The sequence below is a fragment of the Leptodactylus fuscus genome, chromosome 1, assembly GCF_031893055.1.
Source record: "Leptodactylus fuscus isolate aLepFus1 chromosome 1, aLepFus1.hap2, whole genome shotgun sequence".
In the NCBI taxonomy this organism is placed as follows: Eukaryota; Metazoa; Chordata; class Amphibia; order Anura; family Leptodactylidae; genus Leptodactylus; species Leptodactylus fuscus.
The window spans coordinates 103,590,302-103,734,480 of record NC_134265.1 but is presented as its reverse complement, the minus strand read 5'-3'; the positions used below and the strand labels follow the sequence as shown (position 1 = coordinate 103,734,480).

At 41.2% G+C, this 144,179-nt stretch overlaps 1 protein-coding gene across 3 annotated transcripts; it reads right to left on the bottom strand.

Moving 5' to 3' along the window:
• Positions 1-45,877: 45,877 nt before the first annotated feature.
• SFSWAP (splicing factor SWAP) lies at positions 45,878-134,810 on the bottom strand. Of its 3 annotated transcripts, XM_075274874.1 has the most exons (19): positions 134,562-134,689; positions 127,374-127,510; positions 126,793-126,962; positions 126,155-126,295; positions 119,991-120,067; positions 119,304-119,529; positions 118,117-118,262; positions 117,753-117,885; positions 109,622-109,835; positions 105,512-105,643; positions 105,287-105,380; positions 95,567-95,720; positions 94,538-94,777; positions 90,034-90,221; positions 76,364-76,614; positions 70,212-70,346; positions 50,905-51,066; positions 50,357-50,429; positions 45,878-46,305 (listed from the first exon to the last, which is right to left on the bottom strand). In XM_075274874.1, exons 2-19 carry the CDS (start codon positions 127,427-127,429, stop codon positions 46,240-46,242), a joined length of 2,658 nt encoding a protein of 885 aa, XP_075130975.1. In that variant the 5' UTR covers positions 127,430-127,510; positions 134,562-134,689; the 3' UTR covers positions 45,878-46,239. The 3 variants fall into 3 exon arrangements, with proteins under 3 accessions (XP_075130975.1, XP_075130966.1, XP_075130984.1); XM_075274865.1 differs by lacking the exon at positions 127,374-127,510 and having other exon boundaries at positions 134,562-134,810; XM_075274883.1 differs by lacking the exon at positions 134,562-134,689 and having other exon boundaries at positions 126,840-128,546.
• Between the last annotated feature and the right edge of the window lie 9,369 nt (positions 134,811-144,179).

Here is a 144,179-nt window from a genome sequence, read left to right as displayed (position 1 = left end):
TCCCTAGATTAGCTATAAAAGTAATTAAAGAACATTAAACATAAACATATTAGGTATCCCTGCGCTCCAAAATGCCCGAACTATTAGAATATTAAAACATTTATCCCGTACTGCGAACGGCGTAGCGTAAAAAAAATAAAAACCGCCAAAAAGCGTTTTTTTCAACACTTTGCCTCCTATAAAAAATTGAATAAAAAGTGATCAAACCATCAGATCTTTCCCCAAATGGTATCAATAGAAACGTCATCTTGTCCCGCATAAAAAGACACCACAACCAGCTCCATACATGGAAATATGAAAAAGTTACAGGTGTTAGAACATGATGACACAAATTTTTTTTTCTATTTTGCAAAGTTTATCATTTTTTTAAAAGTATCAAAACATTTCAAATACTATATAAATTTGGTATCACCGCGTTCGTACTGACACGTAGAACACAGGTAACATGTCATTTGTACCAAACAGTGAACGCTGTAAAAATTAAACCCATAAGAAAATGGCGCAAATGCATTTTTTCTCCAATTGCACCTCATTCTGAATTTTTTTCCAGCTTCCCAGTACATTGCACAGCATATTGAATGATGCCATTACAAAGTACAATTTGTCCCGCAAACAATAAGCCATCATGTGACTCTGTGAACTGAAAAATGAAAAAGTTATGGCTCTTGAAATGTGAGGAGGGAAAAACGAAAATGCGAAACCAAAAAATGGCCGGGTCCTTAAGGGGTTAAAGTTGAGGGTCGCATGGATTCCACTCAGTATCAGCAGATTCTTGAGAATAATGTTCAAGAATCAGTGATGAAGTTGAAGTTACGCCGGGGATGGATATTTCAGCAAGACAATGATCCAAAACACCGCTCCAAATCCTCAGGCATTCATGCAGAGGAACAATTACAATGTTCTGGAATGGCCATCCCAGTCCCCAGACCTGAATATCATTGAACATCTGTGGGATGATTTGAAGCGGGCTGTCCATGCTCGGCGACCATCAAACTTAACTGAACTTGAATTGTTTGTCCAAAATACCTTTATCCAGGATCCAGGAACTGATTAAAAGCTACAGGAAGCGACTAGAGGCTGTTATCTTTGCAAAAGGAGGATCTACTAAATATTAATGTCACTTTTCTGTTGAGGTGCCCATACTTTTGCACCGGTCAAATTTTGGTTTAATGCATATTGCACATTTTCTGTTAGTACAATAAACCTCATTTCAATCCTGAAATATTACTGTGTCCATCAGTTATTAGATATATCAAACTGAAATGGCTGTTGCAAATACCAAAATATTTAGAACTAAAAATGATTAAGATTAATAGGGGTGCTCAAACTTTTTCATAGGACTGTATATATATATATATATATATATATATATATATATATAAATTTTGATCCTATCAAGTTCTTAAGAAAACTTATAATGTGATGATAATATATTTTCTATTTTCTATTCTCTTTCCTTTTATAGAATAAAGCAGAAGACACATTTAAGACTATGATTTCTAGGCAAGGGGAAAGCAGCATCAGGGCTGAAGACATTTTCCGGACAGCAGAAAAGTGTTTTCCACAAGTACCTGTCTTTCAACTGATTTACCAAGACAGCCAACATATGTTTAGACATTTAGCAATGCTGGTTCTGTAGCTCTACATTATGTACAGCAAAATCATTGAGGAGTTTGTATGTGACTGTTCCATGTTTTCTCTGGAAGTGCAGTGCTGAGAAATGGTCCATGTCCTTCATTATAAGACTACAATGTATACTGACAAAGCTGTCACAACAAACACTGGATTTAGTGAGTTGGACAGACTACAGTAAGTACGTGAACTCAGAATTTTTCTCTGTTGATAAATGTCATAGCGAAGCTTTAATGAGGTTCATGTTAGCTTTACTACATCTCAGTGACTGAGCAAAGAATAGAAGCATCACCCACATGCCAAAATAATGTAATATCACCTTTGTGTTCCTCATTAAAGTAGTGCATTGAATTGCAACCAATATACTGTTATTAACATACTGCATTTTCACTAGAGATGGAAGTGAAAATTAGAAATCATTGAAGGCATAGATGTTACCAATGCCCTGTATGAAGGGGAAAATGTACGTTGCACAGCATGTTAAAAACATGAAAACAGTAGTACCTCTCAATGGAAGCAATGCCTGCAATTCTTGATACAGATAGTATTTAAATGAAAGCATTTCCATGGACCTGCATGTGCCTGGCCGAGTCACTCACCGGTTACAATGCTCTGGAATGGCACAACATTATTTTAGTAATAGAAACAAAGAGAAGGAAGGGGGTACACGGCAGTGACTTCCATAGCCTCACTGGTTTTGTTTTTTTCCTCTAGGGGTAGAGGATGTCCCGTTGTCACTGTCATTGGCATAGGGGTATAAAGATTATTAGAAAGTTCTTTGTGCTATCTCTTCATGTTTTTGTACATTGTTATTAGTATATCTCCCCATAGACATCCTTTTACTAAACCAAATAACTAGAGATGAGCGAACACTAAAATGTTCGAGGTTCGAAATTCGATTCGAACAGCCGCTCACTGTTCGAGTGTTCGAATGGGTTTCGAACCCCATTATAGTCTATGGGGAACATAAACTCGTTAAGGGGGAAACCCAAATTCGTGTCTGGAGGGTCACCAAGTCCACTATGACACCCCAGGAAATGATACCAACACCCTGGAATGACACTGGGACAGCAGGGGAAGCATGTCTGGGGGCATAAAAGTCACTTTATTTCATGGAAATCCCTGTCAGTTTGCGATTTTCGCAAGCTAACTTTTCCCCATAGAAATGCATTGGCCAGTGCTGATTGGCCAGAGTACGGAACTCGACCAATCAGCGCTGGCTCTGCTGGAGGAGGCGGAGTCTAAGATCGCTCCACACCAGTCTCCATTCAGGTCCGACCTTAGACTCCGCCTCCTCCGGCAGAGCCAGCGCTGATTGGCCGAAGGCTGGCCAATGCATTCCTATGCGAATGCAGACTTAGCAGTGCTGAGTCAGTTTTGCTCAACTACACATCTGATGCACACTCGGCACTGCTACATCAGATGTAGCAATCTGATGTAGCAGAGCCGAGGGTGCACTAGAACCCCTGTGCAAACTCAGTTCACGCTAATAGAATGCATTGGCCAGCGCTGATTGGCCAATGCATTCTATTAGCCCGATGAAGTAGAGCTGAATGTGTGTGCTAAGCACACTCATTCAGCACTGCTTCATCACGCCAATACAATGCATTAGCCAGTGCTGATTGGCCAGAGTACGGAATTCGGCCAATCAGCGCTGGCCAATGCATTCTATTAGCCCGATGAAGTAGAGCTGAATGTGTGTGCTAAGCACACACATTCAGCACTGCTTCATCACGCCAATACAATGCATTAGCCAGTGCTGATTGGCCAGAGTACGGAATTCGGCCAATCAGCGTTGGCTCTGCTGGAGGAGGCGGAGTCTAAGATCGCTCCACACCAGTCTCCATTCAGGTCCGACCTTAGACTCCGCCTCCTCCGGCAGAGCCAGCGCTGATTGGCCGAAGGCTGGCCAATGCATTCCTATGCGAATGCAGACTTAGCAGTGCTGAGTCAGTTTTGCTCAACTACACATCTGATGCACACTCGGCACTGCTACATCAGATGTAGCAATCTGATGTAGCAGAGCCGAGGGTGCACTAGAACCCCTGTGCAAACTCAGTTCACGCTAATAGAATGCATTGGCCAGCGCTGATTGGCCAATGCATTCTATTAGCCCGATGAAGTAGAGCTGAATGTGTGTGCTAAGCACACACATTCAGCACTGCTTCATCACGCCAATACAATGCATTAGCCAGTGCTGATTGGCCAGAGTACGGAATTCGGCCAATCAGCGCTGGCTCTGCTGGAGGAGGCGGAGTCTAAGGTCGGACCTGAATGGAGACTGGTGTGGAGCGATCTTAGACTCCGCCTCCTCCAGCAGAGCCAGCGCTGATTGGCCGAATTCCGTACTCTGGCCAATCAGCACTGGCTAATGCATTGTATTGGCGTGATGAAGCAGTGCTGAATGTGTGTGCTTAGCACACACATTCAGCTCTACTTCATCGGGCTAATAGAATGCATTGGCCAGCGCTGATTGGCCGAATTCCGTACTCTGGCCAATCAGTGCTGGCCAATGCATTCTATTAGCTTGATGAAGCAGAGTGTGCACAAGGGTTCAAGCGCACCCTCGGCTCTGATGTAGGAGAGCCGAGGGTGCACTTGAACCCTTGTGCACCCTCAGCTCTGCTACATCAGAGCCGAGGGTGCGCTTGAACCCTTGTGCACACTCTGCTTCATCAAGCTAATAGAATGCATTGGCCAGCGCTGATTGGCCAATGTATTCTATTAGCCTGATGAAGTAGAGCTGAATGTGTGTGCTAAGCACACACATTCAGCTCTACTTCATCGGGCTAATAGAATGCATTGGCCAGCGCTGATTGGCCAGAGTACGGAACTCGACCAATCAGCGCTGGCTCTGCTGGAGGAGGCGGAGTCTAAGATCGCTCCACACCAGTCTCCATTCAGGTCCGACCTTAGACTCCGCCTCCTCCAGCAGAGCCAGCGCTGATTGGCCGAATTCCGTACTCTGGCCAATCAGCACTGGCTAATGCATTGTATTGGCGTGATGAAGCAGTGCTGAATGTGTGTGCTTAGCACACACATTCAGCTCTACTTCATCGGGCTAATAGAATGCATTGGCCAATCAGCGCTGGCCAATGCATTCTATTAGCGTGAACTGAGTTTGCACAGGGGTTCTAGTGCACCCTCGGCTCTGCTACATCAGATTGCTACATCTGATGTAGCAGTGCCGAGTGTGCATCAGATGTGTAGTTGAGCAAAACTGACTCAGCACTGCTAAGTCTCTGCATTCGCATAGGAATGCATTGGCCAGCCTTCGGCCAATCAGCGCTGGCTCTGCCGGAGGAGGCGGAGTCTAAGGTCGGACCTGAATGGAGACTGGTGTGGAGCGATCTTAGACTCCGCCTCCTCCAGCAGAGCCAGCGCTGATTGGTCGAGTTCCGTACTCTGGCCAATCAGCGCTGGCCAATGCATTCTATTAGCCCGATGAAGTAGAGCTGAATGTGTGTGCTTAGCACACACATTCAGCTCTACTTCATCAGGCTAATAGAATACATTGGCCAATCAGCGCTGGCCAATGCATTCTATTAGCTTGATGAAGCAGAGTGTGCACAAGGGTTCAAGCGCACCCTCGGCTCTGATGTAGCAGAGCTGAGGGTGCACAAGGGTTCAAGTGCACCCTCGGCTCTCCTACATCAGAGCCGAGGGTGCGCTTGAACCCTTGTGCAGCCTCGGCTCTGCTACATCAGAGCCGAGGGTGCGCTTGAACCCTTGTGCACACTCTGCTTCATCAAGCTAATAGAATGCATTGGCCAGCACTGATTGGCCAGAGTACGGAATTCGGCCAATCAGCGCTGGCCAATGCATCCCTATGGGAAAAAGTTTATCTCACAAAAATCACAATTACACACCCGATAGAGCCCCAAAAAGTTATTTTTAATAACATTCCCCCCTAAATAAAGGTTATCCCTAGCTATCCCTGCCTGTACAGCTATCCCTGTCTCATAGTCACAAAGTTCACATTCTCATATGACCCGGATTTGAAATCCACTATTCGTCTAAAATGGAGGTCACCTGTTTTCGGCAGCCAATGACTTTTTCCAATTTTTTTCAATGCCCCCGGTGTCGTAGTTCCTGTCCCACCTCCCCTGCGCTGTTATTGGTGCAAAAAAGGCGCCAGGGAAGGTGGGAGGGGAATCGAATTTTGGCGCACTTTACCACGTGGTGTTCGATTCGATTCGAACATGGCGAACACCCTGATATCCGATCGAACATGTGTTCGATAGAACACTGTTCGCTCATCTCTACAAATAACCAAATCTGTCATCGTACTCCAATTCACTCATTCCTCCAAGTATCTTGGTCACCTTTCTCTGTATTCACTGTAGTTCAGTTATGTTGCTTTTGTGTACTGGGTCCCACAATTGCGCACAATAGTCTATGTGCGTCGGTACCACTGATTTGTATAGAGGCTTAACTATGTCCTTGTCATGAGAATCTATAACTCTTTTGTTGCATCCCATAATTTTATTTGCCTTGGCAGCAGCTGCCTGGCACTGGTCACTAAAGGTAAGCTTGCTGTCCACCAAAATTCGTAGGTCTTTTTCATTGTCAGTCTTACCCAGTAATTTACTCAGCGCATCTCTGATGCAGTAGAGCTGAGTGTGCAGTAGGGTTCAGCGCATATTTGAGGAAGCAAAGCTGAGTGTGCAGCAGGGTTCACATCTCCGGTGTAGCAGTGCTGGCCGGGCGCTCAGCTTTGCTTCATCTCCGGTGTAGCCGAGCTGAGCGCACGGCTAGCACTGCTACATCTCGGCACAGGAATGCATTGACCAGCATTCATTGGCCGAATGTCATACAGAGTACAGCATTCGGCCAATCAACGCTAGCTCTGCCAGAGGAGGCAGAGTCTAAGATCGGTCCACAGCAGTCTCCATTCTGGTCCAATCTTAGACTCTGCCTCCTCATAGACGAGCCTCCAGCAGAACCAGCATTGATTGGCCGAATGCTGTACTCTGTATGGCATTCGGCCAATCAACACTGGTCAATGCATTCCTATGGGAAAAAGTCAGCTCCCGCATATCGCAAGCTGACAGGGATCCCAACGTAATACAGTAACTTGGGCATGTTAGATGCCCCCAGACATGCTTCCTCTGCTGTCCCAGTTGCGTTCTAGGGTGTTGGCATCATTTTCCTGGGGTGTCATAGTGGACTTGGTGACCCTCCTGAGTCGAATAGTGGTTTCCCCCTAAACGAGTATTTATTCTCCATAGACTATAATGGGGTTCGATGTCGAGTATTGAGCGGCTACTCGAATCGAACTTTGAACATTTCACTGTTTGCTCATCTCTAATAATCATACATTATTTTTCTCCTACCAAAATTCCTCAGTTTTGATTACCTTACAAAGTTTAGCATCATCTGCAAATATGGACATCCTGCTTTTTAAACCTTCTACCAGGTCCTTAATAAAGATATTAAACAGGAGAGGACCCAGTACTGACCCCTGCGGCACCCCACTGGTATTTACCATTAACAAGCACCTCTTGTTCACTGAGCCACTTGTGAATTCAAATGCATATGTTTTCCCCAACATTCACATATTGTATACAAATCTTTTATGTGGTACAATATCAAAATCCTTTGAAAAGTCCAGATACACCACATCCACTGCATTACCCATGTCCAGTCCAGATACACCAGGTTTACTGCATTACCCATGTCCAGTCATGAACTGACCTCCTCATAGAAGCTGATCAGATTAGTCTGACAGGACCGATTCCTCATAATAATCCCATGCTGATTTGGTGTTATAAGATTATTTAAAGTGAGATACTCCAGGCTCTTACAAAACCTTTAGGCTAAGGCTAAGGTCCCACGGGCCGTAATCGCAGCGGTTCTTTCCACAGCGTTTTTAAGAGAAAGTTCACAGAGTTTTGCAAATCGTGTCCGCACTGCGTTTTTTTCCCGCAAAGTGGGCATGGGATTCACATGAATCCCATCCCTTTTGCTTGCGCTGTAAAACGCCACAATTTTTCCCGCAGCATCTCCGCTGCGGGCAAATTGTGGCGTTTACGTCCCGTGGGGCCCTGGCCTAAGGCCTCATGTTGCAGAAACGCAGCTTTTTTTGTTGCAGATTTTTTGCAGTTTTTTGAGCCAAAGCCAAGAATGGCTACAAAAGGAATAGGAACTCTATAAAAAGTTCTTAAACTTCTCTCTTCTGATCAATCCACTCCTGACTTCGGCTCAAAAAAACGCAACAAAATATGCAACATAAAAAGCTGCGTTTCTGCAACGTGAGGCCTCAGCCTTAAATATCTTACCCACCACTGAGGTTAGACCTTATAGTTTCCGGGATTACGTTTAGATTACATTTGCCATGTCCCAATCCTGTGGAACATACCCAGTTATTACTGATTCTTTAAATATTTGCTATAAGGGTTTATCTATTCACTGTGCATAATTCCCTCAGAACTCAGAGATGTATGTGATCTGGACCAGGCGATTGGTCTATTTCAGTATTTTGAAGGCTTCAACCAGGTGATGTTTAAAGGAGAATTTACATTACCCCTAATCATCTCTTTGGTCATTACATTTTCTTGTATAAATAAAGTAGAGAAGAAGGCATATAACCTCTTCCTGCCATAGGAATTGTTCAGTTTTTGTTTTTCACTTCCAAACCCCATAATATTTTTATTTTTATTCTCACAGAGCCATACGAGGGCTTAATGTTTGCGGTACAATTTGTTCTTCATAATGGTACTATTTAATATTCTGTACAATGTAAGGGGAAGCAAGAAAAAAATTCATAATGGGGTGGAATTGGAGAAAAAGTGCATTTGTATGAATTTCAGAGGGGGCTTCATTTTTCCATTCTCACTCTGCAGCTAAAATGACATGTTACCTGTATTCTATGTTTTGGTATAATTCCAGGGATACTAAATCTATATAGTTTTATTTACATTTTAACTAGAGATGAGTGAATACCGTTCTATTGAGTAGATATTTGATCGAATTTTAAGGTATTTGACATATTTGATTCCAATTGAATACCACACGGGAAACGCAGTAAAAATTTGTATGCCCTCCCACCTTCCCTGGCACTTTTTTGCATCAATAAGTGTGCAGGGAAGGTGGCACAGGAAGCAGGAAAATGTAGGCATCAAAAAAAAAAAAAAAAATAGGAAAAAGTCATTGGCTGGCGAAATCAGGTGACCTCGGATTTATAAGAATAGTGTCAGCCATATTCATGTCAGATGCGGTTTGGAGTTATGGTGAGACATTGTGTTGAGGGTGAGAAAGATTGTAGCTTCTGCTAGGCAAGAAAACATTAACCAACAGCTCTTTTCAGAGCTACACTGCAGGAACAGTGTACACATACACTGAATCTAACATCTCTGCCTGTACAGATCACTGCGCCACCCTCGGCTCGCATGCTGCGGTGCAGGAGGCATGTGCAGTTTAGTTCCTTGCTTAGAGTTTTTGGTTGCACTGTGTGAACACGGCTCTAGTTCTGGAATTGAATTTGCACCACACCCGTCTTCTGCCCTTGTCTGCCTCAGTCCATGAAGTAGTTAATTTGGTCTTTCCCTGAGATTGACAGCCTGCCTTCCTATCAGGTCCAGGACGGGTTCATCCTCCCCTATTTAGTCTTGGCTCACATTCACACTGGTGCCTGTTATTGCCTCGTGCTTGCTAGCTTTCTCTTGCTGTTAATTTACTTGTATTCTTAATCCTGACCTTGGCTTTTCCTATTGACTATTGTTTTGGACTTCGAATTGGCACTGCATTGCTCGACTGTTACCGAACCCTGGCTAGCTGACCTCCCTTTGTTGTTGTTTGTCTTGCTGTGTTTTGTGTGTCACATATATAGGAAGTATACAGAAAAGGACCTATCCAACCAACTTCTACAGAAGTATCAAATGGATCCGCACTTACCAACCGTAGTTCTTGTTTTATTTGTTTATTAAAGCCTCACACACAACGCATTTCGAAACCGGAAGCTGGTTTCTTCTTCAGGTGTACGAAGGACAGTATTGCATAGATACTGAGAGCACAGAATCTCAGTGGGGGGCTTCAGCTTAGGGCTCACTGTCTCTTGTTCCCCTGCCTCCAGCAGCTACTGGAGCAGCACTGAATATGCCAAAGATGCATCAGGGTAGCATCAAGAGACAGGGGCGGGCACGTGGACATGGAATCCAACTGGAGATCCAGTCCACAGTCCAGCTACTGGAGAGGGGCTGCCAGCAGTGCCCCTCGTCAGTAGCACAAAGGGGAGAGGATGAGGACTCCAATTATATATTGGAGAGGGGCAGCCAGCAGTGCCACAACATCAAGCGGGGTGCAGGGTGTAGTGCTGATGAGGCCTGAGCACCAGGAGCCTATACTAGGGTGAATAGCAGATATTGTGGACCAGCACAGCACCATCCACAGTACTGACGAGATCCAGTTCCATGTGTCTGTGCCAGCACACAAGTTCCTCGTCCTCCTCTTCCTCCTTCTCCTCCTCCAACACCACCACCTTCACCGTAAATAAATAGTTAAAAAAAAAAACATGAATGTTTTAGGGCTCCCCTCAAAGGGCCTGCAGAATTATTTTTTAGGGCTCCCCCCAAGGGCCTGAAAATTAATGTTTTAGGACTCCCCCAAGGGCCTGAAAATTTATGTTTTAGGGCTCCCCCAAGGGCATGACATCTAATTTTTTAGGGGTCACCCCAAGGGCCAAAAACTAAAACTCTGCTGATTAAAGGCTCAATTCACCCAGAGGACCTAAAACACTGCTGGTTAAAGGCTCAACTCACCCCAAGGGCCAAAAAATAAAACACTGCTGGTGCAAGGCTCTACTCACCCCAAGGGCCAAAAAGTAAAACACTGCTGGTGCAAGGCTCTACTTACCCCAGAAGACCAAAAAATAAAACTCTTCTGGTGCAAGGCTCTAGTCACTCCAAGGGCCAAAAAATAAAACACTGCTGGTGCAAGGCTCTACTCACCCCAAGGGCCAAAAAGCAAAACACTGCTGGTGCAAGGCTCTACTCAACCCAAGAGCCAAAAAGTAAATCACTGCTGGTGCGAGGCTCTACTCACCCCAAGGGCCAAAAAGTAAAACACTGCTGGTACAAGGCTCTACTCACCCCAAGGGCTACTGCTGGTTAAAGGCTCAGTTCACTCCAAGGGCCAAAAAACTAAATCTCTGTTGTTTAAAGGCTCAAATCACCCCAAGGGCCAAAAACACTGCTGGTTAAGGGCTCAGTTCACCCCAAGGGCCAAAAACACTGCTGTTCAAAGGCTCAGTTCACCCCCAAGGGCCAAAAACACTGCTGGTTAAAGGCTCAGTTCACCCCAAGGGCCGAACACTGCTGGTTAAAGGCTCAGTTCACTCCAAGGGCCAAAAACACTGCTGGTTAAAGGCTCAACTCTCCCTCAAGGGCAAAAAACTCTGCTGGTGCAAGGCTGAACTAACTTAAAGGGCCTAAAACTATTGTGGTAAAAGGCTCAAGTCACCTCAAGGGCCTCAATCTCTGCTGGTAGCTCAGCTTAAGGCCCTCTAACTTAGTTTGAAAGGGCTCACGTGAAGGCCAGAAAAGTAATTCTTGAAGGTCTCACCACATCACACACACATAAACAATGACAGTTAAGGGTGGGGGCTTTTGGATTTCCCATTGCCTATGCCACCTATGGTTGTCATGGACAACGTGATTTAAAGGAGTGCATGGTAATGTTTTTTTAGCTTTAAATTTGTGTTTCTGTCCATACTGTTGTGGAGGAAAGAAGGTTTCCAAGTATTTTTCCACTTTCATAGAGGTTCTATTGAGTTTGGAAAGTGTCTAGTTGATAGGCTGTGATATTGGGGTAATACTGGGACTTTGGTGTGTTAGATGCCCCCAGGCATGCTTCCCCTGCTATCCCAGTTGCATTCCAGAGGTGTTGGCATCATATCCTGGAGTGTCATTGTGGACTTGCTGACTCTCCTGAGTCGAATTGTTGTTTCCCCTGAAGCGAGCAATTTTTCCCCATAGACTATAATGGGATTCGATATTCGGTCGAATATTGAGGGGCTACTCGAAACGAATATCGAATATTTCACTACTCACTCATCTCTAATTTTAACACCTTAACAAAAATCTAAAACTTAGCAAAACAATTTTTTTTCTAAAAGTTGCCATATGTATTGAATTTCCAGGTATGGCGATGCATAGGGTGTCTTTTTTTTTTTTTTACAAGCCAGGTGTACTGGCTGGGAATATTTATTGTTTTGATCACTTTTTATAATAAAAAATTATCAGAGGTGAAATATAAAGACAAGAAGCAGCTTGTCATACTTACTAATGTCAGACAAACCTGGGAGCCTTCAAAAGGCTCCCGGCTGGTACGGCAATGGGACGCTGACCCCAGATCTTGCTCAAGGTGCTAGTGATGCATAGCAAAATGGCGCCCCAAGGGCCTTAATGCACACACTGATCACAGGCATTAGCGCGGGGTCTCTGCTATATAATACCATACTTAAATACCCAACATTTGCCGTACTATTACAGCGGATGTCAGGGAGGGGTTAATAGATCTACCTTTTCCTCATCCTCCTCCACATTACACCCATATAGGTTTTGAGAAGGCCCACAGTTTCAGTTTTTATATACTTATTTTTTATGTAGTTGAAGAATAATTTTGGAATTATTTTTAATTGGTAATTCTTCTCTTTGCCTCCATCTTCGTCTTTTTTATTTGTCTTTTACACAATTTATTTTTAATCTTTTTAATGCTGTGTCACTATCATCTTGTTTTAGTACTTTAAATGCTTTATTTTTATCCCTCACTGCACTTCTTAATGTTTTACTTAGTCATATTGGTTTTCTATCATTTCTAATCCGCTTATTCCCATAAGGAATATGTTTTTCACCGGCCCTATTTAGAATGCTTTGAAAAAGTCCCATTTTGTTTTGTTCCTTTCACTGACACTGTCCCAGTTTATGCTGCTAAACTCCTCTATCAGCTGGTGAAAATTGGCTTTCCTGTATTTTAGAGCTTTTATACTCCCACTACTAAAAATCTTTTTAAAGTGTACATGAAAACTTTTGTGATGTGGTCACTTTTACCTAGTTAACCCCCAACCACTTGTTGGGTCCTGCACTAGATGGACTATAAGGACTCCACATATTAATTTTCCTCCAGATGTCATCATGCAGGACTGGCTTAAGATAGGATTTTACCTACAACAAACCCCTCACCCTTTCCTATTGGTACACTCCTTTCTAAACATATTGTACCCCTATACATTTACAGTCTAGTCATAGCTAGAGTACAGCCATGAGTCACGTATTCCCACTATGTCATATTTCTCTTCCAACATTATTACTTCTAGTTCCTATGTTGTTAGGCTAGGTTCACACTAGTGTCAGTGTCCGACAGCTAGTGTCAATAGCTAATGTCCGCACAAGATTTTAGCATCGGACACTAGCTGTGTCCGTTTACAATTTCCATTATTTTAAATGGGATATTATGTTGTGTCCATTAGTGTCCGTGTGTTTCCTTAAGTGGCCATTTACAACTATGTCCGATTTTTCAAGCGGACAGCAAAATCCTATATATGTATCTTTGCCAGTAATATTTTGCATCCTAAAGCTCATTTTTATTAGTTTAAACTTCTCTGTGCACATGGAAATATACTGCAACAACCATTATTAGTAAGTAAATGTTATGTTTTTCCAAAGGTTACTGTCAATGAAGTATTTGAAATAAGACCAATGCAGCAAAAGCTACAGGTCTCGGGGGATCTGACACTTTAAAGGGCAATATTAATAAGGATTCTAAGCATGGTATCAATCTAAGAAAATATTTAATGAAACACCATAAAAAACCTCTTCATTCTGTACATATAAAGCACATAATTAGCATCACTGTATGTATGTACCTTGCACATATCTGTATATATGTTTCTTTCCATCTGTCTGTCTGTCTGTTCATTATGTGCAACTAAACAACTGGACCGATCTTCACCAAATTTGGCACATAGATACATCAGGTGTCCGAGAAGGTTTTAGACCAGGTCTCGTAAGACAGTAAATTCAAGACTGTCCATCTGTCCAAAAGAGGCCCCGCTTCCATAGGGCGCAGTGCAAGTGCACTGTTGACCCTATGGTTAAAGTGTCCCTGCATACAGGAGCAGTGAGATGGGGCGATAGTTGGCTGGAGAGGACGAGTCAAGGGATTGTTCCTTAAGGATAGGTGTGATAGTAGTGTGTTTGAAGTTGGAAGAGAAAGATCCTCTGGAATATTACCACATTCAATGGTGTGGACTAGAGATGAGCGAACAGTGAAATATTTGAGATTCGATATTCGTTTCGAATAGCCCCTCAATATTCGACTATTCGAACGAATACCGAACCCCATTATAGTCTATGGGGAAAAATGCTTCATTTCAGGGGAAGCCACACTTCGATTCAGGAGAGTCACCAAGTCCACTATGACACCCCAGGAGATGATGCCAACACCCTGGAATGCAACTGGGACAGTAGGGGAAGCATGCCTGGGGCATCTAACATTACGCCACTATCTCGTCGGGATCCCTGTCAGCTTGCGATATGCGGGAGCTGACTTTTTCCCATAGGAATGCATTGACCAGCGTTGATTGGCCGAATGCCATACAGAGTACAGCATTCGGCAAAACAACGCTGGTTCTGCCGGAGGAGGCGGAGTCTAACATCGGTCCACAGCAGTCTCCATTGTGGTCCGATCTCAGATGTAGCAGAGCTGAGTGTGCGCTGAGTTCTGCTACACCTGAGATGTAGCAGAGCTGGCCGTGTGCTGAGCTCTGCTACACCCAAGATGTAGCAGAGCTGAGTGTGCGCTGAGCTCTGCTACACAAGAGATGTAACAGAGCTTACCTATCTGTGCTGCTGGAAGAACAAATAAGAAATATATGTGCACACACATACACAAACATATATGTTGTGAGAAGGTGACAGGCAGGGTGCTGAAAAGTCACTATATTTCCCCCAGATTTCTCACCTATGTATGTTTAACATCAATCCTGTACAGGTATTCGTTATACCTCAGCCTGAGTGTACGAGCTTACCAAATTACTGGCCCATATTAGGGTACAGAGCCTGTACTCCGGACAGACCCAGGGAGAGGCAGGACATATCTGGGTCTGTGCAGAAGACTGATAGTATGGTGAGAAAAACTTGCTGCTGTTTATGGTTTGTTTTCCTGAGTGGCTGGTAGTAAGCCACTAGTATAGTTAGGAAAGTTTTGTTTAGTTAGTGCTCAGACGAGCAGATTTGTGTTTGTATTTTTGCCTGAAGTTAAGGCTTGTTTTTATTTGTTTCTTTTTTCAAAATAAAAACACAGGGACAAAACCCTGCTGTCACCAGATTCTATGTCCCTGTCTCTGACTGTTTGGGTCCATTCTGCTACCGCTACCAGGCTGGGTGACAGTGAAATTATACACTTCATAATTAGTATTGCATTGCTGCATAAGAGTCATGTAGCAAAATTTGTCATGTTTTGTTTCCTTCCTTTGCCAAACATTACTTAGAAGTTACAACCCCATGAAATTATATAGTACACTAATAGTATGTTGTACATTTTTATGTTTTTTAATTGTATCTGCTTAAGAATCGTTCATTGAAATTTGAATTTCCCTTCCTTTGCCAAACATTACTTGCAACACCAGATAGTGGGGGATATGGAGGTAGTAAAGCGGAGCGTGTGTGGGGGCAGGCAGCAGTGCTGAATATATGGAGGGAGCAGGCTGTATACAAACTCAACTTATACTCTATTCTGTTATACAAAAATGTAAGGGCTATTGTGGGTTGGCAGCTATGCCCAGTAAGTATCCTAAGATTTTTTTGCAATGACATTCCACTTTCTCATTCCATTGTATATATACAGTATATAGATATATATACAATGTCATTGTTTTGTTATTTTTTTTGTTGTGTAATACTTCTTCATCAGGATTCTGCTGCTACGTGTTGGCTTTTTTCATAAATTAATACTAGGATTTTTTTTGATTTTTTTTTTTAAAAAAAAGCCTAACATCTAGGGTATGACTTTTGTTTAGTTAGTCCAAAGATCTTATCGTCCTAGAGAAAAACTTATCTATAAAGAGGATGTTTTTTTCTGTTTCATAGTTACATAGTTTGTAGAGATGAGCGAACACCGTTCAATCAAATACATATTCGATTGAATATCAGGCCGTTCGAGGTATTCGATTACAATTGAATACCACGAGGCAAACGCAGTAAAAATTCATATCCCCTCTCACCTTCCCTGGCGTGTTTTTTGCACCAATAACTGCGTAGGGGAGGTGGAACAGGAACTACGGCAACGGAGGTATCGAAAAAAAAATCGGAAAAAGGAATTGACGGCTGAAATCAGTTGACCTCCACTTTAGACGAATGGTGAATTTAACATTTGATTAATTTGAGACTGTGAACTATGTGATTGTGAGACAGGGACAGATCTACAGCCAGGGTTAGCTAGGGATTACCTTTATTTAGGGGGGAATGTTACTCACACAGCTCTTTGGGGCTCTATCTGGTCGGGATCCCTGTCAGCTTGCGATATGTGCGAGCTGACTTTTTCCCATAGGAATGCATTGACCAGCGTTGATTGGCCAGTGTACAGCATTCATTACACCTAATGAAGATTGCCGATGACACAGGTATATTGTGCTGTGCCTGGCAAGAACTAAATGCCCTGCTAGCATCAGGACTCGAACCCAGGGACTTTGGTGCCCCTGGGTTCTAACTGAGCTATTCAGCCTCCTGGACAGCTCCTGTGCTGATCTGAGCCTAGTTCCTGGTGCCTCTAGTTTCAGTTCCCGCCTCTCTGGTTTGCTCCACCCTGTTCTTTGATTGAACTTCTTATTTAAACCCAGCCATGCACTTCCTGCTTTGCAAGATTATTATGCTCTTAGCCTGCAATCTAGCTAGCCTCTCCTGCTCTGCTGATAATACTGACGTCCACATTGTGCCTCAACCATTGGCTTTCTCCTGACTACATTATCAGCTTAGCAATTCCAAGTATTTGCACTAAAAGCCTCCAAAAGAGACCGGGACCGTTACACCTAGGGCTTTCCTGCACTATGTCTCTATGTCACTATGTCCTCTTGTATGTGTTGTAGATATCCAGTGGTGAAATCTCTGTATAACAGGAAACATAGGAGTTGTGTGAATGTCAGCAGTTGTTAACTGGTGACCATGTGCCTGATGTATGTATAGTTTGTACTCAGAGTCAGGCTTCTCCTACCAGTCCTGATACATCTTCTAAAACTAAGCAGAAAACTAAATCTGAACACTGCATTAGCCATCTCCAACACCTTCCTGAAGATTACCCCTCTAACTTATGCAGTGTCTGCACACATGTTTCTGGGATGAAAAGATGATAAGGAGGCTAAAATATTCTTTTCATTATTAAATTCATGTATGGCTAGTAAGAAAAGTATCTAAAAAATTCAAGCAAGAGTTTGCTGAGTTGTTTGATTCTTCTAACCCCTCTGTGAGAGAACTTCAGACATCAGAATCAGATTAAGACATGGCAATTTCAGAAGATAATTATTTGTTTAAGAAGAAAAATTAAAGTTAATTGATAAGTTAATTAAAAATGTTAAAAGTCATTGAAACAGGATAGGCTGTCTAGTCCTTTGTGGACAGGGAAAGGCTGTTTTATTTCCCCAGAAGAAAGGCTACAGACCTTCTGGAGCATCCAGTCTTGAAATCCATTATGTAGATGAAGTGGAAATTTGCAGCTAGAAGATGCATGCTTGGTTCTAGGTTTAAAATACTGTACAAATTAGATCCTGGGGAATGTGAAGCTTGGGAAGAGCCAGTCAAAATTATTCCAGCAGTTGCAAATCTCTCCAGAAAATAATTTTTTTCCAGCAGATGATTTATATCTTCTTAAAGAGCCAATGGATCGCAGGGCTGACATTTTTCTAAAAAAAAAAAAAAAAAAAAGATTTATCTTTGGCAGTCTTATCTAAAGCTGCTATTGTGTCCAAAGTTCTGAGTTTATGATTAAGTCAGTTGGGAAGTAATGTTCAAGATGGTGTTCCAAAGAAAGAACTGATTGAGCAACTTTATTCACTTAAAGGGATCATATCATTCAAACTCATTTTTTTCTCACTAACACGTCAGAATAGCCATGAGAAAGGCTATTCTTCTCCTACCTTTCGATGTCTTCTACACGCCGTCGTTCACTTGAAATCCTGTTTTTTTTCCTGTATGCAAATGAGTTCTCTTTCAGCACTGGGGGCGGGCCCCAGCGCTCAAACAGCACTGGGGGCATCCCCAATGCTGCGAAAGAACTCTCTCCAGCGTTGCCTCCATCTTCTTCAGCAACTGCCTCTTAATGTGTCTTCTTCCATAGAATTACAGGAACATACTGCACATGTGAAGTCGGCTCTGCAACACACAAGAAAATGGCTGCTTACAATACTGTGTAAGCAGCCATTTTTCTTGTGGCTGCAGGCATGCGCAGTCGCTTTGCCCTAGGCCCAAGGCCTAGAAATTTGAAGCCAACCCCCAAAAGAAGACGCAAAAAATACCCGTTCCTGAAGAAGATGGAGGCGGCGCTGGAGAGTTCTCTTGCAGCATTGGAGACGCCCCCAGGGTTGCAACTGAAGTCATTTGCATACCGGCGAAAACCGGGATTTCTACGGAATGGCGGCGCGAAGAAGACCTCTAATGGTAGGAGACGAATAGCCTTTCTTAAGGACAAAAAAATTAGTTTAAATGTTAGGATCCCTTTAAACTGTACCTACTGTCTCTGCGATGCTTGGAGCTTTTGTATTTGTATATTGTATTATCTATGCTGCTGTAACACTGAATTTCCCTATGGTGGGACCATTAAAGGATTATCTTATCTTAAAACCTATTCACACTTTTTCAGGCAACAGGAAAGTGATGAAATCCTCTAAAGACAAATTGACTAGATGGATCAAGGATCAAATTTTTAAAGCCTACAGATTAGCAAACCTCTCTTTGTCAACTGCACCAAAGTCACATTTCTACACACTCCACATGTCCCAACTTCATGGGCTGAAAATGCTTAAGTATCCATCCTGGATATTTGTAATGCTGCTTCTTGGAGCTTCTCTGCATTCATCAATCATTATCGTCTGGACATCCACACTGATGATCCAAGCTTTGGCATAGCAGTATTTAATACGGTTTACAAATGATAATCTTTCCCTCCTTAGGTAGCTAGCAAAATCCCATCTGTGCTCCAGAACGAATAAGAAATACATAATTGAGTTTTACCTGAAATTTTGCCTTCTTTGAGTTCAAGGCAGCACAGCTTACCCTCCAAACTTAATTAAGAAAAAAAATCATCCAGTGAAAACACAAGAAAGTAATGAAAAGGAGGGAAGGGTTCTTATACCATCAGTTATGCTAATTAACTGTTTCATTGCTACCTAGGTGGGCTGGTCCTAAAAGGAAAGAAGGCAGGGCTACAAACCCATCTATGCTACCTTTAACTCAAAGAAAACAAGATTTTAGGGTAAAACCAAATTTTGTACATCCTACTAATGTTATAAATGTGAAAGTTTGTGTGTTTGGATGTTTGTTCCTCAATCACGCAAAAACAGCTGAACGGATTTGAATTAAATTTGGCACATAGATAGTTTGTAAACCCAATTAACACAAAGGCTACTTATTATCCCGGGAAATAACATGGCTTCACGACTGTTATGAATTTATGTTCACATACTATATCACACTGCTCCTGCAGTAGCTTATCTCAGGTTCTGATAAAGCCAGGTCTGTTATCTTTCTATGTAAACACTCAGCTAACCCTCAGTCCATTCTGTACCAGCATTTGCATATTATCTGATCTGCTCCAGGCAACACGCTGACACACTGGATGTTAAAACACCTTTAATTCAAATTGGCAATTCACTACTTTTAAACATACTGGGAAAATCTAATTTGTTGCAAAATTCTAAAACAACGACAGCTATGAACGTAGCCAGAAGTCAAGTGGAGCTGATGGGAATCATTGGTTCCAACAACCCGCTCACTATATAGTGTCCCTGCGAGCTGCTGAGATGCTGGAAAAATCACGGGCACAGCACAAGGATCGAGTTTAGCGGCAGGCCAGCTTAACAGTTGCCAAATCGCCGGAGCAGGCGGGTCATCGATGCTAACAACACGCTCATTATATGGTGTCCCAGTGAGCTTCTGAGTTGCCGGAACAATCACAGCAGTAGGAACAAGTTCAGCAACAGAACAGCTTGACAGCTGCTGAAACACTGGAGCAGGCAAACCATCGACAGCAGCAATTTGCTGAATATAGGTGGATCATCGACGACAACAATATGCAGACGAAGTCGTGGGTAGAGGCTAGTATTAGAGATGAGCGAGTAGTGTTTGATCGAGTAGGTGTTCGATCGAATACTACGGTATTTGAAATACTCGTACTCGATCGAACACTACTAGCTGTTCGAAGTTTAAGGTTCGATGCAGAACCAGCGTTGATTGGCAGAATGCTATACATTCTGCCAATCAACGCTGGTTCTTCTCTTACCTTTAGAAGTCTTCTCCGTGCAGCGTCCCTGCGGCATCTTCCGGCTGGAATTCACTCTGCCTAGGCATCCGGCCTAGGCAGAGTCGACTGCGCATGCGCGGGCATGCCCGCGCATGCGCAGTCGGCTCTGCCTAGGGCCTGATGCCTAGGCAGAGTGAATTCCAGCTGGAAGAAGACGCGGGGGCGCTGCGCCGGGAGAAGACTTCAAGGAGAATCCAGCCCAACCGTAACTCGTGGACTTGGTAAGTATAATTTTATCGAATTTTGCCTACCCCTGAAACGAGCATTTCCCCCCATAGACTATAATGGGGTTCGAAATCCGTTCGAACAGTCGAGCAGTGTGCGGCTGTTCGAATTGGATTTCGAACCTCCGACATTTTAGTGTTCACTCAACTCTAGCTAGCTATATATATATATATATATATATATATATATATATATATATATATGTATGTATATATATTGTAACGGGATTAAGTCAGGGAGCGTCGTCTCTTCAGATAGACGAGCACTTTTGGCACAAAATAACAGTCCAGTCCAGCAGAATATGGTGCAACTGGCCGCAACCAGTTTTATTGGAAGTGGTGCAGACAAAACAAAAGCAAAATACAAAATAAATCCTAGCCGTCCGGCTTCTACCTTGAACAGCAGGTATCCTAGCTAAAGAGAGCTGGGCCTTCTGCACAGCTCCCTAAACACAAAATACAGCAGGTAAACTCACACTTAGTTTCCCAGAAGCAGAGAGAGACATTTTCCTTTGGGCTGTCTGCCCTTTTATACAGACACTTTCATGAAACCAGGAATTAACCCCACACATCTCAAAAACCTGGAGTGGTTGAGTGGAGTAGAGCCACACCCAATACTCCCACTCCAGCAGCCAGAACTTTTTACCAGGGTTTTGGTAAGACCCACGAGCCAGGATCGCAGCTTTGCTCGGCTTCACCTAGATTGTGTATGACAGGAACCTGGGAGAAATGTATACTCCTTCTACCACTCTTCCCCTGGTCCTGTCACAATATATATAAAACAATCCGGTCTGCCAGCAACTTGTATGTATGGAAAATGTCCTTTTATTGGAAAAAGCAGTACACCACGTATCGGTCCACACTGGGACCTTTCTCAAGTGCCCAGTGTGGACCGATACGTGGTGTACTGCTTTTTCCAATAAAAGGACATTTTCCATACATACAAGTTGCTGACAGACCGGATTGTTTTTTCTATTGCAAACCCTTTTGCCTGGAGAGGGGTTTCTGCTGTGCAATTTGTGGGATAATCCCCAGATTTGCTGGTGCAAGAATGTGACTAGGTAGTCAACTCTGTGCAGTCCGAGAGTGACAGACATGTACATTAGCTAAGGATCACCAGTCTGTCAAATTATAAAAGTGATTTACTCGAGAAGGTCTTCACGACTGAAATAGCATATCTTCGAGGTCTGGGAGAAAAGCAGGGTTTCTTAGCCATGTATTTTAACACCACCGAGTTGATTTATCACAATAATCCGGTCCCATTTTGAGTCTTCATGCATTTGAATGCTCTCTTTTTTTGCATTAGAGCCATGGATTCCATCTATAATGCAGCTGTAATAGCTATGCTGATACTGAAGAATCCTAACTCCCCACTGACTTTTATCAGCCAGCCAGATTTCTGTTCTGGTCTGATATTTTTGATGTTAAGATTGGAGCCACAGACTGTGCTATTCATGCTACAAAAATGCTGGAACCCCTGATGTAAAGTCAAAATGTCAATGTGACCGGAGCACTAAACACATCAATTTGTGCAGTAATAAAATCCTATAGTTATAAAATAGTAATCAATAATAATAATCTTTTATATAGCGCCAATATATTCTGCAGCACTTCTCATTTAGGGAAGTAACAAACAAGAACGATGGACAGACTTGTGGCCAAATGTCACTACCACTCCAGAGAATATTAAAAAAAGCTGGGTAACATCTCCTGAGAGAGCTTTAAAGTGGCCATATTGGTCATTCTGCTTTCCCAGAAACAAGCGCAAGTAAGAAGTGGCTGAATAGAATAGAAAACAACTTGACAGAAGAGGACAACTCAAGGATGTTTTGATTACAAGAAAATGCACTTTAAGGTTCAGTGCACAAAAGATTCCCATTTAAAGGCAACTCTATAACCCATACGTCTTTCAGCAGTACTGCAGTTATTATCTAGAAAAACAGCAAAATTCCAAGTATCTCAGCTCTCGGATCCACCAAACAATAATCTGGCAGGTGCTCACAAATAGCAACGGGTGCGACAGACATTTGTATCTAATTCACGAATAAACATCTATTCAAAAGGTCCGGTATTCAGATATTTCACAGGAGAAAGAGATTTGGGTAAACTTTAACTACTGACCCATACAGTCATAAGAAAACCAAAGTCCACTTAGAAGTCTATGGTTTTACCTAGCAGGACATAATACATTAACATCTGGTCCTTACACGAACAAATCACTTCTATTGTAATTGCAGTGTATGGCTTCTATAAAATACCATTTGATATAAACAGAGAACTTGTCATGACTGTTTGCATGAACCTTGCAGCCCCTTCAAGCAGCTGATCAGCAGTGTCCCAGGCGGTGAACCTCCACTGATCTTTGATTATATTCCTGAGGATAGATCATCAATAAATAAAATTGGACAACCCCTTTAATTAGGGAGCATTATTAATAAGCGGCACATCATTAATTGAGAGGCATTATTAATTAAAAGGAGACACAGGCATTATTAATTTGCAGCTGCACAGGGGAGGTATTATTCATTTCCACAGGATTTTATATTATGATTATGGATAGCAGTGGGATGGGGGCTTTCTGGAGGTAAGAACAATGCAGGTTGGGTGCCTGGAATAATGAGGAGATGGGAAATATCAGATTGCGGACAGAGATGTCACCTGTACATCACTAAATGTTCTTTGTGCTTCTTAAATTGTTTGCAGAGGCCTATTATCTGGCTAGTATCTACCATTATATGGTCACTGGATAGGGATAATATCAGTATACCCAAGTAGGGGGCTCACTTGGATAAGCCCAAGTTTAAGTTAGTGGAGTTAATCTCACCCATGCCACTTACTCGGACAGTATATATGTGACACAGGTACATTCTGGGAGCACTACCTACAGAAAATACACAGTGCTAATGGGTCAGAAAGTGGACGTTTACACAGCCTGCAATGTGCAATTCTTTTTTTTCTTGTAGATTGTGAGCCCCACATAGAGCTCACAATGTACATTTTTCCCTATCAGTATGTCTTTTTGATGTATGGGATGGAAATCCACGCAAACACGGGGAGAACAAACGCCTTGCAGATGTTTTTTTGCCCTTGGCGGGATTTGAACACCAGGACTCCAGCGCTTCAAGACTGCAGTGCTAACCACTGAGCCACCGTGTGGCCCCCTGCAATGTGCAATTCTACCAGTGAAGAGGGATGTCAAGTTTTAATACAAATACCCATCAAAATAGAGATTCTTTTACTTTCCTCCCTTTTTTCTCCCTTCCATAGAATCAAGAATCAAAGAAGCTTTATTGACACGTCTGAATAGATATTTGGCATTGCCAAAACAAGTAGAGTGGGGGGAGGGTTGGGGAGGAAGGGTGTTGGGTATGGGGGGGTGGGGCGGGTGTAGGGTGGATGGATGGGTTAATGGGTGGGTGGTTTGGGGTATAATAGTCCTTGGGGTCTCATCTTCCCCTCATTTGGTGGCAGGTGGACACATATTGGGCAGTGATCTCCACAGTCGACTCCTCTTCTCCCAGTAGGATGTAGAGTTTCCTCTTCTCATCAAATCAAATTAAATCAAATCAAAAGAGCTTTATTGGTACCAAAGAGAGTGGTTGGTATGGCAGGAGGGGGGGGGACGTATGGGTGTGGATGGGTGATTAGAGAGGGCAGTAATAGGTGCGTCTGGGGGTGGATGGGTGATTAGAGAGGGTGGTAATGTCCAGGGGTGGATGGGTGATTGGAGGGGGTGGTAATGGGGTATAACAGTTCATGAGGTTTCATCTTCCTCTCATTTGGTAACAACTTGACAAATATTGGGGAGCGATCTCTACAGTGGCCTCTTCTTCTCCCAGTAGGATGTAGAGTTTCCTCTTCTCGTCGGCAGATGGGAAGTCTGGGATGTGGGCAGTGAGTCTTTGGAAGTAGATGGCCCTCACAGCTGAGTATCCGGTGCAGTGTAGCAGGAAGTGGGCCTCGTCTTCTAGGGCCCCCTGTGTTGGCACAGTCTGTTCTTCTGTGGTTTGTACGTCTGCCAGTTTCGCCCCTTCTCCATCTCTAGGTTGTGGGCACTCAGTCTGTACAGGCTCAGGTTCTGTCTGTGTTTGGGGTGGTGTATTTTCTCCAGGTAGGTGGCCATTGTGCCTTCTCCTCTTTCCTCTCCTTCCCATGCCTACCCCTTTCTCCTTGTTGGTTCCATCCTTTCCTCTGCTGCCTTGGCCCATCGGTCTCCCAGTCCTGTGATTGTATCCAGATATAGGCCCTAATTCTTCCCACTATGCTGTGGACTATACTTTAGAGACTCTGACCTGGGGCCTTTCATAGAGACACCTTAGGCATTATTTTATAGGTTTTAGATGGTCCTTTGGGTCAGTTGTGACCAAAAGCCCTAGGGGCCATCCTCTTTTACGTGTTCATGTAACTATGCTTCTACCTATTCTATTAATTGGAATGGGACTGAGTTGCAGCATGGACATGTGACCAATGGCATGGATGTCACTAGATGTGGAAGAGGAAGTGGAGCTCAAAATCACAGTCCAGAACAATCCCTTTAAAATAGGCCATCCATTTTAGATCAGCGGGGATATGACTGTCATGACTCCCGCAGATCAGTTGTTTCCTGCACATCTCCTGACTCTGTTTCCATCTTTCAACAATGTTTTTTTTTCTCTGCATTACTTGATCATTCAGCTAGTCTGATATATCCCCCCCCCATTATCACAAGCAGAAATGCCATTTACACTAACTTGAAGCTGAAAAAAATAAATTTTGGGTTAAGCGTACCCTTTATTTCTTCTACAATAGGAATATAAATCACATATGAGAGTCTACATTGTAGTATGCTCACTTTTACCCTAGAGACCAATTTATATTTGATGTTGTTGGCATGAGTACAGAAACATTGTTACCAAGTCTTTACAAGCGACAAACGGTTAAAAGGGTTTAAAAGTTCAAGTACATCAATGCGATTGTTTGCTTTAATGAGTATTTGCTAATTTTCGGTCTAAAGATCTGTGCTCTGGTATTCTTTCTTTAATATAAATGGAGTCTTGGATGGTGGAAGCAATTATGCCAGGTCAGCTTTAATGATGGTTTTTTTAATTGCTGATAGAGTTGGCAGGAAATGTTCTAGGTAGTTTTGAGAAGCTGTGCTGGTCTGTTAGGTATCTGCTGCTGTTTTCCCACTGTGCTGACTCTGCACCTCTATGGTCATTAACTAAACCCTGGGCTCCCAGAAAGGCTGATCTAGCTCTGTCTATTAACAGTAGATTGACAGCAGCCAAACAAAAACCAAATAATCACAGTCAAATATATGCAGCTATATGAATACGTTACAGGATCTATGGCATTTAAAGAAGGGTTAAAACATGTTGTCAGTTGTGTCTTTTGCTTAATAGCAATAATAATATTGTTGGAAAACATTGCTTATTTTAGGCGATTTCCTCTTTGGTAGAAATGATATTAACAATATATCTCTGACTGATGTCTAATGGAGGAGCACATTATTTTGTCATTAGCGTCAATGGTTATGTCAGCTATCTAACAAATTGTATTGAAAATTACAAGCTGATTAAGAATTATTATGGAAACAGGAAATATCTAAGCAATGCATTGCAAAATTCACCCCTTAATACAAGTACATTTTAATCAATCCATTATATTGTGGCAATTGTACACAAAGCTGCCACATGTGTGAACGCAGACAAAAATGTATTTCATTAAAAGGAACCTGTCAGTAGTTCCAAGATGGACAAACTAATGGCAGCTTGAAATTCTGATGGGCATCCTCTTTGCAGACATATATAAATGTTTTAGCATTTCAGAAAAAATGTAAGAGGTATTCTTCAAGATTGGTGTATTTTATGCCAGTCTTAAAGGGGTTGTCCCATCACAAGGATCCTATCTATACTGCTTGTTAATGTGAATGTTAATGTGAATGACTGCTACAGCAAAACTGCTTTGTTTGTCCACTATCTTACTTTATTCATTTTTTTGACACATCCCTTGACTTATCTGGTCATAAGTCAAGTGATGTATCTGCCTGCTCTGAGGGGGGAGGGAGGAGGGGCTAAGTGCACAGGAGCGAGCCTGTGTATCTAGCTATTCCTGTGTCTACACCACGTGACCTAGCTTCCTGTTAGCAGATAGGGGAGAGGAGCTGCTTTCATTTCTTCTGTTCTCCCAGTTATCAGGTTAGCTAATTCAATTGTGTTCATTATGGCAGAGACAGGCAGTCTCTGTATGTAACACAGAATGGAGTTGCTGCTGCCTGTACTTCATAGTCCAATATGGGTGGGCGGAGCTACACATGAATTTGGGGGTGGAGTTAAACGGCAGGTTGCATGTGAAACCCCGCCCACCAAATGATGCAAGAAACCAGGAAGAAAGAAGATTTTACAGCAGTAAAGACTGGTGAGTATGCGACGTTGAAATACCCCTTTAACGTCCCCTGTGTCAACAAAGGGTTCTCTTAATTCAGTATGAGTATGAGCCTTATCCTAAATTAGGCACATCCTTCTGGTGTCCTTGTGCCTAGCTGCAAGTCTACACCAGTTATTTACTGGCTTAGATTTTGCCTTAATTTACGTCACCTTTGTAACGTAAATGATGATGAATATGGATTGGGGAATGGCCCTACCAATTCTTCTGGCTCCACAAACTTTGGGAAAAGAAGATGGTGCAGAAATGCCGCTAGAAACTATTAAGCAGGGGCCCCACGGGCCGGAAACGCCACCATATGCTGGGTTTTAAGGTATCTGTAAAGTAGATGGGATTCATGAGAATCCCATGCCCAGTTTGCATTTCAAACCGCAGTGCAGACACGCTGCGATTTCCAAAACCGGCGCGGTTTTGTAAATCGCAGCATGTCAATTATATCTATGGAAACACCGGTAGCTTTCTCGTAGATGGTAATGGTAACAGAAAGTCTGTGGAAGAAAACTCTTTGAACTCTGCTCAAAGCACTGCGGGAAGAACCTTGATGTGTTTAGCACTGCGTATCGTCCAGTGGGGTTTTAGCCTTTAAAGGGATTTTGTTGCCATAACACTGCATATCAACCTAATCCTGCCAAGAAACAGGGCAGCACCTATATGCGGGCCTGGATCAATATGCTAGGTCCTGGTGACAGACTCCTCTTAAGTTGTATGTGGAATTAAATAGCTGCAAAACACTGATTTGTGACTGTTTTATGCCTATAAAATGGTGTAAGAAGAATAAGGGTAAGTTCACACAGTCGCACTCCGCTCCAGATTAGACCAAAATGAATGGGCCTAGTTGGGAGGGAGTGTCTTCAGGCGGATGTCACGAGGCGAATCCACCTGAAACAATGAGCATGTCGCTTCTTTTTTCCGGGTGCCGGAACAAACAACTCCCGGAAAATTTTTTTCAATGGGAGCCGTCTTTTTGGTCAGGATTTTGAGGCGGATACGGCCTCAAAATCCTGACCAAAAACCCCGTGTGAACTTACCCTAAGGGACTTTGCACAAAATCAAGTCCCATCTGTGACTAAAGGTCCATGTGTCGGCTATAGTACCTGGACTGACCATGGCCATGTACATAGGAGTCACTACATCATAGATAGTTATAATACAGTGAGCTCCTGGATAGCCTGATCACTACAGTAATAAACTAATAGCATTACATCAGTTCATTACTGTAACAATTGGCCTGTAATGTAGTGGGACACTGCTAAGTTCATTCCAGGTATTATGGCCCACACACGGACTGTTTTCCCCATGAAGTTGTGTGCAAAGGCCCTAAGAGAGACACAAGGGTGGGGAGAAGTCTCTCTCAGGCAGCTGCTCTCCACCTTCTCTCCACCAGGCTTGTCTTGTTTGACAGGCCTCTCCCAAAAATTTCCTTTAAACATGGATTTATATATTTTTTACTGAGATTGTCAGGGTATTTTTTTTTTATTAAGAAACAGAAACATTTTAACATTGTACTGAAATGAAAAAACTGTGGATAATATTTTAGCTGATAAACTGAGGTGAAAACAGCAGAAAAGAACGCTGTACCAGGAGCATGCTGAGATTTGAAATCAATTCAACACCGGAGATGGCACAAACCAAAAAGCTTTGTGTGTAGTGTATTTTATCAACTTTAAAGTAACCAGTTTTAATCTAAAAAACTATGAAATGCTGCATAATACTGCTGAAAGCGTATACCACTCAAGGATTCGTCACATAGCACACACAACTGGTGCCGTTTGGCATGTGAGAATGTCCTCTTATGTACCTGTCTAGTGACCCACAGCAGATAGCAAGCTTATATGGTGCAACGGCTTCGGGTAATTTGTAGTAAAACGTGAGGTGCCATGAAGCCCACTACCACTATATGTGAACCCAGCCTGAAGGACTCAGGAGCTTCTCTGCTCCATTATGTATGCTTCCTATTTTCATTGTGTACTGTACCTGTAAATTTCTATGGGGTATTAATAGTCTTGTCGTCCATTCTGCCTTTATTCAAACCTGTCTTTAGATACAGAGAAAATGTCAGCGTTAAATACAGCGTGCGTGTGTCTACTGTTTAACTTGCTAAGAGTTGTATTTGAGAAACCCACATCATGACTAGTGAAAAAACATGTTTAGTCCACACATGCCATGAATGCATATCTCCTTTGTGAATAATGATAATAATAATAACGTTCCTTTTTTATTACATTTCGCAATTCGCACGTTAGTCTTCATTCGGTATATTGGTATTAATAGAGGCCTTTCTAAAGGTATCAAGAGAAAGCTTCACATACAAAGCATTTAGATTCCGTTAGAACATCAATGTCATATTTTTCTTTTAATTCCAATATTGTGTATGAAAATTACTATCTATAATAATAAGTGATCTAAGGTGGATGTTCAGAAATTGTGTCTCAGAAGACTTCACATGACAAGCATTTATGGAGAGAAAAGCAGTATTTATAGTTAATTGTCCTCTAGGTACCTTGTATGAATACAGCCTGTATTAGAAATAGGGCTTTTATGGAAACAGGTAGTGAATAAAATTGTGACTAAGATTGCAGCTTCCATCTGGCCCATAAACCAAGGAGACCCACAGATTACCCTAACCACACTAAGGTGGATTAAACTTCGTAACCATCGCTATTAAGAATTCATTGTAGGGATGAGCTAGCGGGCCCTGGATGAAGGATTGCACCGGGGCCCACAAGACTTTAGTCATGCCACTCCCTATAACCAAACCATATCTCCATACAGAGACTGTAAGGGCCCCTTCACACGGCATAAGCACTCGGCTCATTCCGAGCCATACACGCGAGCGCTTCTAAACACTTCCCATTCACTTCAATGGGAGCGCTCGTAAAGCCGGCATTACGTGCGCTCCCATTGAAGTGAAAGGGAAGTGTTTAGAAGCGCTCGCGTGTACGACTCGGAATGAGCCGAGCGCTTACGCCGTGTGAAGGGGCCCTTAGAGACAGGCAGTGCTCTCCATACAGTATACAGTGCCTGCCAGAGAATGCCAACATACATAGAGCTCCATCAGGAATCTTCATGCTCCTATGCCATCTATAAGTAAGAATGTTCCTCATTCCTGCAGAAACATATGGCTGACAAATTTGTCTCATTGCTGTTTTGTTACAGGACCTCAAATCCACATGGTGCAACTCAAATGAGACCACTTAACAGTGTTATCAGAAAATAACCTACTGTTCAGATCAAGTTTTATGAATTTTCCTTTTCTGTAGAGATCACTTTTCAATAAACTCTTTATCAGGTAGAATTACAATGAAATATAGTAGCAAGACATAGAAAGTACAAGATCACAACATTCAAAATAGTTGATGTTATAGCATATCAACCTCCCATCCCTACCAAATGATGTTTCCCAGGTGATAGACTATGCTTAGAAGCAATCATAACATAGAAGTCAATCAACATCTCTAGACTACAGGTTCATATGGCTGCTGTATTTCTGAACAATAACAGCTCAGTCAAGATGGCTGCTCATTAATTAATTAAGTTAAAGATTGACTATGTGTCTAAGACTGTATTTAATTAAAGCAAAACCAAGAAAGAATGGAAGGAGTACTCAGCATAACAATAGATAAAAAAAGGTATATTTTTTTTATTAAATATCAATATTAAAAGAAGAACAAATACCATAAGACAAGAGGGTCTGAGCTGCATATAGGTATTGATTATATAATATTGTATGGTGAGACAATAATGTGTGATGCTAAGCAGTATCACAATAAGTGTATTATGCACTGATCTACAAATGTATGAGCCAAAAATGACTAAAAGGCCTAAATATAGACACTATGACGGCATATATAGACATACAGCAGACAGGATAGATGTCCTTTTACAGTATAAGGTAATCAAACTGTAAAGTGCGAATAAAATATATGTAAAAGTGAGATCAGTAGATCATCCTAATAGAATGCACTAAACAGTGGGTAGCACTGCAGCCTTGCAGCGCTGGAGTCCTGGTGTTCAAATCCCGCCAAGGGCAAAAAACCATCTGCAAGGAATTTGTATGTTCTCCCTGTGTTTGCATGGATTTCCATACCATATTCCAAAAATGACATATTGATAGGGAAAAAATGTACATTGTGAGCTCTATGTAGGGCTCACAATCTACAAAAAAAAAAAAACAGTATAAAGCATACAACAGATTGAGTAGTTCAAAGGTAAAAATGTCAAAAAATGTAAGAGCACAGTGCTCTACATACAGCATATGTCAGTGAATGTAGGCAATATGTACATAAATAAGTGAGTGAACATACTAATAATAGGAATACCTATTAAGAAAACCTATTAAGAAAATGCTGCAAGTATCATGAAGTCAACCAAGAGAAATCCTATATAGATCGCACAGATGAGTATATACATTATACAGCTATCTACAGTCCTATGAAAAAGTTTGGGCACCCCTATTAATCTTAATCATTTTTAGTTCTAAATATTTTGGTATTTGCAACAGCCATTTCAGTTTGATATATCTAATAACTGATGGACACAGTAATATTTCAGGATTGAAATGAGGTTTATTGTACTAACAGAAAATGCGCAATATGCATTAAACCAAAATTTGACCGGTGCAAAAGTATGGGCACCTCAACAGAAAAGTGACATTAATATTTAGTAGATCCTCCTTTTGCAAAGATAACAGCCTCTAGTCGCTTCCTGTAGCTTTTAATCAGTTCCTGGATCCTGGATAAAGGTATTTTGGACAAACAATTCAAGTTCAGTTAAGTTTGATGGTCGCCGAGCATGGACAGCCCGCTTCAAATCATCCCACAGATGTTCAATGATATTCAGGTCTGGGGACTGGGATGGCCATTCCAGAACATTGTAATTGTTCCTCTGCATGAATGCCTGAGTTGATTTGGAGCGGTGTTTTGGATCATTGTCTTGCTGAAATATCCATCCCCGGCGTAACTTCAACTTCGTCACTGATTCTTGAACATTATTCTCAAGAATCTGCTGATATTGAGTGGAATCCATGCGACCCTCAACTTTAACAAGATTCCCGATGCTGGCATTGGCCACACAGCCCCAAAGCATGATGGAACCTCCACCAAATTTTACAGTGGGTAGCATGTGTTTTTCTTGGAATGCTGTTTCTTTTTGGACGCCATGCATAACGCCTTTTTTTATAACCAAACAACTCAATTTTTGTTTCCAAAATGAAGCTGCCTTGTCCAAATGTGCTTTTTCATACCTCAGGCAACTCTATTTGTGGCGTACGTGCAGAAACGGCTTCTTTCTCATCACTCTCCCATACAGCTTCTATTTGTGCAAAGTGCGCTGTATAGTTGACCGATGCACAGTGACACCATCTGCAGCAAGATGATGCTGCAGCTCTTTGGAGGTGGTCTGTGGATTGTCCTTGACTGTTCTCACCATTCTTCTTCTCTGCCTTTCTGATATATTTCTTGGCCTGCCACTTCTGGGCTTAACAAGAACTGTCCCTGTGGTCTTCCATTTCCTTACTATGTTCCTCACAGTGGAAACTGACAGGTTAAATCTCTGAGACAACGTTTTGTATCCTTCCCCTGAACAACTATGTTGAACAATCTTTGTTTTCAGATCATTTGAGAGCGGGCTGTCCATGTTCGGCGACCATCAAACTTAACTGAACTTGAATTGTTTTGTAGAAAGAAATGGTCCAAAATACCTTCATCCAGGATCCAGGAACTGATTAAAAGCTACAGGAAGCGACTAGAGGCTGTTATCTTTGCAAAAGGAGGATGTACTAAATATTAATGTCACTTTTCTGTTGAGGTGCCCATATTTTTGCACCGGTCAAATTTTGGTTTAATGCATATTGCGCATTTTCTGTTAGTACAATAAACCTCATTTCAATCCTGAAATATTACTGTGTCCATCAGTTATTAGATATATCAAACTGAAATGGCTGTTGCAAACACCAAAATATTTAGAACTAAAAATGATTAAGATTAATAGGGGTGCCTAAACTTTTTCATAGGACTGTATCTATATCTATCTATGGACATCTATGTACATTAGATCAGTTGCAGTATAGATGTAGCCAAGTACAGTGTATACAGCATATAATGTAAATACTAGCTTAAGCACCAATATAAGAATATAGTAATGGAGTAGACATACCCATGTTGTGAAGTATCGTACATACCTAGAAGGAGCAGACCCTCCCTTTCCCCAAAGCTAGTACGGTGGATGTCGGGAAGGAGTTAAACAGACAGTTCACAGAGTTTTCCTCCGTGGACTTTCTGTTACAGTTATATCCAAGGGAGAAACCGCCAGTGTTTCCGTATATATAATTGACATGCTGCGATTTCCAAAACCTTGCCGGTTTTGGAAACAGCGGCGTGTCCGTATGTCCCCAAAAGTGGGCATGCGATTTGCTTGAATCCCATCCACTTTGCCTGTACTATAAAACACCGTTATTTTTCTGGCCTGTGGGGCCCTGGCCTTGGCGTGAGCAGAGTGCTGCTGCAATGTCTTGTGTGTGTAGACTGGTGCTCTATGGTGGGGCTTCACTCTATCAGAGAAACCAGTGCACTCCATATATAATGCAAAATGGAGATATTTATTTATCCGACATGTGAATAGAAAAAGTACATCCAATGTTTCATTGCAACCTAGACCTTGGTCTCAGCCTGGTATTTAGTGTAGGAGGAGGATGATATTTTCACTTCATGTCATATATAAAGTGCCCTGGTTTCTCAGGTTTTAGTTAGAAGTTAGGCAATACATTTCCATTAAAATTCCCTTCACTCACAAATGGTCAGTGCCATTTTTTTTGACCAGGCTAGCACTATAGAAGATCCTTCAGCCAAACATTACTATATAACAAATAGCTATACTGTATAGTAACTGTTGTTGGCATTTTTTCCTTCATGTTTAACTTTATTTTCTCATTTTTCTTTATCCTACAGACAAAGAGCAGAAGTGGAGAAAGCTATGTATGTGAGTAGTAAGAAAGGCAGCTAAACATGTCATGCATTTTTCATTTGCTGAAAATATCAGAAAAAGATAAAATGTTAGTGTGGCTTTGCCTTGAAGGTAATAGACCTATTAGAGTGAATGCGGGTGGACAGTGCTGCAGGGCTGTATGGCTGCGCCTTGACAGGCAGATGCTATTGGCCAGGCCTGAAGATAATTCTGAGACAGAATGAACAGAATGAAAGTGAAAGATGGAGACCTTTAAATTCAATGCATTTTTCTACGCGCAATAAAAGGAGAAGCACATTTTCTTTCTAGCAAGATTTGTTGCCCTATCAAGTGCTATCTATGTCATTTCTCAGATGAAGTCGTTTTTCATATTGGCAAAAAGCATGGACATGCACAGTAGACTACTAGACATTCACGAGAGAAATAGCCACATCTACTCTGTGTAAAACCCTTATATACAGAAAATAGAGTATTAAAAACCGGTCCTTCTTAGAGCTTAAAGTCATCAAAATAAAGAAGTACAAGCCGGCCGTAGCAAAAAAAAAAAAAAGTTCCCTCCACCACCTTTCTGCTTCCATTATACCTACAGGGAAGCCACTAGCATGTCCATAGGTTTAATTGACATACTGGGATTTCCAAAACCGCGACACTTTTGGAAATGGCAGCAGAATTTTCTGCAATGTGTGGATGGGATTTGCTAGTTTCCAAACCACAGTGTTTACATCACATCATCTGGCCTGAAGAAGCGTTTTATTAAAGGGATCCTCCATGACTCAATATTAACAGCCTATTGTCAATATCAGATCAGTTGTGGGTCCAACAACTGGGACCTCAAAGACCAGCTGATATCAGCAGAGTGCACAAAGCTGGAAGCAGACCGCTTTCTACATTGCGTAGCGGCCATGCTGTACGCTAACATATATACAAATGATCCTTTCTGTATTTAGTGTAAGGACTCCATAGGATCGCCAAGGATATAATGTAGAGGCAGCCTGAATGTGCCGTAGAAGGAAAGAAAGATTAAACATGCTGTATTCCAAAATATATATTATCCTTTGAGAGAAGTCTTTGCAATGGTATCTAGTACAAACTTATCTCGGTCTCCTTACTTGGTGACATTGTTCATACAATAGCATAGTTGCATCACTTAAACTTCCTGATGCTAGGTTCACACCTGTGTTCGGGTTTCCGCTTCGGGTTTTGCTTAAAAAAGCGGTTACCCGCAGAAGCCTTAAGACTATAATGGGGTCTGTTGGGTTCCGCCGGACAAATGTGGAAAGAAAGTCCGGCTCGTGAGACTTTTCTTTCTGCATTTTTAAAGCGGAATGGGGAACAGAGACCCTGAGCGGAGATCAGTCACAGGTGTGAACTTAGCCTTAGAGGAGTCACACAATATGCTTCTGTAACTCATTTGCATCACCCATTCATTTTAATAGATCACATTTATATTACAAGATTGTCATGCCACTAACAGGCCCTGCAACAGCATATGAGTGGTTTAGCAGATATTCCCCCCTCCCCCGTTCTTCATCAGCCGCTCCCCTCTGCCAATCCCTTCATTGGCTACCTGTTGTCCAGCGAATTGAGTTCAAGTTATTAACGTTAACATACAAAGCCATCCACAACTTGTCCCCTCCATATATTTCTGACCTAATCTCCTGCTTTCTGCCCACATGTAACCTCCGATCCTCCAAAGACCTCCTACTCTGCTCTGCCCTAATCCGCTCCTCACACAACCATCTCCAAGATTTCTCCAATGCATCCCCCATACTCTGGAACTACTTACCAAGACACATATGACTGAACCCCCCACAATCACAGGATTCAAGAAGGCCCTGAAGACTCACCTATTCAGGAAGGCCTACAACCTTCAATAACACTATCACCGCACTGCCATCTGTACAGTCTCCCCCTCTCCTTCTGTCTCTACCCCCTTCCCCCATAGATTGTAAGCCCTCGCGGGCAGGGCCCTCTACCCCACCGTGCCAGTCGGTCACTGTTAGTATTATATATGTTAGTACATTTTGTGTATTGTATGTAACCCCCAAATGTAAAGGAACATGGAATTAATGGTGCTGTATAAATAAACAATAATAATAATAGTTTTGCCTGATCCCCCGTATACACTTCACTGCACTTCACTGGGGTATGTTCGTATGTGTATTCATTGGATGAAGTGGGGTAAACTGCTGCTAAGCACTTCTTCCAAGGACAACAAAAGGATTAGACATTGAGATTGAATGTGCCCTTATCCTTTCCCCTGACAATGGTTGGTGGAGAGTCAGTGGATTTTCATACACAACATATATAATTAGCTAGTCCCCGCTGGCTTCATCTAATTTTTCTCTAATGTCTATGGGGGTCCTTAACCTCACAATGACTATAAAAACTACAGTGACTGTGCAAATATTCTTTGTGGTGTGCTGCTCATAGATGGCCTAATTTGCTACAATAGTTGGGAAGTTAACCAATGGGTTAAAAAAAAAAAATCCTTTTAATGGTCAAAGAACTTAAAAATTCATCAACAAATGAATTGCCATTGGCCAGGCTTTGATTTCTAAAGAAAAGCAAATATATTACGCCCTTCATTTTAAACCTAGTCCCAGTTTGGCCATCGTTCCCACCCCAGTCATTAAAAAAAAAAGAAACCCTTAATTGTCACTATGTGAACGGTACCTGAAACAAACGTCAGTGTTCATCCTGAGTTTTTGATGTAAGGATGAAGTAGTCTGGATGGAAAGCATTGTTAGTGTGCAGATGAAGCCTGCGCCGACTCTGGTTACATCTAATCAGCTGCACATACATTTTCTCTAGTGCAAAGGAGGAGAAATAAGTCACAGAGAGTGCTCAGAAGTACTTCATATACTTGCTCTCATGTAACCTGTCTTTCTGATTGGCTTCTTGACAAAAGAGATACAGTGTGAGGGCACGGACTCTTCAGGGGGCATAAATTACTGCCTATATTTTGCAATAGGTTTTATTTCGGCAGATGTCCCAATTGCATGAACTGATTTGTTCGACACCATCTCTAAAATGTATGCAATGGGGTTATTCAGTAAGGCTTTATCTTGCCCTTAAATACCAATACATATCTGGAAGACAGTGTTAATAAGGAAATTTGGCTGATTTTCTTTTTGTTTTTTTTTAACCCTTAAGTACTATCATTGTTTCTATCATAATGATATGTCTCTAGTGGTGTATGATAGACACCATGATAGTACTTAAGGGTTAAGTAATAAATGTATGTTTTCATCAGCGCCACCACGGCCAGCTAATATAATGGAGTAGATCATTTTGCAATAAATGGCCGCCCCTGCATCAGAACATCTGCATCAATGCAGTTAATGATATGAAATGACTGGCGTGTAAATAATGGAGAAGTGACTAATGCAGATGGCAGAAATGCTGGCATGTTCCAGGAATCCTGCAGCACGGATCCGTGGGCCCTTCACATGGACAGACTGGAACTCATCATTTATGTGATACTCGCCGAGCTCTCTATTAGCAGCCGGATGAGTATTTGTAAGCAGAGGAGGATCCTACAGATCAGGATTAAATTAGAGCTTTTTAATCAAATTACAGTCCTGGTGTAGAACGCTTTCCCTGATGCCAAAACTCCAGCGCGCTTAAAGCCAAGTCCACTTAGGCAGCTTAATTGTTCTCACAGAGACCAGGTGCTTTTATGGAATCAGACTTTTCCCCTTTTGTCCCCATATAAATCCTACGTCTCAAACAAGCAGAAAAACGAGGCACGTTGCAGAGTGGCTAAATGAATACCAGCCGCTCTTGACTGGCCCACGACCAAGCACTTTGCATTATGATGTGAATCATACTAGAGCTGCCGGCATGAACATAACAGCACTTTGGCATATTTATAAGACAAATTAAAAAGTTTACTGCATAGCGGTCCTCAAGGACTTGATGTCAATACGAAGTCAACAGATAGATCATGAATAAGCCTCTGGACCTCAATGGATGACGCGCTTTCTAGAGATAAGAGACTAAAGGAACAGATTGTACGCTGTTAAATGCAAACGTCCAAGTAAATTTGTACGTTGAAATACTGCCATGGTGAAAAATGCAGCACTATTGTTACCATAGGGTTAATTATTTGCGACTAACAATCTGTTGTATACATTGAGGCTAAGGCACCAGGTTGCAGAAAAGCTGCTTTTTTGTTGCAGATTTTGCTGTTTTTGTCTTTTTTTCTGATTGCGCACATGGGAGAAGTGTAAGAGCCTACTAAATATCCCATTCCTTCTGTAGCTACTACTAGGTAGCAAATATGGGGAGATCTGTGAAAACAACCAAAAATAGGACATGATCTTTATTTTGACAGCCCCATTCACTAACAGTGAAATTACCAATGACATAACATCCGTTAAAAAAAAAAAAAAGGACATCAAATGGCCAGTTTTCATTGTCATGTGAATGTAGCCTTAGCCTTAAATGGGGTTGTTTCTCCAACATGCACATGAATATCTGTGGGTTCCATTTAGAATTTTTGCAAGAAAACTGCCATGTGTGAATTTACCCTAAAATTGGTGCAAGTATAATTCAACGCACTTATGTATTCTGTATTCACTTTGTGAAAGCTGGCTGTGGTTCAGTGAAGTCATAATATGTGTCAATTTTTTTGACACAATCTACTGGTCTGAAGTATGCCAACCAAGAAGTGACATAAGAAATAAAGGCTGGGGCCCCACAGGTCATGAACGCCACAATTTGCCCGTGGCAGAAACTCAGTGAGAAAAATTGTGGCGAGTTACAGTTACAGCAAAGTGGATGGGACTCTGCGGTGCGGACACGCCGTGGCTTCCAAACCCAGCGCGGTTTGGCCTTAGTCTCAAACATGTCTAATGCAGGATAGTGTTAATTTCACCTATGAGAAGAACAGACGAACAACTTTAACAGCCGTGCCAGATCTCTGATATGATGAAGCTAACAGAACCTCCGTTTTGGCCGTCTTCTGCCTGACTCACCTTTAATGCCATATATTTAAGATAGTAAGATATCTGGCCCAATGGTATATGTGTGAACCCCACCTTACTTATCATGGATCATAAATGTAGGCTTCTGCATTGAAATCTGTATGTAATATAATACAGACTCGCAACTAAGGCACGACCTACCATTTGCCACAACTTTCACATATAAAACGTTGATGCACTTTTGTAATGTAGTTTTTATTGTGAATCACAAATAGAGGGCAAGTACTTAGGCTAAGTTCACATGACGGAAAAAGAAGAGAAATTCCTCTTCATTTTCCGCTGCGTTTTTTTGCGATGGAACGATGATGCCTCTGCATAAATGGGCCTATTTGGCATGGATCCGCGGCTAGATCGAGCAGGACGTAGATTTTTAATTTTTTTGCCGCTTCCTGCTGGGACCTCTGCTTCCAATAGAAAACAACGGGAGGTAGAGTCACGAGCAGAATCCGAACACAAATCCGTGGCAGATTCATCTGTGTGAATATACCCCTAACTGCCTCAGATAGTGACTGGTTCAGCAGCTTTTCCTTTGTATGGACAGTGATCTAGGATGAGTTAGAATGGGAATAACATGAAAATGTTAAGGTGAGGATTCGTTTTTTTTTGTTTTTTTTTATCCGGTTAAAATGTCTGTAAGGCCAGTTGTGAACTGATCTGTACCATTTTGTAAAATCACTGAAGAGTGTTGAAGAGCAAAGAAATTCCTCCTGGTTCACCTGGTCTTAGTACACGACAACGCTGAGGATCTGCTATCAACTAAACAATCTTTACTGCAGCAGATAGCATGTGAACCCCCGGTATATATGGTACGTGCTCGCTTACATACAGTTATAAACTACTTTTTATAAATTTATAGTACATGTTAATACTAAACCTTGTAATATATCTTATTAAAAGAAATGTTTTGTTTTTCACTTTTCAGTCACTCTCTCCATACTAGACTACGAAGTGGGAAGAGGGATAGAAAAGACACCTAAATAATTACTGCTGCTACACTGCTGTTCCTTCCTTTTGTAATACTGCTAGGTTAAAGATAAGAGACTAGAAGTACGCAGAATAAATAAATTAACCAGCCAGCAGGCAATTGCTACTCAACCCCTCTCCCTGCTCCATAGTTATATATGTCAGGCTGAATACGGAGGTGGATATAATGTAAGCAAAGCAGTAAAATTGACCATAAGGGGCAGGAGAGCAGCTTACAAAGTGGAAAAGGAAACAGTAATCCTTAATAAGATATATTACAAAGTGTCCTGTTTTCTCCTATATTATTCATTTATGAAAGGTTGTTTAGAATTGGAGGTACACTTTACATCTACATTATTGTGGACACGTCATCGGAAACTTCTAAGTGTGCTCCAATCTATTCCATGCTATGAATTACAGAATTCCTAGCAGATCTCTCACACCTGTGAAGGCAGTTCTAGTTAATGCATAAGAATCACTTGTATATATTCACACTAGAATAGCAAAGTAGCTTTTCGTTTCTGGAATATGCATATCTAGTGTGACATTGAGACTGAATTCTAATACTGGAAATGCATGAAATTGCCGTATAATTCCTCAGCACTGCACCCAGCATCTATACAATATGTCACAAACTATTGTGTTCCAGAGCTGCACAGTAGTTTGGAAGGTTCAGGGCTCAAAGGCTGAAGTAGAAGTTCATTGGAAGTGTGAGGTAAGCAGCAGGATAATGTGAATGGATGGCTAACAATGAACCTGCTATATGCAGTATGGTTTATTCACAACACTTTCCATACAGTTCAGAGTTTACAGGGCTTTGCAAATATATTCACCTCTTTCATGATATTCCTATTTGGCTGCATTACAACCTGGATTGATTTACACAACGTGCCCGTCACATTCAAAGTGCAAAATATTTCTACTATGATACACAACTTCACCCAGCTTTCCCAAATAAATGTTATTGCACATATTAGAAAAGTTATACAGTTTTCCAGTATACTTTCCGTATCAATTCCTCACGGTTTTCTAGATCTCTGCTTGATGTCATCCATTGGATAAAAATCAGTCCATGGTCATGTGATGGATACACAATGGATGACAGCAAACCATGAAGAAAGAGTACTGAAAATATATTGAAAAATTGTATAACAATTTTTACAAACAAAAGACCATAAACAAAGGGAGGGATAAAGAACAGCGGGTTCTGAAAAATCCAATTAACGGTAAGTAATTATGATTGATCCCATCACCCATGACAACATCCAAGAGAGTGTTAGGCTAAAGCCCCCATAGTAGGCTTCAGCAAAAAAGCACTGCAGGAAAAAAAACGCGGTGTAAATACATTGCGACTTTTCATAGGACGTCCGCAGAGTTTTTCTTTTCTGTGGACTTTCTGCCTCAGTTCTACTTACCGGGAAAATGCCGCCACTTCCATTGACATAACTGACATCCTGTTATTTCCCAAAAACAAACGTTTTTGGAAATCGCAGCATTTCCGCTGCATGTATTTTTCTGCAATGTGTGGATGGGAATCGATAGAGCCTGGTTTACCTGGCTAAGGATTTTCAGTCCTGAATTTTGCACAGAAAATGGATAGTGAATATAGTAGCTGAGAAGTGGCTAGAATACAAACAAGTCTCATCTATACAGCTTGGTGATTTCTAGGCAGAATTTGACCTGCATTGCAGATTTTTAAGTACACAGCAGGTCATATTATGTCATGGACTGGCCACAGACTAGTTTCAGAGTTCAATGCACAGTCCACGACTATATTCAACTCCTTGGGTCACTGTTGGAGGTTGACCATACATAAACATGCTGACGTATAGCCATATACCACCTTCTGTCAGTGTTCCGAGATATCTTATGCTGCAATGTTCTCCAGTTTGTTAACTCATTCATGACTGACGTGTAGACTTTCTGCATTGGTCACTAATGGGCCTTATTCCGCCACAAATTGACCTTCTTAGTAATAAATACAGGGTCGTCAATCCCCAGGATCAGCAAAAAGATGGTATTGCAGCAGCTGTAGCCCTGCCCTGAGTGCTCCTCCCAGTTCATTTGCATATGAAACAAAAGCTGAATTTCTCAACAGCAAGATTGTCACACACTGACACAAGAAAGGCATGTTCCCTATGAAACTACCTATGTCTTCAATGGCATACAAGTGGTTTAATGGCTGAGGGTTCCAGGTTACAGTAAAGCTTTTTTTTTTCCCCAGTTTTTTGTGTCAAACTTAAAGAGGACCTTTCACGGTTTGGGGCACAGGGAGTTCTATATACTGCTGGAAAGCCGACAGTGCGCTGAATTCAGCACACTGTCGGCTTTCCTGATCTTTCCCCCGGGTAAAGAGCTATCAGTCCTGGTACCATAGCTCTCTACAGTTAGAAGGGCGTTCCTGATAGTCTGTCAAGAACGTCCTTCTCCACAGCAGCGCCTATCGCACTGTACAGTGTGAGCGGGGAGGAACGCGCCCTCCCCTCCTGATAATACTCATCTATGGGCGACCACTGTGAGCAGAGGGAGGAGGCTCATTAAAAAATCACTGAGGCGATTTACATACAAAAGGTAGGAGTGGAATAGATTTTCTAAAGGCTATGCAAGTATGTGCTTATCTAGAAATGACTTTTCCCAATGATAGAGCCCCTTTAAACTTTAACCACACTGAGGCCTGAAGTCTTAGATGTAGCTCTTGAGTTACTTGCCAAGGTTAGGTTCTTTGTCTGAGCAAATTTAGTCAGAAGTTAGACCATTCAAAAAGATTCACTCCTGGGAACACTGTTCGCTTTATGAAATGTTTTCTATTTGTGAATAATCCTTCTGACTACAAAATAAGGGACTTGGAAGGGTTTTAATGCAATTTCCAAAGAATCTGAAGTGCTGCTACAGTTGCTTTTTTTGTGAAGTCTTTTCTCCTTGTGTTAACACATGCTTTAACCCCTTAAGGACACAGTAGTTTGTATATTAAGGTTTCATATTTTCCCTCCCAGTCTTCCAAAATTCATAACTTTTTATTTTACATACCGTATATACTCGAGTATAAGCCAAATTTTTCAACCCAGTTTTTGTGCTGAAAAAGCCCCCATCGGCTTTTGAGGGGGGGGGGGTCTATGACCAGCCACAATATTAATGTATAGAATCTCCCATAAAATAGTGCAAGAAAAAAAAAAAGTTGTAAATCACTCCTTTCCCTAGAATACATACAAAAGTAGAAAATGACTGAAACACAAACACATTAGGTATCCCTGTGTCTGAAAGTGCCCGGTCCACTGAATATAGGGTATCTGCAGTGTTTCTATTCCATCGGGAAGGGGTTAATAGGAGCACTGCAGATACCCTATATTCAGCCAGACTGAATTCCAAGTGAGGGAAGAAAAAACAGTCCTGAAGCTCAGGGAAGGGGCAGACAGACAACCAAAACACCCCCTCCCCCAGCATCCAACATCTACTGCACCCAAAAACTCCGATCATTTAAATTTTTGAAATTTTCCAGTAGCTGCTGCATCCCCCCCCCCCAGGCTTATACTCGAGTCAATAAGTTTTCCCAGTTTTTTGTGGTAAAATTAGGGGGGTCGGCTTATACTCGAATATATACGGTAGCTATGTGAGGGTTATTCTTTGCGTGACACGTTGTACTTTCATTTGCCACCATTTTGGGGCATATATGTTTTTATTAGGCTGTATTTACTTTTTGAGAGGGACCTTGTAAAATAATTTTTTGCATTGTATTTTTATGACGTTCACTCTGCATTAAAAATGACACGGCAGCGTTGTCCAGTGGGTCATTAAGATTGTGGCAACACCATATTTAGAATGGATTTTAAGTTTAACCACTTTTATAAAATAAAACGGCACTTTTTGAAAATTAATGATTTTTCTGAAGTCACCATATTCTGACTCCTACAACTTTATTGCTGTAGGACAAGTTGTACTTTTTATTGGTAGCAATGTTTGGTATGTATAACTTTCTGATTACTTTTTATTGTTTTGTAGGGGAAGCAAAGAAACAAACGCGTTAATTTGCACATTGTTTTTTTTTTTTTTTTTACAGCATTCACAGTACAGGAGACATAACACTATTTTGGATAGTGGGAACTTATGTTGGGTATCACCGTGTGTGTGCGTATGTTTGTTTTTGTTTAAAATATATATTTTTCAATGTAAGGCTGAAGCCCCACATTGTGGAAACGCAGATTTTTTTTTTTGCAGATTTTGCTGTGGTTTTTTGATCCAAAGCCAGGAGAGGATGGAGTAGAAGGAAGTAGTATTAGGCCCTGTTCACAAGGGGAGCGGAAGGGCGGATTTTGGCATAGAGACTGACACGGGAAACGCGTCACTCTCGGGCCAAAATCCGCCTGCCACGACTTCAGACAGTCGCGGCTTTTCCCTCCGGAGTAGGCTCAAATTAAGGGGCCGACTCCGGAGGTTGCTGCTGCGAGAGGCACACCGCAGCATAACGAGCCGCGGAATCCGCCTGAAGGGCAGCTCGCTTCTTTTTTCCCGCTAGTGGCAACATGCCGCTAGCGGAAAAAAGATCGCAAGCGGTCTCCATAGACCACCATTGTGACGTGGATTCCACGCCATAATCTGCCCCCTCTGTGCCCGTGTGAATGGGCACTAAGAACTTCCTATATATTGCTTATTCCCTTTGTAGCCATTCTTGGCTTGGACTCAAAAAACTGCAGCAAAATCTACAACAAAAAAAAGCTGCGTTACTGCAACGTGGGGCTTCAGCCTAAGGCTGGGGTGCCACTTGCCGGAAACGCCGCGATTTGGCCGCAGAAACCCCGCAGTAAAAATCGCTGCGTTTTACAGTACTTGCAACGTGGATGGGATTCATGCGAATCCCATGCCCACTTTGTGGGAAAAAATAAAAAAAATCGCAGCGCAGACATGCTGCGATTTCCAAAACCGTTGCGGTTTTCCGTGAACTTTCTGTTGAAAGCGCTGCGGGAAGAACCGCAATGCGTTTCCGCCCATTGGGGCGTTAGCCTAATGGAGTTTTTTGTGTATCTACTTTTTTTTTTTTTAATACTTCCTGTCTCACTTTATAGAGGTGGTCACATTTACTTATGGTAAAACATGTGCTCTTAAAGGGGTATTCCCACCTCACATACTCAGCAGTCTTCACTCTTGTAAAATCTTCTTTCTTCCTGGTTTCTTGCATCATTTGGTGGGCGGGGTTTCACAGGCAACCTGCCGTTTAGCTCCACCCCCAAATTTGTGTGTAGCTCCGCCCACCCACATTGGACTATGAAGTACAGGCAGCAGCAACTCCATTCTGTGTTACATACAGAGACTGCCTGTCTCTGCCATAATGAACACAACTGAATTAGCCTGATAACTGGGGGAACAGAAGAAATGAAAGCAGCTCCTCTATCTGAGTGCAGGACCTAGGTCACATGGTGCAGACACAGGATTAGCTAGATACACAGGCTTGCTCCCGTGCACTTAGCCCCTCCTCCCTCCCCCTGAGAGCAGCAGATACATCATTTGACTCATGAGCAGCTAGGTCAGGGCTGTGGCCACAAAAAATTGAATAAAGTAAGATAGTGGACAAACAAAGCAGTTTTGCTGAAGCAATGTATTTAGGAAAAGTCTTACATTCACATTAACAAGCAGTATAGATAGGATCCTTGTGATGGGACAACCCTTTTAATTCCTATGAAAGCAATAAGGGTGTACTTTATTTTAACAAACTTAGAAGAAGTTTGTGAAAAATTATGACAATTTATGTGTTATTCTTCTGAGGTTGTATTTGCCTAATTTTTAAAGCTTTCTCTCTCCAAAGTGTTTTATAAATGCTCTTGGTGTTTAATAAGTAACGTCCAGTTTTAAAGAGTCTTAAAGACTTACTAGCTATAGATCAAATATATATGTATGGTTATCAGGAATCTATCAAGTTTTAACTACAGACTTACAGGTGAGCAGCTCCCATTTGCCATGAAGTGAAATATTTGTATACTGATCTCCCACAAGCTTTTGTATAAAAAACAGGAACGGACCATTTAGAGGCAGATTTTCATTGTAGCCTGACACCGGTTACTCGAGTCCTTGGATTTTCTCCACAGGAAATCTAGTCTTCAATTAGGAATTACTTGAGTGAACTCTATGTAGACTTATTATACAATCCAAAAGAAGAAAAAAAATCACTACAAAAAATATTTTGTATCACTTTAATACACAAACTTGATATATACAAATATACACAAGGTGAGTTGCTGGTCAATTTATATCTTTCAAAACTAAAAATGTTGTGGATCTACATGTCCTATGACGCACCACTGGATGTCGAACCAGATGTCCAACGTCAATGACGTAAATTTGAAACCCTGCGACATAGTATCCAATGGCTGACTGAGCATCATGGGAAATGTAATTCGGCAAAACATGAATGGAAAAGGTCAATGAAAAATTGACCATTTGTAAATCTGATTTCACATGGAAATCGTGTGGAATTACAGCATTTGAGAAAACGGATCATCTCGGATCTCCACCTGTGATGCACGGCCTTCCTTCCATTATAATTGACTACATCAGGAAGCACCCGTGCGCATGTTTTTCGATGCTGCCAGCATTGCTCTTACTTTAGCCATTAGGTCCTGGAAAAAAACCAAACACAATGAATATTAAACATCACTGGAAACGCATCACTGATCTGCAGAAAGGACATTTCTGTACAGATGTACACAGTACATTACATGAAAGCATCTGATTCTGAATAAATCCCCATGCGGCAATTGACAAACAATGTTTTACACTTCTACTTAAACTGCTAATATAATTTAACAGCATAATCAGGGTGTCAAATGACCCAGGCAGCTACTTTACATTGTCTTCTATTTTGGGTTATTACATTTGTTATATTGTGTCTGCCAGCTTGTTCTTTATGTTTCTGAATGAATGCCAGGGGAAAAAAAAAAACTGAAAACACAGGAAGCTTACGCAACATAAGCATAGGGACCTTTGTTACCGGAATATCTGACATAAGCACATAATGAAAAGAATAATGTACAAAGCATATTAAGTATGATGATATAACTGGTGTAAAAAAAAGACTTCCATTTTAGAAAACAAAACATCAAAACTAGACCTGGAATACATGAAGTCAATATAAAACACTTCTGTCTATATACTGTATTGGACCACCTACACATTACACCTAGAGGAGATGATGGGACATCTCTAAATCCAGTCATTAATATGGAGTAGCTAAAATAGCTTACACTCTCTTTCTACAAGAGTTTGGAGTGGATCTGGGGGGAACTTTCCCTATTTATCCTGAAGAGCTACTGAGGTCAGTCACTGATGTTGGATGCCAGGCCCTAGCTCTCAATCCCCATTCTAGTTTGTCCTAAAGGTGTATAGTAGGGTTGGGATACGGGCTCAGTGTAGGCCAGGTCAGTTCTTCCACACCAAGCTCATCCCATCCAACTATGCCTTTATGGACCCATTTTGTGTATTGGGCCAGTCACGACTGAACGGTAAAGGGCCATCCTCACACTTTTGATCTCACACTCACACATTTGCATAATGACGAAAACCGGGAAATCTACCGAACGGCGGCACGGAGAAGACTTCTAAAGGTAGAAGAATAGCCTTTCGTAAGGCTATTCCTACAGGTTAGTAGTAAAATATGGGATTCTAATGATAGAATTCCTTTCAAAATGCAATTTTTTTTTTTTTACCTGGAGTTTTAAATAAAAAAAATAAACAAACTGCATATGACTTAATGAGTTAAAATAGCTTGAAGCCCAGTCTCTTTCTGTTGACATGTGCCATGCTTAGGCAGATTACAGCTGCAACTAATGAGTGGCATATTACCCTTAGCATAGACTAGTGCAGGATGGGGCTGTGGAATTAATCAAATTAATTCAATTAATTCTCCATTAAAAAAAATTATTTGAATTATGAAATTGCTGTTCGGCTCCGTTCCCACGGAGTAGCGCGCCACTCATTTAGACACGTAAACACGTGTCAGAGTGAGGCGATTCAAAACAGATCCCATTGACTTCAATGGGTGCCAGCTTACACGCGCTACACATTGAAATCAATGGGTTATAAAGCCTCCCATTGATTTCAATGTGTAACGCGCATAAGCCGGCCCCCAATGAAGTCAATGGGATCTGTTTTGAAGCGCCTCGCTCTGATACGTGTTTACGTGTCTAAATGAACGGCGGGTTACTCCTTGGGAACGGAACCTTAGTCCTGCCAAGGAGTCTGATTTATTCTATACAAGCGATGACCAACACTTTCTTCACTGTAGTGAATAGATCTGTGGTAGGATGAGGAGGTCTGCATCAGATATGCTTCTTCCCTGAGCCAGCTCACTGAACTTTAATTTCTTTAAGGAAAAACATGAAAATAGACAATAAAACCGAGAATCGACCATAAGCTTGAAAAAAAATTGAGATTTTATTTTTTTAGGTAAAAATAGTGAAGCCCTAGCCCATAATCACAACACTGTTGTTGGACTACTATAGGATTAGAAGGAAAGTGTGAGCTATCTTTTGGTTCTATTTTTCTAGGTCTGGCAAAGCCCCTCTACCACTGGTATCAAAGCCACTGAATATTAATAGACATACTACACAGCATTTCACAAATTGCTAATACATAATTTTTATGAAATTGAGTTCAACCTCATCTAGGCCATCTTCTAGCTATGTCTAGTATTGAAGTATTGAAGCTAAGTACTATACTAGATATAGTATAGCTTATGGTAGGTTACCTGACATTTTAAATTACTTAAAGGGCCTTTCCCCTGCAGAACTACAAACTTGTAGCATTTGCATTCAGATTTGACAACTGTGGTTATGTAGAGCTGGGATTCCCACGTGCCTTTTCTCTTCCACGTACTGCGTATCTCTGCACGGCTTGCTGGTATTTAATTACTCCTTTCATTTAACCTATGGCCTGTGCTGACATTACCAATTAGGGTCTGATTTGTTCTAGTGAACCCGACAATGGAAAGGCAGCTTTCTAGATCCACATAATTAAAGAGATTTCACACAGCAATTACCACTCATTATGAGCAAGCGAAATGTGAACCTTGAAGAATAACCCTTTCTTTGCTGATGTTCTATGGTAAAATACATAGCTGAGTCTAGACAGTTAACATGCTGAAATGCTTACAGAGTCCTCTTCTCTTGATGCAACTTGTGTTGTACCTTGATGAAGAGCAGATTATCCAGGCCAATAGCTTCATTGTTATCAACATATACACATACTGTGTTCCATGGGTAAAGCTCCACTATTGAGAATTAAAGAGGGTATTTCCCCCCTCCCGAAATGATGGTTTAAGTAAATATTTGTAGCCCCCACATTCTGGATGATTTTCTCTCATAATTTGCATGTGCATATTCCGTCACGGCTGCCGCGGTGGGATGCCGGTGAGGTGCACGGCATCCCGTCGCAGTTTTCCGCTCCGGATTAGGCCCAAAAGAATGGGCCAAGTCCGGAGGGTGCTGCCGCGAGGTAGACGCCGCGGCTGAATCAGCCGCAGATTCCGCCTGAAGAAAGGGCAGCTCGCTTCTTTTTTTCCTCTATCCGCAACACGCCGCTAGCGGAAAAAGAACGCTAACAGTCTACATAGACCACCATTGTGAGGGGGCGGATTATGACGTGGATTCCTCACCATAATCTGACCCCTCTGTGCCCGTGTGAACTAGCCCATATACTGTTCCAACTGGGAGCTACCAGTTAGGATTGTGCTCAGACAGTGTCAGCACAGAACGGACACTATAAGACTTTGTAAATACAACCCCAACTGGTAAGAACCATCTGTCAATATATACAGAAATGTCTTGGAGGAATAAGAAAGGATCAGCCCCAGCAGACTTATGAGAAAAGATGATATAGAATTATTATTTCATAGGCAATGCAAGTATTTACGAAACTGTCATAAGAGGGAATCTCTCTCTAGACCTATCTGATAATCGTGGCCAGTATTTACAGAGGTGCTCTTTTTATTCAATATCCTAACAAGACATTCCAATGATGCCAAACACTGGGTCTAACACCACATTCACACAGAGTTTCAGCTGTGAAACTGTGTTGGCCAGATTTACCAGACTGCACCTTATACCAGATGAGGGACTCCTAGCAGTATAGTCATCTATATGCTAGGTCACCTATGCTGCGGGGAATTTCTGCCTCCCAGCGACATAGTAGCCCGTACTATAATTGGTACAGGACAGTATGTTGATGGGAGGCAGGGGCTCCTAGCTGCATAGACAACTATACCACTAGGAGTCCCTCTTTCAACATGCAGTTCAGGTCAGAAAATCCGGCCCACACACAGACTGAGTTTTACGGATGTAACTCTGTTGTGTGAATTTTGGGTAAGGATCTAGAAGCAATTTTTGCTAGCACACTGACCCATTCAAGCTCTATGGCCTAAAACCCATGTCAGTGCATTATCACAGGCCCCTGTATGAGACCGTGAACCCGGGGCAAAAATTAGGACAGTTTCTATATCTACCTGTTTTGCAGCCCAGACAGAGAAGCGAGATAGGGGTATGGAGGCAGGGACAGCACACTGATGTCATCCATGTGTGGTCCATGACATTCAGCCATGGACCAACTACATGCATATGGTTGTGCATGAGGTTTACAGTATTAACAATGGTGTCTAATGCAATTGTGATAAATTACCTGAGTTATTTTGGACTGTACAGAAGACACAATTTCTGATGCAATGTGACCATCTTTGTCTTGGGCCCTTTCCCTGTAATGACAAAGGCATTATTACATTATTATACTACTTTTGTTAAGATCAATAATGCAAAAGCTAATATGGAGGAAGTAGAAATAAAACATCCCAGTAAATAAAACTCAGTCAGTCATTTTCTTTCAAGCAGTTAAAATTTCTATTCAGCCATTTCAAAGCTATGAATGTTTCTGGGAAAGCTGGGTCACCAGTATAAAGGATAGATATGATCAATCTAAAATTTCTATGTTCCTGAAAAGCAAATCTTACACAAGGAAACAGGCAGTGAAGGAGTTAATGGCACAACTGAAGGTCCCGTTCAGCTTGGATAACCTTATTTTTGTTATAATTCACTTTGTAAGTAATGTGAAATACACCGGTAAAAAAAAATAAAACTTATTAAAATACTTCAAAAAGCCTATATTTTTAAACCAAATGTTGAAAGATCATGTAACCAAGTCAGTCAGCAATGCAGGCACATGAGCGGAGTTACCTGTAACGTTCCTGACTAGATCCTCTGCTCTCCACAGGAGAGATACTTGTTGAGTGTATTGAACTTTGTGGCCCTTGTCTGCTAGGTGAGCGGGAACGAGATCTCACTTTGGACTTTGACTCTGACCTGGAGTGCTTTTTCTTTCCATTCCCATAAGGACTCCTGCAAGGAAACACAATACACACTATTAACGCAATCCGTCAATCTAATGCATCATACAGGTCATTTAGATAAATTTAGGTATTTAACTAAAACACACTGAATCAAATACTGTTCTTTGGGAAAACAAAGAGTTGTGTGTCAAGTGATGCCAATCTATAGTGCTGAACCTGCAGCCTCTCTACCAATAATATTTCTCATTTAATACATCCTTCAGCATAACTCTCAGCATCAAAACAGATTCTGGACATAAAATCTATAGTTGCAGTTACAGAAGTACAGAGAGTCCAAGCCGTCAAAAGACAGGCATAGTCGGTCTAACGGGACTGATAATTATAAGAGGTCATATATAGGCAATGTATGGTATCAGAACCATTGTTTGTGGTGGAATGAAAATCTAGTGTTTAGTTGGATAAAGTTTGGGCAAATTACGTTGGCCTGACAATAAAAAGGTCCAGAAGTCAAATAAAGGTGTTTTGCCCTTTACACTTATCCCCTATCCACAGGTCCCAGCGATCAGAAGAGCGGGCAGCTGAAAATCCCCCATGAATGCCTACTAAATGTGAATTAAACACAAGTGCGTTTCATGATCTGCAGGTTACATGGCAGCGCTGAACAGAAATTACAGGGTGCAGAGAGACATCCCGTTTACACAGCAACCAATGCTAGGAAAAGAAAAAAGGCAAAGCAGGCTAAGGAAAGACACCAAGTAGAAAGGTACTATTGAAGGCGTGCGCTTTCAAACAATATAGAGAGTCAAATAAATAACTAAATAAATAAAATCATCAGGTTCCTGTAAAGAGAAAAAATGATTATAATCTGCCACTTAAAACGTGCCACATAAATGAATGGGGCAAGGGCGAGATCGAAAACTACCGTATATACTCTAGTATAAGCAGAGTTTTTCAGCACAGTTTTTGTACTGAAAAAGTGCTCCTCGGCTTATATTCGGGTCATTACGGTAATTTTCTGGTAGCAGGCCAGGATAGCAGACCCCGCAAACCCCTGGCAGGAGCGTGGCGATGCTGTGGGCCCCGGCACCCGCCCCGGTGTCTGGATGCCGGGTCTGTAAATGTAATGGCGCCACTCTGCAGAGCGGTCTCCATAGAAACCGGCACCTCCGCTGTAATGCTTACAGCAGAGATGCTGAAGCTTATGCCTGCGATCTCTGATTGTAGGCATAAACTTTGGCATCTCCGCTGTAAGCGTTACAGCGGAAGTGCCCTCCGGAGATGTCCTCCCCTCTTCGGCTTGCTCCATACCTTTAAAGTTGCAGGCCGGCTCCTGCGCAGCGAGCTCGCAGAAGCCGACCTGTTCCGATGATAGCCGGGAGCCTAATGAAGGCTCCCAGCCTGTCATCGCTATATTACGGTACTATTACGGCTAGTCTATGACCAGCCGTAATAGTAATGTAGAGAATCTCCCATAGACGGCAATACACTTGTATTGCTGTCTATGGGACTTGCAATCAAATGACTGCAGGTTCAATTCCCCCAGGGGGGGCTAAAAAAAAAATTGTAAAAAAAAAAAAAAAAAAAAAAAAAAGTTTAAAAAAAAAAATATAATAAAATAAAAAAAAAGTTCTAAATCACTCCTTTCCCTAGAATACATATAAAGGCGGGTTCACAGCACCTGATCTCAGTTATGCAGGTTTCCGTTTTCTGTCGGCAGAAGACAGAAACCGACATTCAGTGTCTGTGGGCGAGCCATCTTCTGCTGCCCATGGCAAAACCGTTTTTTGTTTTTTTTACCGGACACAAAGTCCTGCATGTCTGACTAAAAAAAAAACCCCAAAAAAACGGTTTCAATGCGGAGAGCAGAAGATGCTCACCGGGAGACACTTTTCAAACCCATGAATGTTTCTCGGGCAGGAAACGGAAACCTGCATAACGGAGATTGGGCGCTGGTGTGAACCCGCCCTCAAAGTAGAAAATGACTGTGAGACACATACACATTAGGTATCCCTGTGTCTGAAAGTGCCTGGTCTACTGAATATAGGGTACCTGCAGTGTTTCTATTCCGTCGGGAAGGGGTTAATAGGAGCACTGCAGATACCCTATATGCAGCCAGGCTGAATTCCAAGTGGGGGTAAAAAAGCCTAGTCCTCAAACTCAGGGAAGGGGCAGACAGACAACCAAAACACACCCTCCCCTTTCCCAGCATCTACTGCACCCAAGAACTCAGCCATTTTAATTTTTTAAATTTTCCAGTAGCTGCTGCATTTCCCCCCTAGGCTTATACTCGAGTCAATAAGTTTTCCCAGTTTTTTGTGGTAAAATTTGGGGGGTCGGCTTATACTCGAGTATATACGGTAATAGCTGGCCATGAAGTGATAGAGTGACGCTAGGTTCACACCTGCGTTCAGGGTCTCCGTTCTGTGGTTTCCATCTTCTGCATGCCAGAAGACGGAAAGCACAGACCGGGTCCGGCTGTGAGCGTTTTATACTCTCCGCCGCGAAACAGATTTTTTAAATCCGGACACAGAGTACTGCATGTCCGACTGTGTCCGGATTAAAAAACCCGGTTTTAGCGGTGGAAAGCGTAAAACGCTCACCGCCGCTCATGGCCGGACAGCTTTCTCACCCATTCAAATGAATGGGTGAGAAAGCCTCCTGCAGGTTTCCGTCTCCTGCTCTGTTTTATGCAGGAAACGGAAACCTGCAGTATGGAGAGGAGAACGCAGATGTGAATGAGCCCTTACCTGGGTGAGTAACAACCCTATTTTGCTAATCTCCAAACCCCACACACTATAAGCGCATGCAGAATATTGTTACTGCTGTGGTAAACAGGCCCACATCATCTTTCTGCCTTCATCTGGGTAGTGGAGCACTGCGGAAGGGAAGAGAAGCAGCTCAAACTGTGTGTTTAATAGTGTACTGCTGGATGGTCTAGTCAGGAGCTATTTAACACATGGAGATGTGACTCACAAGGGAGATTTCATTTATCGTGTTTTCCAGAGAAATAAATTAAGGCATTTTCCATTCAGGGTTTTATGCAGTGTATGTAGGAAATTATTTATTGAAGGTTTTATACACCAAAAAAAAAAAACAAACAACCTCTAGTTTCTAGGATGATATTAACGGCAGATTACACACTGTAAAACAGGGAAGATATGGAGCGTCTTTTGGGCACATCTGCCCATCAATAATTAAATGTAAACATTTAAGATGGGACTGTGCCTAGAAGCTGGCATATAAAGGAAGCCAGCTGTATCTTAGATGTGCTGAATGGGAGAGGAAGACACAATCCTTCTCTGGCTTACTATGACGGGGGTATTAATTTCAGACTGACTGGAGAATAAGGGCAAGACTCAGACAGACAATCTCTGGTTTTATGGAACTAATCTCATTGACTGTATAATAGGAGATTTTTTTTTAACACCCCCCCCCCCTTTTTTTTTTTTTTTTAATTATCACCCAACCCACTGATCTACTTTTAATAGCCAAAAAAAAAAGCTAAACACAGACATGTGATGAACACGCATACTTTCATTGTTGAAAATGGCAGAGAGATGGATGTTATATAGAAACATAGAACCGTGCTTTTAATGTCAAATGAAAAAGTAAATTCTTAAAATTACTTTTTTTCTAGAACTCCAACTTCATTTTCCTGCTGTATTAGTACCCCTTCCTGCAGTACAATTGTGAGAAATCAATGAGCGAAACAAGCCAAACAATACAGAAGGGACAGAAGTGAACTTCAGCACAGCATTGTATATTTTCTGCAGCATTTTTCATTACGCTTTTGTTGTGTTTTCTTATTTGCATATTTTCTATCATTACTAAATCTATAGGGAAAATATAAGGGAGCGTTCACACTACCGTTGGTGTCCGACAGCTAGTGTTCGATGCTAATGTCCGCGCAAAATCTTGCGCGGACATTAGCCTTGGACACTAGCTGTGTCAGTCACATTTTGCATTGATTTAATGGGACATCATGTGTGTTCTTTTACAGTCTGTGTCTGTCCTTAAGTGTACACAGTGGAACGCACGCACTTCCGGTTTTGCGATCACAAACCGGAAGTTACCCTCTCCTCACTCATTTGGACTCCGGGACTGCTACTGACAGGCCGTTTGGCCTTGTTCTCCACGCTACACCACCAATGTTCTTCAATTTTGGCCACTGTACACCACCAACGTCTACCCACCTTGTAATCTAATCTATCTATCTATCTCTCACAATCTGTATATTTGTATGATTTTTTCCAGACAAACTGACGAAGGTCTTCTAGACCGAAACATTTTTGTCAAAATAAATATTCACTTTTGGAAGCATACTCATTGAGTGCCGGAAATTTCTTTTATTATATTGATATGGCGGTGAGAGGCCATTTCCAGGCACCAACATAACCACCGAGTGACGGTTCATTATCTGTAAAAAATACCCATAGGGTTTATTCAGATGGGTTTTAATATATTAGCAGGATATGGACTGCATTATGGCACAAATCCTGTCCCTATAGATCTGCAAGCATCAAACCTGTGGCTAGGATAAGAATTGTATCCATGATACCTTCCTTAAAATGCAGCGGTATTACAGTTGTCTAAATAAGCCGTATTGTATATATAAAGTGTGACAGGAGCTATGCAGCAAGACTTATATGCACCCTGCAAGATCTATACTTTTACAGACAGCAGGGTAATGTAGGTAGCTAGAGCTCACTCTAATGCACTTTGCTAAAACAATCTTCATTTCTCTTTGCGATCTTTCTAATATTTTATTTATGGGTATAGATCTTTGTCTTTGTGGTACGAACAGCCAACCTGGATAAGGACAAAGTATGATGATACCGTTCTAGTGGTGACGACTTAAACGTCTATTAAAATATCAATTCAACTTGTACTACGCTCTCCCCTGACCACTTGTTTGAGGATAAGACGTTGAAATAGAGCAATCTATGTTATGTTATTGATTTATTTTCTTGATATACTATTGCCATCCATCTACACACTGCTAAAGAGATAAGTCATCAGAAAATGATTTAGTTAGTCACGTTTTTATGATAAAAACATTTTTAAGATCTGTTGGTTGTATTCATTTTAAATCTCCATGTCATGAGATATATATATATATATATATTATATATATATATATATATATATATCTGACAAAAACACCCAACAACCCAAAGGTGGCATGGGACCGTGTATTTTGGTCCTGATTTTGACGCAGGAAGCAGTGTCAGAAAAGCACCAAAATGTGCCTTCCGCGGCTTCCCGCTTCGGAGTAGGACCAAATGAATGGGCCTATCCCGGAGGGTGCTGCTGCGAGGCGGACGTTGTGACTGAATCAGCCATGGAATTCGCCTGAAGAAAGGGCAGCCGCTTCTTTTTTCCCGCTATCGGGAACAAACCGCTAGTCGAAAAGAGAATGCTAGCGATCTGCATAGACCTTTATTGTGAGGGGGCAGATTTTGAGGAGGATTCAGAAGCAAAATCTGCCCCTTCTTGCCCCGTGTGAACGAGCCCAAAAGCCTACAGTATTTACCCAGGCTACCCAGGGTCACGGAGTTGGGGCCAATTTTGGGTGTGACAAAAAGTTATCAATTCCAACTGCAAAATAAAAACTTAAATTGTACGATATACAATTATTAGTATCGTATAATTAGATTCATAACTTCTTAATGCGGATCTTTACCACTTCTGAATCTCCATGGGCGTCGGCCATTTATGAAGTAGCCTGGTTTATGCAGAAGGAAAAGATAAATAATCGTACATGTTACAGGTTATCAATGTATCAAGTTACGGATACAAAATTTCAAGGCTAAAAGTTCAATACAACAGACAGCTGCAGCAGTGTTATAATCTGAACTGTAACACTTTTGGTGACTTTGCATTTTGATAACACAGTAATGGTCAGAGATATTTACAGGCTAGCTACACAGGTAGCTCCAGGTCCCCTTAGGGATGGTGTAAGCCTCTGTCAGATGACATTATGTCATGGAAGCGTTGTGTTATGTTTGTTTCAGCAGTCCCAAAATGCCTTTAAGATTTTCAGTATGGGGCGATGCTTCCAGTTCTATAGTGATAACAGTTGAAAAGTTCTCATTTACAGAAGGAAAAGTTCTCATTTACAGGAGAACGACGAAAGATAACACCTCTATTACAGGATCCTCCATTGGCAATAGATTTACAGATTTATCAAACTATCACATTACGCTTTTGTGTATGAGGGGGGGGGGGGGGGACAACAAAAACCACAGGCATGTACCTACTGTAATATGTGTGTGAATGTGATTATTGGTTTTGAAGACATATCTAGCAACCAGATGCTAATAAGAGGTTGTGTTGAGGTGTGAATAGGTCTTAAGTGAATGAACCTTTACTTCCTAAAAAGGCAAAATTATAACCATTTATATTAAAGAGAAAAGGCACAGCATTAATCACAGGTTGTGGCTTTCATTGTCCTGCAACAGCTGAAGGCATTGTCTATGGTCATATGGCTTCCCTGCAGTCATATTCTATTAAGCTATTGGTACCACAGCCACACTTTAATGGGTTGTTTTATCTGAGCCCGTCTAAAGAACCTGTTAGAGAAGGTATGTGTCACTAGCGGGCTATATGTCCTTTCAGGAATGTATTCGGATTTCGATTCAGTTCCCTTCCTCGGTCATTGTTCTGCCCTTCGCGTTTTGTGATCTAGTTAAGTGTCTAAAAGCCAAAACACTATGCAAAATGAAGCCAATTTATCAGAGTTTGGGTGTCAAAACACTGGCATACAAACCATAAAGCGTTGTTACTGTATGCATAACTTGTGACTGTTCAAGTCTTGCACCCCAAATGCCACTTTCCTTAAAATTTTAAATTTTCTTAAGTGGCGCAGAACACCGTGCCTTGCATCACACAAGGACTAAGATGATCCCAAAAATCTGAATTACACAGGTATGATCTATTACAAACCTGCAATGAGCAGCAGTATAATGTCAGTCAGTGTAGTGAGGTGTAGTAGGATTGTTCCTATTTCCCCGGCTGCAAACACTCCCAATGAACCCTGTTCTGCTTCATATCTGTATAAATTCCTCCCTATTCCCTACACTTCTAATGCTCTTTTCCCTGAACTTAGATTGAGCAAAATATCAGTTTTCAAGTCTTTTCTACCACTTTCCTTAGCGAGTCCAGTCTTCCTCCGGCGCTCGCAAACTGCCATTGATAAAAAAAAAAAATGCCGCGGGTGCATGCGCAGTAGCATGCTGCTACTACTATTACTACTACTGCGCATGCACCCGCGCCATTTTTTTTTTTAATCAATGGCAGTTCGCGAGCGCCGGAGGAAGACGGGACCCGAGGACATCGCTGGAAGAGGATGTGTGGCTGAAGATGACGTCGAACCCTCAATGCCCGCCCAACGTGCACGATAGTTAAGATTAACATATTGTCTGTTAGGGTTTTATTTTTTAAACAGGTGTGTGTGTGTTTGTGGGGGGGGGGGGGGTAATTTAATATAACTTTAGCAGTGCCTGAATAGCCTTTTTAAAGGCTATGCACGCATATGTGGGGCTTTAATCAGCATAATATTACTGATAGAGCCCCTTTAACTTTAAAGTGCAGCTATTCGGGAGGGAGGGAGGGAGCGTGAGCATTAGCTCCAGGTCTTTGCTCTGCTGTGACTAATGCCTTCACAAAAGGGTGACAAAAGCAGTAAAGAGCCTTTAATTCATTAAAAATCTAGTTATTGAATTCCTATGAAATTAAATATGTAACAAACTATATCTGACTTATACAATATTAATACCTGTATAATATAATTAAAAATTATTATTCATTATATTATACTATGAAGCTGAGATTAGCAACTGCCCCCAAACCTGACTCCACAGCCTGGGTAGGATAAGGTCATTGCACAGGCTCATAACATGAAGGAAGCCAGTCAGTCAGTTCGTGCTCTACAAATGTACATATATATGTATAATAAACCATTGCTTTACTTACTATACGTATGGTGGTGTGAGTTACTGAATGAGCAGTAACATGATCAAGTCTAACTAAAGAGATGAAAGCTGTACGGCCTGCAACTTGGGCCCTGATACTAGAGGAAATAAGCAAGGATTCTCCAAAACAGAGGTAGTAGAACAAAGCATAGAAGCTGCACAGCCACTTCTATGTTCCTATATATATCACAAAGGTCAGGATTGGAAGAGGCAGGGGAACCAGCAGAAAGAAGACCCTTTTCACTCGGGGTCATGTCATGCTCAGGGAAACAAGGACCAAGCTTGTCCTCGCCTCATGAAATACCCGCACAGAATCACTGCAGCTGCTCCAGAAGCACATTTTCCATAAGATGGAGAGCAATAGGTCTACACGCATGGATTAAATATTGTAAATTTCTGATGCATATTCCTCCTATAACAATTCCTTTAAATGGAGGCGAGAATAGAAGCTGCTGCACAGGGGAAGGAGGAACTCCTGTCCTTATGATCCCACAGGGAGCTGATAAGCTTTAACCTTAGCAGAACCCCTTCAAGTATGCTAGTAAATAAAAAAATGCCAAGTTCCCACTGAAACCAGGAAAATAATGAACACATTTTTTAATTTTCTGCAAAATACATAGTATTCATCTTTATCTGTCTGAGCAGTTGTTCCTGCTGTACAACAAATGCAAAATTCTCATTAAACTTTTACACAGAAAGGACTCTATTCATTTCAACTACATGAGACGGGTTATGCAATACTAAATCCTACTAAAACAGAGCGTGCACAACAGATAAATCATAGCAAAAATCTATGTACAGTCTGAAAAATCGGAAAAGCTACAAATTAAAGATTGGGTATTAACATCTAAATGTAAAGAAGCCCCATGTTCTAAAAATGTGAACAGCATCATCCTTCAACAGGACAAATGTTAGGAGCCGACTTCAGAAATGACCCTTGGAGAATAGCAGAATATCTATGAGCTAAATTGCCCTAATTTGTCTCACTTATTACACAGTGTGATAGTGAATCATTGCAAGAGCAAGAAGAGCGCGAATAAGAGCTTCTCTGAAATGCATCTTAATTGCTAGCCAAAATCACAAGCGCACTCCAGCAGAAATGGAATCTTTCTTATGATATCATTTGCAGAGCTGCTAAAAATGAGCACATTAAACTGAAGGATACGGCAGGCACATAGCCCTAGAAGAGGTTTTGTGGTGGAGGCACAGAGCTAAGACTACATGGAAGACATCAGGGTCAAGGAGTGCTCTACACTAATGCACAAGTAGTCCGTTACCAAGGATCAGGAACCCCTGACTACTTTCTACCGAGAAGCGGCATCACATAGAATAAAGTATTGATTTCCTTATTCCATGGACAAGGAGAAACTTCCTCAGTATATACTGCAAATGCTGAAGCTGTAAGCACCCTCAAAATGGAGAGTAGGAACATGAGCAAGACTGTCAGTAATGATGAAATCTGATTACTCCTTTACAGCTGTCTGGACGGACATCAGGTAAATGCAACACATAGCAGAGGATTCAGAAGAGTCTAAAAGAAAACAGATAAGCTCTCATTTCTTGTAATGCTCTTGAAAAATGGAAGCAAAGCTGCGATTGGTTGTTATGGGTAACAAAGTTTTACACTTAAGGTGCCTTCACACAGAGTAGCGCGCCGCTCCTTTAGACACGTATACACATGTCCTAGAGCGGTGCTTCAAAACAGAGCCCATTGATTTCAATGGGTGCCGATATACGCATGCTACCCATTGAAATCAATAGGTAAAAAAGCCTCCGATTGATTTCAATGGGTAGTGCGCGTATATCAGCACCCATTGAAATCAATGGGCTCTGTTTTGAAGCGCTGCGCTCGGACACGCAGTGTGAAGGCACCCTTAGGGCTAGATCATATGTGAATAGGGGGTGGCGGAATTTGGTCCTGGAAAAAAAAAAAAAAAAAAAAAAGCTTCAGGAATTAGCGGTTTTTGTACGAGGTGGTTTTTGCAGCGGTTTTTGGCAAAAAACCACCTCAAAAAAACGTTTGTTTTTTTTTCCGCCTCCCATTTACTTGCATTGATTTTCTGAGGCGGAATCTGCCTCAAGAAAGGCCATGTCATTTCTTTTTTCCTCAAGCGGCAAACAAACGCTAGTGGAAAAACAAATGCTAGCGGTCTACATAGACCACTATTGTATGGAGGTGGATTTGTAGGCGGATTCTGCCCCAGTGGCCCTGTGTGAACGAGCCCTTAGTTTTTGTAAATTGTCCCCCATAGGACTACAGGGTAATTCACACAGGTTCAAATGGTAGCTTTTTTTTTATACTATGATTTGTTGCACCAACACCGAGTGCTCTTGAACCTGAGATTTGCCGCCTCCCCCCAATATTATTTGGGGATGGTTTTGCATATTTCTAAAAAACTGAATCTCTCAGTGTTGGCATCTTAGATTACAATCAAAAAAGGTACCCTTGGACTCTGTATGAGCTGCCCTATAGTATTATGGGCAGATTTATTGTGCCCTGTACACCAGTTTTCTTGTGTACAAGGTATTAAAAAAGTTGCACTTTTTGCACACATCAGGATTTGCACAAACATTTGCAAATTTTATACAAAATGTTCACCAACCCCCTCTCCACAAAATAGTTTAACCCCTTCCCGACCCATGTGGTACTATTACCACATGGATGTCTAGTGCTTCACGACCGATGTGGTAATAGTACCACATGGATGTAAACAATCCCCGCAGCGCAGTGCGGGCATTCTAGGAGCGGGTGTTAGTTGTATCTGACACCTAACACCCTGCTCCATCACCCTCCATCGGACATGAGTGCCGATTTTGGGTTTTAACCCGTTGATTGCCGTGATCAAACATGATCACGGCAAACAACAGGTTGCCCGATCTTGTGGGGGTCCCCGGCACCCCCCGCTGCGAGATCGGGGGGTGCTGGTACCCCCACTATGTGGCCAGGGGTCTGTTTAGTGACCCCAGCCAGCCCTGAGTCCCACTTACCTTTTTATCCTGGTTTTATCCTGGCCGGGATCTTCTGTAGTGAGTCTGTGCCGTCCGCACAGCTCACTTCCTGTTTATAGAGTGATAACACGCAGGCTGTCACTGCAGCCTGTGTCTCACTCTATACTAGAGAATCAGTGATGCAATCATCACTGCTCTAAGTGTCCCATAGGGACACATGAAAAAGTTAAAAAAAAAAAAGTGGAAAAAAAAAAAAAAGTGTTTGCAAACATTTAATCAAGTTATAAAGCCCCCAAAACCCTTTTTTTCTATAGAAAACAAATTATATAAAAAAAACCCCTAAAAATTAATAAAAACAATACATATTTGGTATCGCCGCGTCCGTAACAATCTGTACAATAAAACTGAAACAATATTTAATGTACACGGTAAAAGACGGGAAAAAAAAACGGAAAAAACCCGCTGGAAGTAGTGATTTTTTTTTGCTATCTCACCTTACAGAATGTGCTATAAAAAGTGATCAAAAAGTCAAATGCACCTAACAACAGTACCAATAAAAAGCACACATTGTCCCGCAAAAAATAAGCCCCCAACCAACACTGTCAACCAAAAAATAAAAATGTTACGCCTCTCAGAAGATGGCGATGCAAAAAACATTGATTTATGTCCCCAAATGTGTTTTTATTCTGCAGAATTAGTATTGCATAAAAAAATAATATAAATGAGGTATCGCCGTAACCGTACCAACCCACAGAATAAAGATAATATGTTACTTATACTGTACGCTGCATGGCGAAAAATTTAAAAGGTAAAACGCAATACCAGAATTGATTTTTTTTTTTAATCCAGCAAAAAAAGAGTTAATAAAATGTATTCAGTAAGTTGTAGGCACCCAAAAATGGTGTCATTACAAAATACATCGCATCCCGCAAACAACAAGCCCTTATATGTCCACGTCACCAGAAAAATAAAGAAAATATAGCATCTAATAATGCAAGAACAAAAGCCCGTAAAAATCGCCAAATTATTAGAACACAACTGGCTGCGGCAGGAAGGGAATATATAAGCGGTGCGAGCGGATATCAGGGGACACCCCATGTTTATAGCTTATGAGCGAAAAGACACCAGAAGTGACCCCCAAAGTGACCCCCAGAGTGACTCCCCCAATTATAGGAGCTACTGGGACATAGTAGGGAATGTGGTGTTCCCAATGTCCTCCGCACCGCTTATATATTCCCTCTTCGCCATCCGCTGTGCAGTCACGTCCAGGATACTAATACTCACTACACCCCCTGAGAAATTTTTTGAGGGGTGCAGTTTTCAAACTGGGGTCACTCCTTTGGGGAATCCACTTTTCCGGTACCTTACAGACTCTACAAACATGACATGGCGTCTAGATACCAAACATCTGAATCTGTACTCCAAAAGCCGCATCGCGCTCCTTCCCTTCTGCGCCCTGCTGTGTGCCCAAACTGCAGTTTATGCCACATGTATGACACTGGTGTAACCGGGATAACATATGTAATGTGATATGTGGGTATAAACTGATATTGGGGCACAGCCGGATACAGAAGGAAAGAAGGGTTATTTGGTTTTTGGAGCACAGACTTAGACGGTTTGGTTTTTTTGGATGCCATGACACTTTTGCAGAGAGCCTAAAATTGCCCTTACAAAATGGGGTCACTTCTTGGGGAATTCCAGTTCACTGGCACCTCCAGGGCTCTGCAAAAACATGGCGCCCAGAAAGTCCCTCTAAATCTGTACCCCAAAAAGCGTAGTGCTCCTTCCCTTCTGAGCCCTGCTGTGTGCCCAAGCAGCAGTTTACACCCACATATATAATTTTTTGCCCCTCAGGATGGCCCACTTAATAGTTTTAGGAGTGCAGGTCTCTGACAACACAAAGTGGGTGCAATGTAGTGGACACCAAAATGGCATATTTCTTGAAAAATTAAAATTTTCATTTTGTACATTAATTTTTGGGAAGCATTTTTAGGCTCAAAATGATAATACCCCTTGATTCATTCCTTGACGGGTGTAGTTTCTAAAATGGGGTCACTTTTGAGGGGTTTCCATTGTATTGGTACTTTAGGGGCTCAGCAAATGCGACATGGCACCAGAAAACTGCCCTCAAAAGCCAAATAGCGCTCTTTCCATTCTGAGTCCCGCCATGTACCCATACAGCAGATTATGGCCACATATGGGGTATTGCCATGTTCAGGAGAAATTGTGTAACAAACTGTGGGGGGCTCTTAATTCTCTAACTACTTCAAAAATTTAAAATATGGCGCTAAATGGAAAATTTATTGGAAAAAAAGTAATTTTTCATTTTCACATCTCAATGGTAAAAAAATCTGTGAAACACCTGTAGGGTCCAAGTGCTCACTAAACCCCTTGATAAATTCTTTGAGGGGGTCTAGTTTTCAAAATGGGGTCATTTTGAGGGGGTTTCCACTGTTCTAGCACTTCAGGGGCTCTCCAAATGCAACATGGTGCCTGAAACAGATTTCAGCTAAATTTTCCCTCCAAAATCCCAATAGCGATCCTTCAGCTCTGGACCTCACAGCGTGCCCATACATCACTTTACATTCACATATGGGGCATTTCTGTAGTTGGGACAAAATGCGTAACAATTTTTGGAGTACATTTTCTCTTTTATCCCCTTGTGGAAATGCAAAATTTGGGGTTAAAGCAACATTTTATAACAAAAAATGTCACTTTTCCTTTTATCGGGCCAATTCTGTTACACTCCTGTAGGGTCAAAGGGCTCACTATACCCCTTGGTAAATTCCTTGAGGGGTATAGTTTCCAAAATGGGGTCACATTTTGGGGGTTTCCACTGTTTCGGCACCTTGGGGGCTCTGCAAACGGGACATGGTGCCTGAAAAGTATTCTAGCAAAATCTGGCCTACAAAATCCAATTAGCGCTCCGTCCGCTCTGAGAGCGACCGTGTGCCCGTACATTAGGGTACCAGCACATATTGGGTATTGTCGTGTTCGGGAGAAATTTTGTAACAAAATGTAGGGTGCAATTTTTCCTTTAACCCCTTGTGAAGATGAAAAATTTGGGGCTACAGTGACATTTTATTATAAAAAAAGTAATTTTTCATTTTCACATCTCAACGGTAAAAAAATCTGTGAAACACCTGTAGGGTCCAAGGGCTCACTATACCCCTTGATAAATTCCTTGAGGGGTCTAGTTTCCAAAATGGGGTCACATTTTGGGGGTTTCCACTGTTTTGGCACATTGGGGGCTCTGCAAACGGGACATGGTGCCTGAAAAGTATTGTAGCAAAATCTGGCCTACAAAATCCAATTAGCGCTCCATCCGCTCTGAGAGCAACCGTGTGCCCATACATTAGGGTACCAGCACATATGGGGTATTATCATGTTCGGGAGAAATTGTGTAACAAAATGTGCGGTGCAGTTTCTCCTTTAACCCTTAGTAAATGTGTAAATTCTAGGGCTAAATAAATATATTAGTGACAGAAATTGAAAAATGTAAATTTGACCTCCATTTTGTTGTAATTGCTGTGAAATGCTGAAAGGGTTAAGAAACTTTCTAACTGCTGTTTTGGATTCTTTCAGGAATGCAGTTTTTAGAATGGGGTGACTTATGGGGGGTTTTATTAGAGAGGCTTTTCAAGTACCCTTCAGAACTGAACTGGTCCCTTGAAAAATGTGCTTTGGAAATTTTCTTGAAAATTTGGAAAATTACTGCTTGACTTGTAAGCCTTATAATATCTGAAAAAAATGAAAGGGTGATTAAAATTTGATTGCTACATAAATCAGAGATATGGTTAATTATATTTATGAAAAAATTTGGGTAGTATGGATTTCTATTTAAAAGGCTTGCAATTTAAAAGTTTGAAAACGGCATTTTTTTCAAAATTTTCACCAAATTTCCTATTTTTTCATAATTAAAGACAAAACATATCGACTAAAATTTACTACTGACATGAAGTACAATGTGTTACGAAAAAACAATCTCAGAATCACTTGTGTAAGTTAAAGCGTCTCAAAGTTATTGCCATTTAAAGTGACACATGTCAGTTTTGAAAAAAGAGGCCTGGTCCTCAAGTCACTTTTGAGCTGTGTCTCTATAGGGTTAAAAAAACAGCAGCTCCACTTTCATTTTAAGGATTAATTTTTGGAATGTAACCTTTATATTACTCCATTAACTCTCCATTCTGCAATCCAGGTCCTTAGAATTCCAGATCACAGGGGCTGTGTGGCCGACGAATGGGAACAAATGTTTGTAGGAATGTTCCGGACAGCCTATAAGTGACCAAGCACATCTTTTAAGAACTACAAAAATCAGTTATTTATTGGCGTCACACCTGCCGCCAAACAATGAAACTGTATGGTGGTAACCTGCTTTAGTGATCATTCCTCCCACATGTAGTTTGCACAAGGATGTGCACATGGTAGTCAGCACTCATTTGCTTAAGCCCATAGTCTGCTCTGCACTAACCTGTGAAATAGGTCCTTTAATGTATTAATATTAAGCAATGTATTCCAAGTCATAACACCATCCTTGTTACATCTGATAATTACTATTATTCTGGAAAGGATAGTGTCAATGTCTCAAGATAAGCCTGAGGACGTCTAATACCATAATACTAATCAGCAGGCTAGGTCTACCTGTGCATTTACATAAGTCACTAGCTCCGATGTATTGCCTTTAGCAGTATAAAGTATAAGACAGCACTAGGAATCTGGACAATATTCAAGTGCCGAAGGAAAACGGAACATACATTGTGCAAAAACACAAAGCTCTTCTTGCCGGCACAGTGAGAGACTGAACTGTGCTGGCTCCGGAGCTGTGGAAAAAGTACTACAAAGCACAGCAAGATCACCAGGTCTGGAGACCATATTCATTATCACATCTCTGACTGTTGCTCTGATAATGGTCAAAAACGTAACTATGTAATCCACACAAACAAGGGTTGCATCTTCCCCGACCGCTAGAACATTCAAGAAATTCAAGTCATATATGAAGTGGAAATAAAATGCTTTAAAAGAGACAATGTTGTCCAGCCAATTCTATAATCCTAAAAAAAAGGGAGAAATCACTAGATTTTATCTCTGAGAAGACCATAGGTAATGGCAAAGGCAGTAATCACAGTTTACAAGTCATCCTGTCATTTGGGGGAAAATGGACTTCCAAGTTTCTAAAAATGGATAAAATTTAACTGTAGAACCGATTCTTAAGAGGCACCTAAAGAAACCGTTCATCAGATGATCATTTTGCGCACTTTTCACGCATTTCTTTTGTGTGCGTTCAGGGGCGTTCACACTACAGTCAGTGTCCGCTCCTAGTGTCCGTTCAAAATCTCGCACAGACATTAGCAGCGGACACTAGCTGTGTCCTTGACATTTTTCATTCATTTAAATGGCGATCGGGGGCGTTCTTTTACAGTCCGTGCCTGTCCTTAACTGTCCGTTCCTAAAGATGTCCGACTTTTCAAGCGGACAGAAAAAAACCTTACATGTCTGGTTTTGCTGCCCGCTTGAAAAGTCGGCCATCTTTAGGAACAGACACTTAAGGACAGGCACGGAGTGTAAAAGAACGCACCCGATCTCCCTTTAAATGAATGCAGAATGTCACGGACACAGCTAGTGTCCGCTGCTAATGTCCGTGCAAGATTTTGAACGGACATTAGCAGCGGACACTACCTGTCAGACACTGACGGTAGTGTGAACGCTCCCTTACACTTCTATTCCCACAGTACAGCTTCTCCTCTCAACTGATCAGGCACCAAAGCTGGGCAATGAACCAAAAAATAAAGCGGCTCCATTAATGTATGTGAACTTGCTCATCTAGGATTATTTCACTTATTACAGCCATGCCACCCTGTCATTGGCTAAAGGATATGTCACTCAGTGTACACTATAAAGTCAGAAAAGCAGATTTGTGAATAACCGTAACCAAAATTAACTGGCACTGCGGTGTATATAAATAGTGTGTGTGTAGATTTCGGTTTTCTCAAGTATCAAGCCTATGATCCCTCAAGCACAGAATTACAGGGTCAACTACAGACAGAGCCATCTCTGCCTGCTGGAATACATACCATATTTTCTGGCGGATAAGACTACTTTTTAACCCCTAAAACTTCAGAAAAGTTGGGGGTCGTCTTATACGTGGGGTATACAGTGGGACAGGGGACGGAGGAGCGGGATCGCAATGCTCATACTGCAGTGGTGGGAGTGGAGCGATGCTGTGGCCCTGGCCTCTGCTGTGCTAATGCACTCTGATTGCAGGCTTTAACCCCCCCCCTCCCTTCTCCCCCAAAGTGTATTGCCTATTGAAGGCTCCCAGGCCTGTCATAGTAATATTACTATTGCAGCTTTTTTCTCGCCTCCTTTCCCTAGAATACATATAAAAATAGATAGCTACTGTGATACACATACACATTAGGTATCCCTGTGTCTGAAAATGCTCGGGCTACTTATAAAATATTTTTCCTGTACAGTGAACGTCAAAATCAAAAGTGTCAAACCGCCGTTTTTTTTCACTATTTCGCCTCTGATTTAAATAAAAGGTGATCTTAACCAATAGTCATTCCCCAACATGGTTTAACTATGGTAAATCTGGCCCCGCCAGATTGTCCTTGCAAAATGAACTGGTTTTCAGGCGGAGAGGACACATACGGACACCGGCGGTTTGCTTTACAACCCATGCAAATGAATGGGTTGTAAAGCAGACCGCCGGCAAGCCGTCCCCTGTCCGGTTTCTCCAGGGTTTAGGACGGAAACGGCGGACAGCAGCTAAGTGTGCATTAAGAAGAGGTACCCCACGAAGAGGGGTAGTCTTATACGGCACGTATATCCCAAACTCTATAATTTAACTGCAAATGTTTGGGTTCGTCTTATACGCTGAAAATACATTAATCTTTCAATTAATAGTGTCCTTAATAATCTACAACGCCATAAAAACAGTCAGGAACTGCTGTTTTTCTCATAAGCGTGACCAAAACCGGTCTAATCATCATCAGCAATTATGATAGGAGTATGTCCCCTCCCCGACTGTAGAGAGTCTGTTTGGAACAGTCCATGCCTTCTCTAAAGATTGAGATCACATAACCCAAAGGATGAGAAAGATAATGAATGTTCAGATAAAAAAGGGTCATAATAGTGAATTTAAATATACTGAGGGAATTAGTAGTGTTTCTTTCAAGAAAACCTGTCACCTTACATCTACTTACAGCAACCAATTATTCATTTTTACCTTTTCTTTACAGAAGATTTCAAACGCACAACATAAAACCAGCAATATATATGCATAAATCAGAATTTACGACACACACACCACTGAGAATTTCAGCCCTTTTTACAAGGCAGGCAAAACACCACCTGCATTTAGCAGTATAGTTTAATATTAATCGCAGAATATCACGTAACATTTTAGCAAAACCGTTTCCCATAGAAGGCTTCTGCCAGACAGCATGTGTTTTTTTTTTTTTTTTTCTTCTTTTTAATGAAGACGCCTTATCAAGCAGATATATTTTCATTGGAAAGCAGACGTGACAATAAGGAATTGCATGGCAGAAGTATACAGGCCTTGGGTGAAATGGATCCCAATACAGTTATTTGCACAGTGTGATCTCTGCACATCACCAGTTGAGCTGCGGCAGCCATTTTAACAAAAGTGACAATTTAAGATTCATTTATCAGAAACTGAAAACCAATTGTTATTTGTCAGCACATTCTGGTAACACAGTGACTCCTAAGGAGTAACCTAACCCTCACAATGAGTAAAGAGCTTAGATTTAGAAGAGTAGTCAGCAGGGAAGGGATCAGCAGAGACATTCAGTCTGGAGTGTCACCATACTATGTATTATATATGACATTAGATTCAAGATGTTAGGACAGCCAGAAAGGACTGCTTGATGTTTGTCCACATAGCAGCATGGACAAATGCAGTGCAGAAAAGAAAGTCAATGTCAGTCTGCACCTCAGTCTACATCTAGGGAGCATACACAGTCTAGACTTCTTTTCCCTGACAGAAGATATACTTCAAGGGGGGCGATTTCTTTGCTTCTTGTTTCTACAGTCGCCACAGGTGCAAAGCTTTGTTATTATGACAGTAATGAGCCCCCAGGAGAGGGGGGGACAATTTCTCCTCTCTCCAACATGGTTTACAAAGCGTTTAATAACCTTCATGAATATAATTATAAGACGTACTACTGCCACATTGTTTGCACGTAAGTAATGAAGGGAGAGAGAATGTAACCACATCTGTTTGCAGTATAGCATTGACTACTTTTCATACCGTGATCGAGAGCGCTTCCTGCTGTTTCCTGGGCCGTGTCCAACACGATAAGAACATGGGACATCCCTATCTCTGTTGTCATCTCTTCTTCTTTCTGTAGATGGAGGTGGTTTTCTGGGTGATCTTGAACGTGATCTACAACACAGAAATATCATGAATGTGCCTGTGCATGAAACCGTACACTGAACAAAAAGTCCTAATATAAATGGGTCAAAGAGTTTTCTGGCTGGTTTCATACTGATGACCTACAGTGTTGGCCAAAAGTATTGGCACCCCTGCAATTCTGTAAGATAATACTCATGTTCTTCCAGAAAATTATTGCAAGCACAAACTCTTTGGTATTAATATCTTCATTTATTTTGCTTGCAATGAAAAAACACAAAAGAGAATGGAAAAAAAGTCAAATCATTGATCATTTTACACAAAACTCCAAAAATGGGCCGGACAAAAGTATTGGCACCCTCAGCCTAATACTTGGTAGCACAACCTTTAGACAAAATAACTGCGAACAACCGCTTCCGGTAACCATCAATGAGTTTCTTACAATGATCTTCTGGAATTTTAGACCATTCTTCTTTGGCAAACTGCTCCAGGTCCCTGAGATGTGAAGGGGGCCTTCTCCAAACTGCCATTTTGAGATCTCTCCACAGGTGTTCTATGGGATTCAGGTCTGGACTCATTGTTGGCCACTTTAGAAGTCTCCAGTGCTTTCTCTCAAACCATTTTCTAGTGCTTTTTGAAGTGTGTTTTGGGTCATTGTCCTGATAGAAGACCCATGACCTCTGAGGGAGACCCAGCTTTCTCACACTGGGCCCTACATTATGCTGCAAAATTTGTTAATAGTCTTCAGACTTCATAATGCCATGCACACAGTCAAGCAGTCCAGTGCCAGAGGCACAAAGCAACCCCAAAACATCAGGGAACCTCCGCCATGTTTGACTGTAGGGACCGTGTTCTTTTCTTTGAAGGCCTCTTTTTTTTTTCCTGTAAACTCTATGTTGATGCCTTTTCCCAAAAAGCTCTACTTTTGTCTCATCTGAGCAGAGAACATTCTTCCAAAACGTTTTTGGCTCTCTCAGGTAAGTTTTGGCAAACTCCAGCCTGGCTTTTTTATGTCTCTGGGTAAGAAGTGGGGTCTTCCTGGGTATCCTACCATACAGTCCCTTTTCATTCAGACGCTGACGGATAGTACGGGTTGACACTGTTGTACCCTTGTACTGCAGGTCGAGGTTCTTTATCCACCATCCGCACAATCTTGCATTGAAATCTCTCGTCAATTTTTCTTTTCCGTCCACATCTAGGGAGGATAGCCACAGTGCCATGGGCTTTAAGCTTCTTGATGACACTGCGCACGGTAGACACAGGAACATTCAGGTCTTTGGAGATGGACTTGTAGCCTTGAGATTGCTCATGCTTCCTCACAATTTGGCTTCTCAAGTCCTCAGACAGTTCTTTGGTCTTCTTTCTTTTCTCTATGCTCAATGTGGAACACACAAGGACAGAGGATGAGTCAACTTTAATCCATTTCAACTGGCTGCAAGTGTGATTTAGTTATTGCCACCACCTGTTAGGTGCCTCAGGTAAGTAACAGGTAATGTTAATTACACAAATTAGAGAAACAGCACATGATTTTTCAAACAGTGCCAATACTTTTGTCCTCCCCCTTTTTTATGTTTGGTGTGGAATTATATCCAATTTGGCTTTTTGACAATTCTTTTTGTGGTTTTCTATTGAAGACAAATTAAATGAAGATAATAATGCCAAAGAATTTGTGATTGCAATCATTTTCTGGAAGAAAATGAGTATTATCTGACAGAATTGCAGGGGTGCCAATACTTTTGGCCAACACTGTATCTTGTGGATAGGTTATCAGTATCTGATCTTTGGGGGTCCAAAACCTGGACACCGCACAAATTATCTGTTTCGCCAGGATCAGAGTTAGAAGTTACAGTAGTGCTGTCTACGCGTATTATTATTATTATTTATTTATATAGCACCATTAATTCCATGGTGCTTTACATTTGGGGGTTACATACAATTTGGGGGTTACATACAATACACAGAATATACAGGTAGATATAATACTAACAATGACCGACTGGCACAGTGGGGTAGAGGGCACTGCCCGCGAGGGCTTACAATCTATGAGGGAAGGGGGGTAGAGACAGAAGGACAGCGGGGGACTGTACAGATGGGTGTGGCCTTCAGGGCCTTCTTGAAGCCTGTGATTGTGGGGGGTCAGTCTTATGTGACGTGGTAAGGAGTTCCAGAGTATGGGGGATGCACGAGAGAAATCTTGGAGACTGTTGTGTGAGGAGTGGATGAGAGTACAGCGGAGTAGGAGGTCATTGGAGGATCTGAGGTTACGTGTGGGCAGGTAGCGGGAGATTAGTTCAGAGATATATGAAGGGGACAGGTTGTGGATGGCTTTGTATGTTAGCTTTAGTAGCTTGAACTCAATTCGCTGGGCTATAGGTAGCCAGTGGAGGGACTGGCAGAGGGGAGCAGCCGATGAAGATCGGGGGGTGAGGTGGATTAAGCGAGCAGCGCAGTTTAAGGTGGACTGGAGGGGGGTGAGGGTGTTAGCTGGGAGTCCATGGAGAAGGGTGTTGCAGTAGTCTAGGCGGGAGATTATGAGGGCCTGGACGAGCATCTTGCTCTTATTAAAGTAAAAGGAGCAGAGCTGCAACTACCCAGCACCAACCCTATACAGCGGACATGACTGCATCCTCTGCCCACCCACTACTGTAGTTGGGGTTTTAGATTCCTCCAAATCACAGAAGTTTCATACTGATCACCTGCATTTGGTGCTGGAAATCTCCTTAACTAATAAGAACCATGGGTCAATAAGAACAAATCATTTTTTTTTTTTTTTTCATTTATTGATGAAAAAGTAATTTATTTTTAGACCTTTAGGGGATTTATATAATGTTCTCAATATTGACTACCCAGTTTATTTCATGATGACACCAGGAGTGGATGGTTTAAAATCCAAGGGGGAAAATTGAAAAATGCAGTTATAAATCAAAAGCTGCCAAAAAAAAAAAAAATCATGATACCCAATCTCTGTATCTTTCCCTTTAACAAATAATGGACCAATAAAATTTTTAACATGCTGGATGCTTTTCTCTCCAAGAGACTAGCCACTGCAAAATGCATCGGATAGCGGCTTATTCCCCTTTCTCTATTGAGAAGACATGTATGTTATGGGGGCTTAGAAGGAATTGGTGTCAGCCAAACAAGTATGACCACCTTAACTAGATATTGTTTGGTCTCAGACTTCCCCTTTAACCATTCAGCAGCCCTTTTCCTTTTTCTCTGAACCATAGTTAAGATGAGTGTTGCAGGGTGTATACCCGACATCGGATACTGAATTCTGCTTCACAAGTCTGGCATCTAGGAGGAAAATGTCTACATATGCGAAGAAGTTATCCATTATAACACTACTCAAAGCTCTTAAATACAGTAGAAATCAATGAAACGGGCAAAAAGTCTGCTGAAGGTTTTATACCAGATGAATGTTTGAATACAAACATATTGCATTTGCTCATTAGGATTTTTAAGGTGTACAACAGTGAAAAAAATAATCACAATTTGATAATATATAAAAAAAAAAAGAGGTCAGATTCCAAAATACTAACAAAAAAATACTATGCAAAGATTGAGAAACGTAAACCAACAGGACTCAAGCAGGTGCTTTTAGGCTAATCTCCACACTGGATGGGATGATGCCCAACCACTCAAAGTCTGGCATATCATCACAGCTGTTCTGTTAGAAAGCCAAGTGGAAATGCTGTACATTCTGCAAGCTTTTCATCTAAAGCAAGGTTCATTCATTTATTACACCATAAAGGATGTGTAGGCGTATAAGTAATAGTAATGACTAACCTTGCTTGGATGAAAAGCATTTTAGTAGCAGTAAAATAAAAGCAATGTTGAGTTGAAATAAAAAGCAAAAAAATACAGGAGATTGACAGCTGAAAAGTAGTACAGGATATCTATTACTCCTAGAGAAATCCCAGAACCAAAGATGAACCGCTTCTCTAAGTTTATAGGAAGGACAACACAATGTCAATATCCAAAATAATATAACGCAGAAAGGACAGTGTTACATAGGCTATAGGTGGCAATGGCAATTATTAACCACTAGCCTCCGCCCGCGACTTCGTCTGCGTGTTATTGACGTCGATGAGCAGCCTATATTCAGCAAATTGCTGCCTTCAATGATCCACCTGCTCTGGCGTTCCGGCAGCTCTTAAGCTGCCCTGCTGCTGAACTTGTTCCTCGCACTGTCCTTGTGATTGTTCCGACATCTCAGCAGCTCACTGGGACGCCATATAATGAGCACGTTGTTGGCATTGATGATCCACCTGCTCCGGTGTTTTGGCTGCTCTAAGAGCCGCTTGACACCTAGCTTGCTCAATCCTCCTCAGCTCGAAGAGAACTCTGACTACTGGCTATCTTCGTAGCTCTCGTTGTTTTAGAATATTGCAACAAATTAGATTTTCTTTTTCCTGGCATGTTTAAAATTTGGATTAAAGGGGTTTTTCCATGTCAGTGTCTCAGCACTGGAGCACATCAGATAATATGCAAATACTTGTATACAATGGACTCAGTGTTGATTCTCCTGCTGGCAAGAGCAGTTTAATATAGTATATGAACATAAGTTCATAACAGTTGTGAAGCCATGTCATTTACTGGGTAGACTATGTGTTAATGGAGGTTACCAAATGTGTGCCAAATTTCATCCAAATTCGTTCAGTTGTTTTTTGCGTGATCGAGTAACAAGCATCCAAACACACAACTATTCAAACTTTCTATATTAATAGGATTAATAGGATTAACTGATGAAAAGTATAAAACCATTATAAGAAAGGATGCTCCAGTATGTAGATTTCATAAAGAAAAGTAGCGCTTATTAAAACTGGCATGCAAAGAGAGGCAACAGATTCTCTTAGGGTCCATTCACATGGAGGAAAAAATTCCGCTAGTGGAAAAGAAAAAAAAAAAGCTAGCAGAACCCATTGAAATCAATAGGAGGCTTTTTTTTCAGCGAGGAAAATTCCACACCAAATTCCTCACCATTTTCCTCCATGTGAATGGACCTTTAAACTTAGAAAATCCCATAACCAATCGGCACTCAAAGACTCTATTACACAAATCTGGGAGGTGGAGACGAAAAATGTCATGGACTCTGGCTTCAAAATAAAATTCTTAAACTATTTAATTTATACTATACAAATTATAGATAATGTATAAATGGATAAATAGATTGTTTTACATTTACACAGTCAAATCCACAGCTTTTTTCGTGAATTGGAGGAGCTTTGCTGTATCAATCTGACCTTGGCTGTCAGCCATTTATGAAGCGGTCAGAGTAGGAGTAAGGCTGTGTTAAAATAGAGGACTTAGGAGACGAAAACACTGACTCTGAATCCACAGCGCAGCAAATAATACTGCCATATAAATTTAAATCTTAATATCCAAATCTCTAAAATGATATTCCGAAACGGTAGTCAAATGATTCCACAATACATTGCCTAAATTAACTAACATATTAAGCCCCAAGAGATCAGAAGAGAAAGGAAGAAATGTCAACATACCTGACATGTCTGAATAAATACTTTGCTTTCCTAAGATATAACAATTCTAGAGCATCTTCTGTTTTGTGGTTATTCCTCTAGAATATTAAACTGACAACTGGGTATTGCCATTTCCCTAGTCAAAGGTGTGTTTCCCAGGCTTTGACAGGATAACATGAGAATGTTTAAGGGCAATCCATTGACAAACACCCCACCCAGTAAAAACTGAATTTCCTTTGTTCATACATTTCAAGGAGAAACAAAAAAAAAAACCACAACAGTATAGTGCTCAGTAATCTCCAGCAGTCCATGTTCAACCTGCTGCTCTATTCAAGGAGCCCAAGCCCACACACAGTTTTCATGATGGTTGGGGGTCCCAGTGGTTGGACCCCCACCAATCTAATAATCACATATCCTGTGAATAGGTGAGAAGCTGGAAATCAGAAATATACCAAGAAACTTATAAGCATCAAAGTATAATGTATCTATGATAATGTAAATGGTATTAGTAAGTGAGATAAAATTCTCAGTCATAGGTGTTACATTAATATACAACCACACAAACCATACCTGGAACGCCTGACTGTTCTGTACGCTGTGGGAAGAGAATGCTTCACTTTTGAATGAGATCGAGATTTGGATTCATAATGGAGTCTTGGAGACCGAGATCTAGACCTGGACCGTTTCTTTCTTTTTTTCTTCTTTTTCTCTCTCTCTTCATGTGGGAATTCACGAATTGGGGACCTTTCCGTGACTGGGTATTCTGTTGTAGGCACAATAACGTCCTCTGGGAGGAAATCACAATTCATGGAGTTCGCATCCTGAAAGACATTAGGACCTCTTATAGCTTACAATCGAAATAACGTATGAAGGCAACTAAACATCCATGTGTTAATATTTGGAGGCAGGCTAACGCCTTTAAAAAGTGTACCTAACCTTTCAAAAGATTTGGCATAAATCAATAGTATAAGGTATACACATTAGAAATAACACTATTACAAGCCAATATAGGACTCCTTCTGCATTTTTAGCAGTTTTCCTAATTTTTGGTTGCCTTGTAGCTGGTTGGAAGAGACTGGCTGCGATTTTGTGTGCCATACAGAGAGAAAATTGATGACAATCCGCTAATCTGTCTCACTCTTTCTCATAAGCTGTTGAAGGAACATACAAGACGACAGTGAAGTGATGACTTGTATTGATGTAAAAAAAAAAAAAAAAGTTAGACAGCTTTTGTCCCACAGATTTGTATGGCCCGGTTCACATCTGCGTTCAGGTTTCCGTTTGTGGAGTCCATTTGAGGGACCCCCTCGAATGGAAACCTATATGCATATATTTATTAAAGAAAAAAAAAAAACAAAACAAAAAAACAGTTACCTTCAGGAAACCCGCAGACCCCATAAACTATAACTGGGTCTATTTGGTTTCCGCACGAAACATGCAGAGAGAAAGGTACTGCTTGTACTTGTGAAAACCACACGGACCCCATGACAGTCTATGCGGTCTGCGGGTTTCCTGAAGGTAACCGCTTTTTAATGCGTATAGATTTCAGTTTGGAGAGTCCTTAAGAAGACTCCCCAAATGGAATCCCAAACGCAAATGATCACAGGGCCTATTATGAGCAGCAATCTGAAACACTTGTAACCTTTCGTCTGCTTTGCTGTGGCTAGATGGAATTCAGCAGCTATTTCAGAGTGATTACCTGTGTTTAGCATGGTGGAGACGAAAAGTGTAATGGAGAAAGAAGAATTTTTCAAGATATACTAGATAAGATATACTAAAAAGCTTTTTATAGTAGTTTGTACTGTTGCTTTAGGCAAAGGTTGTTGAAAAGTTAGTGAACATTTAAATATTAACGGAGTTTTTATTATTTTACCAATGGATCAACGATGACCAATCAACACACAATTCTCCAACATGGTAGGCTGTCAATCCTGAAAACCTTAAGAGAACACAAGAGGCATCTACATTTACCTTAGGCACTATTCCTACATCTAAAGGGATTTTCTGGCATTTTATTTTTTTTAAAGAAACAACTCCGAATGGAATAAAGAATAAAACTAGCAGCAGTCTCCCCAGATTCCCCACCACTCCTTTTTCACTGCAGCATAGGTCTCCTGCTGGTGTCTACCTTTGGGTCCTTTTCAGTGCACATTATATGCTGCTCAGTGCGATCAGTTCATCTGTGTTGAGAGAAACTAGAAAATATAGACCAAACGAAAAAACAAAAACAAAAAAGAAACACAACATACGTATGACGAGCTACTGACAGACATAGGACCGTGTATGTCTGAACCTGCCGGGCTGTGCAATTGTTCTATAATAAAATAAACATTAAAAGAAACGCTCAGCTGGATCTACACCTCTGCCACTTTTATCTGTGCCTCTTTGTACCTTTCAAACAAGCACATAACAAAACAAGAAACACTTAGTGGCTATGCATCTTTACTCGATTATGTAACACCATGCACAGCATGTCTGGACAGAAAATGCTAGTAATATTAAGTCACAGCAGTACTATCAATGGATTAAGAGGAACCTTTATATATCAAATTGGATGAAATCTGAGGTTTAGCCAAGTAATCCACTAAAGAAGCTTACTAATATTATTCACTATATATATTATTTCTTTTTTTCTAATTGTAACTCTAAAAAAAGCAAATGGACAGTTTGATATGGCAGTAAAGCCATAATAACCACATAAAGTGGTGACTTGACCGCATCCAGTAAGGATGTGTTTATCAGTTTGCCTTCTATAAATTATCTTTCTTTTTATTTCCAGTCTGATTTTTTTTTTATTCTTTTACAATACCGCCTAATTTGAGACTTTGCTGTCAAAACATTTTAGTTTTAGACCTTAAATTGCAAATTAGTCTCACTACATACATGCAACAATTATTCTACCGCTAGTCTGCTGTAATGTAGAATTAAGGCCACTTGTGAGAATGGTTCCATTAGGGTTGCTGTTGCTTTTTATAGCATGCAGCATTATTGTTGCTGTCAAAGTACCAGAAAGCACAGAATAAAATGGTCATGCATTTAGTATAAACTGTATGAAGTCACTCAAAGCTTGCCATACGCAGAGTTCAGACAACAGTGATGCAGGCGTCCAATCCACGATGTGATCATTAATACAAACAATACCAACAGCAACAACTAACCTGCCTGATCTAAAAATAAAAAGATCCAAAATGCAAAGACGACGTGCAAATTGACTGTTGACAGGTGAAAAGCAACCTAGAACTCATATGTTTAGCTATCACACCAAACGTACGTTTGCAGATTTCCAAGACTGATCATTGGGTGGAAATGGACAGTTTGGCTGACAAAAGACTAAATGTGTACAGTCAGCTTCAGACACACTCCAAGTAACTTTCTAGTTTAATGCCAACTTGATGGAAGTATAACAGCTTGAAAGTGAAAGATGCACATGAAGGCACGACGAAGTACTCAAAAATTGTTACACTCTAGAGGTGTTGAACAGGCAGATTTGGTGCCCCAAATCGCATGGATTTTAAGGGAAAATTTGATTTGCATTTCCACCTGTAAACGCCTGGAGTGTAGGGATTAATAAAGGTGGAAAATGGCAAAGAAACTCATTTTATTAGGTACCATTTTACTGAAATGGAAGCGTCTCTCCAGAACGCTCATTGATATTTTATGAAAAAGCTTCTAATAAAAGATTTTTAGAGGGCCAGACCATCATCTTGAACTGTGGGCATTATGGAAAATGTTATTTATTTAGCGGCCTTCCATTTTGATGCTTTCTTTCCTCTTGGCAGTTGAAATGGGTGGATAATTGGATTTGGATTGGATTTTTTAATTTTTTTTTCCTGCTTATATTTTTATATGTTGTGTTAGTTTCTATTCTATTGTGTGTTAATGCTATATATTTGCTGTCTAGTATATGCTCATTTTAATCCTGAAAGAGGCCTTTCTGTATGGAGGTAAAGAGAAAAAAATAAAAGAAAAACATACAAAAACAATAGAAAAGAGTTTGCTCTCTTATTTCATAGTCTGAAGACTAAACTGAGCTGTAAATTTAGAAGAGATAATGAAATACCGTATGCCGCTCTAAAAATAAAATTAAAAATAAGGCAGGTGTCTGAGCCTGTGTGATATTTACAGTCCCAAGTCTTTCCAATTCTTCACACATACAGGCAAGTCTCTACACCTATACATGAGCCTGACTACATATAAGCAGTACCTAGCCAACTTCCAGCAAAATGGGAGATTGAAGGGCAAAATTTCAGTGACTACAAGACCACAATGTTTTCTTTTCAAATCTATACTGAAAATGTTCAGAATCAAATGTTACGGTAATAAGTGATGTCTCGGCAGGACAGTGTGCGATTCCCTAAGCTTATAACCGAAGAATATAGAATGGATCCAATCATTTTTTTTTTTTTTAATTACTAAAATTATATTAAATTTATGTCCAAGTATTTTATAATCTCATTTCTTATAGTCTTTCTTAGAAAGATTTAGGCCCTAACAGGAACAGGTTAATCCAGAACCAGCAGAAATAGACTGTTTAACTATTAATGCCCTAAATGATATTTCAATGTAATTAATTTAGCATTAAGACAAGTAAGGTCTTAAAATATATCCGTTAGTTACCTATTCTAACAAAACTGATTGTAGCCTTCACATATCTGAAGGTATATGGCTGGTAAAGCCAAGTTCACAACGCCATTCAGTTTTACGTGCTTTGGGTCTGCATGGGGACATGAAAAAAGGAAACCCAATCCGCTTAAGAAGCAGTTACCCATTGAAATGGATAAAGCAGAATGGGGGACGGAATCCCTAAACGGGAACTGAGTACTAGTGTGAACCAAGCCGTAAGAGAAACATCTGCACTGCTATAGCTAAACACTGACCCAATAAGTAATAGCTTTTGCCATAGTTTTTTTTTTTTTCTTTTTCAGATCATAGGAATCAGTGCAGAGCAGAAGACAGGGCAGGTTGGCAGCTGTTAATCCATTGCCAAACAATGCTGCAATTCATAAGTAGTTTACATGGTTATTAAAGTAGATCTGTTATTAAAGGGGTTGTCCCATGAAAAGCATCCTATTTATACTGCTAGTTTGTGTGGATTTAAGACCTTTCCTAAATACATTGCTTCATCAAAACTTCTTTGTTTGGCCGTTATCTTAATTTATTCACTTCATTGTTGACACTGCATTTCTATGGCCACTGGGCTTATCTGCTCATTTCCCCGAGTGAGGTAGCTGCCTGCTCTCAGGGGGGAGGGAGGGGCTGACAAGCAATAGAGCTCCTCAGATAGGGGAGGGAGAGGGTGAGAGCTCCGGGATTACTGTGCTGTCTATCTTCAGCTTTTCCACTTATCAGCCAGTTTAATTGAATTTGTCTGATAAGGGCTGAGATAAGGAGTCCGTTACCTCTGTATCCAATGCAAGCTAACTCAAATCCAGCTCTGCTACATCAGTTTCCACATCAGCTTTATACTGTGGTAATGCATTTACAACCAATCCCTCATTACGGACTGCAAACATAGCGGATAGCAGAGCAAGTGAAACCCCGCCCACCAATGTGCCGAGAAATCCAGGAAGTGAAGAGAGCACAGAGCCTGCAGGCTGTAGAACAAGAGTTATGGGAATACCCCTTTAAACTATTATACCTTAAAGGGGCTCTATCATTGGGAAAAGTCATTCTTACCTAAGCACATACTTGCATAGCGTTTAGAAAGGCTATTTCACACCTACCTTTAATATGTAAATTGCCTCAGCAGATTTTGAATAAGTCAGTTTTTATTCATATGTTAATGGAGCTTCCACCATGCACCGGAAGTGTCTGTGATCACAGTCTGCTCTATGTGTATGTACAGGAGAGAAGAGTCATCAGCACAGCAGCCTCTGCTATACATACATATAGAGCAAACAGTGCACTGAGACACTTCAGTGCACGGTGGAATCTCATTAGCATATGAATAAAAACAGACTTATTCAAAATCTACTGAGACAATTTACAAACAAAAGATAGGTGTGAAATAGCCTTTCTAAAGGCTATACAAGAAGGTACTTATCTAAATATGACTTTTCGCAATGATAGAGCCCCTTTAAGAAATAATTATAGTCCTGTTTGGGTAATAGTAGTGATCAAAGAATACCGCATACCGGACACACAGATATGAGAACAATGTATTCATGAGGGGAACACTCCTATACCCATCTCGTACAAATGACATCTCTATATGTAGATACATGCCAGTGGATTCATCACTGTGAGAAGAGAATGCATACAATTAATGTCTGGGGTATTCTTTATAAGTCAGTGTATCAGAAGGTGGAAAAAAAATCAATCAGTTTCAAACTACTTAAAAACATAAAAACAAGACAACCACCCTCAAAGTTTTACAAACGCGAATGCAGGAAATCCTGTAAGCTAAAATGTCTTTAGTTTGCTTTCCCAACAGGAACACAGATCTATAAAATCATGGCAGCTCTTTAAAAACAATATACAGTATGAGAATATATCTGCCTGCATAAATGCTACTATCGCAAAGTCAAAACAGTTAAAATAGAGTTTTAAGTTGCTTTTCCCGTAAGAATTGGCTGGCGTTCCAGCTCATCCATCAGTTCTTTTTCAAGCTGCATACACAAAATCAATAGTAGGCAGAGTATGTTTTAGAGGGTTGTCGCAGGCGTTTCTAATTGCTTTTGTATCAATGATTGTGATGAGGCAGCCGAGGACACGGAAACTCTTTATGAACTTACACACTTGCCAAAACCAAGCTAATTATTGTAAACCTGTTATAGTCTACATTAAAAGCCAACATGAACAGGCTTTAGCTCCTGTGGAATGCAATCTCAAGATTTATGTCTGGTTTTATTGCTGCAGTACATAAAAACAAAAAAACTATATTTTATTATACGTTTCAAAACTTTTGGAAATGTTATGCATCGGAGACTTGTTTAGGAAACAATCACCTAAACTAAATCTTTGCACAGGATTCAGAAATTGGGTAGAAAGCCTACAGTGTTTACAATGGAAACAATGCGGGAACAGGGGAGGGGAAAAAAATCCAATGTAGTGATTGTGGATAAGGAGCTGCAGAGTGAGGTCCCATACAAACGACCATAATTTTATCCATAATTGTGGATCCATACATTTCTATAGGCCCATAACTACTTGCGGATGCGTATTGGGTCCATATAAGGAGGCTGCAAATTATGAAGCAAGTCCTATATTTGTCCACATTTGAAGCACAGACAAGTGTAGTGGAGATACAAGTCATTTTGCAGATCCGTGATTGTGGATGACATACTTACGTGTTTTTTTTGTGGATTGCTGATCAGGTTTTGGAGGACAGACTAAATCACTATGGTCGTGTGCAGGAGGTCTTAGGTAAACTGTTATGCTCATGAAATTTCATGGAAATCGCAGAAAATTTTACATATATAAAAAGTCTTTTGGCCAGGATTAGACACCTATGACAAAGTTGTGTTCATGGACTCAACTACCAGCCGCTATGGGGTCTATTTCAACGAAGACAAATGGCGCAATTAGCTATAACTATGGATGTATGCGCCTCCATTACTTTACAGGGACATCATACTGCATGTAGTATCATTGTAATTACTTATTTGTATGATGGGATATCACAGGGTTTAGTGATCTTTGTGTGTACTTTATACCTGGTACTGTGCCATCATTGTGTGCATTGTTCCTGAATTGTAAGATCACTATGTGCATTAGCCCTGTGTGAAAGAGACCAAAAGTAATCATACAATGAACCTACTGCTTAAAGGGGTTGTCCCATCACAAGGATCCTATCTATACTGCTTGTTAATGTGGATGTAAGACTTTTCCTAAATACACTGCTTCAGCAAAACTGCTTTGTTTGTCCACTATCTTACTTTATTCAATTCTTTGTGGCCACAGCCCTGACTTAGCTGCTCATGAGTCAAGTGATGTATCTGCTGCTCTCAGGGGGGAGGGAGGAGGGGCTAAGTGCAGGGAGCCAGCCTGTGTATCTAGCTATTCCTGTGTCTGCACCATGTGACCTAGCTTCCTGCTTTCAGATAGGGGAGAGGAGCTGCTTTCATTTCTTCTGTTCTCCCAGTTATCAGGCTAGCTAATTCAATTGTGTTCATTATGGCAGAGACAGGCAGTCTCTGTATGTAACACAGAATGGAGTTGCTGCTGCCTGTACTTCATAGTCCAATATGGGTGGGCGGAGCTACACATGAATTTGGGGGTGGAGCTAAACAGCAGGTTGCATGTGAAACCCCGCCCACCAAATGATGCAAGAAACCAGGAAGAAAGAAGATTTTACAGCAGTAAAGACTGATGAGTATGTGAGGTGGGAATACCCCTTTAAGATGGTCAAAGTAGAGTGGAGGCCTATTATAAGCTTGGCAATGGTTACCTGCTGGAGAGATGCTATATATTTCCCCCACATTTCTCACCTATGTATGTTAACACCAATCCAATAAAGGTAAGTTCACACAGGGTTTTTTGGTCAGGATTTTGAGGCCATATCAGCCTCAAAATCCTGACCAAAAAGTCGGCTCCCATTGAAATTAAAGGGAGTCGCTCAGTTCTTTTTTTCCAGGAGCCATTTGTTCCGCCTCTCGGAAAAAAAGAAGCAACATGCTCATTCTTTTGCCTCATGACATCCACCTGAAGACACTCTCTCCCGATACGGCCCATTCACTTGGGCCTAATCCGGAGCGGAGTGCATGACTGGATGCCGATGCTCTGCACCGGCATCCAGTCACAGCTACACGTATTTTGGTCCGGAACCTGAGGCGGACAGTTAAGAACACCCACGGACAGTAAAAGAACGCACATGATGACCATTTAAATCAATGCAAAATGTCACGGACACAACTAGTGTCCGATGCTAATGTCCACACAAGATTTTGCATGGACATTAGCAGCGCACACTAGCTGTCGGAAACAGACGGAAGTGTGAACGCTCCCTTAGAGCTCAGCCGAGCAGGTATGTATTTGTATTTTTTCTCCTGAAGTTAAGGCTGCATTTTATTTATTTTTCCAAAATAAAAAAAAGTGGTCAAACACAAACCGTTGTTAAATCAAAGCAATTTGTCTTCTAACCTCTGCTGCAGTCAGGGCTGTGGTACTACAGTCAATCCCAAAATTCTGGCTTCAGAATACAAACATAATAGATTTACTTATTTTATATAATTAAAAGCATAGACTGTTGCATATTTACAGACTGGTAATTAGAAATCAAGTAACCATTATGCTCCAGCCATCTAAGACCTGTATTTAAAGACAACAGTGATAACCAATTATTATTATACAAAAGGTATTTAAGAAAATCGAAGCTGGTTTCAAATGCAAAGTATCTGGAAAAAGAGAGGACTCTTGAATTGGAAGTTTGGCTTACTGAAATACAGTCTTAGATGCAATAACTGGCAATAAGAAAGAAGGAATGGAAGTCCTGAATCATTTATACTAGCCTAAGAAATTCTTGATATTAAGATTGTACATTATATCAGGTGCTTCCCACTTCAGAACTGACCCAATGAAGTGGCTATGGGTTGCAGTCAATATTTCAAGATATATTCTGTATATCTTGGCAATGAGAACTATACTACAAATTCCTTCTTTTGTAGGTTTATATACCCTTTTTAGTAAACAAAACTCTTATCTAACATGCTTATAAAATAAGACTATATTGAAATGTACCGTATTTTTCGGACTATAAGACGCACCTAGGTTTTAGAGGAGGAAAATAGGGAAAAAAAATTTTGAAGCAAAAACTGGTAAAATATTTAATATATGGGAGTTGTAGTTTTGCAACAGCTGCAAGGCCACATTGACAGGTGACCCTGCAGCTGTACGGGGATGCATAGAGCGTTTTTTTTGCGGGGCCAGCTGTAATTTTTAGTTATACCATTTTGGGGGATATCTATTGCTTAGATCACCTTGTATTGAAAAAAAAAAACAGGAGGTGATTTAGAACTTTTATTTATTTCATATTTTTAAAGCTTTTTTTTTTTTTTTTTTTTTTACTATTTTATTCCCCCCCGGGGGCTTGAACCTGCGGTCACTTGATCGCAAGTCCCATAGACGGCAATACAACTGTATTGCCGTCTATGGGACATTCTGTCTATTAGTATTACGGCTGGTCATAGAGACCAGCCGCAATACTAATATAGCCGTGACAGGCCGGGGAGCCTCATTAGGCTCCTGGCTGTCACTCGAACAGGTCGGCTCCTGCGATATCGCCGCGCAGGAGCCGGCCTGCAACTTTACAGGTACGGGGCCGGTGGGGACCGGCCCCGGGGGAGAAGGGGCCACCGATACTGACCCGGCATCCGCTGTACTAGAGAGGCGGATGCCGGGGAGGGATAGACGCCGGGGCCTGAGACATCGCTACGATCCTCTGCCCTGCATGAAGCCAGCGGCGGGGGCACGGAGGAGCCCCTGCCACTGCTGGCTTCATGCAGGGCAGAGGATCGTAGCGATGTCTCAGGCCCCGGCACCTGTAATGGCGTCTATCACTTGCCGGCTTCCGCCTCTCTATTACAGCGGATGCCAGGCGCCACCTTCAGACTATAAGACGCACCCTTCTTTTCCCCAAAAATTTTGGGGAAAAAAAGTGCATCTTATAGTCCGAAAAATACGGTAATACAGTTACTACATGATCTTGTAGGTTTTTAAAATCAGAACTTGAAAACAACAACAAAAAAAAAAAAAAACTACCTAGCAGGAATGTCCTTCTGAGTTAATGTCCTATTATAATGGAAGTACTTGAGTTGACTTGAATTGAGGTACAATTCTGGATCAAAAATACATAAAACTAATGAGCAGCCCCTGTAACAGGCTTCTTCAGAAAGAGAAAAGCCATTACTTTCTCAGAATTAGGTCTTGCAAGTTCACAAATTAAGAAAGAAAATATGCCATGATTGTGCAAAGAGCTTTCCTTGCCAGGAGCTAATTGATGAGCAAATTGCACAACACAAACAGCATGAAGCTTCCTCTCAGCTGAATAGTAGACTACAGTCAAAAGGAATTCCGCTGTTCTCCTTGTATTCAATAAGCTAAAGTAATTAGGAAGAAGAAAAGATCACGGACATCATGTAGATGTTCTGGGAAAAAATAAAGCAAAGGAAACCAACAAATAGTCTGCAGTAACAAATACATTTCAGCAAAAAAATGCAGCAATGGTAGCGAATACATAGCGCTTCTTGAGAGAGGCCACCATTTATAGCCTAGAAAACACCCAAGTACATAATTCCAGGGGAGTATTATTATAGTATCTGGTGCAAAGTCCGGCGGAGGGTGTGCCTCGATTTATGAGGCACCGGCGCTATGAAAACTGTAAGTGTAAGTAACCCCAGCCTTCAGAATTTTGCCTAACTGTACTTATGGTCACCAGAAATTACCATATATACTCGAGTATAAGCCGACCCGAATAGAAGCCAAAGCCCCTAATTTTATCACAAAAAACTAGGAAAACTTATTGACTCGAGTATAAGCCGAAGGGGGTAAATCCACCATTGCAGATAAAAAGTCTGGTCATGTGCGTTACAGCTTAGAAACTCCATGGGGATCATAGTAATAGCAGTTAACCCCATCATGTCCCTCACATTAACCCCCTGTGTGCCTCACATAAGAGTTACTGATATGTGGGACATATGGAGGTAATAATTAGGTATCTTCATAATTAAGGTCCTTCATTAGTACCCTCATGTGTCTCACATATTAGTAACCCTTATATGGGGCACACAGGGGTTAATATGAGGGACATGATGGGGTTAACTGCTATTAATGTGAGGCACATGGAGTTACTGAAACTAAATTAATAACCCCAAATGCCTGACATTACTAAGAATAGTAATCCCAGTATGTACCTGTGCGTTTCACTTTTGTATTTACTGTAGCTTCCTCTCCTCAATACGACAGACATCTTCTATAAGACACAATGACTCCCGGCCATTGACTTATCTGCAGATGTTACATTCTAGTGGCAACAGGACCTTTGATGACATCAGTCACGTGACCTACATGACAAGCCAATTACAGAGCATGACAAGCCTCTTTGTTTAATTTATGCAGGTCCTTGCAAGTCTCTCTGCTCCGTGGACCCTGACTCGAGTATAAGCCGAGGGGGGCTTTTTCAGCATAAAAACTGTGCTGAAAAAGCAGCTTATACTGAGTATACATGGTACTTTGTGTAAGCCATTGAGCCACCTGTGATTCAAATCAAACTAGAAAGGTGGTGTCTGGTCATTACCTAATCTCACAGGACAGACATTGAATACAGGGAAGTCTTAACGTGCACCTAGAAGCTACTACAGATTATGATCTTACACAACAGAAGTTGAGTTGTGGTTAAATTATAGTTTAAAACGCAACATCCACCAATATAAAGAATTTATATTGCATCTTAAATGATAAATTACACAAAACTGAAAGTAGTCTATCAAAAATCTGCTATACTTTGTGTGTCTACAGCTTCTCTACATACTGGTGTTTCCATGGCAACAGACAACAAGCAAACTCCTCCGTAGTCTGAGCCATCATACCACTGACATCTTCCTTCCATTCTCCACTTGGGAATGCAATTGCAGACTCCAGAGTTTATTAGTAGACTGCTACCATAAAACTTTTTCCCTTCAATATATATGCAATGTTACAAGTCTAAAAAAATAAAAAAAAAACACAACTTAAAAATGTGTAATGTGTAATGACAATAGCCCTGCTATTCCAGGGAGACTCCAGACATTATCGTCATTCTATGATCAGCCAGTAAAAATAAGAATTTCATTCTGCAGCTTCCAGAGGTGTTTGAGTTTCCTCTTTGATGGGTTCTAATGAAATCATGAACATTATTAGCAGAGATTAATTAAATGGAATGAGCATGCACTCCGATTTCCATAAATGTGCATGCTTTTAATCTATTTACTGCATAAGCTTGACATTTCATAATCAACCATGATAGCCACATTAGACAGAAAGGTCTCTCCTGCGTGCACAGTGGAGCAGTACAAAGGGTTTAATATCAACAGTAGCGACAGCTCAACATAAACTAGAGAAAGAACACAACATCTGAATATTAGGAAAACTACATGCAATTATTATTTATAGTAGATGTCAACCACAAGTGCCACAAGTCTAGATCTAGATCAGAAAAATTCTATGAAAGAGAATCAATCGAATGTATTACAAGCTTCCCTCTCTTAGGATAGTAGCCATTCATGTCATGCCACCTGATTTCAGTCGTGTGCTATAAATGTGGAAATATGCCGTCTGATCCACATCAGTCATGAATATTGGGATATCTATGGTCATGTGATGGACACACAGGTGCTCAGCTGGTTACAGTTACAGCACACTAATCGGAGGTCTGTCTTATAACTGTGCCTCTTTGTGCCCATCACATGACCCTGAACTGTCCACCACATGACCCTGAACTAGTGCTGGACAATTAAATTTCTTCAGACCCCATTAGCAGAGGTCCAGGGAAGAAACCACTGTCACTCAACTCTCCGGTTCCCTTTGGGCTTTCTGACTGATGTCAGGGACTGCTGACGTCTGCATCTATTCTTCGCGACTCAATGTGATCGCTGAGGTCCAACTACAGGCCTCAGCTGTCCCTGACATCACTGAGAAGGCCAAAGAATACAGGAAGGCAAGCTGAAGCCCAGGGGAGGTGAGTAACACTGTTTATGTTTACTCACCTCCCATGGGCCTCCGCTTTTTATACTCTGAGGCGTTAACGACCCCAAGGTATAATGGCAGTTTTGATTCTGTTCAAACAAAACTGCAGGTTGAAATTCACAAGGTATGCCCAACATATACTTATGCTTTAAAAGGGGATTGTTGCTAAATCACCATTAATCTTAATTGAGGTAAAATGCCCATTTAATAGAATTTTTTATTTTATTTTTAAATTACATGACCCTGGGCTGCTCAAGAAGAGTTGATACAAGAAGATTAATAAATTATTTTCATTATACAAAAATAAAAAAAAAAATTGCTGAAACTGGAACACACCTTTAAAACGGCAAAGGATCCGCTAGTCTTTACAAGTTTCCTGCAATGCATGTAAGGCTCTGCAGTAGATGTTAGTGCTATTTAAGCCAGTGAAATAGTATCTGATTTGTGGAGGTCCAACACCAAGTCCCACACAATGTAATGTACCAACTAACTTCCAGCTACATGAGACACACAATGGACAGAGATGGAAACAGAAGGTTGTTGGGCTAAGACTATAACTTACAAAAAACAAATAAACCAACCTCTGAATTAAAGGTGCTCTCCTCCATCCTTCCCATCTCCATTTCCAGTGGATTCTTGAGTGTCTGCAAGAAAAGAGCGGCTTTCCTTTTGCGCTCTGCTTGCAGTTGTTTCTCTTTAGATTCCTTGGCTGCTTGTGCCAGCTTTTCCCTAGCAGCTGCTGCCAGTCTGTCCTCTAGCTTTTGCTTTGCTGAAAGAAAAACACATAAATCTTGAGAGCAATATTTTACAACTAGATGGCGTGTGTAAAAACTATACTATTACTTCACACCAGGAAGCCAGTTCTCTTAAAGTAGGGAATTTGTCAATTACCATATCATAATTTACTTACATAATTTGGAAGATATACAACTTAAAAAAAAAAAAAAAAAAAACGCAAACAAACAAAACAAAAAACAGGTCTTCAATGAATGGGAGCTGAAGCGACAGGTATAAGTCATAGGTCAATCAATCTAAAAACGGAAACCCAATCAGCTTAAAAAACCATTACCTGCAGAAACTGACAGATCCCCATAGACTATAATGGGGTCCGCTTGGTTTCCACCCAAAAAATGAGGAGAGAAAAGTCCTGCTTGAGGAACTATTCTCCATGTCTTCCAAGCAGAATGGGGAACGGAATCTTCCAAGCAGTTGCCCAATGCAGGGGTGACACTAGCGTAGAATGTTAAAAAATTTCCATGTTATTGCCTATATTAAATAAAAAATAAAATCTAAAAATCCTGCAATTCTAAGAGTGGGCTCAAACTACCATTGGATATCCGTTAATGGACACTTTAGCACCAGTTAGTGTCAGTGTCCATATTTTTTTTACTTTCCGTTTTCCATTTATTTTCCTAAATTTTTTTTGTTGTTTTTGCTTTCTGAGAAAGCCCAGAGAAGAAAACGGACATTAATAACAGACAGTATAACAAACGCCAGTCCATTACCCATAGACTTTAATGTTGAAACAAAACGAAAAAATGGTCTCTTGATGTATGTCAAGCATCTGTTATTTTATTTTTTTTAAACTTATACAAAAGTCCTGCATGTAGGGTTTTTTTTTGCCCGGGGTAGGGAAACAAAAACAGCCATGTGATGGATTGGGTGTATAACGGACAAGATTAAATCCCATCGAAACGAATGGAAATTTTCACGGATTTGTGAAGGTTCAGCTAGAGTCAGTTTTTTAAAAACTTGTAACAGACAATAGCAACGGACAATACTGACTGTCACCAGCGACTGTGTGAACACCCCCTAACTGACCAAGTCAAATAATATGATACAGTATTTTCTGTTTTCTATAGCTTTAGATTTCTGTAGCTCAGAACAGTAATATGTACCGTATTTTCCGGACTATAAGGCGCACATAAAATCCTACGATTTCCTCAGAAATTGAAAGTGCGCCTTATAGTCCGGTGCGCCTTATATATGGATGGAAGCAGCGGCACGCGAGGAGTTAAGGAGTTGTAACTTCTTACAATTGAAGTTAGAGATGAGCGAATACTATTCGAATAGCACGCTCCCATTGCAATGTATGGAAGCGGCACGCAGACTTTGCCGGAGGCCGCCGCTTAACTCCTCGCGTGCCTAGCGCTTCCATTCATTTCAATGGAAGCGTGCCACTGAAATGAATAGAAGCGGCTGGCACGTGGGGGGTTAAGCGGCCGCCGGCAAAGTCTGCGTGCTGCCGCTTTCAATCACATATAAGGCGCACCGGACAGCTCTGCGTCTTACAGTCCGGTGCGCGTTATATATGAACCTAGACAGGACTATAAGGTGCTCATGGGTAATGCGCCTTATAGTCCGCAAAATACGGTAGATAATATATAGAAACACCAATCAAGACAGGTGACCAACTCCCCTCTCTGTGACCTTTAGAAAAGGTCACAGAGCATACCTAGAAAACTTCCTCATAAAAGGTCTTCTCCAGATTATTGAGTCAATGGCTCATAGTTAATGGACTATTTCGGGACGTGTGACAAATGGTAGAATTGCAAGATTTTTAAGATTTTAATTTTTTTTTTTATATGTTGATAATAAAATGGAAAATACTAACAAATAAATAAATAATACAAACACACACACACACACACACACACACACACACACCCCTCTCACTCTCTCAGTCTCATAAAAACAATTTAAATAGGTTATTTTCTGGCGATACATTCCCTTTAGCACAACTGACAGGCCCCAATATAAGCCACCTGTGGGGGCAGTCTGTGTCCGCTGTATGAGGGAATTGGTACCACAGTACAGTTTGTTAGGGCTAGTTCACACGTATTAGGGTGGTCGAGGAACTTGGTCAGGAATTAGGAAGCTTTTTTTGGAGCGTTTCTTGACATGAGACTTTTTAGAGCGTTTTTTGTTTCAGGTTTTTTCCTCCAGCACAGTGAATGGACCTTGAAAAAAAAATGCCCCAAAAAAACTAGCGGTTTTTCCACCTCCCATTGACTTGTATTGATTTCCTGAGGAGGAATCTGCTTGAAGAAAGGTCATGTCGCTTTTTCCGCTAGTGGTCTACACAGACCTCTATTGTGAGAGGGCGGATTTTGAAGCGGATTCTGCATCAAAATCCGCCCCCTCTTGCCCCATGTGAACGAGCCCTTAAAGTTGGATCACAATTTTAGATTAGGATGTATAATTTTTCTCACCATGTATTGCAGATAGCCATGAGACACAGTTCCATTTGCATTGAACAAACAATTTAAATTTATATTTTTTGCAAAAAGATGGGGCAAAATTATTTAACTAATCGAAATGAAGACAGACAATTATCTAAGCTATGTGAAAGAAATGCAACAATACAAATATTTGGCTTTGCACTTGAGAGAACATCACATTTGCATACAAATCGACCTTCCCAAACATCTGGGACAACAAGTCCTGACATGCTACATTCTAATTCAAGTCTGAGATTCAAGCGTTGCCACTTGTCCGATAAGAATTAATAATGCACAATCCTATGGCCTCTCTAATACAAGGAAGAAAGAAATTTAATATTGTACACCGCAAAGGAAAAAAATAAATAAATAAATAAATTTAAACCAGTTTTTAATGCTGCCTGCTGCAATACTCCTGATCAGACAACTAAGGGTCAATACACTGTTTCCTGTGGGCAGAGGGGGTTTTCCAGGGCATACAGAAAATATCAATGTGAATATCAAGTAGCTGAAGGGAGCTTCGTTTTGATCTATCCTTTTAGGTTTACTGAAACGACCAGAACTTAATATGCACATTACACTATGTTCACACTAGCGTGGTGTTCTGGACTGCTGCTTCAGCAGTTATACAGTTTCAAAACGGACACCGGAGGAGAGAAAAGTCCTCCGTCCAATGGAGACTCCGGCACAGATGAGGCCTTCGATGAATTTAGAGAATTTAATACTAAGGTAGTCAAGTTTTGTAGCCACAGTACAACAGATTAGAAGGAGCCATGGGGCTTGGATAGGATGAGTGACCTTCATGCCAATAGCAACCAGAGTCAAATTTCCTAACAAAAACCCTGGACTGGCTGACAATCTGTAGTTTTCTTGGCTAGGATTTCTCCAATGCAGTGTAGAATATTTTAAAAGGGTTTTCCAAAATGTATATATTGTTGACTTTTCCTAAGAATAGGCCATCAATAATTCTGACACGTGGGATCTTTACAGATCAGCTGGAACCCCCAGCCAAATGCTGTTAACAAGCACAGTGACTGTTGAGGCCTCTGATTAGCACAGGGCACCCGGGGACCGAGGAATGACAAAACTGAATGAGCTGTGGTGGCGGAAACTGGAGTGCCAGGGACAGAAGATTTATTTATTTTTAAATGTTACACTTGCCCTGGGCCACTTCGGAGAGGTGCACATACATAATAGTAGTCAAGCCTAATTTTCTAACTTTCCAGGATGTAGGAAACTGAGGAATTGATATAGAAAATTTACTGTAAAAATTGCATTGTATTAATTATACAAACATTTGTTTTTCAATTAGACAACCCCTTTCCAACAAGCCTTTGCTGCAATGATGCAGGATTTTGCCAAGTCAGACAGTATCCCAGCTGTTGCAAAATCCCGCATCATTGCAGCAAAGGCTTGTTTGAAAGTCGGGCATGATGTTCAAGGGAGCTTCCCCTAGAGGGCAGCAAACAGAGGCACTGTTTCCCCATTTACATCTTGGGAAAAAGATTTGCATATTTTTCCCAAGATCTGTCTTCTAAACCTTATTCACATCATTGTACTGGATTAGTGTTTTGTACAAATATACTAGGAGTTGAGACTACACAGAGACTCCTCTTCTGTGTCTCACCCCCCCCCCCCCCCCCCCAACTCTTGGTTTTATCTTGCAAACAGTGACCAGAACACTGATGTGTGAATAAAGCCTAAGTGAACCCTAAGGGGATTCTGGAAGAAGATCAACTTACCCTAACAAAGCTTGAGATACTCTTTCAATAATGTATAAAAAAAAGTAGAGAGAAAAGAAAGAACACCTGAAAAAGCAGACAATGTACATCAGCTATTCTCCAAAAAGGAACTCTATTTATACCTTGTTTAGCTTCCAGCTCCTCTGGAGTTAACTGCGGTCTCTTCTCCTCCACTGAAGTGTTCCCGGCATGAACTAATTGGCTGCTATTAGAACAGCTACTGGTTTTGCTTTGCTGGCCATCTTTGCCTTCTCCATCCTCCTCCTCTTCACTGTCATCATCTAATTTTACTCTGTTTTTCTCAAGTGGCAAAAGGTCAGTTTCCTTCACCTTTATTGCAAAGCTTATGGGAGCAAAGGAAACTGAAAACACAAAGATAAATTTTAAGATATGACTATCAAAACATTTCACATTATTATAGAAAAAAAGAAAATGCAACGAGAAAACTAAAGCTACAAAAGGTACATCTTCTCATATTCATCCTGCATTTTTAGATAAACTAGTGTTCTGTATTGAGCCTGGAATCATGGAGGACAGCCACAAACTTATTGAGGACTTTTATCAGTTTTAGTAACGTGGGGCACTTAAGGACAACTTTTCACAAACTTTTCTGATGCGTTTTCTGAAAAGACTGTGGTGTAGAAAGTTTTTTTTTGGCAGCAATTTGCTGCTTGGGGCCTAAGCCTCTCATGGGACTATCCACAGCGCTAAAGCGCTGCAGGAAAAACCGCGGCAGGGACGCATCGCAGTTCTTCCCGCAGAGTTTTAAACAAAGTTCACAGACTTTTACTCCTTGGACCTTCTGTTACAATTATATATACAGGTCTACAGGAAAGCCACCGGCGTTGCCGTAGATATAACTGACATGCTGCGAGTGGCTGGCAAGGCCACTCAATCCAATTTGTTATAAATACCTTAGGTTACACATATGGATGTCAACTATCAATATGACAACCAAAAAAAATACATAAATCACAGAGATGCAAAATTCTTAGGTTGGAGCTCTACAAATTACAATTACTAAAGAAATTAAAGCAAGTCGGCAAGTTACCGAAAAGTGATGTACTGTATATATAACTTCTCAAAAATATATATTCTAAAGGTTTTACCACAACAGGCTATTGTATACATAAAAGCGCTACTGAAAATACCTTTCATGAGTTTTCCATCATTGGCAGGCTTGTTACCCGCACCATCAGCTTTGTCACCCACATTGCTTCCATCACTTGCAGCAGTATTACTTGGTATCACATTGTCATTCGAGGATTGTGCGGATACACAATTGGCTTCTGACGTTGTAGAAGGCTGTGTTATAAATAAAAGGCCTGAAGTTAAACTAAGTAACAAGGTGCTTATAATGGGCAAAATTCTACAGAAAAAGAATGAAATCTACTTTTGAAATAACGTTAAAAGTCCGGCTCCATCGGCACTTCCTAATATATAAGGTTAGAAAAAATGAGCTTTCAAGAGGACTGAAATGGAAATACCAATGGAACAATACACATTAAAGAGAAGCAGCCAGGTAATTTATGCTGCCTTATCTGACAGCAGGACAGGATAGAGGGAAGCGGAGCTCTGTGATATATACTATTATATGATTAGGACTAGTATTTCTATGGAAGAAGCAGAGTAAATCCTGACAGGACTCCTAAGAAAGGTGCTGCGTACCTCACTCACAAAGAGCGACTGACAACCTATTGTATACAAGCATAGAAACAGGCAGAGATGTAAGTCAGTGTCACAGCAGAAGTCACCTGACAGGTTTACTTTATTACCTAAATTGGTTCTTATATTTAATTGTATCTTTAGATACAGACTGACATTTGTATAAGTGCTGTAAAATTTGTATAGGTTATATAAGAAAGGTAACTAACTCCTTATTGACATTGGGAAGGTGTGGGCGGGGGGAGGGGGAACGGGAATTGGTGAGGGGTTGAAATGTTTGACAATTCAGCTGTAACCATTAAATTTCACTATATGAATATACTAAAACTGTTCTTGCACATACTACTTTTTTCCTCCAAAGCTGCCCTTATAACTTTTAATTTCTTCAATAAAAACAGTTAAAAACATGCCATTTAAAAGACTAAGAATTTGAGCCTATTGAATGGACAGTAATATATCTAAGTACTAAAGTATCTATTCCTTTCCAGAACGGCGATGTACAAAACAATAAAAAGCCTTTAAATGCTTTTCTAAATACTTTATTGCACTCCCTTAATAACTTCAGACTAGCCACAGCGTAAAATAAGCTTCCTCTTGACCAGTTTCAGACAAAGGACTCAGCAGTATAACCCAACATCTGAGAACAGAACAAATGCATATGATCAAAAGCTACTGTACTGGAAAAAGGACTTTGTCCTGTGAGAAATGTCGGAAGATTTCCAGCTAGCTAAACAAAGGGACAGTAAGTCAGGTGTAGCATCACTTGGCAAAGTGCTGAAAATCTTGATCCTTCGGTATGAATAATTTCTACTACAAACTTGGCTTTTAAAGGCAAATTAATACTTTATACACATGAAAGTTAAATTTACCATAACTTAGATAGTTATTGCCAATATGTAGATGGGGCCACAACAGGGATCCCAATGTGCATGCTCCGGTATAGTGCAGGAAGCTAAGACACAGGATTTGGAGAAGCCTATAGAAGACAAGCCACCAACGTCAATCCTAACCAGATTGGTTGGAATAGCACTGAAGACACTGGACACTTCCAAACCAACTATATTTCTACAAACACATCAGGCCTCACTTACGCTAGGTTCACACCTGCATTTAGGTTTCTGTGTGTAGGGACCCCATTATATAGACTATAAAGGGGGCTGCAGGGATTCTGCCCGAAAAATGCAGAGACAGAAGTCTGGCCTGCAGGACTTTTCTCTCCGCATTTTTAAAGCGGACTGGGGAACGAAATCTCCGAGTGGAGATCAGACACAAGTGTGAACCTATTCTTAAGGGTATTTTATAAAATCTGCTGCATTACTAGTCTTTACATGTCCTAAAGTGTTGGGAACACTTTATGGGAGTATACACAGAAAAAATCACTATTAAAATTTAACTTTTAACGAATTCCAATAAAACGAAAATCCCCTTAATTAAAATTAATAACTGGTAATGCCAGAGGACCATTAGAGTTCATGATATAAAGAAGGGCTCCTTAGGAGTGCATAATAGGTGGGACTCAACCCTCACTCTAATTCATGTAGTCACCACTATCCATATATTAGGTGCACTGCCACTATGTTTCAATTAAGTAACTCTAATGATGTCTCCTTGCGTTCCAAATACTGTGTTTCTACATAGCAATATAGAAGGGATATACGCGAGTTAAAGTTTAGCGAGTTAGGTCCTCTATCAGTGGCTGTTACACCCCCGTCCCGTCAATCCCCAAGGACTAGGCGGCCAAACAACGGACCCTCACTTAGTATTTCCCACTAGAATAGTTTGTTAACCTCAACGTGTTTCCCTAGTTGTTCATCAGGAGGTATGTTATAGCGTTATCGCCTAGTAGATGTGCGGTAAGAACCGCAGTTCACGGGACCATGAGGGTTGGCCCCGATATTTAAAGGATTGACGCTGGTCTCTGCTTAGCTTCCGCTCTAAATAGAGAGAGCATGGAAGTCCCAGTCTCTCCTGGCTCCGCCCTCCTATCATGAGTGAGAGGGATACGAGCCTACACATGGGGCGTGCCTGATAGAAGGAGCCGGCCGGAGTCCAGATCTCGCGCATGCGCGAGTACTTAAGGAAACACTCGCTGTTCCTTCATACAGTATAAGCGGTAAGCATATAAGGTAAGTGTATCACAGTCCTGATATCTAATATGATGTTGCCCCATGTGCGGCACATAGTGGCAGTGCACCCAATATATGGATAGTGGTGACTACATGAATTAGATTGAGGGTTGAGTCCCACCTATTATGCACCCCTAAGGAGCCCTTCTTTATATCATGAACTCTAATGGTCCTCTAGCATTACCAGTTATTAATTTTAATTAAGGGGATTTTCGTTTGATTGGAATTCATTAAAAGTTAAATTTTAATAGGGATTTTTTCTGTGTATATGGTTATTAGTTTACTCCCTATACCCTGTGTATTATTTTGAACACTTTATGAGGGATTAAAAGTATTGAAATAATCCCTTGTACAGAATTCTGGCTAAAGCTGTACTTGAAAAATGTGTACTTTTGACATTTTTTCTGCCTTTCTTTTTTACTCTGCCACCTCCAACTATTACTGAAGTGAATGGAGGAACACTGCATGCAAGACTAACCACTCCATTCATAGTAGAGTGCAAAAGTCCCCAGTCCTCATGATGGGTGTTCTCAGCACATGGACCCCAACCAGACAGTTACTCCTTGTCCAAACTGCTGTGGATTATGTCAGCAATTTTCAAGTAAGAGAAAGGACTACTTCTTTGTAATGTATCTCTTTGTCTGTGTTTGAACCCTACAAATTATACAGTGCTGCGGAATATGTTGGCCCTATATAAATAAAATGTATTATATTAATTATTATTAAATAATAAGTATCCAGGAATTAAATGAAAGGAATACCCTTTACACCAAAAATGTGTCAAAGTTTAGGAAAACTCCTCAACATTCCTTTTCACCACCTTTTCGGGAACAGTTGGCCATCTAATGTGAAAGGAATTGTCCCAATTCTGCCCATTCAAATTAGAATTCAATTGACTTTTCCTTTTGTTAACTGGGAGATAAGTCACTGCCAGGAAAGCCTTGTTCAGCTGGCAGCCAATTTACATGGGAAAAAAAGTCCACTTCTGTGCCAGGAGCCCAACCATGTCCTCCATATTCCATCTCACAGTAGTTTGACTGTATTGAAGGAGGACCAAAGGACTTTAGGCCCTGCCTCTACAGTTAAGCCTCTTCCCCATTTCTCATGATGAAGATGGAGCGGCCTAGTAGGAAATTATAGATTTTTTGTTCTCTGCAGGATTTCTAGGAGACTAAGAATATTTTCCAGACTGACATAATGAGAGCTACTATATTTCCTTTGTTCTTTAGCTTTCATTTCTGGGTTTACGCTTTAAGTTGACAAATTTTCTATATTAGAGAAGAATGAGTAAATCTGCCCAAGTGTATTTCAAGAGTGTATGATAAAATCAGGCCGCCATCTAAACAACGGAACTGGATAAAATTAATTATTCATCACAAGACAGAGTCCAGGACAATGTAACTAGTCGGCTTTGCATCCAATTACCATCTTCTCATTAACAGGATTCCTGCCCAACAAATCATGCCAAGACAGCAACATAATAAAGACTTTACAAGACAGTTGACTAGAAGATTAAAAGAGTAAACAAAGTACATCTGACATTTTTAAGGGGTTGCATAAATTTCCTGACAGTTCTGAAAGCCAGGGACAGAAGTGTTTATTTGACAAGGTAGCAGAGCCATGCTTGCAAAACATGCAAATGTAAACTGGGTTACAAACAGTGTGTTGTATTTTGCGGTTCCAATTTTTTTTTTGGACTGCTTGCCAACATCCTATTAACATTTGCACAAATGTGAACAGACCAGACTAGAAAATGATTAGCTCCAAATAGATGCTGATTGACAATGGTGATGTTAACTGACAACATTTAACTTGGAAGTGCACAAAAGTTCATCCATTCACTTGGGAAAACAAACGCATCTGCCATAAAAATGGTCAAATTCTTTGAAGGCCTATCTCTGGAGGTTGAGCACTAGATAACAGAATACATGGCAAGAGCCAGAGCAATTATTACTCCAGATACTATTTTGACCTGCTGCTGGGGAGTGATGGCACCATGGGGGAAAGCAATACTACAATAAATAGCCATTTGAAGTCTTACACAACTTCAAAGAAACACATACCCTTTTTAAAAGTTTTTAGATTCTGACAAAAATGTTGACACTTAAAATTTGGACAGATGTTGTCATAGGATAATAATACTAACAGTACGAATGTTGTTCCCGGGATCTGTCTGTTGGAAGTAGACTAGGAAATTAATAAAAAGGAAAAAAAAAAAAAAAAAAATCAACCAGGATAACTGATGTGATTTTAATCACAACAGTTATTTCAGTTTAGTTATTACAATATTTGCAATGTTATACATGGCTAAATAACGGAAACACTAATTATTATTAGACTCTGGGGTCTCTTCAGATCCCAAAGGTATAATGAGCAGAGGCCCAGGGAAGGTGATCAAACACAAAAAAACAGTGTTACTCGTCTCTCATGGACTCTGTGCTTGGCTCCCTGTTCTCTTCGGCATTTCTGACAATATTCAGCAGGTCATGTGACGCATACATGTTTTTTTTTGTTTTTTTTTGGGGGGGAGGGGTACTGTCCATTTGTGTAAATTTTTGACAAATTACTCCCCCCCCCCCTTCTTAATAATGAGCATGCGCAGAGAAGAGTGCAAATGGAAAACAGATGGCAAAATAGACACAAATAGGTCACTATCCTTTGGTAATCTGTGTGTGTCAGCCTTTGATAAACCTCATCATTTTTTTGGAAAGAGCAAAAGTATTGCAAATACGACTTTTGTCCAAGTCTAAAAGAGCAGATACACAAGGGAAATGGTACAGAAGGACATATGTGGGTGATTTTTAAAACCCATTGAAATCAAACTGCTCGAATTTGTTTTTTCATAGTATTTTTATATAGTATAAATAAATAGCAGTTTCGGTCTGACTGAAACCAGCAGGCAAATTCACCCAACACATACTCCAACTGTAAAAGGGGCATGATGTATTTCAAAACTTCACTAGGATGGAGAAAGCAGCCTCTCAATGTTCAAGACAGCATATTCTAAAGCACCACTGTTACCAACGTGTTTGTCCATGTATAGGGTTCCTCAGGAGAGATAAGAGCCTAGAGTTAGGTATATAGACAGCCCAGGAGATTCTGATTTTGCAATAAGCCTTTATTGTGTGCTTTGGTACATTCATGCGCTATAAAGGGGGCATGATTTAAGAGGGGTGTTACCTAAATAATCGCCCTGACCTAGCTGGGAGTGGCAAATTATTCCATACCATTTAGTTTTTTTTTTTTTGTTTTTTTTTTAATTTCCTTAGGTCAAAAGGGTCAAATTGCAAATTTAAAAAATTGGAACATACACAAATGCAGAACTGTAATAGTTGTGTCCAAAATTCATCTGATAATATTACAAACTAATATCTTTATTATATTCTTTATAAGCAAATTCCAAAATAATACAAACTTTAGGTGGCCAAAACATAAATTAAATATGTTAAAAGAGAGATACTCTGGGAATAACACACTTGAAGTCTATCCTTAGGAGAGGCCACAGGCTTTTGGTAAAACTTTCATCAAACCACACAATGAAGGTATGGGCTGTAATATGGATGAGCTGATGTACTTTTGGGCCAGTAACTCTGTTGGACAATTGGATCAAACATTTACAGCTTAATCCTAAGAAAAGGTCATTCGTTCTTTTGGTTCCAGAGAAAATCTTTAAAAAAAGGAAACGTCACCAGGTTACTCCCTGTCCATCTTCCAATTTTTGAGTTTACCAACTTTTAAATAGCTTTGAGAGGAGTCCCAGATCATCTCCAGACGAGGTGTGCTGACCTCTGCTTAAACAGCCCAATGTGCATGTGCTCAGACTATTCTGCAGTATATAAGGTCTTCAAACTCTAAAATGGAAAGACTGCCAGGTTTGGGATTGTAAACTCCAACAGCAGAGAGACATACTGCTGGGTTAGGGGGTCACAAAGTATTATGTCGCATTCTTGTTCTACTTATTGTTTATTAATATCAATATCAACTATAGTTTACCATTTAAGGACTCATTCACGCAAAGTAACCTATGAGGCCCTACATGAGCATATACTACTTTATGCCTTGTCGTCTCACAATCAGCGAGAACTAGCTTAAGGAAGATTAAACGCTTTCTTCCTTACTTTTGACACAAATGGGTTAAAAGTAGCATTTGAGAAATCTATAGATTAGTATAAAATACATCAAAGCATACCATGCACTCTCTAAAGAGTGGAGGGGTTGGGAAGGTCTCTCCTTAGATAGCCAATTTAAATAAATATCAATTCTGGAAATTAAACTAAAATGATCTGTTGCATAAAATTACTTCAAGCATAGCCAATGTATAAGTGAAAGATGCTGAATTCACATAACCTCAATGACAGCAATTTCCATTTATCAAATTGCATTGTAGGAGGATTGCTAATTCTAAAATTCAGAAATGAAAAAGCAGGCTGCCTTCCATATGAAGGACAAGTCTACAAAAAGGTTCATAAAAAGTTACAGCTCAGAGACAGTCGATACACAACACAGCTCGGTTATTTGTGAACTGATCTAATCTTAAAGAGGACCTGTCACCAGATCGGAAAACCCAATGACATACTTCACCTGATAGGTGGCAACACCCGGAGCATCTTGGTATTTAACCAAATCCGTGAACGCTTTCCCAAGATATATAGGCCCTTATAGCACTGATGTAAGTTAGGTTATACTAGCCAAGTGGGTGGTAACACTGTTTTCTTTGTGGACAGGGCCTTTACTTTCTCTGTCATGCAGAGTTACTTCCCACTTGGAAAGCATACTCTAATTTTCATCAACGTTATAAGAACTTATAGCTTGGGAAGGGCTGAACAGATCTGGATAAAACAAACGCCAAAATGCTGAGATGATACAAGTCATTGGGTATTTCAGACTTTGTGACAAAGAATTTGTTTTACTTACCGGTAGATTACATTTTTTCATTATGTTAGGGGGAAAAAAACATGAAATTGTGCAGTTTTCACTAAAGCCTCATTTTAGGCTGATTTTTTTTGTAGAGATCATTATTCATTAGTTCCTGCATTATCATCAGGGGTAGGTTCACCAATACAATGACCACTGCACAGGTCACAGAGCAAGTAACAATACTCTCCCCTTAGTCTAGTTGCACACAACCATGGGCTTGCCGCTGGCCGCAAATGAGCAGCACAGACGGTAAACAGGTGGCACATGGATGGCATCTGTATGGTGCTTGAGCAACGATTGGGCGTCCACAGAGTCATTCAATAAATCACAGCCGCAAAACCGGATAAGGATAGGTCCTTTCCTTAAGTTTTCCAGCCTGGACTGTTGTCCCGCTCACTAATCTGTGTAATACACAGTCATATGCGTGGGTCGATATAAACGAATGAGTTAGTGTGGTATCTGGGAAAAACCCAAATAGCACACTGACCTAGGCCACGGTAAACTACAAGAAGTCAATTACACTCCAGATACCCATTCCATTATCCATCTGTTTGCTACGAAATATTTTTAAAAATACTGTAAACAGTTCAGGAAAGAGGGCAACCTCTATACTCAAATGAAATATTTCTTTCAGAAAATTAATGTAATTACATGTTTTGTTATACACTTATTTTTTATTTTTTTGTATTCCAATACACACTGAAAGTAGGGATTTAAAATAAATAAACAAATAGATAATTTCAAGCAAAACTCCAAAAATGGACTGAACAAAATTACTGGCACCCTCAACTTAATATTTAGTTGCACACCCTTTGGAAAAAAAGTAACTGAAATCGATCTCTTCCTATATAACCATCAACAAGCTTCTTACACCTCTCAACTGGAATTTTGGACCACTCTTCTTTTGCAAACTGCTCCAGGTCTCTCATATGTGAAGGTGCCTTCTCTCCACAGGGGTTCAATGGGATTTAGATCCAGACTCATTGATGGCCACTTCTTAACTCTCCAGTACTTTGTTTCTATCCATTCGTGGGTGCTTTATGACGTATGTTTGGGGTCATTGTCTGTTGGAAGACCCATGACCTAGGACACAAACCTAGCCATAACATTGGGCCCTACACTGTGACGCAAAATCCTTTGGTAATCTTCAGATTTCATAATGCCTTGCATATAGTCAAGGCACCCAGTGCCAGAGACTGAAGAACAACCCCAAAACATCTTTGAACCTCCACCATATTTGACTGTTGGTATGTGTTCTTTTCTCTGTAGGCCTTTGTAGCAGAATGATGTGCTTTGCCAAAAAACTTCATCTTGGACTCATCTGTCCACAAGATGTTTCCCAGAAGGATTTTGGCTTACTCATGTACATTTTGGCAAACTGCAGTCTAGCTTTTTTATGTCTGTCAGAAGTGGAGTCCTCCTGGCTCCCCTGACATAGCGTTTCACTTTATTCAAATGTTGACGGATAGTTTGTGCAGACACTGATGCACCCTGAGCCTGCAGGACAGCTTGCAATTCTATGGAACTTGGTTGAGGCTGCTTATCCACCATCCGGCCTATCCTGCATTGAAATGATTTTTTTTTTTCTCTTCAGTCTATATCCAGGGAGATTAACTACAGTGTTATAAGTTGTAAACTTAATGATTATGTTGGACAAAGGAACATCACAATCTCTGGAGAAATACTTGAGAACCAAAACTGTAAAAAAAATATCAACAATCTCGAGGCTACTAATCCTCAGACACGTAACGCAAAGGTTGAGTCAACGTCTTAACTTTTTATCTGGTTTCAGGTGTTATTTTCATATTACCCTCACTTGTTACTTACCAAAGATGAGTTTGTTTCAAGTACGTAATGCTTGTTCAAAGTTATTTACCAACAATTTTGAAAAGATGCCTACAATTTTTTCCGACCCATTTTTGGATTTGTGTGTGAAATGATGTCCAATTTGCCTTTTTTTCCCCCTCTATTTCCTTTGTGTGTATGGGAACAATCCAAAACCAAACATACGTATAACAAAACATGTGTAATTGATGGGAGAAAAGCTTCAGGGGTGCCAACACTTATGGCCATGACTGAATGCAAGTATATTTCTCTGTACGGAAACATTAAAAACAAAACCTACAGAAAAACAAATTCATCACATGTTCAACCCTTTCCTACCTGAGGAGCGAATGTGCCTTCCTTTTGCATGAAAAAGTGCTTCTTAAATTCATAGTAAGGATTATACTGATGCCACGGTTGGAGAAATTCAAATCTAACAAAGCAAACAGAGTATTGTCTATTATTCTGTTTTAAAACCACCACAAAGCTCTAAGCTTTGGTATGGAAAATATAATACAGACACTTTCCAATTACAGCAAACGCCAAAGAGGAGACGGTACTAACCTTGAATCGTTCTTTGCCCGTACGCTGGTTTCAAATTTAAGCCCATTCCGAGCCACATACTGTGCTAGTTTATCAATGACAGGCTGAATATCAGGAGGTGGTGGAATAATGGCAACCACGGGGGCCAATGTGCTAAAATTTAAAAAAAAAAAAAAACAAACAAAAAAAAAACATTAAGAACACATTGAAGTGAAGTAGGCCTGTCCAGATACAACTTATTCAGGTCAAAATGTTAGTGAATTGAGCTACAACAACATACAAAGTGGTGTGCCTGATAAACCATGAACGAGCATTGTGGCCCCTCTGTACAGTTGACCGGTGGAGTTGCCAAGAGTAAGATCTACACAAAAATAATATCAATGTCATATTTTAAGAACATGCCATTAATTTTAAGGTCCTGGATAACATCTTGTAAGCCCACAGAATACGCCGACAGTGGAACCGACTTTTAACAAGACTTAAAATACAATGCCAAGGAATTGCAACTGTACAGCAACATTATAATTAAACTATTTTTATTACATTAAGCACATGGCATGTTTAACTTACTGGATTTGCTGATATAGAATTAAATAGATTTATGTTGAATAAAAGAGAAAACAGACTGTACCCTATGCAAGGTCTGCATTCACTCCAAAACTAATAAATGTTAAGAGTATTATGAACAGTGCACAATGGTAGAAAAGGGTCTGTTCTATGTATGCGTCGCTGAATAAAACTTCAGTGTGTCAGCATACTATCTTACTGGGCAGGTCAGCAGAAAAAAAGAAGAATTAAATCATAACCTACTTGATGAGTTACTGAAAAGGAAAATCTTATTTTGGGGGACAAAATGGAAAATGTAATTAAAATAACCTAGAATAGAATGAAAGCTTCAAAAACTTGTGGGGGGGAAAAAAAAGGAAAGGAAATTCACTTTTTTTTTTCAACTGTAATTTTTATTGAAGGTTTTAACATAAGAGATAAAACAAATCCAAACACAGAAACGGAAGTGGGGGGAGAGGCACATTGCCAATCCCATAACACGCATCAAACCATATGATTAACAAAAATACTCGGAGCGGGTGGGGAGAAGACAAATACAAAGAGGGAGAAGAAAAGGAGGAGGGGGAAGGGGGAGAAGGAAGGGGAGAACCAGGCCACAGGCCCCGCTGGATACAGTAGGCGTCCAAGGAAAACCAAATGGAGAGGAAGTCATCTAGAGTGTTGTTAAGACTTGCGGTAAGGAACACAAGGCTCCGTACGTCCTTAATGCGAGCCAGGAGCTCCGTACCAGAGAGGGGATTCGGGCTTTTCCAATGTCTAGTGATGAGGGTCTTAGCAGCCGTGCAGAGATAGAGAAATAGTCTGGAGGTCTTGCAACCCAAGTGCCTAGGGGGAAGGTTCAAAATGTAAGTAAGGGGGTCTAGCGGGACCCCTTGAAGGAAAAGGGAGACCGTCAGTGCTCTAACCTCCTCCCAAAAGCCAAGGATGAAGGCACAGGTCCAAAAGATGTGGTACGGAGTACCCACCCCAGCATTGCAATGTCAACACATCATAGGAAGTGAAGGATTCAAAGCATGGAGAAGAGCGGGGGTATGGTACCAATGCATCAGTAATTTCTACTGTTTTCCCCTGAAGGTAATGCACTGAGAGGATTTCTGAGCTCGAGACCAAACAATCTGCCACTGTCCCAATGAGAGAGGAGCACCTAAAGCCTCCTCCCATTTAGACATATAACGATGCCGAACAGGGGAGCCAAAAACTTAACAAGAAAGAAGCTGGTAAACTGAGGAGATAAAGCCTTGGTGGACGTGCCTGCACAGCAGATCCTCTCAAAGGCCGTAGGAATGGACACCTTAGAAGAGCCATGGAGAGATCGGACGAAGTGCACAACTTGCGAGTAGTGAAACCATTCAGCCTGAGGAAGGCCTCCATTGGCCACAAAGTAGTCAAAGGGCCTGAGCTCCAACGACACAGGATCCACCATGTCAGCTATACGAAATATACCAGCCTTGGACCATACCCTGACCATATCGGGGGACAAGCTGGGGGAGAATAGAGGATTATAAAGTATGGAAACCATCGACGATTTCGGGGACATTAGAGAGAACCGAGCCTTACAAGTCGACCAGATGGGGCAGGTGAAGGGAAGAGGGCCCAGTAAATGAGCGAGGAAATTCACATTTCCAAATAAGAGTCTCACAAACGAAGAGAAAAAAAAACTAAAAATATGTTTTATTGTATGGCTTCAAGATTATTAATTTTCGATAACTTGTTAAATTTTAGAGTCCTCCTACATGTAGAGCATATTTTACGTCCATTATATAGCAGTCTTCAAATATAATGTCTGCAGATCTACCACAGCATAGAAATGATCAGTAGGCTATGTGAGACAAGTTGTTGTCACAAAGCAAAATTAAAATGTGCTATAATGTGGAAATGGCTCAAAGAGATTATTACTACTACTATTATCTACTATATAAACCTCACTAATCCCAACCTGCTCCCATTATAGTTACCAGACTCCTCCAGCTCGTTTTGACACAGAAAATGCCAACAACCAGTGCCAAAGCGGCGACCTTCCTCAGTCACTGACTGGCTGAATGCGCATTTTGTGTGTCTTGAGACAAGACCAGAAATTAGAAACCAATAAGGGACCTGGTAAGCCAGTGAGTCACCAACGTGATTAATAATCTGCAAATGGCGCAAAGACAGAAAAGCTACCCCTGCTGCTTTATGAAAAAAATCTTGACAGTCACGATACATGCCTCAAAAAGTATAGTTTCATTCATTTTGACCTCTTCCTTCAAACTAACCAGTAGTGCTGGTAGAGGCTCTGAATAAAACCTTAAAAAAAAAGTCAAGAAAGCCTTGAATAGTCTTAAAAGGGTTTTCATGCAGATGATGGAGGAGTTCTTCTGTAACACACATGTACACTTATAGGTGTGGTGAATAGACACATCTAATTTATTAATAACTAGCCTCTGCCCGCAACTTCGTCTGCGGGTTGTTTGCTTCGATGATCTGCCTACATTTAACAAACTGCAGCCATTGATGGTTTGCCTGCTCCGGCATTTCAGCAGCTGTTAAGCTGTCCTGCTGCTGAACTTGTTCCTCCCACCGTGTCTGTGATTGTTCCGGCATCTCAGCAGCTCGCTGGGACTCCATATTAATAAGCATATTCTTGGCGTTGATGATCTGCATGCTCCGGCACTCTCAAGCTGGGCTGCCACTGAACTTGTTTCTTGCATTGTGCCTGGGATTGTTCTGGCATCTCAGCACCTCGCTGGAACATCATATAGTGAGCGTGTTGTTGGTGTTGATGATCCGCCTGCTGCGGCGTTTCGGCAGCTGTCAAGCTGGCCTTCCGCTGAACTCGTTCCTGGAGCTGTGCCCATGATTGTTCTGGCATCTCAACAGCTCGCTGGGACTCCATATATTAATGTGTTGTTGGCGTTGATGATCCGCATGCTCCGGCAGCTCTAAAGCTGGCCTGCCACTGAACTTGGTTCTTGCACTGTGTCTGGGATTGTTCCGGCATCTCAGCAGCTCGCTGGGACGCCATATAATAAGTGTGTTGTTGACGTCGATGATCCCCCCTCAACTGCGCTTAAGATCTCTGTGACTTCTGGCTACCTTCATAGCTGTCGTCGTTTGCGACAAATTAGATTCTCTTTTTCCAGGCATGTTTAAAATTGGCAAACTGCCAATTTGGATGAAAGGTGTTTGCCCATGTTCCTCTGCACTGGAGTAGATCAGATAATATGCAAAGGTACTACACACTGAGGGTTAGAGTGTGTTTAAACAGAGATAACAGCCCTGGCTGAGATAAGGCTGCTGCTAAGAACTGTTTAATATAGTATGTGAACCTTAATTCATAACTATCATGAAACCATGTCATATACCGGGATAAAAAGTAACCTATATTTTAATAGAGGTTACAATCTATCTATGTGCCGAATTTCATTCAAATCCGTTCAGCCGTTTTTGCGTGATTGAGCAACAAACATGCAAACACACAAACTAGTATAATATTAGTATAAGTATATAGTAGAAAGGATTGTGCCAACTGAACACATTAAACCTAAAAGCACCAAGACATTCCCTACAACAATGGCTTGTCATTACCTTGGTGCCGGCAACTCTAGGGGTAATCTGCTGGCTTCACCATTGTTTAGAGATGGGGAGATACTGGATTGTGACGTAGAAGCAACTTGTGCACTGTCTCCTGCTGGCAATGAGTTGTAGCAAATATTAGTATCCACTCCTGGTGGTGGCGGTGCGAGACAGTAAGTTCCATCCGGCAACATGTAATAATTGTAATACGTAGAAGTCACAGAATCTATTAAAAGAAAAAGGGAAAGAAAAAAGGTATTCATCAGACATAACTAAAGGAGAATGACAGCATAATGAAAGGTGGTACATGTTAAAATCTACAAACTAAATGCAGGAATAATATATACAAAAAAGAAAGGCACTGGGTAAATCCACAACCTAAAGATAATTACTGTGTCGACATGACAGGACTATCAACTATCACAAAATATAAATTTTTATTTGAAAAATTGCAATCTAAAAATTATACAAATATAACACTGAACATGTAAAGGGGACTAAAACTGCCTAAGACAGAATATGTGAATGATATCTCAGAGAAAAAATACCATAGCAGCATGGAAGTCAATCATATTATATTAAGTATAAATAAATGTCAAAGAGACAGTCTCAAAAATACACAGATGTATAGAATAGCAACCAAACTCCAACATGTGCATAAGGATCTTGATGTACTAAGGGCTTTGTGAAAAGAAAATAGATGTATAAAGGCCTAGTATGGAATGTGAATAGTTCACACAATGACACAGTGTGGAATGTAAATGGTTAATGCAACGCCACAGCAGATGCAACAAGCGGATCTCTATGTACAAATGGAATGCCAAGTTTGTAAAAATGGAGACCTTACCACATTATGCGTGAAGGTCTCCATTTTTACAAACTTGGCATTACATACCACATAATGTGCTATCATTTACCATATCATATGTGTACTATATATTGGTATTGTTTCTTCAATGTCCTTTTACTTTTCTAGGAAGCTAGAAGGCTTATAAATTTAGTAGCAAATTCATAGATTTAAGAAAATGTCAAGATTCTGTTTTCTAGGGACCTATGCAGTTTTGAAGTGACTGAGGGGCCTAGATCATGGAAAAACACCCATAAATGACCCCATTTTACAGACTGTACTCCTCAAATTATTCAAAACCGCTGGCATTAAGTGGTTAAAGGAGTCGCCCCATTATGGACACTTATCGCCTATCCACAGGACTAGAAATAAGAGTTTGCTCACTGAAGGCCAGGGTGCTTGCGTGAGGCCGAGAGCGCTGCCGGAATTTAATGGAGCGATGATCATGCCAGCACACTGGCGCTCCAATCACAAAGAGGACTTAGGGCAGGAGTGTACAAATTCCAAATTTGGAGGCGTGAGTATGTGTGTTCAACCATTCAGCCTGACATTCTTTCAAAACAAGGCCCCACATAATATAAATGATGCAGCAAATATCATGGCGTATTAAAGTACCTGCAAAGGGGATGGGATTCTGGCTCGTCCCATCCATATATTGCAGAAAAATATCCACTTGTGTTTTTGTAAATCGCACCATGTGAAATAAACCTATGGAAACGCTGGAGTTTTTCGTACAAGCATAACTTAAAGTAGAAAGTTACTGGAATCCGACAACGCTCACACCGTATAGTCTACAGCCGAGCAGCAGTCTGGAACAGCTAAACGGGTGTCTGAATCCCACCAATATGAAAAAAATATATATATAAAAATATATATAATATTTATTTTTACAGCCAGTGCGTAACGGGCTACATGCGATGATTAGAGACAATGAAATGGATTTCAGTAATATTGCACCTAGCCATTTATCTTAAGCTAAACATATGTAAATACATCATACTTTTCTTCTTACTGACAAAGCTAAATCAGGTTGCTTAGACAGACTATTACCATCTGAGGCTTTTTAGGTAAAAGTGCATTTGGGAACAAATGATTGTGAGGTGGAAATAAAATACTTTCATTCCATGACTTTTGTGACAGGATAAACACCGGTTTTGCAGAGTGTGTCATATTAGGCCGCACAGAAGAAAATAATCCAATGCGCCCTCGCTGATTTCAGCTGAACTCTACACCAAATCTGAGGCTGCATATACATTTGCAAAAACACACACACACACACACACACAAAGGCTGGGATATTTGATACTGACACCTAAATCCTTTCTATGAAGGCATAACATGACAGCTGTCTTGAGGGAAAACGGCTAAATAACCCCCAGAATTTACTAAAATGTGAAATAGGGGTGCAGCATAGCCATATTAGATGGTGGCTTCTTAGTGAGCACTATTACACACCGCTCTCATCTACAGATTGCAGAATCTTCCTCGAGTACTTCAGAGCCATTATTAGTGTGCCCCAGGCTCAGTCAGCAATATAAGCAGACGGAAAAATAAAATTACAGTGCTGAAGAGATAACTTCAGCCTGAGACCACAGGGGAAAATATATGTATATATCTCCAGGCTTCTCACTTATATATAATTTTATTATCAATTACTTAATTTTTTTAAAATGTAGATTGTGAGCCCCAAATAGGGATCAGTATCTTTGTAGAATGGGAGGAAATCCACGCAAACATGGAGAGAACATACAAACTCCTTGCAGATGTTGCTTCCAGCGGGATCTGAGCCCAGGACTCCAGCGCTGCAATGCTAACCACTGAGCCATAGTGTTGCCCCTATTTTTTATTTTTTTTTTAATTTAAGTGAAGTCACCAATTCCAGCCATAGGCACAGAATGGTGTACAGTCATCCAAAGATGAAGGAGTATACATAAGCTTGCAACAGAATTCTGGACACACACTCAGCTTTGCAGGATATTTAACGGACACAAACACAGAAAGCCAGCCATTTACATAGAGATCAAGAGATTAATGTTAATGGTGTAAAAAATGTAACCTGAATGGAGCCTAAAGGTCACTGACTGAGGACAGGTTCTGCAGGATGGTTATAAAATCCTTAGGTATTCCTGTATCAGGCTGATGGACTTTGTCCGTTCACGGCACCAACGCTTAGGCCAGTGATTCCCAACAGGGGTGCCATGGGGCATGGGTGCCTCGGAAACCTGCCAGGAGGCTGCAACACTACCATTGGGAAGTTGACCACATGCCTTCAGGCAATATTATCTGCATCCTTAGAAAGCTTTTTTTTTTTTTTTTTCTGATGGTAAAAATTATTTGATAGGAGGTGCCCCAAAGAACTTTCTTTTCCTCTAGGGGTGCCCCAAGGCTTAAAAGTTTGGGAAGCGCTGGCTTAAGCACGTGGCTCCAAAACACACTAAACACAGAGAGTTCACTATTGACCAGGCCTACAGGATACCAAAGTCTAGACCCATCCTAGAGGAATCAAGGATGAAAGGTTGTAAGCACGCCCCATCTATTTCACACCTATACTCATACTCTGATATACATCAATTTATCTGTGGTCACAGTTTGCCGACTCCACCAGAGCCCCGTGGGATGTGGGATCAGCATATCAAGTACAAGGGGCCTTCTAAAAGTAATTTTGCTATACAGTTTATTCATTTGTCCAACATGTAACCTGGTATACCTAAATAGCACAGCACATTATCACCTGGAATGACTTACGGTATGTATCTACAGTATGCTAGTGTTAGGCAAGACAGCACTCGGGAGAAGTATATTATCTGAAGACCTATCAGTTTCCATAGACGCTGACGGGCTTGCAGGATGTTTAGAACTGAGCAACCTTGACACAAAAATAAATATCAAAGAAAAGCTATTTTCATCAACGTTAAAAGCTGCCAGCAACTGAAAAAGGCCAACAACAAAATGTGTGCACATAACAGCAAGCATACTGTTTTATCCACCCAACTTGTCGTGGATAGATAGGTTCTCCAAAACACATAAGCACACCAGGCTCAGATAAAATGAAGTAAAGGATATCTGGAGCATAACACAGCACCTCCTTATATCAAGGGGCATCTGCTGTTTTCAAAGGAAGCTTGCAGATCTCCAGAGTTAAGGACTGGAACCAACCTACTAAGCTTTATCTAGCAGAAGAGGATTAACTGGAGACCACCAGGACAACATGCCTGAATGGGGCAGATAGTAAGTGTGTATCATTTACCTGGAAGGCTAGCAATGGTCAGTTTTTTTCTTTACTCAGGTATTCTACTGAATGATACAAATATGATTTGATAGAAGAGAATGAGAAAAGTGCGTTACATAACACTCAAAGCAGAAAATCCGACCCGCCTGATTCTTCCTTTTCCCCCTGAACTCTGCTCTTGGGGAAAGGGCAGGACATGCCCACACATATTAGATAGTCGACAGATTTACTAAAAAACAGTGGCTTTGGCCAACTTACATCTCATATGCATTGTGACTTTTATGAAAACTAATGAGGTCTATTGACATTGTCCATGACTGTAATTAACTTCATTTTACGCTGCATTTTTCCCCAGATGAAGGAATGCTATGGCTTTTTATTACAGCATTCCTATAACATATGAACCCAGGTTAATGCCACTTTCATAGAAAGCAACAAAATGATAGACGACCTAGCATTTGCATACACGTATGACTTACAAACACAAAAGAAGGTCAAACGGCAGCTTCTATACGAGCCGCATGCCAGAATGTACATGATGTCCCATATTATTCTATGCTACAGTCCGTTTAAAGTATATACACAGCAATTCAGGAGCTTTCCTATTATTCAGGAACCAGCTATCTGAATGTATCAGTTATTGCCATCTCATCTAAAGCTGGATTTTAGAGCTATCTCCGTACAGCTGTAAATGCCATAGACTATTTAGATGATATTCATTTGGATGAAGGGCATTGTCTAACAAAAAAAAACAAGCCATTACAATGATGCAGATGTAGTTTAAGCGCATGGCTGTGTAAAATACACTAAATCTGTACTATTCCTTGCAGACAGACATCTGTATGACTTCTTCTAGTGCCAAGGCATAATAAAAGTCTAAGTAAAAAGCAGCTTGCGTGTGACAAACACAAATAAGATGTCTGGGAAATGGCCATTTATTTTTTCGCTTGGTGAATAAGTATTAGGAGGAAGCAGAAGACTGCTAGTGTGACATTACTGGCCAAATAAAAGGGATTAGGAGTGGGTGCTGCTCATAACAAAGACTAAAAGCCATCACAGCAAGCAGGGGGAGATTAAAAAGGCGGCTAAAACCATTAGATCTATTTTTGAGCAGTGCAAACTATACAGTTAACCACTCGAAATGTTGTGATATTCAGACACCGCGTGTCACTTTCAGTCATAAATGCGGCTATTCTATGCATACCTGAAAGGCTGCATCATTATCCACCTATGTAGTGAAATGGTAATGCAACGTGAGCTTGTAGTGGCTAAAGAAGGTTGAAAATTAAGTAAAAAAAAAAAAAAAAAAAGTACTGCCAGCGACGCATTATACACGTATTATATATAACTACAACAAATGTAGACACCAGTCAAAGCAGTCTTCAATTTCTATTCATTTATCCATTTTACCTATAGTGCCATACAGGCACTCATCCCCAACACCCACAATGGTCAGTTGTTTGTACGGGGAGCCAATTTACTAATTAGTATATTTTTTGGCACGTGGGAGGAAACTCACGCAAGCACATGGAAAACGTACATATCCCATGCAGATATTGCCCTTGGCTGGAATCAAACCCAGGACCACAAGCAATGCAAGGCAACAGTACTAACCACTGACCGCCATGCTGCCCTCATCAGTTGATACCTGGCCAAGAGGTGAACACTCAGCAAGCCAGGACGCACTGCAGACATCTTGAAAAATAAAGACTCAATACTGTAAATATTGAGTCTTTGCATAAACTTGATGTACTTGTCAATAAAAATTTTATGAAATGCTGAGAAACGCTCTTCAGTATGTGATAGAAACATCTGCCTTTTGCCCCACATCAGATGTACACTCTTGTGCATGGAGTTTGAGTTTGCAGCGGAACGCATTCTGATGACACTGAAGACCTGCTCTATAATCATCTGTGTCATTGGAACAGAATTAATCTGAAGCCCCCATAGACATGAATGCACAAGGGGGATGTACTCAGAAGATACTTGGAGTGACATCCTAGTACATTCCGCTGCAAACTCAGCCCCACAACAAAACCACACTCTGTCGTGTGCATGGGGCCTAAATGATCTAAAAACCCTGAAGAAGCAAACTTTATGAAAACCAAACTTTGAGCCACTACTGTAGAGAGGTGGATAATCCGTGCACTCACAGCAGGTAGAGATGGTAGTCTCTAGTTGCCCATGTCATGCTGCACCAAAAGATCATGGGATTAATGGCAAAATACAGCAAGGCAAATAGACAAAATTGAAAAATTAGAATATAGTATATACCGTATTTTTCGGACTATAAGACGCACCTAGGTTTTAGAGGAGGAAAATAGGGAAAAAAAAAATTTGAAGCAAAAACTGGTAAAATATTTAATATATGGGAGTTGTAGTTTTGCAACAGCTGCAAGGCCACATTGACAGGTGACCCTGCAGCTGTACGGAGATGCATAGAGCGTTTTTTTTGCGGGGCCAGCTGTAATTTTTAGTTATACCATTTTGGGGGATATCTATTGCTTAGATCACCATGTATTGAAAAAAAAACAGGAGGTGATTTAGAACTTTTATTTATTTCATATTTTTAAAGCTTTTTTTTTTTTTTTTTTTACTATTTTATTCCCCCCCGGGGGCTTGAACCTGCGGTCACTTGATCGCAAGTCCCATAGACGGCAATACAACTTTATTGCCGTCTATGGGACATTCTGTCTATTAGTATTACGGCTGGTCATAGAGACCAGCCGCAAAACTAATATAGCCGTGACAGGCCGGGGAGCCTCATTAGGCTCCCGGCTGTCACCCGAACAGGTCGGCTCCTGCGATATCGCCGTGCAGGAGCCGGCCTGCAACTTTACAGGTACGGGGCCGGTGGGGACCGGCCCCGGGGGAGAAGGGGCCACGGATACTGACCCGGCATCCGCTGTACTAGAGAGGCGGATGCCGGGGAGGGATAGACGCCGGGGCCTGAGACATCGCTACGATCCTCTGCCATGCATGAAGCCAGCGGCGGGGGCACGGAGGAGCCCCTGCTGGCTTCATGCAGGGCAGAGGAGCGCAGCGATGTCTCAGGCCCCGGCACCTGTAATGGCGTCTATCACTTGCCGGCTTCCGCCTCTCTATTACAGCGGATGCCAGGCGCCACCTTCAGACTATAAGACGCACCCTTCTTTTCCCCAAAAATTTTTGGGGAAAAAAAGTGCGTCTTATAGTCCGAAAAATACGGTAGTTATTTATAAAAGTGTGATCTATAGCTAGATGGAGGAGCATGGAAGGTGGTTTCCACTGGAGGTCATCTTTAATACACATTAAAAGGGTTGTTCCATCTCAAGGATCCTATCTATACTCCTAGTTTATGTGGATTTAAAACTTTTTCTAAACACATTGCTTTATCGAAATTGCTTTGTTTGGCTGCTATCTTAATTTATTCATTTCATTGTTTACACTGTGATTCCATAACCATGGACCTGGGGATGATCTTATCTCTCTGCCCAGGACAAGTGATGTAGTTCCCTACTCTCAGGGAAGGGGGGAGGGGGAGCTGAGTGCTCTGTGCTTGTATTTCTGAGCCATCTCCGGCTCTTCCAGTTATCAGTCGGCTAATTAAATTTTGCTGATAATGGCACATTTACTAAATCAGTCATCAGCTGACAATTATCACTCCCAATTATCCCATAAGCATACAAGTATGTGTGTGTTGTGACTAGGGCGAGCCAAAGTCAATATCTTCTAGCAGCTTATTTCTCCCGAGAACAATAGGATAGAGCAGTTGATGCACAACAGATTGCCAAATGGCCCTACCAAAATTTGGTGGGTTCAGCAAACAATCCTCTAGCAAGTAGGACAAACTTAAAAGATCAGATTGGGTTGACAAGCTTTCCTTGTTATCTCATGTGTTCCAGACTGTCAGTTTTAGTGAAACAAGACTTTACTAACCCAACAACCCAATTAAATACAACTGCCTTAAAACCAAATATACTCCTCAAATAAAACATTCAAATAAGATGACAAAAGCGAAAAACGGCACAAAACAGCAGCTTTTAAAAGAACATCTCCTAGGACTAGAAATAAAATATCCCACTTACTGTCTGCAACGCTTTCTGTCTCAGGAGTGGGAGCAGGTGCAACATTAGCTGCCACCTGAGAGGCCATCTTCTCATTTTGCGCCTTTCTGACAAGTGCAGCGAGTGGGTGGTCTGGATCGATAACCTTTAAAGGCTGCAGAATATAAAAATGTAAAGAAATTGCAAACAAATGTAAAAGAGACACCACAGAGTCATTCATTACACAAATAGATAACTGGCAACATTTAGAAACAACACATACATATACTAAGTCCTATGTTACACAGGCATTTGCTGAAAAATAACTAGAAAACTAAAGCAAGGAACACGCTAATATGCTATAGTGCTCACTAAAATATACAACACTATGTTAATAGGGTGGTACCTTTGTAATCTCTTCCAGTCTACTACAACGCTTTGAAGCAAAAAGACTTGGATGTAGGTAATCACTGTCTTCATCGTCGTCATCATCGTCGTCATCATCATCATCTCCTCCATCATCATGTTGACTATTTTTGTTGGTCATAGATTCTATAAGAACGATAAAAAAAATAAATAAATAAATGAATAAAAAAAGGATATTACACACAAGATATCAAACAGCTTATAAAACAATTAAAGGGGCTCCATCAGCAAAATTTTGCTGTATGAGCTCCACATATGCGTGAATAGCCTTTAAAAAGGCCATTCAGGCACCGCTAATCTTATTTTAAACGCCTGTCCCATTTTAAAAGAAATCTCTAAAAACGTATAGGTAAATCATACCTGAACGTGCACCCTGGGAGGTGATGCACGATCCGACGTCATCTTCTGGCACGCCTACCTCTTCTTTCGGCGACGCCCTCCGGTCCTGGCTCTTCCCAGGCTTCATCCTCATCCTCTTCCGGTGGTTCAAATCAGATTGGTTGAAATCCAGCGCATGCACAGTAGCGCTCCCTCCGAAGCTACTGTGCATGCGCCGGATTTCAACGAATCTGATGTGAACCGCCGGAAGAGGATGAGGATGAAGCCGGGGAAGAGCCAGGACCGGAGGGCGTCGCCGAAAGAAGAGGTAGGCGTGCCAGAAGATGACGTCGGATCGTGCATCACCTCCCAGGGTGCACGTTCAGGTATGATTTACCTATATGTTTTTAGAGTTTAATTTTAAAAATGGGACAGGGGTTTAAAATAAGATCAGCGATGCCTGAATAGCCTTTTTAAAGGCTATTCACGCATATGTGGAGCTCATACAGCAAAATTTTGCTGATGGAGCCCCTTTTAAGAAAAAAAATATCTATCTTTCAAAAGTAAAAAGGAGAACTTGGAATTCTCTCAACTGAGTAGTGGCACAACTCCCGCCAGTCAAGGCCTTTATTAGAATTGTTGTAGGAAATGCCAGTGTTGATAAATATCCCCAAATGAGAATTAAAGGTATAACCCCGCCCAAATCCCCTGGCAGTAGAAAATTTAGCATGTGCTGGAAGTTGCTAAGCACCATGGTGACTATACTGACTATTAGGTTGCAGGAAATCTATAAGAAGTCCAATACAATATATTAAAACTATAACAAAACAAAAAGTAAGAAGTTCATACTTTTTTGCTCTTCGTTCTGTTTTTCTGTCTGTGACGTGTAGCGCCCCTCTTTCATGGCTTTCTGGATGTGCTTGTAGTAAGGGTTGAGGTAGTGATCGAAACGCAAAAAGTCAAACTGGGAGTTTCGGGCTTGCTTTGCTTTTAACATGATCTCAAATTGAGCACCCTGCTTGCAGACAAAGTTAGCTGTGCGTTCTATAATAGCATGCATTTTTGCGGTAGGTGGCTGATAAAAAAAAAATAATAATTAATGGTTATTTCTCAAATCGCATTCAACAAAATTTTACAAATACATTGCAACAAAGCTAAAAGATTCCAAACTTATTTTATGTAGCGAATCTTTTTTTCATAAAATATTACTGTAGGTGGAGATAAATGTAGCAATATACAGTACTTTATTAAAGATGATATCCTCTTTCTAAATTTATTTGCCTCCTTCTGCCATTGATAAAATTGGTATAATAGAAGTCTATGGAGATGGAGAGTAGATCCTTAAAGCAGACACATCTGTGCTGATACTGTAGGAATTACCATCCAGTTTTTTTCCTGACATAATTACTCATTTAATTCTGTAGATGGCCTCATATCTTACTTAGAACATAGCCATAATATGTTCACATTTAGTGTTCCTGCAGCACTTTACTAAGTAGATAATAAATATAAAAAGTGAATTCATTCCACACTCACCAGTTCAACATCAGGTGGAACATTTAATCCTTCTGGTGCAATAAACGGTTCTTCACCGTCTTCAACATCACTCGAGTCTAAGAGAAAAGGCAAGTTAAAAGTTATAGCGAGTACCTCCATTATAAAATTACTTTTCATAAATAGGAGCGCAAGTGAAAATAAGGAGCTTTGCAATATATCTTAAGAAAAATGCTCCACACAGCTTTGTCAGCTGGTCTTCTCTAACATAGAAGACTATGGAAAGTAGTGGGAGGGAGGAGGCTGCTAGAAGAGACACACTGCAGTTGCTAAGCTCTGGTACACTTGACTTTGACCGTTCTTTTGGTTTAGGAGCAGCCACCTACTACCCCATCACTTCACAGACTTGTGTGTGCGGCTGGATACAAGTGTCATTGCAAATAAGAGTCCAAGAGAAAGTTGGGGGGGGGGGGGGTGCAACCCGACAAACGTTAACATTCTTTAATAAAATACATTACAGTGGGATCTTGTTTTTCAATTAAATTATCCCTCCAAGCATGGTCCAGTCCTCCTGGCCCATTGTTATCTTCCGGCAGAAGTCCCCGCTGAGGCCTCAGTGAAGGCCACACAACCTCACTTCCTGTGACATACCAAGGTCTCTTCTTGCGACCAATCAGGGAAAGGGATCCAGGAAGTCACAGCTGGCGAGGAGTTTCACTTAACCAGCAGAAGGTCCAAAGCGAGCTGGGAGGACACCGGAGCACAGATTCCCCCCACCACCCTCTATTTGAAATATAAAAGGTTTGCCTGGACAACCTCTTTAATGTTGGCCCTTCCAGTAACCAGAGGGTCAAGCTGCCAGCAATGGAACAGAGGGCCAATTAATATGGAGTTAAGTTTCTATTTTAATTCAGACAATTTCCAGGCATTTTATTTTTATTAATTAAAACTAGATTGGGAAAAAAGTGATGTATTTTACCATTTGTTTGGATTTTCTGATTGTATTTTATTTTCTGTACGTGATTTTGAGAGCTGCCATCTTGAGCTTTTCCTCTACTCTGTTAACAGCCTTTAATGATACAACAATGCTTTACAACAGAGTAGGAGATGACAACAACAAATGTTGTAATGTGCTTTTCTCACTGGGACTCAGAGTGCAGGGAGTGTTAGTGGCTGCCATATACAAGGATGTATCCCTCAGTACCCACAAGGGTCAGCTGTTTTAAAGAAAGCCAATTTTATCCATCAGAATATTTTTTGGCATGTGGGAGGAAACCACCACAAACATACAAATCTTGGTCTGATTCGAACCCAGGAACCCAGCATTGCAAGACCACCGTGCTAACCACTGGGCCCCCAAGCTTCTTCCTGGAGTCGACTCATTAAGGACTGTGGGAGAGAATTTTAGGCATGCTGTGGTCAGTAAGAAGTAGGGAAGCTGTGACCTCATCTATTGGCACTAGGGCATGCAATGATAGTCATTAAATATTGGTGTTTAGGTGTGGAGGAGTTATTATATACTGTAATGTTAGCAGTCTTGTTTGTGATATAAATAAGATGCCTTTTGCAAAGAAAACTCGTAAAGAATTTACACCTGTATTAGTCTTAGTGGCCAGAGTAATAATTGTAAGATAAAGTACGTTTTATTAAACAGATAGAGGCCAGGAAAATGCATAAAATAAGTAACACAAGTTTAACAAATTGTTTGAAAATATGTTCTTTTCTTGTGACTTATTCCCATTACGTAGCAAGCATTTGATACTCAAATGAAAGCAATGAATTCACAATACAATTGTTAGATTTCTGTTAAAAGGGAGTCTTCACACTCTGCTCAAGATAACTGCCCTAACTAGAGAAACAGTGTAACAGTAGGAGAGGTCAGTCAAGCAATTGGGGAGGGGGGGGGGGGGGGGGCTGGTACTTATTGATAGTCATGGACAAATATAAAGAGAGTGAAGCTGCAGCAGGAGAAGAAACGCCCCTAAAGCCCTTTTCAGCTAACTTACACGAGAATAAAATACTGATTTTCATGAAAATGGGGCTACAGTTGAGAATTAGAAAGGCAGTGTAGAAGCCGTACTACAAGGTAATGTCAGTTTGATGCATAACTTCCTGCTGATATACTCCCTTTAAATGAAATCACAACTAAAACTAGCAGATCTATACAGCAGCCATAAAAAAAGACCACTCCTTGAGCTGATAAAGACTTGGGAACTGATCAAGTGTTTACTTGTATGTACCAATAACCTTGCACCCTCCCACCTAAAATTGTATTCCTATAAGTCGCTTTGTACATAAATATGCATCCTTCGGAAATTGTTTTTAAATATACCTGAGGAAGAAGCCGAGAGCTTCGAAAGCTTGTAATCTGTCATCATTATTAGTTAGCCATTAAAAAAGGTATCAACTACTGAAGACTCAAGTTTTTTTTTTTATATTTCATACCCACTGGCTAACATGGTACAAAAACAAACATTTTCCTTATGACAGATCTATACAGACATTTTCTCTGCATGTTCCCAAGAGGTCAGTCATGTTCCTCCTTTTTCTGCACTATCCTCTGTCTGGCAACTAGTAAGAGCTTCTGCATAGTTTGTCTACAGGACATCTAGCTTGTATCACTATAGAAATGATTTGTACAGAAAATGCTAGAGCTATATAAATATCAGCGATTATTAGGACATGCTTATTTGCTTGATAGGCCTCCACCGATCCCAAAAACAGAGTGCCATTTTCCTTGTGTGGATAGGGACTACAAGACACTGAGCATCTCTGAACCTTAAAGCATGCCTAAAAGACCAATGCTGAAGTACAGCATAAAATGAGAGAAACAACAAATCCCTAAAGTACTCCAAACAAGTGCCTACGTGCTGAGAGGCGTTTGCATTCCCACTCACCTAGATAAAGCGCTGCCATTTGCATACACAGCCGAATAGTCGCTCTGTATGTCATCGGAATCTAAATTTGTTTTGTTCTAAACAATAACTAATTGGGCAGTGAAAGTGACTGCGTTACAAAAACATGACATTTACAATTAGACCGGAGACTGCAGGAGTTAAACCCAATATCAGGAACTGTTGCAGCTTTCTAAAGAAGGCACATTGTTTACACTCCTGCGTAAATGTCAAAATCAAATTGGAAAACTCTTTATTGACATGAATAATGTGGTTGCAAGAGGCAGAATGAACCGCTACCGATTCATCCATATGAAAAATTGGCAATCACTTCATTTATTTTCCCCTCTCTGCCTTATTACTCAGACTCCGTTCATCAAAAATGCTTACATTTGGCCAATTTGCAAAATCAAATCTCTGCAAAAAATATTAGCGCGAGTCCAGAGCAAAATGTATTTACCCAGGGTCAATACAACAATTGTTCCCAATGAATACTAATAAGGCAAGATGAAAAGAATCGTTCAGCCCATTTATAAAGGCATTATACAGCTAAGAGACATCAATTATTTCAATGGCAAGATACAAAACACTCCGTTCTTAAGATCAGCTAAATGTTCATTTTGACTGGAAATCAATTTCTAAAAGTCAAAGCATTTTACAATTTACATCTAGATCTAGTCACCATGTCGGCATGTTTTACAGCTTACCATACTTTTCTCAGTAGAAGACGCTTTTTTTGAACAAAAAAATAAAAAATAAAAAAAACTTTCCAAGAAGTGCCTGCTTCTTATAGTGTGAAGTCAGGGGCATCTAGCAGTGTCAGACACCCATGACAGCTTTTTGCTGTAGTGCTTCACTTGATCTCAGACTGTCAAGAGTCTCTCCATGCCTCTGCCCAACACTGACCTGTGTGGTTCGTGCAGGCCCGAGGGAAAGATGAAAGAATGATGTGAGGTGCAGAGCCCTCTCCATGCTATAGGTCCCAACCTATAGGTGCTACGTCTTTTCAGAACATGAGTATGTGACCAGTCATATGCATGGGAGAAGACCCGGCAGAGCTGTAATCTGCATGAGCAGGTATGAAACTTCAATACTAGTACAATATGTGTGTATAGATGCAACTACGTATAAATATACTGAGTGAAGTAGAAGATTATATATAGCCTGTATGTATACGTAGGAGTGTGTTCAACAGAGTTGAATATGGGTAGAGATATCCAATTATACTGTGTGAAACTGGCCATGTGTGTGTAGCAGATCTGCGTATATATGTCGTTTGTGTGCAACAGAGCTGTATGTGTAGCAGTTATTTGTGCATATATGAACAACGCTTAATAGGTGTGCAGAAGTGTATGGATATACTGTACATGATCCATATCATTCTACCCCAACATTTTTTTTCATTTCAAAGTTTCCCAATACTTTATATGGCATTTTAAAAAGTCCCATGAGCAAAAAAAAAAAGGGTTGTGTATTCATGGGTATAAAGGAACACTCTGAAAACGATTGATAAGAGTGAACCAGAAATAAAGTTGCCCTCACTTTTTGTCATTCTACAGCATTTTCTGAATGATCTAGACCAGGGGTGCTCACACTTTTTCAGCGTGTGAGCTACTTTGTTAGCTGACCAAGGCAAAAGATCTACTAGGGTGGGCTTATGGGCGGAATGGGCGTTTCTGTGGGCGGGGCATGTGGGCAGGGCCGAATGGATCGTGAGAGCAGGAGACGGCGTTCTGTGGCCGCCCAGGGATCCCCGGTGTCTGCTTGCTCACAGTGCAGGCTGAGAGTTATCTCTGGACACTGGCAGGCTGGGGCTGCGGCAGCCCCGCCTGCCAGTGTCAGGAGATGACTCTCAACCTGCACTGTGAGCAAGCAGACACCGGGGATCCCTGCATCCCGCGATCGACCCATACGTCCTTTGCGATCTACCAGTAGATCGCGATCGACGTATTGGGCACCCCTGATCTAGACCGTCTAGTAGAAAGCCTACAGTGAACAAAAGGGTAACTCTGCTGCTGCCCTGCCCCATCTTCTACTAGGCCAGTAAGAGGGGGGTTATCAATATTTTGTCCTACTGCAGAGCACAGCAGGGATGACCCTGCTTCAGTCAGTCACAGAACAATGGATTTGGGAAGATGATGGGTGGAAGTGAAGGGGTTTGCATATGCCTAATCTGCCCTACGGAATCTTCAGTGCAACTTCAATAGTGGACTCCAAAGTATCAACACTCAGATACATGAAACATCAGATATATCCAACTTAAACTAAGGCTCCACATGGCATCCAGCAGCAAAAACAGCACTGTAGGAAAAGCTGCGATGGCAACACATCAAGGTTCTTCCCACAGCGCTTTGCACAGAAAGTTCGCAGTGGTTTTAGCAATAATTTGCAGCAATAATTGTGGTTAGTTTTAGGGCTACTTATGTTCTCTACTGTCAAGCAGGAGCAGACAAAGGGGGTGCGAGTCTGAGCTCCGACACGGTCTACCACTGATTGGAGCTGTGAATCACAACCCCTTGCCTGCTCCTACCAGCATCCACCCACAAGATAGTAAAGAACATATGTAGGCACCAAAACTAACAGCACTGAATGCTCAGTCCCAGCGGGAGCTAGAGAAAAAAAAATAAAAAAATTCAACTGTTATGGAATCTGTGACGAAGCGCCTATTAAAAAATTCAAGAAGCTGGGAGTTGGTGAATGAGGTGAAAGGACACGTACACTTTCTGACTCCCAATAAAGCCAAAGAGTATCTTATACCTCCTTCAATAAATAATTTAAATAATTTCACTGTCATAAGAATGTAATACGTTTCCAAAGGGGTTTTAAGGCAGGTAAAGATTTTTTATTTTTTTTTTATGCTCACTTTACTTATCCTCATTCATAGTAGACGCTCCCCAGGTACTTTACCTCTTGACACACTGGCTGAGAATTGTCATCTCTGCTCTCAGTGGATGACTGAGCAGTTATTTCCCGTGTGTCAAGCAAGACCAATAAACAAGAAGTATCAAAACAGAACCAGGGAAGGGAACAACTAGTTGAGTATTTTTATTTCTCCTTCTTCCCTCTTATTAAGAAAGAAAGAAAGAAAGAAAGAAAGAAAGAATGTGCGTTGGCAACTCAATTATGCGACCATTGCTTCATAAAACTCCTCCCCGCAGTATATCTGCTAGCAAGAAAAATGGGGGCTTGGATCCTCCATACTAGCATCTAGCTGGCCAATTGTGCAATGGTAGTTAGAAGTCTCTTGTAATAAACAAACTACTGTATGAGCTATTAAACTAACTTATCACATTAACACAATCTATCAAATACCTTTGTCATCTTTGTCTTTTTGTGGCTCCTCTTCCTCAGTGGGTTGCGAAGGATCATAATAGTCACTTTTGTATTGGAATCCGACAGAATTATACATGCCATCTTCTGCCAAGGCTTCGCTTAGCCGCTTATATTCTTCCTCTTGAAGGAAAATATTGACATATGTTAAAAATAATACAAGTGTACCCAGATACAATAAAGACATGCTTTAGCACACTGCATGATATCAAATATCGCACCAATTTTTGCCAGTAGTCAAACATATTCATATTATTGAACAGGAAAAAAGGCAAACTACTTTTCCTGACAAGAGTATTTGGCAGCAGACATGCATGACAAAGTTCAGGTTTCTGAAGATTTGTCTGCGACTTGTTGCTTTTTTTCTACAATAATTAAGTAAAGCGAGTATATTCCAGTGCACAGATAAGGTGGGAAAAGGCAGTCTCTACATATAAAACTATCCTGCGGTCCAAATTCAGAGAGCTGTTTTCCATTCCAATGGGTACTGTCAAATAGATAATATCAGAAAGAGTGAGTATAAAATCATTAAGATGCCAGTAAAATTTATATACGGTGTCATTTAACGCAAAAGAAAGGGTCAGTTATTTTAAGGCACGGGTTTGTAAATGTTGATGTACCTTGCCTTGCTTCCTCTTCAAGCAAGTCCGTATGCAACGCTAAATACCTCTCTTCATCACATAAAGCCTCTATTCGAGCCTCCTCCTCCGATAAATTATAATTTCTGTTCCAAGAGTTGTGCTCCGCATCATATTCAGAAAGGTCATGCAGATGACCACGTCCATCATACCTGCAACGTGAAGGCAATGGTCAGTAGAATGCACATCAAACTTTCATACTTTAGAAGAACTTACCTGTCTAACCTGCCCTGCCATAAAATAGACCCAATACAGGGGCCTTGCAAGTATTCTGTAAATAGCGTTTCTCTAACTTAACTCTTTAGCGTCTGGACATTCAGCTGTACATTGTGTAGATTGCTCTATCAATGTAAAACTTTACATGTCTAGCTTATAGAAATCTGGCTTCTTTAATAAAAAAAAAAAGATCAGAATACCAAAATGCCAGCTGGCAGTCTATTAAAAGCTCTTACCATATGATTTTTTTCTCATCCATTTATGTAATTAAATGTATACGTCTTGTACTTAATGTTTTGGGGGGAAACTTCTAATGTACATTCACACGAACCCGAACACATAAATACCTATCCGAAAGAACCAAACGCAGGAAATTTTCTCGCTTCATTCTGCTAGTCCGCATCTCTCAGCAGAAATCTTCGCCTCAGAAACGTGGATCTCTTGGTGGTAATATCATGGCTAGGCTCGACCCTTAGCCAAATGGCTGAGGAAATAAGTTCTTGTTATGTAGTAGAGAGACACACACATACATACATGGAAACAGAACATACATATGTAGTTTAAGGAGGCTTTAAAAGTAGAACGCAAAAGTCAGCTATGCTGTCATGTTCATGAATTACTTGTGAAAATGTACTACAGCGGTTCTATAAACAGACCAGAGAGCTGATCATAGACCAGAAGAAGAATGATTACATAAAGTGGATGAACAATGCTCACGAGAGGGATTTGTACCTTAGTCCACAAAAAGCCTCCTTAACGTACAAAGTGATTTTCTCAGAAGGCGGCTTGCTTTAGTGTTTGCACTAAAACATGCCATAAAGCTACTAAGTAGGCCTTGCCACTTAATAGTGTTTATACCATGTAGAAATGCACTTAAAGTGTACTTTCCACCTAAATTAGCCTGTAAAATCCAGTAGATGTATTAAGTTGGCAAGTCTGCCATATCTGCCCTTACAGTCTGTGTAACCATTCTAAGCAAATGCAGTGTCAACCAAAGCCTATTAAACAGAGATACCAGCGTCAGACTTGCAAAAAGCCTTAAAGTTTCTCCTGTCTCTACCTTCAATTTATATCCAGCCTGTGACAGACATCTGTTAAAGGTAACCTGTCAGGCTGACCTGCAGGCAGCATGTAATATACACTGAATGGCCAAGTTATTAGGGTGACCTGCCCTTTTACAATTGGAGTTTATCTGTGTAGTTGTTAGACCAGATCCCAATCATTACAATGCGAGTTCAGCCACAACAAAGAACTGAACTTGCCATTTCCTACTCCATTTTATGTTTCAGCTGCTGAGAATAGCTAATCCATAGGGGTGGCGGGTGTCAGATGCCCACCTATTTGATATTAATGATCCATCTTTAGGACAGATCAGCAATAGGTTTATGCCAGAAAACCCCTATAATACCTGGTTCACACATGCTGATGTGTTCCGTCCGTAAGGGTCCGCATGAGGACCCCTACGGACGGAACACAAGTGCAACTGCAAGCGCTGTGCAATTCAAGCGCATGAGCCCCATAGACTATAACGGCGTCCGTGGGCTTGCCGCACACTGCCAGCATGAATTGAGCCCACGGCCGTCATTATAGTGTATGGGGCGCGTACGCTTGAACTGCACAGCAGTTGCACTTGTGTTCCGTCCGGGAGGGTCCTCATGCGGACCCTTACGGACGGAACACATCAGCATGTGTGAACCGGCCCTAACATGAATCAACTTCAGTACGAATACACATTAGAATGGAAAAACTAAATCTATCATCTGAGCTACTGGTGCTAGACTAGCCAGGGTTAGGATTTCAATGAGCAAAAAGAAACTGTATTTAGAGTATACGGAAAAAAAAATATAAATTATGTTGCACAATACAACTGGGTATTATCAGTTGGTGGATCCCTACACACTGATAAGGCTGTGCCCTGTCCAGTCTGACACTGCCAAACTGGTAACACCAATATGTCAATTCATTCATTCATTCATTCATTTCTAGGAGGAATAAAGAAAAGTTCTAAGAACACCTGGCTTCAGAATTTCAGCCCTATATCAATTTGTTTAATATTAAAGGTAAGTCAGGAGAGCCGACCAGTACTCTTACTATAGGAGGAGTCAGAAAAATTATAGTAGCTGAATACAGCACTTCTAAGAGCTCGTTCACACGGGGCAAGAGGGGGCGGATTTTGGCGCTGAATCCACTTCAGAATCCGCCCCCTCACAATGGAGGTCTATGTAGACCACTAGCTTACTTTTTTCTGTGAGCGGCATGTTCCCGCTTTCTTCAGGCGGATTCCACAGCTGATTCAGCCCCGATGTCCGCCTCGTGGCAGCACCCTCTAGACTAGGCCCATTCATTTGTTCCTACTCCGGAGCGGAAAGCCGTGACAGACGCATTTTGGCCCTATTCTGACGTGGCTTCTCACGTCACAATCAGGACCAAGATACGCCATACCGTGCCTCGCGTGAACCAGCCCTTAGATTTATGCAGCTCCATTCAGGATGCACAGTCTGTAATGAATTAAACGACAGACTTGCCAAGTGACCAAACATCTGCTGTAAGCCAAAAGTGAACATAAGATGTACACTTTAAATACATAGGCATAATATAGGTATCCTTTAACAAAGCTGCCCAAGTCTTTTTCAAATGAAATACGATAAAGAAATTTACATGAGTAAGGACAGAACGTAAATTTCATTACTAAGTATAAAGAGATTTTCAAAGGAAAAAGACTTCACTAGTATAGCCCCCCCTTTGACCCAAAGACAAAAACAGGTTTCCAGGCACAATCCATCGATGGAAACTTCCTCCTACACAGAAGTGGAAATAAAAGCAGTGCATAAGTGCAACACAGAGTTCAATATAGTGTGGAGTCCTGCATTGAAAAGGTTGACAGACGCCTGTAGTAGTTCCAAAATCCTTAGGAAGAGCAAGACGTTAAACCCTAGGTCATGCCAAGTAAAACTGCTCATTTCCAAAAGCGAGACTGCCACAGCAAAACGGTGCTGAAAAACAATCTCTCTCTTTTGTAAGTTATTGTAGGAGTTTCTACAATTGAAAGCTTACTTTTTCATAAATCAATAAAGCAGGTGAAGGGAACAAACTATGTAATATACTTCACTAAAGAAAACTGTTTCTTAAAGGGGCGCTATCCTTGGCAAAAGTCATTTTTAACTAAACACATCCTTGCATAACCTTCAGAAAGGCTATTCCACACATACCTTTTGTATGTAGATTGTCTCAGTAGTGTTTGAATAAGTTCGTTTTTACTCATATGCTAATTAGTCTCCAATGTGCACAGGAAGTGGTCAGCCAGCTCTCCTCTCTATGAGAGCAGGGAGGAGGAGTCAGCAGCAGCAGCCTGAGCTGTATATACAGAAAACAGTGCACGAAGACACTTCTAGGGTGCACAGAGAAGCTCATTAGCATATGAATAAAAACGGACTTATTCAGAAACTACTGAGGCAATTTCTATACAAAAGGTAGGTGTGGAATAGCCTTTCTAAAGGCTATGCTAGGATGTGATTAGTTAAAAATGACTTTTCCAATGATAGAGCCCCTTTAATCTATTACTCCTATTGGTACTTCTTTTCTGAGTGATTCCAGTCCATACTCAAGTAGAGTCTATATACATAAAGTCTATGGAGAGGGTTGGAGAGAAGGGGAGACAGGCATTAGGGATTATGCTGTTCCTGGTATTCATGGCCTATCCAAAGGATTGGCCATCAATACCAGAAACTAGATAACCTTTTACATGAGTCATTGGGAAAGGTATGGATAATAATTCCTAATAACCCAGCTACTATGTTACGAAAAATAATAGTTTCCACTTTTAGGAGCTGTCCTCTTCTATTGCAGGACCAAAACAGCTCCCGACATCTCCAACTCAAGAACATTCATTGAATCTGCTCCTTTCTCACCCCAAAAATACTAGTCCATGACCTAAATCTCCAGCTAACACCACACCCTTACCCATGGCTTCCCAGCAAATGCTCTTGTCTCCCTTCAGTCTCCTCCAATCTCAGCCGCTCGATTAATCCACCTCTCCACCCATTTTCCATCCGCCACTCCACTCTGCCAACCCACAATTACAAACTTCAAGAAGACCTTGAAGACTCACCTCTTCCGGAAGGCCTACCACCTTCAATAACATCATCTGAAGAGTTCTTGCCATCACTTACTGTCTATATCCCTTTTCCCTCATAGATTGTAAGTCCATGCAGGTAGGGTTTTCTATCCCATTGTTCCAGTTGGTCACTGTTCATATTGTACTTTTTTTGTATATTATGTATCGTATGTAAAGCCTTAAAGGGGCTCTATCATTGGGAAAAGTCATTTTTAGCTAAGCACATACTTACATAGTAATATGGTAAGGACTAAAAAATAACTTTTATTCAATTCATTAAAAATATTTCTGATGCATAAAAACTAAGTGAGTGTGTGTGAACAGGCACTTTCAATCATGAACAGACCTACCTCCTCTATTCCACTATTTTGGCTAGTGGTATCCCCACCTACTGAGAACTACCACAATTGTGTGAGGGGTTGCTTTCTGATAGTGCCTATGGCTGTCCACCTACTACACACATCCACAATTGCCACAAGATAAATCCTGTGCCAAATTAAAGCCTCATCCACATGCAGTATAATGGGTGTTGTTTCTGAGGGTCACTAGCAGGCGGCTTAAGCAGTAACCTTTGCCAGACTGACTTCCCTCCTCACATATATTTCTAAAGGTGAATGCAGAAATGCAGCAACCACTATCCCATTTGCTGATGCACTGCATCACCAGTTTGCTCACAATATGGGATTCAATACTATAAGGCTACATACGTCGGATAGATGTCTATACGATCCAACGTAGTGTTCCCGCTAGAAATCTGCACTTAACCATCAGCATACAGCGTAATCAACTCCTCCGTGTGTGCACTACATGGGGAGTTACCGCTATCCTATAATCAACTGTTAATTGTGAGGAGTCACCAAGAACCCTGACAACTGCATATACACTTCCCTTTGTTCAGCATATTATGCCCATGAGTTAACACCTTGTTCACACATGCTGTATGGTATAGCCCAGGGGTAGGGAACGTGCGGCTCTCCAGCTGTTGCAAAACTACAACTCCCAGAATGCATACTTGCTCTGCTGTTCTTGGAACTCCCATGGAAGTGAATGGAGCATGCTGGGAGTTGTAGTTTCACAGCAGCTGGAGAGCCAAAGGTTCCCTTCCCCTGGTATAGCCTATCCCACTCCATGGGGAGTTGCCACTATGCTATACTCAGCTGTTAATTATAAGGAGTCACCAAGAGCTCTGACTGCACATGCCCGCAGCCACAAGAAAATGGCCGCTTACACAGTAATTAAGCGGCCATTTTCTTGTGGCCTGTTAGCATGCGCAGTCAGCTCTGCTCGAGGCCTACAAGTTTTACTGCCTGCGCTGGAAAAAGATGCACGAAGAGGACGTTCCAGAAGAAGATGGAGGCAGCGCTGGAGAGTTCTCTTGCAGCATTGGAGACGCCCCCAGTGCTGTTTGAGCGTTGGGGCCCATCCCCAGTGCTGCGAGAGAACTCATTTGCATACCGACGGAAAACGGAATGTTAACCAAACGGTGGGGCGAAGAAGACATCTAAAGTGCTCCTTTACACACAAGTCTTCGTACTATGGCATATACTGAAAGATGCAGGAAGTATTTCTGGAACATATACCTTTACAACAAGGTAAGAAACTATTTATCCAACAACATATGAGATATTATTAAAACCTGTAAATGGAATTTTTCCAGCAAAATGTATTTACATCTTTTCACTGCATATATGTATTACATCTTTCACGTCCTCATGCATATGTGGTTTTATATACCGCTAGAAAGCCGACAGTGCGCTGAATTCAATGCGCTTTCTAGTGGTCTATAAAACCGCACATGCATGAGGACATGACAGGTCATGACAAGTTTTTATAGCAGCTAAAATATTAGTGTGAGAACTTATCTCTTGGGATCAGGAAAGACCAGTCTTTCATATCAAATGATACCTAAATTTTTTCTATCATTATAGGTGTTCCATATGAATAGAAGAGACAAGCACTTATAAAATCTGCCTGCGTAGAAAGAACTTACACCCTGTCTAATATCAATGCATCTGTTCACTTCCTGACCTACATGTTTACCACCATTTGGAACGTAGAAATTTCTATTGATGGCAGTTCTGATCAATATTCAATATGTATCTCCAAAGACATACTGGTAGAGAATGTAGGTTGTGAGCACTATATGGGACAGTGACTTGCAATGTCTGTAAAGTGCTGCGGATATGATGGCGCTATACACGCAAGCATAAAAATTTTTAAAATAGAGTTGCCTGAGACTTTTTTTTTTAAGTTATAGAAGTTCGCCCCCCAAATCTCCCTTGTCCTCTGTTTGTCAGTCCTTCGTTGGTCCCTAGCTGACATCAGTGACATTCCACTTGCCTAATGTGACTACTGAGGTCTCAGCAGTCACATGTTTGTGAAGAGGCCACCACTGAGATCTGTGATCAGCTGCAGTGGTCCTCTCACTGCAAAAGAACAGCACTGCATCTGGTAACTGAGGAACGGGCAGAAGAAAATACATTTTTGGTCATTTTATTAGTCCTTATGTAACACCTTTTGAAGTTAAAGAGATATGTCACAGACAGTATATTTTTGGAAAGTACAGAGATACTCTGCATGGCCTCTGATACACATACATCAACTAAAACCACCCAAAATTACTTCTAAGTCTGTTAACCATTTCACAACAAGACTCCTGCTATATCCTGCTCCTGCTGCTTACCCAGTCCACTAGTAGAAAGGTCTGCACCCATCCCAGACACACACACCTTCTGAAGGGTACCATGAGTACATCCATATACAGATTATAATGAGAGACGAGAAACCCAAAAGGGAGCAGACTCAGAAGTTATTAGTTTAACCCCTTGTGGATATTCAAGGAACGTGAACCAGTCTCATGTCAGTAGTACTTTAATGATGTGGTAATAATTTTACACTTTATCAAGTTATATTAGATCATATACAGTGCATGTCAATGGTGGAAAGTATCATCATCCTGGCCACCAGAGAGATCTATTGTGTATCATGAAGTTATTGTGGCCTCACATCCCCCTCCATTATAGACTAGAACCAGGAGGGTGTCAGCTGTCAGGCCCCCACTGACATCACCAGGTTACATATATGTAACAAGGGCTATGTATACGGACATATATGTAACGAGGGCTATGTATACGGACATATATGTAACGAGGGCTATGTATACGGACATATATGTAACAAGGGCTATGTATACGGACATATATGTAACAAGGGCTATGTATACGGACATATATGTAACAAGGGCTATGTATACGGACATATATGGACACTTCAGCTCTCAGGCTGTGCCACACAGCGGCATAGAGCACCATTCACACTGCACCACAGGCCAGTCTACGTGCGGAGGAGTCACGGCAGCTACTAAAACATTAGGTTCAGGTTAGGTTATGTCATAGGCAACTATCATCAGCATCCAACCGACCTATCGATGAGAATCTGGGAATCTCCCATCCACGGGATGAGGTGTCTCCCCTGCTCGTGGTACAAGGCCTTCTCATCGTCCCGAAACACCTTGCAGGCATAGCCGAACACCAGGAGCTCCGCTACTGCCGCCGACTTCCCGCTGCTCTTCTTCCGTGTAGTGCCGGTGAACATCACGACGTCCAAAGGACACGGCCTTCAAATCCAATACTAGAGGCCTCCGTCACTGCAGTGCCCTGCACAAAATGGAGAGAGACGCACTTCCGCTTCTACAGCCAAGCAGATTCGACATTCTTCTTGTGGGCTTCACCGAGGTCTTTGTTTAAAAAAACAAACAAACATACAAAATATATGGATTTGGGGTATCTTTCAGTGTGAAAATAAAACAGTTTAGCCTTATTTGGATTATTTTGTTTTTCGCAAGTACGAAAGTGCCGTGCTGGAAATAACGCTGATTTCGCTGCTCTTGAGTCCTGGGTGGGCGGGGCAGGTTATACAAGGTGGTTGCAGTCAGTGTCTGCGCTGCTTGTGTGTCACACTGTGGTGTTTAGTGCATTACCAGTGTACATTTACAAACTGCCTGATTTTCAGGATATACTTTCTGACATTTTTATTTCAATTTACAGTTTACTCTATAAAAGATAACAAGCTTCAGTGATCCACAAGTTTTCTGGTTAAACCCTAAGGCGAGACCTGCACTGTTACTGTAGGCTGAGTAACATTAAATAAACCCAGGGTCACACATTGCATTTGCTGGGGGTTCACTAACAAACCATGAATTACAATAGCAGCGGAAAAAAACCTGCAGCCCAAAGTCTTTTATGCTGTTGATGTGAATGACAGAGGCCAAACATGTCAACTTTTGCTGCAAATTCAGCTGCGATTTTCAACTTTTGCAATGCCAATCTTGAAAACCGCTTTAAAGAGGACCTTTCATCAGATTGGGCACAGGCAGTTCCATATACTGCTGGAAAGCCGACAGTGTGCTGAATTCCTTTCCCGATCTGTGTCCCTGGTAAAGAGCTATTGGTCCCGGTACCATAGCTCTTTACAGTCAGAAGGGCTTTCCTGACAGTCAGTCAGGTATGTCCTTCTCCACAGCAGCGCCTATAGTGCTGTACAGTGTGAGCGGGGAGGAACGCCCCCTCCCTCTGCTCACAGTGCTCGTCCATAGACGAGTATTATCAGGAGGGAAGGGAGGCATTCCTCCCTGCTCACACTGTACAATGCGATAGGCGCTGCTGTGGAGAAGGACGTTCCTGACTGACTGTCAGGAACGCCCATCTGACTGTAGAAAGTTACGGTACAGGGAACGATAGCGCTTTACCCGGGGCACATATCGGAAAAACCGAATTCAGCGCACTGCCGGCTTTCCAGCAGTATATGGAACTGCCTGTGCCCAATCTGATGAATGGTCCTCTTTAACTGCAGGGGTTTATCCGGCGGTAAAAACCAGTTGTGCTTCAGATATTCCACAGCAGACATGGGCTGCCATGTGTTTCTGTTGTTTTTCACTTTTTTTATGTAATAGCACAAAATGCTACTAAAATACTTTTAAAAATAGGTTTTCCTCTCCGTTATGGTAATTTTTATTTTGTACTAGTAGAACAACCTGGCTTCGTATGGGTATATTTCACTTTTTGTTTGTGTACTGGCCCCATAAGAATTGGCAGCGGTCTATTTTGTATGTCGTTTGTGTGTAGTTTAAATACATTTTAATTTATAAGAATGCTGACACCCAGTATGGCAGTCCAGTATAGGTACAGTCTATTTATGGCTGTGTTGTTACAGAAACCTGGTAAATGAAATGTGAAGTTATATTGGCTGATACAAGTCATATGACTGAATATTTAAGTACCTGCGAACTACAAGTGACTAATACAATCATAAATAGGTTGGTTGCTATGGAAACCTGTTGTAAAGCTGTGTGTATGTCAAGACTGAAGAACCTGCGAGTTTCCATTGGTGTATAAGTGTCATGTGACCATGTGTATCTCAGTTTGGACATGAGTGAAAAACCTGCGATTGGTTGTTAGGGAGATCTGGAGTAAAGCTGCGTGCATGTGACCTTGTGTAACAGTCTCATCCACAGTGCCCCTAAGATGACCTGCAGCGGTGAAAAAAAATGGCTGGGTTGTTATGGAAACCTGGAGTAAGCTGTGTGCATGTAGAGACTAAGCACCTGCGAGATTCTATTGGCTGATAAGTGACATGTGACCGTATGTATGGCAGTTGGAATATGAGTGAAAGATTTGCAGATTTATATTAGCTAATCCAGGTCATTTTTTAGGAATACTGCATCTCAGGAATGGCATTTCCTAGAGAGCCGGGACCAGGTCTAAAACCTTCCCAACCCCATGATGTACCTGTGTGCCAAATTTGGTGAAGATCGATCCAGTATTTGTTTGTGCATAAAGAACAAAGAGACAGATGGACAGACAGACAGACTCATTTATATATATGCAGTGGGGGGGGAAAGTATTTAGTCAGCCACCAATTGTGCCATTTCTCCCACTTAAAAAGATGAGAGGCCTGTAATTGACATCATAGGTAAACCTCATATATGAGAGACAAAATGAGAAAACTAATCCAGAAAATCACGTTGTCTGATTTGGAAAGAATTTATTTACCAATTATGGTGGAAAATAAGTATGTGGTCAATAACAAAAGTTCACCTCAATACTTTGTTATATATCGTTTATTGGCAATGACAGAGACCAAACGTTTTCTGTAAGTCTTCACAAGGTTGGCACACTGTTGCTGGTATTTTGGCCCATTCCTCCATACAGATCTCCTCTAGAGCAGTGATGTTTTGGGGCTGTCGCTGGGCAAAGCGGACTTTCAATTCCCTCCAAAGGTTTTCTATAGGGCTGAGATCTGGAGACTGGCTAGGTCACTACGGGACCTTGAAATGCTTCTTACGAAGCCATTCCTTTGTTACCCTGGCGGTGTGCTTAGGATCATTGTCATGCTGAAAGACCCAGCCACGTTTTATCTTCAATGCCCTTGCTGATAGAAGGAGTTTTGCACTCACGATGCATGGCCTCATTCATTCTTTAATGTACACGGATCGGGTATCCTGGTCCCTTTGCAGAGAAACAGCCCCAAAGCATCATGTTGCCACCCCCATGCTTTACAGTAGGTATGGTGTTCTTTGGATGAAACTCAGCATTCTTTCTCCTCTAAACACAATGAATTGTGTTTCTACCAAACAGTTCTACTTTGGTTTTATCTGACCATATGACATTCTCCCAGTACTTTTCTGGATTATCCAAATGCACTCTAGCAAACTTCAGATTAGCATGGACATGTACTGGCTTAAGCGGGGGGACACATCTGTCACTGCAGGATCTGAGTCCCTGGCAGCGTACTGTGTTACTCATGGTAGCCTTTGTTACGTTGGTCCCAGCTCTCTGCAGGTCATTCACTAGGTCTCCCTGTGTGGTTCTGGGATTTTTGCTCACCGTTCTTGTGATCATTTTGTCCCCACAGGATGAGATCTTGCGTGGAGCCCCAGATCGAGGGATATGAATGTCTTCCATTTTCTAATTATTGCTGCCACAGTGGATTTCTCCACACCAAGCTGCTTGCCTATTGCAGATTCAGTCTTCCCAGCCTGGTGCAGGGCTACAACTTAGTTTCTGGTGTCCTTCGACAGCTCTTTGGTCTTTATCATAGTGGAGTTTGGAGTGTGATTGTTTGAGGTTGTGGACAGGTGTCTTTTATACTAATAAGTTCAAACAGGTGCCATTACTATAGGCAATGAGTGGAGGACAGAGGAGCCTCTTAAAGAAGACGTTACAGGTCTGTGAGAGCCAGAAATCTTGTTCTGATCCCCTTACCAACCGCACTTCAGACTGTCCATTCTCATCTTTTGAACCTATTACAGAAGAGGAAGTCTCCCAGCTACTTTCTTCATCTCGCCCTGCAACCTGCAGTAGTGACCCCTTCCCCTCGCACCTTCTCCAATCTCTCTCGCCTGCTGTCACGACTTACCTTACTAAAATATTTAACTTCTCTCTCTCTTCTGGAATCTTCCCATCATCCTTCAAGCATGCTGTTATAACTCCGCTATTGAAAAAACCCTCCCTGGACCCGTCCTGTGCTGCTAAATATCGACCCGTCTCTAAACTCCCCTTCATCTCTAAACTCTTGGAACGCCTGGTCTATTCTCGTTTAATCCGCTATCTCTCTGCTAACTCTCTGCTTGACTCCTTACAATCTGGTTTCCGCGCTCTGCACTCTACTGAAACGGCTCTCACAAAAGTCTCCAATGATCTCCTAATGGCTAAATCCAATGGTGACTTCTCTCTTCTTATTCTTCTGGACCTCTCTGCAGCTTTTGACACTGTTGACCATCAACTTCTCCTCACTATGCTCCGCTCAGTCGGCCTCAACGACACTGCGCTCTCCTGGTTCTCCTCTTATCTCTCAGACCGCACTTTCAGTGTATCATTTGAGGGCTCTGTTTCCTCCCCTCTTTCCCTTGCTGTTGGGGTCCCTCAGTGCTCGGTCCTAGGCCCCCTGCTCTTTTCTCTCTACAGAGCCCCCATTGGACAAACCATTGCCAGATTTGGCTTCAGGTACCATCTTTATGCTGATGACACCCAATTATACACATCTTCCCGTGACATCACCCCTCACTCAATGACCTAACACTTACATCATCTATTATCAGAACCTCCCACGCTCGTATACAAGACTTCTCCCGAGTTGCACCACTTCTCTGGAATGCTCTACCCCGAACAATCAGATTAACTCCCAATTTCTACAGTTTCAAACGCAAACTAAAGACACATCTTTTCAGACAGGCCTATCACAATTTCTAACGTAAACCCTTTCGTACTATAATTAGAATCCCCCAAATTTAATCCTCCTCTGTCCCGCTCCCACATTTCCCCACATGATATGATGCCATTTCAGGCTAACTTTATATGTCCAAGCTCCATCCACATGTTAAAGGACACCACTAGCGACGGCTCATAAAGTTTTATGTTTGTGTAATGACAGTCACCTCTATTACAAAAGTGTCTGACCTCTGCATATGCAATGCCACTCCTGCTACCTCTTGTGTCACCTCCTCTACCTCATAGATTGTAAGCTCTTGCGAGCAGGGCCCTCAGTCCCATTGTGTGAAATGACTTTCTTTGTAATGCATCTTTCTGTCTGTATTTGAACCCTACAAATTGTACAGCGCTGCGGAATATGTTGGCGCTATATAAATAAAATTTATTATTATTTCTTTGTAGGTGACCAAATACTTATTTTCCACCTTATTTTGCAAATAAATTATTTCCAAATCAGACAATGCGATTTTCTGGATTTGTTTTCTCACAAACCTCCCTGGGATATTCATTTAGTTTTACATTGATAATTTTTTTTTTTTTTTTTTGTATTGTTCTTAACGCATTACACTAAGTAATGAATAAAGATTTGCAACTAGAATATTTCATTGATATCTAGGATGTGGTATTTTAGAGTTCCCTTTATTTTTTTGAGCAGTGTATATTGTCAGGGTCTGGGGTTGCTAGGTGGGGTGGCATAGACACAAAAGTCCAGTTTCTTTTAGTCCAAAACAAAGGTAGAGTTTATTTTCACTCACAAAGGTAGTGCAGCAACAAAAGGAAACAATACAAAAATAAATACCTGCCCGGCTAGGCTCTAACTAAACATAGAATAGGTTACCTCACCTAGAATAACAGAAATCAAAAGCCAGTAGAATCATTCAGGACACAGCTCCAAAAATATGACCTCTCTTTTGGCTCTCCAGCCAAGCTCTGTACAAAGTCTCCTGCTGGAGCTGACTTCGTAAGCTCCCTTGATGAGCAGACTTTCTGCAGCTGAGTCACTGCAGGAAAATCCCCAAAGTGTGGACTGGAGGGGGGTGGAATGACAGGCCCCACTACCAACCTACCTGCCATTCCTAAAAATCCATCCCAATACTAAGCATTTACCAAAATGAACAAACATTCCTTTTGGAGTTTTCTCATCTCACCCACCTTAGTAGTCTGGGTGAGATGTACACCCCCTCCATTACCTGACCAGCTATCGGCTTACAACATATATATATATATATATAGTGGGGCAAAAAAGTATTTAGTCAGTCACCAATAGTGCAAGTTCCACCACTTGAAAAGATGAGAGGCATCTGTAATTTACATCATAGGTAGACCTCAACTATGAGAGACAAAATGAGAAAACAAATCCAGAAAATCACATTGTCTGATTTTGTAAGATTTTTTTTTTCAAATTATGGTGGAAAATAAGTATTTGGTCACCCACAAACAATCAAGATTTCTGGCTCTCACAGACCTGTAACTTCTTCTTTAAGAGTCTCCTCTTTCCTCCACTCATTACCTGTAGTAATGGCACCTGTTTAAACTTGTTATCAGTATAAAAAGACACCTGTGCACACCCTCAAACAGTCAGACTCCAAACTCCACTATGGTGAAGACCGAAGAGCTGTCAAAGGACACCAGAAACAAAATTGTAGCCCTGCACCAGGCTGGGAAGACTGAATCTGCAATAGGCAACCAGCTTGGATTGAAGAAATCAACTGTGGGGGCAATAATTAGAAAATGGAAGACATACAAGACCACTGATAATCTCCCTCGATCTGGGGCTCCACGCAAAATCTCACCCCGTGGGGTCAAAATGATCACAAGAACGGTGAGCAAAAATCCCAGAACCACGCGGGGGGACCTAGTGAATGAACTGCAGAGAGCTGGGACCAATGTAACAAAGGCTACCATCAGTAACACACTACGCCGCCAGGGACTCAGATCCTGCAGTGCCAGACGTGTCCCACTGCTTAAGCCAGTACATGTCCGGGCCCGTCTGAAGTTTGCTAGAGAGCATTTGAATGATCCAGAAGAGTATTGGGAGAATGTCCTATGGTCTGATGAAACCAAACTGGAACTGTTTGGTAGAAACACAACTTTTCGTGTTTGGAGGAAAAAGAATACTGAGTTGCATCCATCAAACACCATACCTACTGTAAAGCATGGGGGTGGAAACATCATGCTTTGGGGCTGTTTCTCTGCAAAGGGGCCAGGACGACTGATCCGGCAACATGAAAGAATGAATGGGGCCATGTATCGTGAGATTTTGAGTGCAAACCTCCTTCCATCAGCAAGGGCATTGTAGATGAAACGTGGCTGGGTCTTTCAACATGACAATGATCCAAAGCACACCGCCAGGGCAACGAAGGAGCGGCTTTGTAAGAAGCATTTCAAGGTCCTGGAGTGGCCTAGCCTGTCTCCAGATCTCAACCCTATAGAAAACCTTTGGAGGGAGTTGAAAGTCCGTGTTGCCAAGCGACAGCCGCAAAACATCACTGCTCTAGAGGAGATCTGCATGGAGGAATGGGCCAACATACCAACAACAGTGTGTGCCAACCTTGTGAAGACTTACAGAAAACGTTTGACCTCTGTCATTGCCAACAAAGGATATATAACAAAGTATTGAGATGAAATTTTGTTACTGACTAAATACTTATTTTCCACCATAATTTGCAAATAAATTCTTACAAAATCAGACAATGTGATTTTCTGGATTTGTTTTCTCATTTTGTCTCTCATAGTTGAGGTCTACCTATGATGTAAATTACAGACGCCTCTCATCTTTTTAAGTGGTAGAACTTGCACTATTGGTGACTGACTAAATACTTTTTTGCCCCACTGTGTGTGTGTATATATATATATATATATATATATATATATATATATATATATATTTATTTACAAACATACATAAACATGAATATTTTGACAACTACGTATCCCTCTCTCTTTGTATATATCCTTAGAATATATCCTATTAATATTATAAATGTGAAAGTTTGGATGTTTGGTCCTCAATCACGCCAAGACGGCTGAACAGATTTGGCTGACTTTGACACATTCATACATTGTGACCTGGAAGGAAACATAGGCTACTTGATATGCTGCTAAATGCGTGCATGGGGGGTCAGGGTGGGGCCGAGGCACACCTGGGTATACTGCGTATCTACACAGATGTAGCAGAGCCGAGACACAAGTGCAGGCGGAGCATCGCCAGCAACAATTAAATTAAAAATAAACATATAAATGAGTTTCTGTCTGTCCTCTATGCACGGCCGGACTGATCTTAGACCGGGTCTTAACTCTCTCGGACATACCAATCCTGAGATACAATATTCAAAAAACAATGACCTGCATTAGCCAATACAAACCTGCATGTCTTTCACTCATATTCCAACTGCCATAGACATGGTCACTCCACATGCACAATCCAACACTGACATCCAAACTGAGATACACTAATTAGAGGATTATATACACAGCTCAACACGCAGTAACACAAATCAGAGGATTAGATACACAGTTCAGAACACAGTATCACACATCAGAGGATCAGTTACACAGCTCAGCACACACCATCACACATAAGAGGATTAGATACACAGTATCACACATCAGAGGATTAGATACCCAGCTCAGCCATACTATCACATCAGGGGATTATGTGCACAGCTCCGCACATAACACACATCAAAGAATTGGATACAAAGCTCATCACACATTAAAGGATTATATACACAGCTCAGCACACAGTATCACTCATCAGATGAATAGATGCACAGCATACACCAGCACACATCAGAGAATTAGATACCTAGCTCAGCACACATCAACACACAGCAAAGGATTAGATACATAGCTCATCACACAGCATCACACATCAGAAGAGTAGATACACAGCTCAGCACACATTATCACATCGAGGAATTAGATACACAGCTCAGCACACAACACACATCAGAGGATTAGATACACATCTCAACAAACAGTATCACACATCAGAGGATTAGATACACAGATCAGCACAGTATCACATATCAGAGTATTAGATACACAGCTTAGTACAGTATCACACAACGGAAGATGAGATACACAGCTCAGCACACAGTATCACACATCAGATGATTAGATACACAGGTCAGCATACATCAGAGTATTAGATACACAAGTCAGCACACACTATAACGATCCAGCCATTTTTCTTCACTGCTGTAGGTCAGGTTTAAAGGGGCAGGGTGCTGTAGATGACACTGTTACACAAGGTCACATTTGCACAGCTTTACTCCAGGTATCCATAACAACCAATCACAGGTTTTTCACTGATATTCACTGATATGACACATGATCACATGACAGTGGTCTCCGCACAGTATGATATGCTCCACAGTGGCCTCAGCACAGTATAATGCTCTGCCGTGGCCCCCGTACAGTATAATATGCTCCATATTGACCCCTGCACTGTATAATACTCTACAGTGGCCCCTGCACAGTATAATATGCTCCACTATGGTCCCCACACAGTATAGTGCTCCACAGTGGCCCCAGCACATTATAATGCTCTGCCATGCCCCTGTACAGTATAATATGCTCCATATTGACCCCTACACAGTATAATACTCTACAGTGGTCCCCGCACAGTATAATATGCTGCACTAGAGTCCCCACACAGTATAGTGCTCCACAGTGGCCCCAGCACAGTATAATGCTCCGCAGTGGCCCCCGTACAGTAAATTATATGCTCCACATTGGCCCCTGCACAGTATAATACTCTACAGTGG

What these genes read in the sequence shown, in the direction of transcription:
- SFSWAP (XM_075274865.1), bottom strand. Translation starts at nt 134,734, where the DNA reads ATGTTCACCGGCACTACACGGAAGAAGAGCAGCGGGAAGTCGGCGGCA. An exon ending in ACAGAACGAAGAGCAAAAAA is followed by an intron (nt 118,263 to 119,303) that starts GTATGAACTTCT and finishes TCGTTCTTATAG; the next exon opens with AATCTATGACCAACAAAAAT. An exon ending in AAGGCACATTCGCTCCTCAG is followed by an intron (nt 95,721 to 105,286) that starts GTAGGAAAGGGT and finishes TTTATAACACAG; the next exon opens with CCTTCTACAACGTCAGAAGC.